Genomic DNA, 144,179 nt, shown 5'->3' with positions numbered 1-144,179 from the left:
CGATTACTGCACATAGATATCTCGTTTCGAGTTGTATGTGAAACAAATATTCGCATATGATGATGGAAAAATTCCGAAACGCGTCAGATGAACAATAAAGTCATACCCTGCCTGACGTTCGACTTTCACCATTGCGACCCGGTCAGCCTGAATGGAGAATTATTGATTACTATAAAAACGATCGCCTGCTTCCTGAATGGTCACATTGGTATCATTGCAATTAAAGCATTCTGGAAAATCTTGGAATCTCCGGAACCGAGACCTTATCAGCATTCGTAATAGGCAAAAACGTTCGAGATTCTCGATTCCCAGAATGGATGAACTGCCTGAATACGTAACTAAGTTTGCACGGAACCCTCAGTAAGCTAGTCTTACTCGCAGCTGGACAATTATTTAATTTCATTTTATTGCCATTTTGCTGCAAACGGAAGCCTAGTGACAAGCCATCTCAAGTGCGTTACTTTCCAGCCTCGATTCTGGAGGTTCAGACTTTGTTGCTGCCACCCCCTCCTAAAAATATATATAATTTGCCATCACACCCAGTTGAAACGAGCCATATCTGCATAAATACTATGCGCGCTAACATGCGGTACGTGGCGAAGAGAACATTTTACGACTGCTAGTAATTCCCTTTCCTGTTGCCGGCCGGAGTGGCCGTGCGGTTCTAGGCGCTACAGTCTGGAACCGAGCGACCGCTATGGTCGCAGGCTCGAATCCTGCCTCGGGCATGGATGTGTGTGATGTCCTTAGGTTAATTAGTTCTAAGTTCTACGCGACTGACGACCTGAGAAGTTATGTTGCATAGTGCTCAGAGCCATTTGAACCATTTTGAATCTTTCTTTTCCGTTTGCAAATGGAGCAAGGGAAAAACAACTGTCGTCTGGAAACTGGATATATAGGGTGTCCATAATTAAGATGCTAATTTAAAAAGTTATAAAATTACTACTGAGAATGTCAGTTTTGAATAGCAAGGAACAAAATGAAACATGTGACGAAGTTTTTGCCTATAGGTGGCGCTGAAAGCATCTTAACGCAATAGATTGTGTCGCTTACAATTGTCAGACGAATCGCAATACAACGGCTGTGGGTTGAGTTGCATATTACACCAATCGTACTCTGTGATACGCTTGACAGCACATGTTCAGCAGTAAACAGTCGTGGCACGGTTAGTTAGTTAGGTAAACCCATCCACCAGGGCAAGGCTGTACCACATCGGATGGGAAAAATTGGTTTTTAGAGCCTTAGGACAAAGACCTCATCATCATCATCATCATCATTTAAGACTGATTATGCCTTTCAGCGTTCAGTCTGGAGCATAGCCCCCCTTATAAAAATTCCTCCATGATCCCCTATTCAGTGCTAACATTGGTGCCTCTTCTGATGTTAAACCTATTACTTCAAAATCATTCTTAACCGAATCCAGGTACCTTCTCCTTGGTCTGCCCCGACTCCTCCTACCCTCTACTGCTGAACCCATGAGTCACTTGGGTAACCTTGCTTCTCCCATGCGTGTAACTTGACCCCATCATCTAAGCCTGTTCGCCCTGACTGCTACATCTATAGAGTTCATTCCCAGTTTTTCTTTGATTTCCTCATTGTGGACACCCTCCTGCCATTGTTCCCATCTACTAGTACCTGCAATCATCCTAGCTACTTTCATATCCGTAACCTCAACCTTGTTGATAAGGTAACCTGAATCCACCCAGCTTTCGCTCGCATACAACAAAGTTGGTCGAAAGATTGAACGGTACACAGATAACTTCCTTCTTGCAGAAGAGAGTAGATCGTAGCTGAGCGCTCACTGCATTAGCTTTGCTCACTTCCAGTTCTTTCATTATGTTGCCATCCTGTGAGAATATGCAACCTAAGTACTTGAAACCGTCCACCTGTTCTAACTTCGTTCCTCCTATTTGGCACTCAATCCGTTTATATTTCTTTCCCACTGACATTACTTTAGTTTTGGAGATGCTAATCTTCATACCATAGTCCTTACATTTCTGATCTAGCTCTGAAATATTACTCTGCAAACTTTCAATCGAATCTGCCATCACAACTAAGTCATCCGCATATGCAAGACTGTTTATTTTGTGTTCACATATCTTAATCTCACCCAGCCAGTCTATTGTTTTCAACATATGATCCATAAATAATATGAACAGTGGAGACAGGTTACAGCCTTGTCTTACCCCGGAAACTACTCCGAACCATGAACTAAATTTACCATGTAAAGACCTTTAATTGCTTGCAAAAGTTTGCCTCCTATTCCATAATCTCGTAGAACAGACAATAACTTCCTCCTAGGAACCCGGTCATATGCCTTTTCTAGATCTATAAAGCATAGATACAATTCCCTGTTCTACTCATAACACTTCTCCATTATTTTCCGTAGGCTAAAGATCTGGTCCTCACAACCTCTCACTGATTTTCAGCCAATTGGTCCTCAACTAATACTCGCACTTCCCTTTCAACAATACCTGAGAAGATTTTACCCACAACGCTGATTAAAGAGATACCTCTGTAGTTGTTACAATCTTTTCTGTTTCCATGCTTAAAGATTGATGTGGTTGTGGTGTCACCGCCAGACACCACACTTGCTAGGTGGTAGCCTTTAAATCGGCCGCGGTCCGCTAGTATACGTCGGACCCGCGTGTCGCCACTGTCAGTGATTGCAGACCGAGCGTCGCCACACGGCAGGTCTAGAGAGACGTCGTAGCACTCGCCCCAGTTGTACAGCCGACTTTACTAGCGATGCTACACTGACAACTACGCTCTCATTTGCCGAGACGATAGTTAGCATAGCCTTTAGCTAGGTCATTTGCTACGACCTAGCAAGGCGCCATTACCAGTTAATATTGAGATTGTGAAGCATGTACAGTCAAGAGAGGTGTGATCCTACTTCCATCATCATTCCTATCCCATTCTCCCTCGAAATCTGAGACATTACTGATCGTATTTTCACCTACATTTTACAACTCTTCAAATCCACAGGATTCACCAGCAGTTTTCCTGACCTGTCCAAAATACTTTCCATTTCCTTCTTACCTCCCTTTCGAAGACTGCTAATTACACTCCAGAATGGTTTTCCAGCAGCTTGACCCAATGTCTCCAACCTGTTTCCAAAGTCTTCCCAAGATTTCTTCTTAGATGCTGCAATCATCTGTCTGGCTTTGTTTCTTTCTTCAACATAACTTTCTCTGTCTACCTGAGTTCTGGTATGTAGCCATTTTTGATACGCCTTCTTTTTCCTTTTACATTCCACCAAGCTGTTTGCTTCATCCTACTTTTACACACTACTGGTCCAAGACATTCTTTAGCCACTTCTAGTACTGTGTCCCTGTACCTTGTCCATTCCTTTTCCAATGACTGTAATTGACTACATTCAACTAACTGGTACCTTTCTGAGATCGCTGTTATGCACTTGTGCCTGATTTCCTTATCCTGAAGTTTCTCCACTCTTATCCTCCTACATATGGACCTGACCTCCTGCACTTTCGGCCTCACAATCCCAATTTCACTGCAGATTAAATAATGATCAGTGTCATCAAAGAATCCCCTGAATACACGTGTGTCCCTCACAGCCTTCCTGAATTCCTGATCTGCTATTATATAGTCAATGACAGATCTGGTTCCCCCGCTTTCACAAGTATACCGGTGAATGTTCTTACGTTTAAAAAAGGAGTTTGTGATTACTAAGCCCATACTGGCACAGAAATCCAAGACTTGTTTCCCGTTCCTGTTGGCCTCCATATTCTCTCCAAATTTACCTATAACCTTTTCATACCCTTCTGTTCGATTTCCAATCCTGGCGTTAAAATCACCCATGAGCAGAACACTGTCCTTGTCCTTTACTCTAACAAAGACCTCATAAAAAGGAAAATGTTATAGGTTTTTAATTGTGCTGGAGGCAAAAACCGCTTAGAAATCAAAATGACATGGGTTTGTGTTAACGGCACTTATTAATGCATCAACGCCGTAAGCGTGGAATACATACTTTGATAACCAAGACAGGAAACTGATATCGCATGACTAGGTGTTAGCATAATGGACAATGTCATGGTTTATGGACTCGCAGATCGTAGATTGGCATTCCACTACATGTGTATACATGTTTTTTTCATCTTAGCGTCGTTAACACATTCTATGAGTTTCCTATGAATGTAATAAAAGTATGCTCTGGAATATTCGATGGTATTTACATTTCCGACTGATTAGAGAAAGGCGAAATGGATATCAAGCGACTTCCGGGTATGTGGTCAGGCAGGAACCTAAGATAACAGCTAAAACTGCTGCAAGTGAAAGGAGCTACAACATTCATATTTTTCTTTGTCACAAAAGTCGATAGCAGTTTCTGCGACTATCGATATTGAGTAGTGACGTCAAAATGACGTCAAGTTTGCAGAATATCTTGTGAAATGAGTGTTACCCAGGCCCAGTCACGTAGTGAACATACGACATAGTACAAACTATAATACAAGTAATTAATTAGTAAATTATTGACGAAAGCATCTCACTCTCCAGAAAGCATTCTTGTATGAAAGCATTAACCGTCGATAAATCATTGTGTTGCTGTGGTCTTCACTCCGAAGATTGGTTTTATGCAGCGCTCTTTGTTACTCTATCCTGTACAAGCCTCTTCATCTGCGAATAACTACTGCAGCATAGATCCGTCTGAATCTGCATACTGCATTCATTTCTTGGCTTCCCTCTATAATTTTTATCCCCCACACTTCCCTCCAATACTGAATTGGTGATCCCTTGATGTCTTAGACTGTGCCCTATCAATCGATTCCTCCTCCTTGTCAGGTTGTGCCAAAAATTTCTTTTCTCCCCAATTCTTCGTGACTTAATTACATGATCTACTCACCCAATCTTCAGAATTCTGCTGCAGCACCACATTTCACATCTTTGCTTCTTGTCCAAACTGTTTATCGTTTATGTCTCACTTCCATACGTGGCTATATTTCATATAAACAATTTGAGAATAGAATTCCTAACAACTAAATAGATATTCAATTATAACAAATTTCTTTCCTTCAGAAACGCTTCCTTGCCATTTCCACTCTACATTTTACGTCCTCTCTTCGTCCATAGCCGCCCATGATGTCTTGAGAGGCTCGTACCGAACGCGGACGAAGTTCCTGTGGTTGTCGATGCAGCGATGTACGCGAGAAAAACAGCCGGTGGCGAGTCCGTCAGAGCACGTGACACTGGAGGTCTTACGAGTGCCAGCAGCCGTCTCCGGCGGGGAGCCGGCAACTACACTGAAGGGCGAAAGAAACTGGTACACCTGCCTAATATCCGAAGGGCCCCCGCGAGCACGCAGAAGCGCCGCAACACGACGCGGCATGGACTCGACTACTGTCTGAAGTACTGCTGGAGCGAATTGACACCATGAATCCTGCAACGCTGTCCATAAATCCGTAAGAGTACGACGGGGTGGAGACCTCTTCTGAACAGTACGTTGCAAGGCATCCCAGATATTATCACAAATGTTCATGTCTGGGGAGTTTGGTGGCCAGAGGTAGTGCTTACACTCAGAAAAGTGTTCCGGGAACCACTCTATAGCAATTCTGGACGTGTGGAGTGTCGCATTGTCCTGCTGGAATTGCCCAAGTCTGTTGGAAAGCACAATGAACATGAATGGAGGTGATCAGACAAGATACTTCTGTACGCGCCCGCATCTCGTGGTCGTGCGGTAGCGTTCTCGCTTCCCACGCCCGGGTTCCCGGGTTCGATTCCCGGCGGGGTCAGGGATTTTCTCTGCCTCGTGATGGCTGAGTGTTGTGTGCTGTCCTTAGGTTAGTTAGGTTTAAGTAGTTCTAAGTTCTAGGGGACTGATGACCATAGATGTTAATTCCCATAGTGCTCAGAGCCATTTGAACCATTTGAACTTCTGTACGCTTCACCTGTCAGCGTCGTATCTAGACGTATAAGAAGTCCCATATCACTCCAACTGCACGCGCACCACACCACTAGTGAACCTCCACCAGCTTGAACAGTCCTCTGCTGACATGCAGGGTCCATGGATTCATGAGGTTGTCTCCATACCCCTAGACGTCCATCCGCTCGATACAATTTAAAACGAGGCTCGTCCGGCCAGGCAACATGTTTCCAGTCATAAACAGTCCAATATCGGTGTTGACGGGCCCAGGCGAGGCATAAGCTTTGTGTCGTGCAGTGATGAAGGGTACACGTGCAGACCTTCGGCTCCGAAAGCGCATATCGACTATGAATCGTTGAATGGTTCGCACGCTGACACTTGTTGATGACCCAGCACTGAAATGAGCATCATTTTGCTGAAGCGTTGCTCTTCTTTCACGTCGTCATTGGTCCCTTTCTTGCTGGATCTCTTCCCGGCCGCAGCGATTTGATGTTTTACCGGATTCCTGATATTCATAGTACAGTCGTGATACGTTAATACGGGAAAATCCCTTCTTCATCGCCGTACGGAGTGGCCGAGAGGTTCTAGGCGCTTTAGTCTGGAACCGTGCGACCGCTACGGTTGCAGGTTCGAATCCTGCCTCGGACATGGATGTGTGTGACGTCCTTACGTTAGTTAGGTTTAAGTAGTTCTAAGTTCTAAGGGACTGATGACCTCAGAAGGTAAGTCCCATAGCGCTCAGAGCCATTTGAACCATTTGAACCCTTCTTGATCACTATCTAGTAGATGCTGAGTCGCACCGCTCGTGTGCCGACTATTACTCCACGTATAAACTCACTTTAATCTTGATAACCTGCCATTGCAGCAGCAGCAACCGATCTAACAACTGCGCCAGGCACTTGTTGTCTTATACAGGCTTTGACGACCGCGGCCATATTCTGCCTATTTACATATATTTGTATTTGAATACACATGCCTCCAAAAATGGTTCAAATGGCTCTGAGCACTATGGGACTTAACTGCTGTGGTCGTCAGTCCCCTAGAACTTAGAACTACTTAAACCTAACTAACCTAAGGACATCACACACATCGATGCCCGAGGCAGGATTCGAACCTGCGACCGTATCGGTCGCGTGGCTCCAGACTGTAGCGCCTAGAACCGCTCGGCCACTCCGGCCGGCCAGCACCCATGCCTGTAACAGTTTCTTTGGGGCTTCAGTGTACTTCAGACGAGTTTAATAACTCCAGGCTGCAAATTTAAATGCTTGCTAGCTCGCGATAGCACATGATACAGTTAGGAACTTTAGTGGGTACCGTTTCAATTAATGTCGATTTCCCGTCGACCCTGCGCGGAACCGCGTCGACTTTTCGTGGGCCCCGTCGATAATCTGCTTAACGTCAAAATGACACCTCGATTCTACGAGGCTTGAGAAATGAGAGTAAGTCACTGGGCCTGCTGCACAGCACGTCACGGTTTGTTAGACAGTGGGCGAGCGAGGCGGTAGCGTCTGCTGGTAGCTGCCCAGCGGCGGATGGAGATACGCCTACTGTGCGCGGCCGGCTGGCCAACGCAGTGGCATGCGCATGCGCGCTGCACAACTCCACCCAGACCGGACATCGCCGTACCGTCGTAAACGCGCGGGGGCGGGCGTCTTGTGAGCAACGCGCCGCGGCCGACACGTTCACGTAATGAGGGCCAGAGGGCGCGAGGGCACACCGGGCCATGGCTCAGAATTGGGTGGGGCCTGCTCCTCGCTCACACCTCGGTCGCTCCCACGTAACCTGCGAGCGCAGTACGGACGTAAACTCTGCAGTTGACTGCCGTGTGGGCGGGCGACAGGCAACATGCACACACTCTCATAATTTCCCTCCTAGCTGCTTGCTTTATTTACCGGTGGCACTTGCTAGAGATATTGTTTACAAGTGCGACTCTGCGAGCACGGACGTTCCAATTACTTTCGTTGTTATCTCGATGGCAGGCGTGGCTAACGTGCGACAACATGTTTCCGGTGCTAACCTTTTATATCTCTCGTCCTTTCGCAGACGATTACATATGGACAAATAAATAGTAAACTCGTTACGCTACTGACACTGATGAGCAGAAAACATTATGATCACTGCACACGGAGAGATTAAATGACGCCAGTGGTGTTGCGTGCACGTGCCGCTGATAGGAAAGTATATAAACGGAGCAGAGACGAATGGGGACTCATTCTAGCGACGATGCCTTAAATGGGTATAATCGCTGACATAGCGACAGTTTTACAAGGAAAACATCGTTGTGGCTGACTCCTAGGAACGAGCATCTCGGAAATGGCGAACCTGATCGTCTGTCCGCGTGCTAATGTCGTGTGTAAAGTTGTAAATTACCGTAGGAACTGTAGAATATCATGAGTAAGGATAGACCATAGTATTACTAGTAGCTTTTGTCATTGAAGATCGAACCTGGGTTACATGTACGTCAGTTGTGTTGCTTTCTTATCGGGCGATACCTCATAACGATCGCTTTCTTTACGTATGTGATCACTATCTTACTAGATTCCCCTAAAAACAAGAACCGGTAAACTATGTAGAAACTCAGTGAGGGTACATAATGGGTATCCTCCTGTCTGGTTCTAAAAAATAAACATTATTTATAGCAAATCTGAAATTACCAATTTTTAATTCAAGTTTTACTCGAAAATTTTTGCTTTGTAAAGTGAAACAGATGATTATTGCAGTAAAAATAAAGAATACAATACAGGAAAGTGCTAGAAATGTCAATTCCTTCAACAAAAACGTAAACTAAAGAAAAAAACGCAAAACAAAAATTCACACATCAAAAAAAGTTTTGCATCACCTCGGTTTCGAGAGTTCCAGAACCGGTGCAGAAAACTGGAATAGAGATCAACATAAACATCGTTTTCGCCCTTTTTATTGCTCATGAAAACCACACATTGCATGTTGTACCATCACACAGTGAGGCCTTCAGAGGTGATAGTCCAGACTGCTTTACACACCGGTACCTCTAACACCCAGATGCACGTCCTTTTGCCTTGATGCATGCCAGTATTCGTCGTAGCATAATATCCACAAGTTCATCAAGGCACTGTTGATCCAGACTGTCACACTCCTCAACGGCGATTCGGCGTAGATCCGTCAGAGTGGTTAGTGGGTCACGTCGTCCATAAACAGCCCTTTTCAATCTATTCGAGGCATCTTCGATAGCGTTCATGTCTGGAGAACATGCTGGCCACTAGTCGAGCGATATGGTTATCCTCAAGGTTCACAAGATGTGCACGATGGGGGCGCAAGTTTCGTCCATGAAGACGAATGCCTCACCAATATGCTGCCCATAAGGTTGCACTATCGGTCGGAGGATGGCATTCACGTATCGTACAGCCCTCCACGACCACCAGCGACGTATGCCGGCCCCATATAGTGCCATCCCAAAACAGCAGGGAACCTCCACGTTGCTGCACTCGCTGGACAGTGTGTCTAAGGGGTTCATCCTGACCGGGTTGCTTCCAAACACGTTTCCGACGATTGTCTGGTTGAAGCTATATGAGACACTCATCGGTGGAGAGACCCGTGATGCCAGTCCTGAGCGGTCCATTCGGCATGTTGTTGAGCCCATCTGTATCGCGCTGCGTGGTGTCATGGTTACAAAGATGGTCCTCGCCATGGACGTTGGGGATGAAGTTGCGCATCATTCAGCCTATTGGGCACAGTTTGAGTCATAACACGTCGTCCTGTGGCGGCACGAAAAGCATTATTCAACATGGTGGCGTTGCTGTCAGGGTTCCCCCGAGCCATAATCCTTAGGTAGCGGTCATCCACTGCAGTAGTAGCCTTTGGGCGGCCTGAGCGAGGCACGTCAGTGACAGTTCCTGTCTCTCTGTATCTCCTCCATGTCCAAACAACATCGCTTTGGTACACTCCGAGGCGCCTGGACACTTCCCTTGTTGAGAACGCTTCGTGGCACAAAGTTAGAATACGGAGGCGATCGAAACGCGGTATTGAGCGTCTAGGCATGGTTGAACGACAAACAACATGAGCCGTGTACCTCCTTCCTGGTGGACTGACTGGAAATGATCGGCTGTCGGACCCCCTCCGTCTAATAGGCGCTGCTCATGCATGGTTGTTTACATCTTTGGGCGAGTCTGTTACTTTCTTACACTGTGACTGTGATACGATATAAGCGGTCAACGTTTATCTTCAGGATTTCTGGGAACCGAGATGAAGCAAAGCTTCTTTTGGTATGTGTATATCAAAAATCGTTTCAATACTTCGTCGCCTTTCTATAAAATGTGTTTGTGTTATTCATACCTTTCGTATTTATTAATAATGACAGGAAACTCAATTTATATATGTGTGCTTGTCTCAAAATTGATTACATAAGAGTGCCGAAATTACTGAATGAACTAATTTTTATGATTTATAAAACGCAGTTTGTATTCTCTAAGGATACAAAATACACATGGAGTAACAATAAATGACGTGCGCTTCTAATTATGTGCAAAACAAACAATCAGACAAACAGGAAAACAAAAAGAAATCGTAGGCTCGCAGTTCCTCTCTTACACTTCCGTTTATGTTTCTTTCTGGACCAACGCTACCAATTCTACAGGTAATCGTACGATTTACTGCCTTATTTACCTAGTGTACCAGAACTACAGAACGGTAGTCGTGTGCATCTATGCAAAGGCGACATGGGGCTCGGTAGCAAGCGACCTGTAAAGTGTCTTCATGTTGGCCCAGCAACTTCGGTGATCACGACTGCAGTGGACATAGGATCGGCACCGCACCATGTGTAACTAGCGCACACGATGTAAATGGGAAACGCCTTTACAGTCGCTCCCATCAGCCATCGCGCCGTGTGTCAACTTCGTCTGCGCGAGTAATACGGATTCCGGTGGGGTCAGCATTACGCTACGGAGTGCATCCAGCTGGATTTCCAAGCGACGCGCGGCAAGTTGCGAGAGAAGTAGGTACGCCAGATGCGGATCTAATCCTCTCAGCGAATTAACGAAATTTCTAGAGACTGAAAAATCTCTTCTTTAGGAATCTACATGTGGTCCGAAAACAACGATCGTATGAAACCCAGCTCTCTCTCTTCATCCACGAAACCCAGAAAGCAGTAGATACAGGCGCTCAGGTAGACGCTGTGTTCCTAGACTTCCGGAAGGCGTACGGTACAGTTCCGCACTGATGACTAATAAACAAAATACAAGCGTACGGAATATCATACAAAGTGTTTGACTTGATCGAAGAGTTTCTAGCAAACAGAATACAGCATGCCATTCGGAACGGAGAGAAGTCTTCATAAGTAAAAGTAACTTTGGGAGTGTCCCAAGGGAGTGGTATAGAACCGTTAGTTTCCGGAAAATATATAAATGACCTAGTAGATAACGTCGGAAGCTCAGTGACGGGTTAAGTGGATGTTGCTGTTGTACGCAGAGAAGTCGCTAAAAATTGCACCGAAGTGTAGGTGAACCTGCACAGCATCGACGCTTGGTGCAGGGAGCGGCTATTGAAGCTCTACATAAACAAATACAACATACCGGGTGACAATTATAAAACTACCTGAAGTAAAATCGTCATAACTTCTGAACGGTTTGCGTTAGGACATTCAAACTGCGCGGTTGGCCGCGGGGCATGACGGGAATTAGTATACGCATGTATGGTTTGGTTTAGCGACGAAGCCCACTTTCATTTGGATGGCTTCGTCAATAAGCAAATTGGCGCTTATGGGGGACTGAGATTCGCGATCAAGAAGTTTCTTCACCCTAAACAGGTGACTACCAAACGGTACGTGAAGGTTTCGGAAGATGATTTCATCCACATTATCCAAGGTGACCCTGATTTCGACTATATGGGGTTCATGCAAGCCGGAGCTTGACCCCATTGAAGCAGGAGAGTGTTTGATGTCCTGGGGTACCCAGAAGACATTCGATTGGCCGCCATATTCTCCGGATCTGAATGTAGGCGACTCCTTTTTGTGGGGCTATATTAAAGACAAGGTGTGCAGTCATAACCCCAAAACCATTGCTGAAAAAAGTAGTTCAAATGGCTCTGAGCACTATGGGACTTAACTTCTGAGGTCATCAGTCCCCTAGAACTTAGAACTACTTAAATCTAACTAACCTAAGGACATCACACACATCCATGCACGAGGCAGGATTCGAACCTGCGATCGTACCCGTCACGCGGTTCCAGACTGTAGCGTCTAGAACCGCTCGGCCACTCCGGCCGGTACCATTGCTGAGCTGAAAACAGCCATTCAGCAGGTCATCGACAGCATCGATGTTCCGACACTTCAGCGGGTCATGCAGAATTTCGCTATTCATCTGCGCCACGTCATCGCCAATGATGGCACGCATATCGAACAAGTCACGACCCAAATACGAATATCTGTAGTGACGTTTACATGTTGGATAAAGCGTGTGCACGGCGTAGTTCGTAACTAATATACTTTTTTTTCATATACTTCAGTAACTGTCACCCTGTATCACGAATATATAGACAGAAAACATGTTTATTTTATGGTTACGCGAATTCAGTGGAATCACTAGAAGTAGTTACGTCTAGAAGCATACATACGGAGCAATTTTATATGTGGAACAACCACGTAAAATAAATATCCGGTGAGGCAGTTGCCAGACTGAGATTATTTGAAAGAATCCACAGCGAATGTAGTCCATCGAGAAAGGAAGTAGCTTATAAAACACTCGTTCGACCAATTCCTGAATATTCCTCGTCGGTCTGAGATCCGTACCAGATAGTATTGATAGAGGAAATAGAGAAGATCCGAAGAATATCAGCATGTTTCGTTATAGGTTCACTTAGTAGGAGCTGAAGCGTCAGGGACGTGCTCAGCCAACGCCATTGGCAGACGCTGTAAGAGAGGCTACCTGTATCACGGTGTTGCCTACTATTAAAATTTTGGCAGCGTATTTCCTAAACAAAAAGTCAACCAATGTATTGCTTTCTGCTACGTATAACTCGTGAAATGACCATGAAGATAAAATCAGAGGGGTTCGAGCTCACACGAAGGCCTACAGGCAATCGTTCTTCCCGCGAACCGTTCGTGACTGGAACAGAAAAAGGGGGAAGTGACACTGATGGACTGAGTATCCTCCGCCCCACACCGAAAGGTGGTGTGGAGAGTATACGAGGTCTGTTCAAAAAATTCCGGATTAATTTCGGGCCGATGGTGTGTTGGAGCGAAATGAGGTTGGCATCTATATACACGTCAATATGTAATGTGTAACTGCCTGAAGTCTCAAGTCAAGTCCTGAAAGACTTTCGCCTCGCAATCTGTGAAGAGTTTAGCCGGCCACGGTGACAGAGCGTTTCTAGGTGCTTCAGTCCGGAACCGCGCGCCTGCTACGGTCGCAGGTTCGAATCTTGCCTCGGGCATGGATGTTTGTGATGTTAGTTAGGTTGAAATAGTTCTAAGTTCTAGGGGACTGATGACCTCAGATGTTAAGTTCCATAGTGCTCAGAGCCAGTTGAACCATTTTTATTTTATTTATTTATTTATTTTTTGTGAGGAGCTTCTGGGTCCAGCAAATAAGATCGAGACGTTTCTTAAGAGAATCATAACTGGCCATGAGACGTGCGCCTATGGTTATGATGTTGAAAAAGACTCTTCAAGACAAAAAAAAAGCTCGCCAGATCATGTCAAATTTCAAAACCATGCTGATAGTTTTCTTCGAGTTTGAAGGATCAGTTCTTCATGAATTCCTGACACAGGGAAAAACTGTTAATCGATGGTACTATCGGGGCGTGTTGCGATGCCAGCGAGAAAATGTGAGAAGGGAGCGGCCTGAAATGTGTCGAAATAACCCATGGCTTTTTCATCACGATAACGCACCCGCATATTCATCCCTGTTGGTGTGTGACTATTCCACTAATATGAAATCGCTGAGGTGCCTTATCCACCGTACTCTCTACACGAGGCCCATGGGGACTTTTTTAATTTCCAATGTTGAAAACCTCGTCGAAAGGACGAAGATTTGCAGCGATAGACGACATAAAAGAAGCTTGGCAGACGGCGCTTTGTGCTATTTAGAAAGAGGCGTACCAAGACTGCTTCCGGAGGTGGAAACGGCGTTGGGAGCGGTGTATCAGTTGTGGAGGAAAGATTTAGAAAGAGACCATGCGCAACAAGTAAAAGGTAAGCGAAGAAAAATTTTGTGGACAAACTTTCGGAATATTTTGTACAGATCTCGTAGATGTAATCTAGATATAGTTCTAGATGGAGAATGACTGTAGCGTGGTACACCAGACAGCCTGAGTATGATTTTTAGGTGGTTTCCCTCCAACGTTTAGGTAAATGCTGGCTCGGTCACAAAATTCCAATCCGGAGAATACTACGCACAGACAGTTTAAGTACGATAATGTGAAGAACAAATTTTACACAGGCAGATGGCGCACGCGACTCCCGTCCCTTAGATTAATTTGACGATGTAGCTTCAGCAGGGGCATCCGCCACACAGTTAGATGGTGAAATACAATTTGTCAGATCCTGGAAAACGGATCTCGCACTAGATGGGCGAAACGCTAGGGAAAAGAACCAAAGATATTATAACTCTTCACTCTGTATTTCAAGTTTGGACGTAACTTCCAGAGGAACGATAAAATTAGCCAGGTGTGTGTCTTTTCAGACAGGATCATAGGGAAAACAAAGAAACAAGGGAAGAGATCGTTACAGTGGCATGAAAAGCAGGCAGATTGTAACGTGTGGAGCAGGCTACCGAACAGCACAGCAGCGAATGAGCGTAATTACGTTTGGAAATGAGAGCACGTAGAAAACATATCATTAGTATGCTGTGTCGATGGTCGCAAACCTCGTAAGAACCAATTCCAGGCTCGTTGGTTACGGCTCATAAAATACGAAACAGCGTATTTCGCCAGGCGACACACTTTGTCATAACGTATTTGAAACGCGGAGCTAATCTTAGCATCACAGCTGAAAAGCAATGAAGCAGACAGATCGGAAAGTGTTTTGTTCTTGTCGGTTATTTTACACTGGATGCCTCAATAGCTATTCGCCTCCCTATTTGTCGGTGACAGCAGTTGAGGCTTTAACTCGAGCGCAGCTTGTTCCTTAAAACTCGCCAATACTGCGGCTGCTACATTAGACATCCGCAGCAGTTGGCTCCAAATGAGGTGAGGCACGATTGAAACTGTCCCATTCCCACGCACTTCTGGAATATGCAGTAAAATTAATTCTCGCCGGACCTTTATTAATGTTTAAGCGACACCTTGCGCCAGGTGTACTTGAGAGAGCTTTTATTTCACTATTCGTGCGAAGTGCTAACCCATGTAGACATTTATTTTACCTCCACACAGAGATACCTCTCTGACAACACGCACCTGGCGTTTACTCGTAAATTACTCGTTTTATGCGGTCTATTCCGATCTAAACGGAATGAGAACTAATAAATATATTACATAATTATGGAACCTAGATGTCGACGGACGTCGAATAACAATCAAAAGTCCTTCCTTGTATTTCAAATACAAGTGATTCACTGCTGTGATAAATGAAAAGAATGCTCGGCGTTGTATTGTATTGCATTGCACTGAACTGTGGACCTAGAAACGACGGAGAGGCTTCGTCCCCGCCGTAGCCCTCAGTGGTCCACAACCCCACAGCAGGCTACAGCAGTCCTCTCCCAACCGACGCCCCACACCGAACCGAGGGTTATTGTGTGGTTCGGCCCCCAGTGGACCCCTCGGGAACGTCTCACACTAGATGAGTGTAACCCCAATTTTTGCGTGGTAGAGTAATTATGGTGTACGCGTACGTGGAGAAAGTATTTGCGCAGCAATCGCCGACGTAGTGCAACTGATGCGGAATAAGGGGAACCAGCCCGCGTTCGCCGAGGCAGATGGGAAACCGCCTTGAAAACCATCCACAGACACTAATCCGCCGGACGGATTCGTGCCGGGTACCGGCACGCCTTCCCGCCCGGAAAGCAGTGCGTTAGACCGAACGGCTAACCGGGCGGGCATGCTAGGCGTTACGATGAGTTACTTTTTCCTAGAAAACAGTATGAGGTGAAAAAAGTGAAGGTGTAAAGCCAAAGACCTTGGTATTTCATGATTTTTATATGAGGCTGAGAAAACTGAATTGAATGGCACTGTTTGCGGGGAGATCCTGAGATGTTGTTCAGCCAGCTAATCGGAAAATGGTGGTCAATTTCGACGTGACTTACGAGAACAGGATACGTCTCCTTGAAAATTTAAAAAAATATGTTATTTCGGCTTAAAATATTCTCTGGGATGTTTATTTCATTATAGTGGTTCATCCAAAGTTCGCCAAAAACACCTTTATCGAGTTATGAAGCGATTTGTGAAAAATTGTCTTTGAAAACCATTCACAGCAGGAAATAAACAGTCAACATCGCACCTTCTGTGGAAGCATGTAATTTCAGAAATGGATTAACAGGCGTTATCGAACTTATGAACATGCTTTGAAATCGGACCACCGTGTTTCAAGTTCTGCACACAAATGGTGGACAAGCTTATCGGATGAACAGAGTAGCGAATGGCAGGAGTCCCACAGGACCAGCCTGGCACAAAGAAGATGTAGGACCACCTCATTTCGGATCTGGAAGGGTTTCTGCCTGTTCCAATGGTCGCTGGCTTGAGGTATGTTTGACTTTACATAAAATGAACATTGTAACCCAAAAATATAAACTCGTTTTTCTCGAAACCATGTTTTTCAAACTTGCAGGAAATATAACTTCAGATCAGAGTATACGACTGTCATAGGAATTTCACACTGGCATTCTCAATTGAATTCTCTAACAGCCTACGAAGCCATTGTGTGATTTTCTGAGAAGGGATGTGGACGTGGCCTATAAAGTGGACTTCTGGGCTTACCGAACCCCCATCTGACAGACGAATCCCCATCAACGACGTCACATGCCCTCTCCCCATGAGAGGCTGTAGAGAGATCTGGAATTTAACCTTACACACTGTTGCAGATTCTGGTGATCAGCAACATTAGATCGCCACGTCTACTTCTCCTCCCCCTTCTGGTCAATATTGGCGCTGAAGGTTTGTTCCACCACCAGGTTTCGAACTGGCAACATCTGGCATCGTACAGGCTTGCATTACGGACCATGGCTATAAGGAGACTACAGGCCATACCGGTAGTTACGGGAAATATCACAAATCGGTTTACCAAGATATTCGTCATTAATTCGAACTATATATATTTTCCTAAGGGAAAGAAAGTAATTATCCACCTAATATTGCAGCATGAGAAATACAAAATATTAATGGGAGCTCCAATACGGACGGAGATGAAGGGTCCTAAATAATACTCTAACTTCCACAAGTCACTGGAACAAGCACGAATATAAAGAGGACTTAAAACCCTACGCGTCGAGTAAAGTGAGCCATACTCAATTTGCAGAATGCATGAGGAAGCAGTAATAAAACATGAAAACGCTCTACCAGAGGAAGAACGTAGTATCTAAATTAGAATATGTTTTAAATGTGAATGCACACTGAAAACCACTCTGAAAGTATGATGTGAAGATTTGAGAATTTAAAACAAAGGCATGGGCTGTAATTGCAAAAATTCTTTTAACAGTTAAACATTAAAGACAACAATGAAATAATATGACAGATAACAGACTACATGTACTGGGTGGCAGTAATCAACAATTTGTAAACCAGGCTGGCAAAAAGAAGCATTTTACAAATTATAATAAATGAAATGGAGTATTAAAAAGAAACCTTGATAAATCAATATGAAACCAAGATAAATGAATAAGAAAACAAATAGAAAGCTAATTTCGTGGTGTCATGTTACGTAAGTGTATTGCAAACTATTCTCAAATATGACAAAGCCAGAATAAGAAGCGCACTGGTGGTATTTTTACAATGTCTAAATAGCGTAGCTTTGAATGACAAAATGCAAAGTGAAATTTTAAGAAAATAATAGTACGTAAAAGAAATAGAACATGATTCACGGACGTATCATTATAAAAGCTAGCAGCGAATTACTAAGATGCAAGAAAGTAAGTGACCACATGAAATGCTGCAATGTAATTTGCGAGGAAGCAGAGACTTAGGAAGACCATTTCGGCGATATACCAACAGTTTGGATACTATCAGAATGGAAACACACAATTCTGCCATTCTGTAATGATGTTGTTGATATATCAATTTGGTGTAATACAGACAGATTACGAAGCGTGGAAAGGAACCAATACATCGAAGAAGAGATAATGGAAGTAAAAGAAAGCTACAGGAGAGGGTTCAAATTTAGGGTGAAAGAACATCAATTTAAAGTTCTCTGATGACATTGCATCTCAGTGAAAGTTTCAGACAGAAGATGAACAAATCAAGGAGGATACAACAAGCAGACCAGAAGTAAAGAATGTATTGCTCAGGAAAAGAAGTCCATTTGTATCAATAGTCCTAAATTTGAGGAAGAAATTTCTATGATTCTACGGTTGGAACACGGCGTTGTACGGAAGTGAATCATGGACTGTGGGCGCACCGGAAAAGAAGAGAATCGAAGCGTTTGACAGGTTGTGTTACGTAAGGATGGCGAAAACTAATGGACCGACAAGAGAAGAAATTAGGAGATTCTGCGCAGAATCGGCGAAGACTTAGATGTGTGGGAAACACTGACTAGAAAAAGGGACAGAATGAAAGTAAGTGTGTTCTCACAGTTTCCTATTACCCTTCCGTAGAGGGCTAAAAAAGTTGGAGAAGAAAGAAATTAGAATACATCCAGCAAGTAAATGATAACGCCTGGTGTAAGTGCTACACTGAGATGAATGGCACATGCGAAGAAATCGTGGCGGGCCACATCAATCAAAGCAGTCAAAGACCGATAAACTTTTTCCCTCACACCACACAATCTACATACGACAGAAAATGCCTCTGGAAACAACTGCGAACTGCAGTAGGATGACATGACAGGCTAATAATGTTCAACGCCACATTAATCATGTTGGTTCAGTTGTTTCCAACATTCTGATAATCAGCTACAACTGTCGATCAATGACAGACCACCCGTTAGCCTCAGCTTATTCGTCGCTGCGCTGGGTAGCCTATACGTAAGTCGTTTCTCGCTGCACAACATCCAGCTCCATACGCCTTTACAGTGTACGATTTGGTTTTGTGAATTTTCTCTCTAAAGCTGATTCGGTATTCTGTTAACACCGAGATCACCAGATTGTCTTAATTTCAGGTTAAATTCCAGGTTGAGACAACAGCCGAACTTTGAAACGTAGACTGCTTAGAACCCAGTTGGCAGACAGCTGAAGTCGTAATGTTTGAATTCAGTGTTACATCCTCTCCCTTTTTAGGAGGAGTGCATACATGCGACATACATCTTAGGTCCTCGTCGCCATGCTGAACATTCCCTGGTCGACGACGTAGTAGTTGTGTAGGTTCATGACTACTCGAACTATAAAAACGTATATGATGTCATGAAACTTTCCTGCCATGTGTTGTGTATTGAATTTATCGCAGGTTTGTGTTCATAATTGATAACAACAAATTCAACATAATATCTGCCTAGTAACAGACACAGTTTTGTAAGAAACCAGCGCCGAACTTTACGTTTCGTTGGTTTGAAGATTATCTTGCATGTCACGTGTATCGACATCGAAGACGACAAAGCTTCTAGGCGACCCACTGTAACACACTGAGGGTCGTTGTTTTGTGTTAAATTATTGCTCGTCATATATTTAATATTGTTTGTCTTTTATTCGTCAGTGGCTATTAGTATTATATCAATAATTTTTAGACTAGGACCGTCTGTACAAACCTGAATAAAGGCAATATTTGTTTTGCCAGAGGCTTTTCGCCTCAGTTTATTAAGGCATCATCAGAGACCATAAATACATACACATTTTCGTTTGTATGCAGCATTTTCAGCTTACATAATCTGCTATTCAAAATTTATGTTATAAATAATTCCCACGCAGGTATCGTCTGTTCAATATACATGTCATTTATATAAAACATAGGACAGAACTGTTTGTAACATAAATGTTTAAAAGCAGAATATGATGCTGAAAGTCATACACACAAATCAAAATTTAGATGTATTTCAGGCCACTGGTATTACTGTATTAAACTGACCCGAATGACTTCAGGTAAAAATAAATAGGAATATTGCTTCTATTAACTTACATACAGACGGTCCTGACCTAAAACTCGTTAATATAATATTGCTCGCTACCTTAAAAGACACTTCCTTCATTTCTTGGCAGAACAGTTTTATGCTTGCCGGCCGTGGTGGCCGAGCGGTTCTAGGCGCTACAGTCCGGAACCGCGTGACTGCCACAGTCGCAGGTTCTAATCCTGCCTCGGGCATGGATGTTTGTGATGTCCTCAGGTTAGTTAGGTTTAAGTAGTTCTAAGTTCTAGAGGACTGATGACCTTAGAAGTTAAGTCCCATAGTGCTCAGCGCCATCTGAACCAGTTTTATACTTAAGGTTGAAAAACCAAAACACCGTGTTTCGGTCCTCTAATATTTATTTCTTACGAATTTATTTTCGGCTTATTACACATCATCGGGCAAGGCTCTAATGCTAGTTAGTTACCTGACGATGGGCTAATAACAACCAGTTCTTAAAAACAAGTGTTAGTGCAATAAAAATCAATGTGTTTGGTTAAATATTACTCGTTATTTATTGGAGCAACGAGAAGCTTTTGTTTCGAAATCACACTGTCGCAAAAAGCAGTAAAGTGAAACTAGAGTCCTTACGTGTAGACTATAACTTGCCCTTACGAACGATGAATAATAAACAATAACGTAAACCCTTATCCAACAAAAATTCGCAAAACGCTAAGAATCGTTGTATGTTGAAAATGTAATATGTAGGTCTATTTTAATTATTAAAAATCCTGCCTCGGGCATGGATGTGTGTGATGTCCTTAGGTTAGTTAGGTTGAAGTAGTTCTAAGTTCTAGGGGACTGATGACCTCAGATGTTAAGCCCCATAATACTCAGAGCCATTTTTTTCTTAAGACGAATTGCGACAACAATTAATAGTTATCAAATCTTTCTTTATAGAAATATTATTTTTGAAACTAAGAAACGGCATAATTCGTAACGATCTGTTGATGACTGCGAGTGCGACCTCACATTAGCATCATACACTGTCACTATACCAGCGCTGAGGCTCCACGCAACACACTGTATGTGAATCGTCGTCTCATTTATATGAAAGCCACTTGTCATTTACTCTTTGACACTTGATGAATAGCGGAGATGATTTAATACCGGATAACGGCTGTAACAACAAAGTTTTCCACTGTAAAATTGGGCAACGTCAATGCTTTATGTCTTCTATCACGTAATTCATCCATGTTACATCTACTGGGACAGTTACCACAGATCAGAAGATGTTCCATATCCTGATATTCGCCACGATCACATCTCTTGGCGAATTCACCTGTAAGACCCCATTTGATCAGATTTGCCTTCACTAGTGCTACGCCAGTTTCGATGAGATTCAGGTTCCTCCAAAATTTTCGTCTCAGGTTCTCGCATCTTCTGTAGCGAAATGTAGTCGTTTGAAGGCTCGGTCAGACCTTAGTTCAAGTATCTTTTACGGGATTTAAGTCTTCCAGGCCCCCACGAAGTTCCAAAAAAAAGTGGCGTCCATCGAAGAAAAAGATGGTTCGGGAACTACGTGTCAAACATGTTCCAACGCTTTTCACAAGTTGTTCGACATACTGATGAGGATTTTACGTTGTCCAGTAGGGCGTGCTCTGTGAATTTAGGTGTTCATACAGACTAAACAGACCATTTCTCAAGACCCCAAAATATCCCGATACTACTCCATTCAGAATCCACCCGCCGAACAGGACATTCGCTAGCTGGTTTGGAAAATTTAACGCGAACACAATTACAAAAATAAAATCTTCGGCTCGTAACCCGTGAATAGGGTTCTGGTCTAACTGCAGGTGGAGTACAGCCTTCAGTTCGCAGCTGTGCCAGATGGAGGAGGGAGGCGAGCTCATCGCCCTGGCCATCTTTTAGCCCCGGAAATCTCCAGCACTTAATATGATAAAAGCAGAGAGGGCGCAGGGCCGTTCTGGAGGAACTGGAACGAAGAAAATTCCCCGCTCTTACTTGAGAATGAACCTGCGGCCTTCAGGGCTGGAGTACTGCGCTCAGTCCGGTAGATCACCGAGACCACTCTAATACAAAACAACAGAACATTATCAACTATAAAAATACTAGTATTTGTCGATAACGTTCTGACAAGACCATCTTTTTACGACTTTGTTGATGTCTCACTTGCAGCTGTTTTTTTGGTTCAATCTGTAAAGATTTCCGTGATTTCTTCACTGTTCGTCCGCCTCCATAGCTAAGTGGTTAGTGCGGCTGATTGCCATGTGAAGGACGCGGGTTCGATTCCTTGAAGTGCCAGGGGTTTTTACTCAGTGGTAGGAGGAATGGGGTGCACCGAACCTCATGATGCCAAGTACTTCAGGTCACCAAAAATGGACAACGACTGGGGAAGCGGGGTGTCCACCCAGCTCCCCTCCATACCGCATCCAATGACGTCATTGGCAGAGGTTGACACAGCGGTCGGTCGGTGCCGATGGGCCGCCGGCTTATTACGGCTGCAGGAACAAAACGTCAGAGCAACTTATGGGACAACTGATGGAGCAAATACACTGAAGGGGAAAAATTGCAACAACGAAAATTAGTTATTGTAGAGTACTAAATTTTAGGGAGTATGTTTGTCTAGGTAACACATTTAAGTGATTAGTACTGTAAGATTATACACTCCTGGAAATTGAAATAAGAACACCGTGAATTCATTGTCCCAGGAAGGGGAAACTTTATTGACACATTCCTGGGGTCAGATACATCACATGATCACACTGACAGAACCACAGGCACATAGACACAGGCAACAGAGCATGCACAATGTCGGCACTAGTACAGTGTATATCCACCTTTCGCAGCAATGCAGGCTGCTATTCTCCCATGGAGACGATCGTAGAGATGCTGGATGTAGTCCTGTGGAACGGCTTGCCATGCCATTTCCACCTGGCGCCTCAGTTGGACCAGCGTTCGTGCTGGACGTGCAGACCGCGTGAGACGACGCTTCATCCAGTCCCAAACATGCTCAATGGGGGACAGATCCGGAGATCTTGCTGGCCAGGGTAGTTGACTTACACCTTCTAGAGCACGTTGGGTGGCACGGGATACATGCGGACGTGCATTGTCCTGTTGGAACAGCAAGTTCCCTTGCCGGTCTAGGAATGGTAGAACGATGGGTTCGATGACGGTTTGGATGTACCGTGCACTATTCAGTGTCCCCTCGACGATCACCAGTGGTGTACGGCCAGTGTAGGAGATCGCTCCCCACACCATGATGCCGGGTGTTGGCCCTGTGTGCCTCGGTCGTATGCAGTCCTGATTGTTGCGCTCACCTGCACGGCGCCAAACACGCATACGACCATCATTGGCACCAAGGCAGAAGCGACTCTCATCGCTGAAGACGACACTTCTCCATTCGTCCCTCCATTCACGCCTGTCGCGACACCACTGGAGGCGGGCTGCACGATGTTGGGGCGTGAGCGGAAGACGGCCTAACGGTGTGCGGGACCGTAGCCCAGCTTCATGGAGACGGTTGCGAATGGTCCTCGCCGATACCCCAGGAGCAACAGTGTCCCTAATTTGCTGGGAAGTGGCGGTGCGGTCCCCTACGGCACTGCGTAGGATCCTACGGTCTTGGCGTGCATCCGTGCGTCGCTGCGGTCCGGTCCCAGGTCGACGGGCACGTGCACCTTCCGCCGACCACTGGCGACAACATCGATGTACTGCGGAGACCTCACGCCCCACGTGGTGAGCAATTCGGCGGTACGTCCACCCGGCCTCCCGCATGCCCACTATACGCCCTCGCTCAAAGTCCGTCAGCTGCACATACGGTTCACGTCCACGCTGTCGCGGCATGCTACCAGTGTTAAAGACTGCGATGGAGCTCCGTATGCCACGGCAAACTGGCTGACACTGACGGCGGCGGTGCACAAATGCTGCGCAGCTAGCGCCATTCGACGGCCAACACCGCGGTTCCTGGTGTGTCCGCTGTGCCGTGCGTGTGATCATTGCTTGTACAGCCCTCTCGCAGTGTCCGGAGCAAGTATGGTGGGTCTGACACACCGGTGTCAATGTGTTCTTTTTTCCATTTCCAGGAGTGTACTTTAATGTAAGGGCGAAATAAGCCATTGCAAATGTGAAATGATGGTACTTTAGTGACCGGTGTAACCGCCAAAATATTGAATGTAAGCGTTAAAACGTGCATACCTTGTGCTGTATGCGTTTCTTGTGCTGTACTGTTGTCGGATGTAAGTTTGTGGGATAGTCTCATACCTGTTGCACTTGGTCGGTCAATACAGGAACCCTTAACGCTGTTTGTGGATGACGGAGGAATTGTCGTCCGATGATCTCCCATGTGTTCTCAATTGGATACAGATCTGGTGTTCAATAAGGTCAAGGCAACACGCCGACACCCTGCAGAGCATGCTGGGCTACAACACCGGTATGTGTGCATGAATGGCAGCATAACAGGTCGAATCACCAGACTGATGAACACATTTGGAGTCACGGTGAGTGGGATAACCACGAGAGTGCTCCTCCTGTCATATGGAATACCACCCCAGACCATAACTCCAGGTGTAGGTCCGGTGCGTTAGCACACAGACTGGTTTGTTGCCGGCCCTCAAGTGGCCACCTCCTAACCAACACGCGGCCGTCATTGGCTCCGATGCAAAGCCAGCTTTCATCAGAAAATGCAACAAAGCTCCGCCCTGCAATTCAATGACTTCCCACTTGGCGCGAATGAAGTCGCATTTGGGTTGCGTTGTCTGGGGGAGGAGACCAGGCAGCGAGGTCATCGGTCTCATCGGATTAGGGAAGGACGGGGAAGGAAATCAGCCCTTTCAAAGGAACCATCCCGGCATTTGCCTAGAGTGAGTTAGGGAAATCACGGAAAACCTAAAACAGGATGGCCGGACGTGGGATGGAACCGTCGTCCTCCCGAAGGCGAGCCTAGTGTGCTAGCCATTGCGCCACCTCGCCCGGTATGTCGCATTTGGGTTTGGTTTCGGGTCAGTGGAATGCACGCTACAGGGAGGCTGGCTCGGAATTGTCCCTGAAGTAACCAATTTCTACTAGTACGTTGTGCCACTGTGGTGCCAACCGCTACTCAAATTGCTGCTGTAGATACAGTGCGATGCTCCAGAGCCATACGCCGAACACGATGGTCTTCCCTCTCGGTACTGCCACGCGACCGTCCGGAACCCGGTCTTTATCTGACCGTGCATTCCTGTGACAGTGGCTACATTCTCACCCAGTATTTCTGCAATACTGCAGGAGGATCATTCAGTTTCTCGCAGCCCCGTTCTACGACCTCGTTCAAACTCTGTGAGGTGTTGACAATGGCCTCTTCGTCTTTTCAAAGGCATTCTTGGCTAATATCAACTTACAACGTCCAACCTCAAAGGTAACTAAAGCCCACAACCGTTTCAGTGTATATTTAAAGCAAACCAGATTTGCATCAACCTCAAATGTAACTAAAGCTCACAACCGTTTCAGTGTATATTTAAAGCAAACCAAATTTGCATCCGTATAGTTTCGCTATTGGCGAGAAACTTGAATAGACATCATGTTTTAGATGTAGAAACATGCGTACCAACATTTCGTTTATGTCACAGAACAAATTCTTGGTGTTGCGATTTTTTTACGTCAGTGTGGTACCTCATAACAGTTGACGGGAATTGCCTCGTCGTGCAGTTGCGAGCAGAAAAGACGGACCAATCAGTGACGAGCGTACTATACCGTGTGTATATAACAAACCTTCCACGAGCTAATGATTCTCAGTTACAAATAGCTCGGATACCGGTTAAACTAGCTCAATGCAGTTGTTTCAATTATATAGTTCAAAGCTACGGACACATTACTCCCTATCTCTACCTACGGTTGGTTTCCATTGAAGGGCCTTTTTTTGCTGTTTACTCGGTAAACATCAATTTCTAAATCGTATCAAACGTTAGCCGTTATTTGAGGAAGAACGTTCTGAGAATTTACGTATGAAACACAGAATTAAAACGTAATTCACCTAATTCACCAGCAACAGCTGTTGACAAATATTGCTTTATGATACAACCAGTTTCGGTCCCAAGACTATCATCAGGTATCATGAAATATTTACAACAGCTTAAAAGGTGATACAAGATGAGTGGTGTCAAATAATATAAAATTCATCATTCGTCACTGTTACCAAATAGTAATAAATTATGAATTGCGTTCTTACAGTTAATAGTGTTAGTTCATGTTACTATCAGTTATCCTGCACACCCGAATCCTTAATGAAACTAACTCCAATGTATAAAACAGCTTCAAAAGTTTCAGATTGTGTTTCAAATTTCTTGGAAATCATTTGACCTTATTATCAGGTCATTTTCTTTTTGATGACCACTGTATAGGGCCTTCCAGGTCAACGTTGAAGCTCCTCGTGCTGTTGAAGAACACTCTGATATACATGATTTGATGACGAATTTCACACTGGTAATAATTGTGACACGCTTCACAACTGGCCGCTGAGAAACTGCTCCCGAGATATGTTACAAGGTCCACTTTGGTGAGATATTTTCACAGAGCTGGCAAGTATCCGCCGCATCTCATGATTGTAAAATATGCGGCTAATGAGTGTCTTTGTGCCTGTAATGTCTTTAGTAGGCACGTGTACAAAGCTTACGAGTTGACTGGGAAAGGCTGTTAGTCAGAGTTGACTGGTGTATCCTCCAGAAGACCTTGGAAGATGATGTAGACAGAAAGGACGGAAGACATATAAAAGGAACTCACGAGTCGAAAAGCGGTATTAAGGATTAACAATAAGGAAGCATATGAAACGTGTGATGAAGGGGTATTTGACAAGACTGCTATTTGTACATCGGGCTTAGTCTTGATGGAGGTATGCAGCCGCAATCACAATCAATATAACAATGACTCTAAAAATACTGATAGGCTGCTGAAATGACGGAGATCTAGATGGTAGTAAATCCTTTATTGTGCTGACGCGTTTCGGACAAAGCCCATTATCAGGGCGCCTACTAAAATATACAATAAACAATACATGTAACAGCATGTACAGCGACATAGCATTTCAACTTGTTGAAAACTGCTAGAGAAACTAAACAAAAGGAAATACATACCACTTCGTACAAAAGAGGTTAAATTAGACAACAATTTTAATGGTTAGTCTTTTTCATAAAAATTAGAAAATTTCAACATGTAAAAAGAGCCACCTGAGACTTTCTAGTTTCTCTTGAAACAAATACGCCACAGTTGTCAGAGGAAAACTTACGATAATCCCATAGAGGATCTCACTACTGACGTGGTCGCTTTTGTGGTACTGGTGTTATGGTGTGGGATGGGATAATGTTGCATGGGCGTACTGACGGCCAAATTTTTGAACATGGTACAATTACTGCTGCCTTGCAGTATGATATCGGCTTATCAAAGGCTGAGGGAGTTAACCCTGAAAGCAAAACCTCAATTACGTTAGGCCTAGCAAGCCAGTAAAAGAGCTTATTTGTAGTTCCTTTCAAGACACATAAGAGCCTCGGAATGCGATCGATTAAGATACTTAAGATAACAGCATGAGCAGACTCGTGTCAGGTATGATGGTTCACGGCCTGATGATAGACAGTGTCTTGCAAAAATGCAAAAATCCCAGAGAAGGCTTACACCGAGTGGGACCATAAACTTACTGAGCTGCACAGGAAAATGTGAAGAATTAATGGACCTTATGGAAAGGAGAAAATTAATTATACTGGGGATGAGTGAAGCAAAATGGAAATGGAAAGGCATGAAGAAATTAAGGAAACAGTACACATTGCCATGGAAATAACAAAGAGATGAAGAATGGTGTCGGTTTCATCATGAATAAAGGTCTAGAAGGAGTCTCTGACATTCACTACATTAGCGAGAGAATAATAAAGAAGACTGTACATTTAGGGAAAGGAAAACTAACTTTAGTACAGGTGTATGCACCTCAAACTGGATATTGTCAAGAGGATAAGAACCAATTTCTTGCAGATTTGGAAAAAGTCATTAGTAAAGAGAGTGATCATTACAGGAGACTTAAATGCGCAGATTGGGACATATGGAACAGGATATGAGAATGTAATGGGACCCCATGGATATGGCAGAAGAAATATAGAACGTGAGCATTTCCTTGACTTCTGTATGATTAATATGTTAGTGGTGAAAAACAGTTGGTTTGAGAAGAGACAGAGCCATAAGATAACACGGTACAGTTGGGATGGCTTACGAAAGACAGTAATTGATTATTTCATCAGAGATGAAGATAGGAGTAGAATGGTAACTGATGCCAGAGTAATCGCTAGCGAGAGCCTGAACAGTGATCACCGTCTATTAGTAGCGGACCTGAGAAACTTCCATGTGCCAAAAGTACAGAACAAGAAAACACCAAAAATCAAAATATGCAAACTCCAGAAAAGAGATCTGAATATCAGAACCGGATAAAATTCCTGTAACCAAGAGATGAAAAGAAAAATGGAGAGGCCGAATGCACCAGACTAAGGTACACATTGATAAAGGAAGCCGCTGAAGTTTGTGGAAAGACAAGTATAATGCCAAGAGAAAAGGAAACACCTTGGTGGAATGGAAGTGTGAGAGCACGAAACAGGGAAATAAACCTCTTCAGGGAAGAGAGGGATCGGGAGAAAAATAAACCGAAACATATTAGAGATGAGGAAAAGATAAGAAACCTCGAACAAATGTACCAAATCAAGAAACTGGAAGTTAAAAGAACAGTTGTAGAAGAAAAGAGCAAGGCATGGAAGATATTCACTCAGAAATTGGAGGAGGAAGGTAGAGGCAATAAGAAGCTGTTGTATACCGTTATCAGAGGTAAAAGGAAACTAAATTACCATAAAACACTTGAAAATGAAAATGGAAATCTGGTTAGGACAGAAAGTGACATGAGAGAAGTCATGAAAAAACATTTTGACCAACTATTAAATAGAACACTTGAAGAACTAAATACAGAACTGGAAATACACACTTACTATGAAGAAACTCCCATCACCTGGGCAGAAACAGAGACAGCCTTAAAATCTATGCCTACAGGAAAATCTTCAGGTGCAGAGGAAGTGAACGCGGACATGATAAGGGTAGCAGGTATCCAAGGCATACATCGGGGTACTCAGTGCCATATGGGCAGATAACAACACACCAGCGGATTGGAGCAAGGGTGTAATAATTCCCCTGTGTAAGGGGAAACACCAACTATAGAGGAATAACCCTATTGTCTCATGGACTCAAAATACTGTATTTGAGAATATCATAGAAAAGAGACTGAGAACTATCATAGAACCGCAGCTGGAGGAGGACAATATGGCTTCAGAAGTAACAGATCAACAATAGATCTAAATTTAGCACCCACATGTTGATGGAAAAGTATTGGGAGAAAGGCAAGAACCTGGTCATTGTATTCCCGGGGACAGAAAAAGACTATGATAGTGTTATATTGGATAAGATCTGGGAATGCCTGAGGAAAAAGAATGTGCCTCAAGAACTAAAAAGAAAACTTCAGATGTTGTAAAAAGGCTGTACTAGCTGTGTACAAAGTGGGGAAGGGCGATCATCATGGTTTTAGACCAAGAGTGGAGTTCAGCAAGGAAGTTATTCATCACTGTTATGGATACTATAATCAAGAACGTCAAGGAGAAGTCAGGTGAACTGAATGCATTTGCCTTTGCTGATGAAATCATGATATGGGGTGAAACTGAATAGGAAGTACAGACCAGACTCGAAGAATGGAAATCTCAGTTCCAGAAATATAGCCTCAACATCAGCAACACCAAGACAGTGGTGATGGCAGTCAACGGAGAAGGACAACAAGCAAGTGTAATACTAGGAGACCACCAACTAGAGTGTGTGGACAGTTTTCCTTACCTTGGAAGTGTAATCTCCAGTGATAAATTGGTCAGAAATGAAATCACCAACAGAGTGCAAAAGGTATCTGAATTCTACCAACAAGTAAGATCATGTTTATGGAATGACTTGATTCCAAAACCGTCCAAACTGATGATGTTTAATAGCTATTTCACACCAAATATTTACTTATGGTATAGAAACATGTTCCCTCACAAAAAGTGAATCATCAAGACTCCAAGCATCAGAGACGAAGTTTCTTAGATCCACCATCCAGAAGACCAAGATCGACAAGTTAAGGAGTGAGGAAGTAAGGAAAGAAGCCGGAATAAAAACACCCCTATTAGATCTAATTGGCATATCTATACTTCGATGGCCGGTCAGGGTGGCCGATCGGTTCTAGGCGCTACAGTCTGGAACCGCGCGACCGCTACAGTCGTAGGTTCGAATCCTGCCTCGAGCATGGGCGTGTTTGATGTCCTTAGGTTAGTTATGTTTAAGTAGTTCTAAGTTCTAGGGGACTGATGACCTCAGATGTTAAGTCCCATAGTGCTCAGAGCCATTTGAACCATGGACTTCGATGGTACGGGCATGTGATGAGAATGGAGCCAAACAGAACAGCCAAAATAAATTTGTAAAGACAGGTGGGTGGGGAAAGACCTCAAGGAAGACCTCGGACCCGATGGATGGACTTGATTAAGGCTGATCTAGTGACCAGAGGCTGGACAGTGGATGATGTTCACCATGAACAGGTGTATTTGGACAGGACGAAGTGGAAGAGGCTCATTACCAGTACCCAGACATTGTATTCGGGAAGACGACGGTTCAATCCCGCGTCCGCCCAGGCTAAATCGCTCCAGGCAAATGCCGGGATGGTTCCTTCGAAAGGGCACGGCCTACTTCCTTCCCCGTCCTTCCCAAATCCAATGAGACCGATGACCTCGCTGCCTGGTCTCCTCCCCCAAACAACCCCCAACCCCAACCAGTACCCGGAAAACTGGAACTGTTAAATGATTATGATGATAATGATGATGACAATCAAAGGTCAACGTTATTCTGGCTATGCACTCCATCGTCACGTGCGTCTTTTAAGGAATGCATTCGGCCATGACATCACTTTTATGGATGATAATGCGTAACCGAACCGAACAGCGCAAGTGGAAGAGCTGTTTGAACGAAAGCGTATTTGGCGAATGGACTGGCCTGCCCGTTTTCCTGTCTTAAATCTCACCAAGCACATGTGGATTGCGTTACGGGGACGTGCACCATTCACCTTCCAGCAGTTTTCAACTGAGCTGCTGGAAGAAAAGATCTCATTGCCAGTCTTCTGCGCAGAGCATGAATTGCCGTCTGTGGTGATCACACACACTATTAAGAACCATGTGCCGCCTTTTGCAATGTCCAGATGGCCATCATAAATCGCGATAACATCAGTGTAATTATTTTCTTTGACTAAAAGTGTCATTTCTGTTCGTCCCCTTGCATATTCCTTGCGGTTATCTTCGATTACCTTCTTTACCATAGTATAGCAGTTGGTTCTGTGGTGTCACCGCCAGACACCACACTTGCTAGGTGGTAGCTTTTAAATCGGCCGCGGTCCGCTAGTATACGACGGACCCGCGTGTCGCCACTGTCAGTGATGGCAGACCGAGCGCCGCCACACGGCAGGTCTAGAGAGACGTACTAGCACTCGTCGCAGTTGTACAGCCGACGTTGCTAGCCATGGTTCACTGAGAATTACGCTCTCATTTGCCTAGACGATAGTTAGCATAGCCTTCAGCTACATTTGCTACGACCTAGCAAGGAGCCGTATTCACTTGATATTGAGATTCTATTAATGTATCATCAAGAGCGATGTTCTACAAATGTGGATTAAAGTTAAGTATTCCAGAAGCTACGTTCTTTTCTTTATAGCATTCATTACGTATCCTGTTTCAGACCTCACGCCAGCCTGCGTGAGTTTAAGCGCGTGCCTTTCGGCTTCCTCTCATTGTGTCTAGGCTGTCTTGTCTAGACACAACAGGTTCTATATATGGTCCAAGTTTCATCGAGCTTACCTGTCAATGACTCATCGTGCGAGAGCTACATTCAACCTACCAGTGCATATGATTTTGCTCTTCGCCTTCACTTCTAAAGAAATATATAATCCAAAGTTACACCTAACAATATTTTGTTTCTTCCTCCATCAGGTAATTGTCTTACTAGCTTCAATGTGGACTCTTAATCATTATATTCAGCTCTTAAACTGCCTAGACAATCCCAAACAAATAATTGTGTACTAACGCTTTATGATGAGAATTAAGACTTCGATTGCAATTACAAAGTGTCGATAAATTCGTTCCCTTGAGTTCGGCGCAGACGATATCAAACGACCTACAAACCAGGAAAAGACATTTCGTTTAGTGTCACGGAAAAATTTCCAATCTGGCCGCGAAACAAGGTCGACGTTTTGCAACATTTATGGCTGCTCTAGAGATGCCAGCATCATAGAGACCTAAGAAGTGATCACTGCCGCACAGTACGCCAAACGTATCACATTATTCTAACTTCGGTGTACTGGGTATACAAGTAACAAGGCAATGCGAAGAGTTTTGCTGAGGTAGATGATTAGGGAAAACAATCCCGTAATGTTGGAATTCAGCGATGCGCTGCTTGCCAGTCACGTTAATTAAATATCTAGGCTTAACATTATAAAGGGACATGAACTGGAACGAGCACGTAAGGTCGGTTGTAGGGAACAAGAATGGCAGACTTCAGTTGATCGGATGCTTCTAGAAAAGTGTAGCTCATCTTTAAATGAGAGCGCCTACAGAATAGTTATGCGGCCCGTTCTTGAGTACTTCTCCGCTGTTGTAGTGAATCCCGCCAGGTGTTATTAAAGGAAGACATGGCACCAATGAAAGGCTTTCTGCTAGATTTACTACCTGTACGTTCGATCAACACGCCTGTATTCCATCAGTAGATCTAGAATTCAGATGGAAATTCTCGGAGGGAAGAAGTCACTCTTTTCGCGATACGCTACTGAGACAGTTTAAAGAACAGGCTATTGTGCACATTACAGACCGATCTTACTACCGCCAAAACACATTTCCACAAGTTTAGGTGACCAAGAACTGCACACCTTCACATTCTCAGCTAAATTATGGTGTAAACTATTTCCCCAGCAATGGGATATGAACTGCATGTCACCGAACTGAGCGCCTACCTGTCATCTGGGTTTAGCAACCATGGCCGATATTCCTAATGCTAAGCATGAAATTTTAATGAGCCGCGTCGAGAAAACTGGGTCTTGTTTTCTCGTCTGGGTAACCGCTGTGATGCAGTTGACAGCTTATACGTTCTACACTTCGGAAGACCTGTCGCCAGGCACAGATGCTAATGAAAGTAACGAGGCGAGGAAAGCAATGGTGCAGAATATCGACAAAACGACAGTTTATTCCGTCGCCTGGGTTCACTGAACTCGGAAAGCGTGTTAACGGCTTTTCGAAACGCCCACGACAAACCTACGCACCCGACGATAAGCTGCCTTCACGAGTGCGTGGTGGGCGAGATCTGTTTCTCCGCCCGTCTGTCCAAACACTCTTCGACAGTAAAGGGGAGCGTGCCTCAGAACTAAAGGCGTGCGAGGCTCGTGAACGTCGATTTGAAAGGTAGAATGATAATCACATGTCACGTAATACTGGTTTCATCACCTCCTCTCTTTGGTGAGCATACGCATATCGCACATTATGTCGCCCATCTGTTTACACAATCAGGCCACTATTTAATAAAGAGGGGTTTTAATTTGCGATACACTTACCTTACAGTTCATATGTTCTTGTTGGTATTGGTACGGAGAACTGTTGTTCCAAGGGAGCAGTGACTTCAACGAAGTTAACATAAGGCAGCGGGCTAAGTGTTAAGACTTCTATGCAAAGGCTGTATGGCCGAACTATAAATAAAAAATTGGAACAGCAAGCAGAAAATATAGGAGAGTAAATTGGGTTTAAGGCTCATGCAGCACGCGAGACAATACATTATGCCACAAACAGCTAACGGAAAAAGTAATACCATATGGAAAACAGATGCGTATAATATTTATAGACTTGAAAGGGGCTTGTGACAGGGTATCTTCCTGTTTTTTTTGAGGCATCAGTCCTGTGACTGGTTTGATGCGGCCCGCCACAAATTCCAATCCTGTGCCAATCTCTTCATTTCAGAGTAGTCTGTTTTCCTGTACGATGTTTACCTTCTAAAGCTCCTTCTAGCACCATGGAAGTTACTCCGTGATGTCTTAACAGATGTCCTACCTTCTTGTCGGTGTTTCCCGTACATTCCTTTCCCCGCCGATCCTCCACAGAACTTCCTCATCAGTCCACATAATTTTCAACATCCTTCTGTAGCACCACATGTCAAATACCCCGATTCTCTTCTGTTCCGGTTTTCATACAGTCCATGTATCACTGTTATACAAGGCTGGGCTCTATTTTGACTGGACCAGAGGTGGGATTCCCCTTACACGTCGGTCAGGCGGCCTGAGGATTGCGTAACGTAGTGCTGAAATTGGTTGCTCAAATGTTATAACACTGGAAATTTGTACAGCTGAAAGAGTTTTTATTCGAAATTCTGTATTGACGCACAACTCTACTGACACACAACTACTAGTATAAAAATGGACTTATAGATACTAAATGATGTGAATAGTCGTTTTATTGTCCCTTCCCCCAAAGATTTTAGATATTCTGACGGAATGTTATCTATCGCTACTGTCTCATTCTATCCCAAGTCTTCCAAAGTTAAATTCTGACTCTAATACTAGGTCCCCTATCTCTTCTAATTGACTCCTGTTTCTTCTTCTGTCACTTTACCAGACAGGTCTTCGCCCTCATAGAGGTCTTCAGTGTGCTATTTCCACCTATCCGCTCCCTCCTCCGAATTTAAACGTGGAATTTCCTTGCGTTCTTAATGTTACCAATCTTGTTTTTAATTTCACCGAAGGTTGCTTTGACGTTCCTGTATGCTGAGTCAGTCCTTCCGGCAAGCATTTCACTTCCGGCATCTTGACTTTTTCATGCAGTCATTTCGCCTAAGCCTCCCTGCGCTTCCTGTTTCTTTCATTCCTAAGTGACTTGATTTCTGTATACCTGAATTTCCTGGAACATTTTCGTACTTCCTTCTATCGTCGATCAACTGAAGTATTTCTTCTGTTACTCATGGTTTCTTCCTGTTACCTGCTTTCCTCTTCTGCTTCTCTTTCCAACTTCTGTCACAGCCCTTTTCACAGATGACCGCACCTCTTCAACAAATTAAACTTGCGTAATGCAATGAAAGACAAAAAAAATCTTCCCTGCAAGACCCGCAACTTACACTAGTGGCCATTAAAATTGCTACACCACGAAGATGACCTGCTACAGACGCGAAATTTAACCGACAGGAAGAAGACGGTGTGATATGGAAATGATTAGCTTTTCAGAGCATTCACACAAGGTTGGGGCCGGTGGCGACACCTACAATGTGCTGACGTGAGGAACGTTTCGGCTCGGAGACCATGGCTGCGTTTACCCTTGACGCTGCATCACAGACAGGAGCGCCTGCGATGGTGTACTCAACGACGAACCTGGGTGTACGAATGACAAAACGTCATTTTTTCGGATGAATCCAGGTTCTGTTTACAGCATCATGATGGTCGCATCCGTGTTTGGCGACATCGCGGTGAACGCACATTGGAAGCGTGTATTCGTCATCTCCATATTGGCGTCTCACCTGGCGTGATGGTATGGGGTGACATTGGTTACACGTCTCGGTCACCTCCTGTTCGCATTGACGGCACTTTGAACATTGGATGTTACATTCCTTTCAGATCTGTTACAACCCGTGGCTCTACCATTCATTCGCTCCCTGCAAAACCCTACATTTCAGCAGGATAATGCACGACCGCATGTTGCAGGTCCCATACGGGCCTTTCTGGATACAGAAAATGTTCGACTGCTGCCTGGCCAGCACATTCTCCAGATCTTTCACCAATTGAAAACGTCTGGTCAGTGGTGGCCGAGCAACTGGCTCGTCACAATACGCCAGTCACTACTCTTGATGAACTGTGGTATCGTGTTGAAGTTGCATGGGCAGCTGGACCTGTACACGCCATCCAAGCTCTGTTTGACTCAATGCCCAGGCGTATCAAGGCCGTTATTACGGCCAGAGGTGGTTGTTCCGGGTACTGATTTCTCAGGATCTAGGCACCCAAACTGCGTGAAAATATAATCACATGTCAGTTCTAGTATAATATATCTGTCCAATGAATACCCGTTTATCATCTGCATTTCTTCTTGGTTTAGCAATTTTAATGGTCAGTAGTGTACATAATGCCATTATATGAAATCTTCTTTATACTTTCGACCAAATTAGCTGCAAATTGTTTATTTCTTGTTGATTCCGTAAGTTCACGAGAAGCTTGTTTCGGCATATGTGCCATTATCAAATGTTTCTGTTGACGTTACATTTATGTAAACCATTTTATATTACGTCTTCGTAATAGTACTGTGAGAATGGTTATTATCGCTTCATCTAGGGGGAGTGACGTTCGTAAATCATCTTGGAACGTAACTTCTTTTGTGTTCTGCTTTCTTAACGCAGGTCACGTACTTACTTTCTGTAGAAGAATAATAGTATCTCTGACTACCTACGATATAGCTTCGCAGACTTGAGTCGGGCTCGGCCACAGAGGGATAACATCTCATTTTGCAGAGAGAGCATCTATTCGTCCCCGTAGGAATGGTGATGCAGTAGTAGTTTTTCCAGCTGACAAGAGAAATTCCGCGGTTGTACTGACACGGGATGATTACGTCATTAAAATGGATTTACTACAAACGACCCAGCTTACAGAAGATTATCTACTGACCCCACAGAAAGAATTAAGGGCAACACACTTTCACTTTTGAAAAAGAGCTCGTTGTCGGATGATCTGCGCAAGAAACTTCACTCTGGAGCTGCCGTTCTGCCTAGATTGTAGGGCACCTCTATGCCCTACTGTTAGTAATTTAGGTGCACCCACTTATAACTGACGAAGTACTTAAAATCTGTTCTCAGCCGACAAGTGTGAACGCCAGATCTGCGAAAAGGTTGGATTTCATTCGACGGTTGAAATCTTTGAGCCTTAGTCCTTCGGATTTACTAGTCAGTTTTGACGTGGTATCAATTTACACGAGTCCTTCAGCAAGAGTCTCCGAGTTCGATTAGCAAAAACTTGGATGAAGAGTTGGCGAAGCTTTGTCGCCTTGTGCTGACATCCACTTATTTTTCGTTTAATGGCAACATTTTGACTGGGTGGCGGAGTAGTTATGGGCAGTCCTTCATCGCCCATAGTCGTCAACTTATTTTCTAAGGACTTCGAGGATAAGGCACTGAAGACTCCAGTTTTGTAACCAACGTGCTTCTGGCGATTCTTAGATGATACCTTTTTCGTCTGGCCTCATGTATGTAACGCTCCCAACAGGTTTTTGGACCACTTCAACCGTGTTCATCCCAGCTTTAAAGTTACCATGGTGAATGAAAGTGATGAAGGCTCTCATTTTTGGACGTCATGGTTTACAAAAAACAAGATAGTACACTGGGACATAGTGTTCACCGAAAGCCAACATGTAACGATCGGTATCTGCATGCTAAGAGCTACCATCCACCATACCAACTTTAATGGCGTCCTTTGGATTCTGGTACGCGCAGCATATGCTATTTCCGAAACGGACAATTTAACCCAAGAACCTGCACATTTGATGACTGTTTTTAAGGAAAATAGACACTATGAGAAGCAGATTCGTCGGGCTATAATGTGTAACTTCCCCGGAGGTGCACAAAGAAGAGACTCGATCTATGGCCTTTCCTCCTTACGCTGGAGGCATATTGTTAAAGACTGTAGGATTCTTAAGGAGTTTTAACATTAAGAGTGTATTCCGTCTACCTTCCAAGATTAGGACACTACTCTGCTGTATGAGAGACGATTTGGGGTTTAGAAAGGCTGGCACATACAAAATTCCATGTCAGCGTGCTAAGGTTTATATCGTCCGCTAGATTCATATGGTTCAGGACAGCTGCATGAAAATCCCCGTCATATGAGTATACAACAGCTGGAAAAATCGGCTGTAACAGAATGTTGCTTAAAGGAGAGACACAGGATGAAATTTGACGAGACTGTGATATTTGCCAGTACTTCCGGTTTTTGGACCAGTGTTTATATAGAGGCAAGTGAAATTAGGTTGGCACACAATTTGATTAACAGAGACAATTGTTCCCCTCCTAGCAGGACGTGGAACTCTGCTTCAAAACAGAACGATGTTTAGCACTAGAAATAATTTAATTTTCACGAAGTGGCAAAATGGCAACTTTGGCCGACATGAGCATGCAAAGTGGCCACTACTTTTTAAACTTAAAATAATGGATAAAAACTGTTTTAACAATCAAATAATTATAGTTTATTGTGAAACATGATTTGAATTATACTTTTCACAAATAAAAGTCAAACTTTGTTTCTCAACTCTTGTGCAGAGTTTGTGAGTCGACAGAGAACACAGTTGGTACTTAATCCATTGCTCTTCTGGCCTGAATTTGAAATTTTTGCTTAGCTACGCGTACACTCAGTGTCTTCATTGTCGTCGTCAAAAAGAACTCTTGTAAGGTTGGGTTTCCTGCTCTTCATACTCTTCTTTTAACTGCCTTTCTACTCTTCGGCTGCTTTCCTTTTATCGTTCTTTTTACAGTACATTCGTTTTCTTCTCTTTCTTTATTTGCCACTTCTAGGTCACTGATATAAAGATGTGCGGAAAGTATGGCCGTGGTGCCCTTTCTTCGGCCACTCTTTTATGTTTTCCAGCTAAACAAAGTGGCCAGAAGCCATCTCTGAGATGGCCACTTTGTCAGCATTGATTCCTTTGCACAGAAGCTGTAAACACTCTAACAGCATGAACGATTATGCAGTCAAGATATAACACTTTCAACGCAATTTCATTAAAAAGACGTAAGTCGCATTTCCTCTCCATAATAAACATGCATCAGCATAACTAAAGTCCATAAAAACTATTAAAAGCTCCGAGGAGTGGCACAGAAAACATGTGAGACTTGATGGGGTGATTGGGCCTTCCAAGTGGAATACATTAAGGCATTTCCAACGCGATGTCAGCGCATTATAGCACCCTGGACCCCAAGAGCCAGTCTGCAAACCATTGTAACTTTGCCGGCTCTCCCAACGTCCCACTAAATACAAATTACGTACAAACCAGCAGAGTTACTGAGTACTGTAGGGTGTTTAAAACGATGTCTGTATTGCATAAGAAAAACACTGTTACTTCAGCCATACTTGGAACGCAGAAGAAGGTGAATTGATCTAATTTTTCATGAAACAAATATGATATGCAAGCCATAAACACCCCTGCCCATTTGATCGCTCAGAGCCTTCTATATATCCATGGTCCGTAGCATTTTCCCCAAGTTCAAAAAGGATTAGCGCTAAATGGTAGCATATAGGGTATTCGAGGGTTGGAACTTTAATAGTGGCAACTCTTTATTTACGGCTCGTACAAAACAAAAGCGTGTTTCAAAGTTTTACTGGCCTTCAAAGTAGTCACCAGCATTGTGTGTAACCCGTTGCCAGCGATGTGGAAGTCGTAGGATACTCTTAGCAGTGCAAGTTGTGTTGACAGTTCGAGCGGCGCGGTCTATTGCCCGACGAATTTGTAGCACTTATGAAGCGAATGCCGTGAAGTGAAATGATAGTCAGGTGCTGCAGAAAGTGTCATCACTTCTGTCTCTAAGCTGGTCGTAGGTTGTGTTCCAAAAATGAACAGCATAGAGACGGAAGTGATGACACTTTCTGCAGGACCTGACCATCGTTTTGCAGGGCAATGCTAAAGCACGTATAGTGCAAACTGTTACTGATTTGTTTGACTGATGGGGCTGCTAAGTGCTATGCCACCTACTGAACTCCCCTGACGTAAGCCCTCGTGAGTTCAACTCGATTTCTAAACTGAAGTAAACACTTCACGGCATTCGCTTCAGAACTGCTACAAATTCGTCGGGCAATAGACCGCGCCGCTCGAACTGTCGGCACAACTAGCACTGCTAAGAGTATCCTACGACTTCCACATCGCTGGCAACGGGATACACAATGCTGGTGACTACTTTGAAGGTCAGTAAAACTTTGAAACACGTATCTATTTTGTACGAGCTGTAAATAAATAGTTACCACTATTTAAGTTCCAACCCTCACAGATGCCCCAATTCTCAAAACTGCGTATTACTTTAGAGGGAAATATATGTCCCATTAATTAAGGAAGGGCTAAATGCAGCCCAACCTCATTCGGTTTATCCCTGCAATGCTGTACAGTATGCGTATACCTCTCGCGCAGTTTGAAATAATATGCGTCTCATACATATTTTCCATTGTCTAACTTTTGTTCCTATTCCATGCACGGAATATTTATTTTCTATACACATAGCACTATCCTAGTTTGTGTAGAAATCTTGACTATGCTTACTGTAATTATCCAGATTTTCTCTTTGTTTTATCCTCTTTTCTGATATTGCTTCACTTTAGGACAATATTGTAGTAATCGTTGTCATACCAAGACCAATGAAACGTCCCCTTAGAACAATTGTACAAGACTGTGCTTGAACTGACACACAATATTTTTAGCGCAACGCAATCTGACTTTCAAAAATCTCTACTAAAGAATGGCCCTGACTAACATTAACCTATACCTTTCACAAATCACTTACCTCACAAAAATCTTCGTTACTCGAACTACTGCAATACAGCGAGCGCCACTACTGCCAGCTAAATAAAAGATTCAAACTACGGAAGGTACTAACTACTAGTAGGCATAGTTAGCAAATGAATGATTTTAATAGAGAACAAACAATGTATTTACCTTAACAGTCATAATGTATACAGCAGTTCATGACATCCATTTTTACAAATATCAAACCTCCGCCATTTCTCTCCCCACATCCACCACTGCTGGCGGCTCACCTCCAACTGCGCAACACTACGCGCTGTTCACATCCAGCTGCCGCTGGCAAACACTACAATGGCAGACAACAATGAAAACTAGCCACAGACTGCACACAGCACAGCCAGTGATTTTCGTACAGAGCGCTGCGTAACGTTGCCAATAAGAAAACATAAACGGCCTACTTACACCAACTGTATACATCAACAGCTGCAGCATTGAGACTGCAAGGAAAAAGCAAAAATTTACTATCCTTTGATTACACTATTAAACATTCCTGATTGCAACTACTCATGTCTTACAAATACCTCCAGCTAATAATAGGTGAGGATGCTCGGTGTAATTACCACACGTTCCTCACTTGTAGGTGCAGCGAATGAGATGCTTCGATTCGTTTAAAGGACACTCAGTAAATCACTAGTCGCCTACGAAAGTACATGTCTACAAATCATTTACACGGTTTACACAGCAAAACTGATAAAATGAGTCGTATCCATATTTGGGGGAATTGACAGGGACCTGATTGTGTACTAAGAAAGGTAACGCAAATACGAAAATGTTTCTTTACTTCAGGTGACTGACTTTGTGCAGTATAATACTTGCAGGGCAAAATCTGAACTGGGGTTCGGAGAATCTGCGTAGAAAGTTCCAGAAACCCATATTCATGGCTGGCGTCTACGAATATTTGTCAAACTGTTGGCGAAGATACAATCAGGCTGTCGTGCAGACTAGATCAGACAAAGAGGAAATTTCCGGCCAAAAGAAAAAAATTCAGAGAATGCACAGCGTTGTATGGTAGTCGATCATGGACAGTGCGAAAACCGGGAAAGAAGAGAGTCTAAGCTTTTGAGATATGGTGCCAGAGAATGATATTGAAAATTAGGTGATAAGGCCAGAAATGAGAAGATTCTCACAGAATCGGTGAGGATAGCTATATGTGGGCAACAGTGATAAGAATATAGCCCAGGTTGATAGGACATGTGTTAAGGCATAAGGGAATAACGTCCATGGTACCAGAGAGAGCTGCAGAGGGCAAAAACTGTTGGGGAAGACGGAGATTATAATATATCCTACAAATAATGGAAGACATTGGATGCAAATGCTACTCAGATGAAGAGATTGGCTTAAGAGCGTAAAAGAAATCAATCAGAAGCCAGATTACGAAAAAAAGAAAAAAAAACACAGACGTATGGTCAGTCATCCTTACCACACTCTGCTCGTCGGAAGGAAGGTTGAGGTTCCACGTCCCGTCGACGATGAGGTCATTAGAGAACATAATTCACTCTCTGTACAGAGGAACAGTGCCCACAGTCACTTAAAGTGCTTTAGGACTACGGCGGAATATGTAAATTTACATGTTCCTCAAATTTATGTGGGTTGCTGATTGCTGTATCCAGTTTGCCACTGCGATTCATGGCCACTGACGAGTTAAAGTTAAAAATACAAATTTGTTAATAAATTTTACTAGAGTGGTTACGTCAACTTCACGTCGATCATTCTGATGCATTTTTCCACAGTTCTGTCAGTCTTATAAGTGGCCGTCACAATGAAGACTTCACACTTCAAGCCAATTATGGAACGATATCTTTAATTACATCGTATTCGTACTGGAATAAAAATCTGATATTCTTTTATCAGAAAGATGACCATCGTTCAGGAGAAGTGTTGCGCAAAAGTAAGTGCGTAGTTATTCGATTCGTCAGTTACTTTAAAAGAAAACAGGCAAATTTTTCCACCGAGTGATTAGATATCATTCTCTCTCATCACTAACGTACTGTCACAAACATACCGTCACATGCGCGTAGCTCGAACACGCTGCAGCAGCATGCATAGTTTGTTGCTTGCATTCTCTCTATTTCTGGTAAGTAATATCTTTGTGATTTCATTGCATGTCTATATTTTTAGCACTTGGGTTAAGGTCTCTTTCTTGAGAACGCTAAGTAAGAATTCTCTGTTTCTGTGCACATAAAACTGGTCCTTTTTATGCCTAAAATTGTTCAGTGTACAATCTACGTATTTTATTGTAAGTCAATATGCTCGAATGAGTTTCATAGTTCTGTGAGTTGCTGACTGCTGCATCCAATTTGCCAGTGCGGCCCAAGGCCATTGACATATTACAGTTAAAAATACAAATTTGTTGATAAACTTCACTAGGTGGGTTACGTCAAGTTCACGTCGATCATTCTGAGACATTTCTGCAAAGTGCTGTTAAGTCTGAGTATCTGGAGAAATAGTCTCATTGTAATTACACACTTGTAATCCTAGTGTTCCTTTAACATAAGCAAGTGAGCTTATCGGGTTCGTGTAATCTGATTTCCTGTCTTGAGGTTTTAATTCCCCGACTAACAGAAAATCGGAATGAAATAAAATCCAGTCAAAGTTCATAATAAATTTATAGCTCGTATATCGTACATGCTGCTGTCAGTTGCCTGCAAACAAACGTTTCCCTCATTCTAGTATTTTGTGATCGATATTTTTACCATCAACATATGGAGAGAGTGACAAAGAAAACGGAAGATATATATAAACGGAATGTTTTCAAGACATTCAATATTTTTTGTATGCTATAACTGCTCTTGATATTACTTTAAATTCAGACACAAGAAAGTTCTCATATTATCGGCTTGGGTCTCAGATTAGCGATTCTAGTCTTCTTAAAGAATTCAGCTCCCACACCTAAAGGGCAGACTCTCTCATTATCTGTATCCCAAACTGTAGATCTGATCACCAGAGAAAGGCAATAAATGGAAGCTAGTTTCCGAGTCACGCTGGGCTGTAGGATATATCTTTTTGATTGCAAACCCTATCTAGAATGGTATGGACAAAGCTACTATACCCACAAGGAATAAAAACCGCTGTATTGTACGGTAAATCTTCTATTACTGGTCTGCAGTTACTGCCGGTGTTCAAGCTTCGCTTTTTACTACAACTAATTACAGCGCATAAAAGAATTTTACGTAATGAAATTGGTGTATTGTTTGTCCTGAACAATGTCTCTTAATAACATCAAATTGTCTGGTGTATCAGGCAAAGCGCTACCTCAGAGGTCAGCAAGAACCGAAAAGTGGCAGCGCGTTGTAAAAGTAGTTTTGGTACGCGATAGCGTACTGGACAGACAATATTCCGTAGTCTGTTTTGGGATATTTTCTTAGTATTTTGATATAAATGACCTGTGGTCCCCAGTACTTGTTACAGGGTAATAACGTATTCATTCAATTTGCTACCAAAATGTTCAAATGTGTGTGAAATCTTATGGGACTTAAGCTTACACACTATTTAACCTAAATTATCCTAAGGACAAACACACACACCCATAATTTGCTACCACAGTTACCTTTGTTTCTGTGCAAATATCTACACAACAGTGCAAATTGTTGTAATACGATATCAGCAAAACATACAACACGCAACACAGAGTAGTGCAAAGACGAAAAAGCATTGCGATGTGGTCACCATCACTGCGAGAATAGCACAGCTAACGAGGGGGAGCCATGACGTTAGGATCAAGAATTTACTTCATTTTAGTAGCTCATTAAATTAAAGCAACATTATGTGTATATAGTGAGATGCACTACTCTGGCAATTCCGAGAAAATCACAAAAGAAGTTTCACGTGTCTATTATGTAACTGATGTATCTGTGCTTGGGAGCCGGACGTTTAGAGTTGATGGTGAAGAGCTAGCCGGTACGGTAGCTCAGCGTGTTCCATCAGACGATTAGCTGTCCTCTGTATTAAAAAACTGAGTGAACGAATCAACGATGTAATTGAATAGATGTCAAGGGATGTCCACCCCAAACAAATCCAACGAGCCGCAACGAAAAAAAAATGAGATTTAAAAAAAAATAAAATAAGAAGTGGTTACCGTTCGAGCTTCGTAAGACGAACGTGTGTATGACGCGACGGTTCCACTCCCGACTCCCGCTCAAATCTTCGCTTTTGTAGCACAAGGGTAAATTCTATTACATTCAAAAAATTTGAACTTACACTATTCGTTCTTACTACATTCGCAACGTCCCATTGCTACGCAGGTTAACTGCCAAATGGGGCCTCTGTGTCTGTAGCTCGAAGCATTGTGGTGCAAAGTAATTCAAATGGTTCAAATGGCTCTGAGCGCTCTGGGACTTAACATCTGAGGTCATCAGTCCCGTAGATTTAGAACTAGTTAAACCTAACTAACCTAAGGACATCACACACATCCATGCCCGAGGCAGGATTCGAACCTCCGACCGTAGCAGCAGCGCGCTTCCGGACTGAAGCGCTTAGAACCGTTCTTCCACAGCGGCCGGCTGCAAAGTAGTTCCGGGTACCTTACCAGACTGCATGCATAAGAGATTTCGCAAATCACGACACGCATACATTTTCAGGAAAATTTTATGCATTGCTTCATTCACTTGTCTCCAAAATACGTTTCTTCTAATAATTAAATTTAATTAAAAGTAGTAAGTAATCAAATAACATGATACTCACTAAAACGTCATGCAAATACATGTGGTTTTTTTAAAAATTATATTACCTTTCAAATATGTAAAAAAAAAAAGTGTGACTAGGGCCTCCCGACGGGTAGACCGTTCGCCGGGTGCAAGTCTTTCGATTTGACGCCACTTCGGCGACTTTCGCGTCGATGGGGATGAAATGATGATGATTAGGACAACACAACACCCAGTCGCTGAGCGGACAAAATCTCCGAGCCAGCCAGGAATCGAACCCGGGCCCTTAGAATAGACATTCCGTCGCGCTGACCACTTTTTTTAACATTTATAGCTCTTTCAAAGAAGGGATAAAAACGTAATAGCCTGCAAGACTGGAACCACGAACCATAAAATACGCTTGCGCCGAATTGTAGATGGCAGAGGGAGAACTTGCGCGATGTGTACCAGTTTTGATGCAACATAAAGATTAAGAAACTGAACCCGTTGAAGTGTGTCCTGGGGGCGCAAGAGGTTCTGGCGGACGTCGTTGCGGATGACGTGTAACAGGCGACGGAAATTCGTTGCCGTTGTGCGTGTGACCGTGGGGGTAAAGGTAATGCCCAGGTACCGGAAAGTCCGCACAAGCGGCAGGGGTGCCACTTCACCCTCCTGGAGGGCCACTCAGCTACCGGGGGCGGACAGTGTCATGTAAATTAAATAATGCGACCAGTCAAGACAAAATACTTTTTTTTTGGGGGGGGGGGGGTATTCTTCGTTGCCTTTGGTCTGGGCGAAGCTCACGTGGCAGCCATTCAAGTTGATCGTCGATTCCTTTACTCAGTTATTTTATTACAGAGGAGTAAGCTACCGTGCCATCTACTTAAGCACCACGAACTCTAACGTCCGACACCTACGTACAGGTACATCAGTTACATAACAAACGTGTAAAACTTCTCTTGCGATTTTCTCGGAATTCTCAGAGTAGTGCACCTTATGCTTGCACATTATCTAGTTTTAATGGACTACTAAAGGTGCACAATGTTTGAAGTACATCTGTGACCGCAGTGTCGTGGCTTCCCCTAATAAGTTTCGTTTTCACGCCCTTCCGCTGTACTCAGTGGTTCAAATGGTTCAAATGGCTCTGAGTACTATGGGACTTAACTGCTGAGGTCATCAGCCCCCTAGAACTTAGAACTACTTAAACCTAACTAACCTAAGGACATCACACACATTCATGCCCGAGGCAACCGTAGCGGTCGCGCGGTTCCAGACTGTAGCGCCTAGAACCGCTCGGCTACCCTGGCCGGCTGTACTCAGTGAATCCATACGTCAGGTGCATAGCGACCAGCTGCTCAACAGTAAGCTCAGCCGTACTGCTATGTACCACTGTGAACGTACAACTAACGCAGTGGGAAAAGCAGACACGAGACAGACCGAAAGGTACTGTAAACAAGCTAGAGGTCGAAGAACAAAGTGGGCATTACTGTTGTCAACAGCACTTACCTAGGGTGAGAGGATCGAGACGGTTTCCAAACAGGATTCACAGAGCATACCATCCACATTCGCAGTACTATCCATTTATTTTCAGTGCAATACATATGCAAAATACGGGAGGGAGAGGGGGGGGGAGGGGTAAGAAATCAAACGAAACGCCGTGACTCTGTAACGGGGCGACGTGGACGACGGATCCCTTCTACCTAAATACTCAAAAAATGCATATTCTGGATGACCGGCTGATCTGGCCTTGTAACACTAACCAAAACAGCCTTGCTGTGCCGGTACTGCGAACTGCTGAAAGCAAGGGGAAACTACAGCCGTAATTTTTCCCGAGGGCATGCAGCTTTACTGTATGATTAAATGATGACGGTGTCCTCTTGGGTAAAATATTCCAGAGATAAAATAGTCCCTCATTCGGATCTCCAGGCGGGGACTACTCAAGAGGACGTCGTCATCAGGAGAAAGAAAACGTGCGTTCTACGGATAGGAGCGTGGAATGTCATATCCCTTAATCGGGCAGGTAGGTTAGAAAATTTAAAAAGGGAAATGGATAGGTTAAAGTTACATATAGTGGGAATTAGTGAAGTTCGGTGGCAGGAGGAACAGACTTTTGGTCAGGTGAATACAGGGTTATAAATACAAAATCAAATTGGGGTAATGCAGGAGTAGGTTTAATAATGAATAAAAAAATAGGAGTGCGGGTAAGCTACTACAAACAGCATAGTGAACGCATTGTTGTGGCCAAGATAGGCACGAAGCCCACGCCTACTACAGTAGTACAAGTTTATATGCCAACTAGCTCTGCAGATGATGAAATTGAAGAAATGTACGATGAGATAAAAGACATTATTCAGGTAGTGAAGGGAGACGAAAATTTAATAGTCATGGGTGACTGGAATTCGACAGTAGGAAAAGGAAGAGAAGGAAACGTAGTAGGTGAATACGGATTGGGGCTAAGAAATGAAAGAGGATGCCGTCTGGTAGAATTTTGCACTGAGCATAACTTAATCATAGCTAACACTTGGTTCATGAATCATGAAAGAAGGTTGTATACATGGAAGAACCCTGGAGATACTAAAAGGTATCAGATTGATTATATACTGGTAAGACAGAGATTTAGGAACCAGGTTTTAAATTGTAAGACATTTCCAGGGGCAGATGCGGACTCTGACCACAATCAATTGGTTATGAACTGTAGATTAAAGCTGAAAAAACTGCAAAAAGGTGGGAATTTAAGGAGATGGGACCTGGATAAACTGAAAGAACCAGAGGTTGTACAGAGTTTCACGGAACAATTGACAGGAATGGGGGAAAGAAATACAGTAGAAGAAGAATGGGTAGCTTTGAGGAGTGAAAAAGTGAAGGCAGCAGAGGATCAAATAGGTAAAAAGACGAGGGCTAGTAGAAATCCTTGGGTAACAGAAGAGATACTGAATTTAATTGACGAAAGGAGAAAATACAAAAATGCAGTAAGTGAAGCAGGCAAAAAGGAATACAAACATCTCAAAAATGAGATCGACAGGAAGTGCAAAATGGCTAAGCAGGGATGGCTAGAGGACAAATGTTAGGATGTAGAGGCTTATCTCTATGAATATGAAATGGGAGATACGATACTGCGTGAAGAGTTTGACAGAGCACTGAAAGACCTCAGTCGAAACAAGGCCCCGGGAGTGGACAACATTCCATTAGAACTACTGACAGCCTTGGGAGAGCCAGTCCCGACAAAACTCTACCACCTGGTGAGCAAGATGTATGAGACAGGCGAAATTCCCTCAGACTTCAAGAAGAATATAATAATTCCAATCCCAAAGAAAGCAGATGTTGACAGATGTGAAAATTACCGAACTATCAGTTTAATAAGTCTTAGCTGCAAAATACTAACGCGAATTCTTCACAGACGAATGGAAAAACTGGTAGAAGCCGACCTCGGGGAAGATCAGTTTGGAACACGTGAGGCAATACTGAGCCTACGACTTATCTTAGAAGAAAGGTTATGGAAAGGCAGACCTACGTTTCTAGCATTTGTAGACTTAGAGAAAGCTTTTGACAACGTTGACTGGAATACTCTCTTTCAAATTCTGAGGGTGGCAGGGGTAAAATACAGGGAGCGAAAGGCTATTTACAATTTGTACAGAAACCAGATGGCGGTTATACGAGTCGAGGGACATGAAAGGGAAGCAGTGGTTGGGAAGGGAGTGTGACAGGGTTGTAGCCTCTCCCCGATGCTATTCAATCTGTATATTGAGCAAGCAGTAAAGGAAACAAAAGAAAAATTCGGAGTAGGTATTAAAATCCATGAAGAAGAAATTAAAACTCTGAGGTTCGGCGATGACATTTTAATTCTGTCAGAAACAGCAAATGACTTGGAAGAGCAGTTGAATGGAATAGACAGTGTCTTGAAAGGAGGATATAAGATGAACATCAACAAAAGCAAAACAAGGATAATGGAATGTAGTCGAATTAAGTCGGGTGATGCTGAAGAAATTAGATTAGGAAATGAGACACTTAAAGTAGTAAAGGAGTTTTGCTATTTGGGGAGCAAGATAACTGATGATGGTCGAAGTAGAGAGGATATAAAATGTAGACTGACAATGGCAAGGAAAGCGTTTCTGAAGAAGAGATATTTGTTAACATCGAGTATTGATTTAAGTGTTAGGAAGTCGTTTCTGAAAGTATTTGTATGGAGTGTAGCCATGTATGGAAATGAAACGTGTACGATAAATAGTTTAGACAAGAAGAGAATAGAAGCTTTCGAAATGTGGTGCTACAGAAGAATGCTGAAGATTAGATGGGCAGATCACATAACTAATGAGGAGGTATTGAATAGAATTGGGGAGAAGAGGAGTTTGTGGCACGACTTGACTAGAAGAAGGGATCGGTTGGTAGGACATGTTCTGAGGCATCAAGGGATCACCAATTTAGTACTGGAGGGCAGCATGGAGGGTAAAAACCGTAGAGGGAGGCAAAACGATGAGTACACTAAACAGATTCAGAAGGATGTAGGTTGCAGTAGGTACTGGGAGATGAAGAAGCTTGCAAGGATAGAGCAGCATGGAGAGCTGCATCAAACCAGTCTCAGGACTGAAGACCACAACAACAACAATGTACACTATCTGACCAAAAGTGTCCGGACACCTCTAAGTAATGCGGAATTGACCACAAGAGAGGCGCAGACGCCAGTATTGTGATGGTGGTGGTGGTATGTATTAGGACTGTTGATATTTTTAAAAATATCAGGAGACCAATACATCGATATTTAAAAAAATACCATCAGCCCTCAATATATACAGTATGGGATCAGAAGCATCTGGACAGCCCCAAAACATATGTTTTTCATATTAGGTGCATTGTGCTGCCATCTACTGCCAGGCACTCCATATCAGCGACGTCAGTAGTCATTACACTTCGTGAGAGAGCCGAATGGGGCGCTTCGCGGAATTCACGGACTTCGAACGTGGTCAGGTGATTGCGTGTCACTTGTGTCATACGTCTGTACGCGAGATTTCCACACTCCTTAACATCCCTAGGTCCACTGTGTCCGATGTGATAGTGAGGTGGAAACGTGAAGGGACACGTAGAGCACGAAAGCGTACAGGCCGACATCGGCTGTTGACTGATACCGACAGCCGACAGTTGAAGAGGGTTTTAGTGTCTAATAGACAGACATCGATCCAGATCGTCACACAGGAATTCCAAACTGCATCAGGATCCACTGCAAGTACTATGATAGGTAGGTGGGAGGAGACAAAACTTGGATTTCATGGTCGAGCGGCTGCTCATAAGCCACACATCACGCCGGTAAATGACAAACGACGCCTCTCTTTGTGTAAGGAGCGGTCGAGTCCTCCCTCGGGCATGGGTGAGTGTGTTTGTCCTTAGGATAATTTAAGTTAACTAGTGTGTAAGCTTAGGGAATGATGACCTTAGCTGTTAAGTCCCATAAGGTTTCACACACATTTGAACTTTTTTTTTTTTTTTTTGTAAGGAACGTAAACATTGGACGATGGAACAGTGCAGTGACGAGTCACGGTACACAATGTGGCGATCCGATGACAGGGTGTGGGTAAGGCGAAGGCCCGGTGAACGTCATCTGCCAGCGTGTGTAGCGCCAACAGTAAAATTCGGAGGCGGTGGTGTTGTGGTCGCATTAAACATGGAAGGGGCTTGCACCCCTTGTTGTTTTGCTGGCGCTATCACAGCACAGGTCTACATTGATGTCTTAAGCAGCTTCTTGCTTCCCACTGTTGACGATCAATTCAGGGATGACGATTGCATCTTTGAACACGATCGAGCACCTGTTCATAACGCACGGCCTGTGTTGGAGTGGTTACACGACAATAATATCCCTGTAATGGACTGGCCTGCCCAGAGTCCTAACCTGAATCCTATAGAACACCTTTGGGATGTTCTGGAATGCCGGCTTCGTGCCAGGCCTCACCGACCGACATCGATACCCCTCCTCAGTGCAGCACTCCTTGAATAATGGGCTTTCGTCCCCCCCAAGAAACCTTCCAGCACCTGATCGAATGTATGCCTGCGAGATTGGAAGCTGTCATCAAGGCTAAGGGTGGGCCAACACCATACTAAGTTCCAGCATTACCGATGAAGGGCGCTGCGAACGTGAAAGTCATTTTCAGCAAGGTGTCCGGATACTTTTGATCATATAGTCTATAATAAGTGTACCCATATATCGACATATTGACGAAAGAGTATCGCTGCACCGGCCTTTAAAAATATAGGCTGCACATTGTAAATGTACTGTCAGTTTTAGATTTATATATTTAAGTATTGATTTATTATTAGATATCCTGTACATCAAGCAGCTAGCTGTTTGCTTATCCCCCTTAGAGCAAGAATTGAAGGGGAAACGAGGACTGTGCGGCTGATCCCGGCGGAGGTTCGAGTCCTCCCTCGGGCATGGGTGTGTGTGTTTGTCCTTGGGATAATTTAGGTTAAGGAGTGTGTAAGCTTAGGGACTGATGACCTTAGCAGTTAAGTCCCATAAGATTTCACACACAATTGAACATTTTTTGGAAACGAGGCACGCCCACTCTTGGCGATGACAACTTCGCTAACAATGGTAATAGCATAATAATAGGTGTCCGATAGGTCCATCGTTCGGTTTCGTCGCCTATTGGATTTGTCTACAACACGTCATTCCCTGTTTTTTTCATTTCTACAAACGCCAGCGACCTACCAGTTGTGTTGTCAAAATTGCGTGGTGACGTTAAAAGTTGCAGTTTCTGTTGGTAGTGCCGAGCGGCGAGTACGTCAGCATTTCCCCCCACACGTTTCCGCTCACCGCAAAAACCGATCTTATCATTTAGATTATGGTCATCTTTTTCAGCAACTGTTTCTGAAGTATGTTGATGTGAAAAAATAGTACAGTAGTTGCGATGGAAACTGTTTTGCTATTGCTATTTGTGCACATCAGAAACCCTGATTCACAAGCTGCGACATTGTCGCGAATAAAACAGTGATCCGTATATACAATAAGTTTCCATTAATTTACGTCTATGGTCACAAACTTTTTGTTAACAGATTACCGGTTTCGGTCTATAATGGCCATCATTAGATCTGCAGTAAAAAATGGGAAAAAAACATAAATACACTCGCAGATTGTCTACAGCTTAAAAACAATAAATAGACCATAACTAGCACTAATGACATATATATGCGTTTGTGCGCTTTAAGTACGAAGAGGCAGTCCTGTTTTATAAAAACAAAGTCCTGATGTTCTGCAGCCATAGTGGCACTGTCAAATGTTAAATGCAAAATCAGCACAAGCATCGTCAAATATGTATAAATAACATCATATTCACGAGTCATGTTGTCAGTAGCACTACTATTCAAAACAAGCTGCGGTACAGGAGCCACAAGATGTTTGTGTTGTAAGTTCAACAGATTTAGCTAAATCTCCTGCATTTCGGCACTGGCCCAAATGCCTCATAACTTCTAAATATCGGCAGTTTTTGTTATTTGGAGATTGATACGGCGCCTCATTAATTTTACCTATCGAAACCTCTTCCCAGATCACGTGTTTGAGCCCCACTGCCGGCCCCATAATTCAAGAGAGCATCCGAGGATTGCCATGAAACTCTAGGTCCGCGTAGCAGTTCTCTCATCGACAAGTTTTCGGTTACGTGTTATCAAGCGCTACAAGAAAATTTGCCGTCATTTATTATAATCTCTTGTTCGGATAGACAGTTCTTACTTATGATAAGTTCTTATTCAGACAGATACATTTGCAGTGATTAGAACGTATCAGTTATCGCTTTTGTTGAAGAGCCCTCCACGAAAAACAAAGTCGAGAAATCTCGTCAAGATTGGCGTAATCAACGTTGTACTCGTGAGAGATAGCGGGAGACTTCAAAACAAGCCTGTTACGACTGAAGAAAATTTCTTGACACTGATCCGACTATTGAATCAGATACAGAGGCAGTAATTTCTCTAAGTCTACAGAGAAATTCATGACTTCGCCGAAAACTCATAAGGTAATGTTTTCGTCAAGATACATATCCTTGTACTACCTGTCTATGAATAGGACACGTCGATCATGGTAGGCATTGCTTCGAATCCCAGTGGGTGTTAGTTGTTGTTGTTCTGTTTCGAAACCACCAGTATGCCGTACTGTCTGTTGTCTTTTTAAGTGAGGTTTTGAATACAGAAGGGATTTGGCAAAGGAATACAAGCAGGGTATTCTTTAGTACTGTTAGGGGTACAACTGTTAATGATGGTATGACGTAGTCAATCGTACTCCCACATGTCGCTGGTTCTCTGGAACATTCGGAGGTGCGCGCCCCTTTTGCGTCAGGAGTTTTCCAGTCGCTGTTCAGGGTTCGTGTCGAAAGGTCTTATGCAATAGCAGCACCAACTGAATACTGATAGTTTTCTATATATATATAAAATAAGGGGTTCGAAGTTTTCCGTCGAACTGTAGGGCGACAATGTGTAATTATTCGCGAAGGGAGCATGTAATGCCGGCCACTGTGGCCGTGCGGTTCTAGGCGCTTCAGTCTGGAACCGTGCGACCGCTACGGTCGCAGGTTCGAATCCTGCCTTGGGCATGGATGTGTGTGATGTCCTTAGGTTAGTTAGGTTAAAGTAGTTCTAATTTCCAGGGGCCTGACGACCTCAGGTGTTAAGTCCCATATTACTCAGAGCCATTTGAACCATTTTGAGCATTTAATCATATACGAAATTAGTGAAAAAATCAGTACCGTCATTTTTAACCAATAGCATCTTAGGGCACGCTATGCTGTTACTTGAAAGTCATTTAATTTCGAAAAACAACACAACAAAGGCAAACTCGAGTATGAAAGTGAATTCAGCTATTATTACGAGCTTGGCTGGGTCTAACCATTGTTGGGAAGTATGATTCTTACAAACTCAATAAGTGAAGCCAACGGTATTAAATATTATCGTTTCACAGCAACCTTTTCATTTGAATTCAAAACTGAAAAAGAGGCCCGTTTTCGTTTGAATGATTTCCCTCACGCTGAGAAATAAGATGGAGCGATTCTTTTACTTGCTAAAACTTTCTAAAGCCAAGTTTTTTTTTTTCTACAAAAGCCCGGTTTCAACAGACTTTGCTGTCATCATCAGGTCTTCACAAATTTATCTTATAACGTGTTCATTTTGATTTAGACCTCACGCCAAGTTTTCATATAAATAAAATGTAGCACGTAATATAGATTTGTCATAAATTAAGAAAAAAAGATCTGAAGATGATAGCTCAGTCTGTCGAAATCGGTTGTTTGTAAAAAGGATATGTGTATGCAATTTCTTTAGATAGCTTTTACGTTTTCGTTTAGGAACCATGGTCAGGTTTGTACAAACTATTCCACACATACTTGTATGTCCACTCGCCACAAAGAACGTATAATGTTTTGATTAAATACACCCAATATTTACAATGAATACTGTAGGTATTGCAGGCCGGCGTGGCCGAGCGTTTCTACGCGCTTCAGTCGGGAACCGCGCTACTGCTACGGTCGCAGGTTCGAATCCTACCTCGGGCATGGATATGTCTGATATCCTTAGGTTAGTTAGGTTTAAGTAGTTCGAAGTTGTAGGGGACTGTTAAGTCCCATAGTGCTCAGAGCCATTTGAACCATTTGAACTGTAGGTATTACCAGAGACAGTAAACGCTTACAAAGAGACACTCTGATGGAATTCATATGTTTTGGGCAAATTTTGCCTTTTTTTTCATGTTAATCTGCACTTCTTGTCTCGTCAACCATTGAGCAAACCGGACGCAAGTAGACGCCATTGCTCGACTAGCTCACTTAGTACTATTGTCATACTGAATATAATAACGTATTATAAGAACAAGTGGCACAGGCGGATGTAAATTGTTATTTTGAGAAGAAATAATAATCAGGAGTAAAAATGAGTACTTTCTGCATCAGCGTGTTCGTATCTTATTCGTAGTAACCCAGTTCATTATATAAGCTCTAACTCATGTTTAATTCTTGTGTAATATTCTTTTAAGTATCTTATTTAGCACAGTGTACTAATACTGACGCGGAGTGCGACATCTGTTAAGGAAACACGCATCTCAGCAAAGGTAGCTATAAAGGTAATGTACGGCAGGGCGACAGTAAGTTTTTACACTAAGTTTTCTTCAGTGGTCATAAACTGAAGTATTACCAGTCAAGCTAAGATAGCTACTTTTTCATTTAATTAAACAAGGTGATATTTTCCATCGTGCACAAACTCTAGGAATTGATTGATCAGAGGATGAAGAATAGGAAAGGTCTAATGAACTCATGTCCGGAAATGCATGGTTTCCCTGCTAGAGACTGCGGTCTTATACGAGCTGTAGCAGGCAGCCACACTTACAGAAAATGTTGAAATTGGTTTCTTTTTGCCTCGACGCTTGCCTGCGTGTACGCGCCGTAGTATGTTCTGTCTCACACTTTCGCATAGGTCAGGCTGCAGCCGAACAGTGTCAGAGGCAGCACGGATACCCTTCTCCAGTGTCTCCACATCTGGAATGGGATCTGCATACACGATACTTTTGTAATGGCCCCATAACCAGAAATCACACGAGTTGAGATCCGGTGAACGAACAGCCCATGCAACTGTGCCCACCTCGTCCGATCCATTGACCAGGAAGGACACGACTGAGATGTGTCCGGACGTTACCGGCGAAGTGGTCTGAAGGACCATTATGTAGCAGCCACACAGCCCTTCGAATTAACAATGACACGTTTTTCAGCAAGGGGAGGCAAAGTCACCCGCAAGAAACGCCGTTAGTTCCGGCCTGTTACGAGACGTTGAAGGACGACTGGTCCAAAAATGCGGTCGCCAATTATTCCGGCCCACACATTCCGGCTGCACCGATGATGATGATTCGCAGTCACCACACCATGGGGGTTCTGCACACAGTCCCACAGTTTACCGTTATGAAAGCTTATGATACGTAAAGGTGGCCTCATCTGTCAGTAGGATGGATGACAGAAATCGCGGAATCTACATCTACGAGATTGCTATTCACAATAAAGTGCCTGGCAGAGGGTTCAATGAACCACCTTCATGCTGTCTCTTTACCGTTCCACTCTCGAACGGCACGCGGGAAAAACGAGCGCTTAATTTTTTCTGTGCGAGCCTTGATTTCTCTTATTTTATCGTGATGATCATTTCTCCGTATGTACGTGGGTGTCAACAGAATGTTTTCGCAATCGGAGGAGAAAACTGGTGACTGAAATTTCATGAAAAGATCCCGTCGCATCGAAAAACGCCTTTGTTTTAATGATTGCCACTTCAATTGTATCATGTGTGTTACACGATCTCCCCTATTTCGCGATAATACAAAACGAGCTGCCCTTCTTTGTACTTTTTCGATGTCATCCGTCAGTCCCACCTGATGCGGATCCCACACCGCACAGTAATACTCCCGAATAGGGCGAACAAGCGTGGTGTAAGCAGTCTCTTTAGTAGACCTGTTGCACCTTCTAAGTATTCTGCCAATGAATCGCAGTCTTTGGTTTGCTCTACCCACAGTATTATCTATGTGATCGTTACAATTTAGGTTATTTGTAATTTTAATCCCTAAGTATTTAGCTGAATTTACAGCCTTCAGATTTGTGTGACTTATCGCGTAATCGAAATTTAGCTGATTTTTTTTTTTTTTTTTTAGTACTCATGTGAATAACTTCACACTTTTCTTTATTCAGGGTGAACTGCCACTTTTCGCACCATACAGATATCTTACATAAATCATGTTGCAAGTCGTTTTGATCATCTGATGACTTTACAAGACGGTAAATGACAGCTCTTCTGCAAACAATCTAAGACGGCTACTCAGATTGTCTCCTCTGTCGTTAATATAGATCAGGAACAATAGAGGGCCTATAACACTTCCTTGGGGAACGCCGGATATTACTTCTGTTTCACTCGAATTGTGGTTGCCTGGTGAAGAAACCGGTGACAAAATTGCTCCCGATGAGGAAAGCCTGTCTCTAGTAAGCTCTGAACACGCTGTAAGCGATAAGGATAGTAACAGTTGTCACGGAGAATGTTCCACACGGTCGTCTGGCTTGCCTGTACTGGCGAGTCAACTGCCTGGTGCTGACATGGCGGTCGCCGTCCACAGTGTTGATCACATTTTCCTCCAAGTCTGGTGTCCGAACATTTCGGGTATATCCCTCATGACTTCCTGCTTCCTGGAACGATCCTGTCTCAGACAAAAGGCGAAACACTGTTGCAAACATTGAATGCTGTGATTGTTGCCTGCGGGGATGGGACTCCTGACACAACCTTGCTGCCCACCGCCCATTGCCTTTTGCGTTTCCATAAGTAGACAGCATGTCAGCAAACTCTCGATTCGAATATGGAACCATTGCGTAGAACGCTGTGTGACTACAAGGTGAGTCAGCAAGAGACATAAATCGGACACGACATTACCAACTACTATGGCAGGAGAGGGCGCTAGGGCATGACGTATGAGGAATAGAGATGGGCAAAACTGTTCTTTTCAGAGATCGGATCAGAACTGTTCACTCCCTGAAATGAATTAGCTCTTTTTCATGACTCACCACTCATTTACAATAGAAAATAAATGGAAGGCACATTGCCCTTTAAACTTGGTTTATTCCAGTACTATACCTGTATTTTGATCTTATTTGATCCTATTTTGAAGTAACACAGATAATGAATGAGAATTTTGTATTGTTTATTGAAATTTCCACGATATGACAAAGTTTTTGATTACTGATTTATTTTGCACTATCGTGGTTTTTTGGGTGATCGGAAAATGTTGTAACTTGAGATTTACATTAACAATATATTTGGCTATAATGTATTAAAATTTCATTAACCTCATACAAATACATCGCAAGCCATATATTTTTAAAGTGAACGTTTCCTTCCGAAGACGCCTAAAATCGCAAAATCCGCACCAGAACAAGAAAAAAAAATATAAATTTGACTGTAAAACGAAAATGCTGCATATAGCCTCACGCAGAATAAAACAAGGAAAATATTGGTGTATCACATTTTGCGACACGTTTATCAGTTCGCTCGTAATTAAAGCGTAAATTCGAGTGTCCATAATAAAAATCCTATAGTAAGAGGAGTCGTCAGGAACCTAATCTGATCAGTTTAAACAAATAAAAATAAAATAAAAACAAATGATGTATACATAACATAATAATGTAATATACATAGCGGTATTACTACGAAGAACAATATCCAGTAGAGACGAACTCCGATGCAGAAGCACTGAGTCGAGCAGGTCGAGCCGCGAGCTGTATTACTGTGTGAGCTAAGACCGCAGAGACCAGAGTGACACCTGAGTTGCTTTGCTCAACGCTCTGACTAGAGTCGAGAACGGTGTGGTGAGCGTTGAGCGAGCGAGTTCCGAGGGTGGGGGGAGCGGTGAACTCACCCGCTCCGAGACAAATCGTCCGTTCCCTTGCGAGCAGGTTGTTGCAAGTAGTTCCTATGTTATCCGCTAGGTGGCTCTCTGTCCTGTTGCTCGCATCAACTGCCCAGAAGGCAGGAAGTGCGACTGAAACGATCGCCGACAGAGTGCGATGCGAAGTTAAGCTGCGCCAGACACTGCACGCGGCAGACGACGCACGGAGACGGCACAGCATATGTGAAACACAAAATCCAATGGGGCACTGCACAATGCAGGCAGCCAAGGTAGAAGCAGGGCAGAGGCTGGCGCTGGCTGTGTTGTGTGGCGTGCACTGTGCTGTGACCAGCAGTGGCGCTGCTGATATGCTCCGTCTCTCTCTCTCTCTCTCTCTCTCTCTCTCTCTCTCTCTCTGCTGTGGGAAACGTTTGGAGCTACCGTTCTTTTTTTCTGAATCACTGATTGTTCACTCCTTTGAAAGATTCAACTCTATGTATCAGTTCAAGAGCGGATCTCCCATCTCTAATGAGGAACAGTACCACCCTCCGGAAGGAAACCATGCATATTGTAACTGTGGCTGCATGGTACAGCTCGTATTAGACCGCAGTCGCTGTAACGAAGTGTAATTGAATAAATGGTCTCTAACATGAAAACCACACGTTGCCACACAAAAGTTCATTAGAGCTCTTTTATTCCGTATCCTCTCATCAATCAATCCTTACAGTTCGTACACGATGGAAAAAATCACCCTGTGTATTTATCATCTCTTCATACATGGTACGCTACAATATCCTAATCGGTCAAGCATGTCTGACTGAGAATGTTTCTATCAAAGACCGAAACCCGGCTTAAGAAACAAGGAATTGTTCCAAGTGACGCAGAAGTCCTCGTAGCCCGACATATCATGCAACTGAAAACCTGTGTACCGCATACAGAAATGACTCACGGATGTCGAACTAGATGTCACACATGGAATGTTCTCTTGGAATACCAGGTCGATAGCAGCGAGCATGCTTCACTCAAGTTCGTTGTCCGCAAATTGTTAATGTCATCGAACAGTTGTCAGACTCTATTGAGAGCAGTAAAGTAATATCGAACTTGTAACAGCAGAACGACAATGTATCATGATGTGACTGTCATAAACATGACGAAGTTACATTATCAGATCAAAAATCTCCAAATACCTATTAGTCGATATTAAAATGGGACATACCGGCCTCTCGTCTTCACGATGGTTTTATCTCTGGTACGGATACTTTAAATGAAGTGTCTGGATGTCTTTTGGAGAAATGGCAACCCCTTTTTTTCTTAAGAGACGAAACCAGAGAAGGTAATGACGTTGGATGCCTGGAGCGATGTTTACGCTATAGCTCAGCCGGAGATTGGGTTCAGGTCGGGGAATGTGGGCAAGCCAGTCCATTTCAGGATTATTGTTGTTGACAAACCATTGCCTCAGAAATGCTGTTTTATGACAGGGTACATTGTCATGCTGATACAAGCAGATATCGTCTCCGAACTACTCCTTTAATGTATGCAGTACACTACTGTAAAACTTGTTCGTGTCCTTCCCAATTTGGCGTTTTCTAACGACTAAAAACACACACAGAACTTAACACGGCTTCCATACTTCACTGTACGCACTACACATGAAGCCAGTCCTTCCATCGAATTGCCATAAGGTAGAGTGTGATTTATCATTTCAGATCACTCGTTTCCAGCCATCCGTTGTCCAGGGCATCGCTCTTTACACCACATCAAGCGTCCTTTTTCATCGACAACAGAAATGTGTGGCTTACGAGGAGCTGCTCGACCAGCGAACCCCATTCTTTTAAACTTTTCATGACCAGTTATTGCGCTATCTGGACAGCTCGCATCATTTTAGAACTCAAGAGTGATTCCTTCCGTTGATTTCTTATAATCACCCTACGCAATGCTCAACGGTCTGTGTCCGCAAGAACACGAGGTTTGCCTGGTCCTGGATGAGATATGGTTGTGCCTTGACGTTCCACTTCAGTCACCTCATTCAACTTGGGCAGATTCAGACGTCATCCTCTACATCATTTATATACACTGTACTTTAACACCTGTTTGAGGCACTTACGAAATTATTTTCTTCATCCTGCGAGTTCGTCCCGTTAAGAATAAAGTGTTGAATTCTGTCTGCTAGGAAGTCCAAACTCCAAGCGTACATTTGCTCCCACGCCACAGTTAACGAAAACTACAAAATATTGAAAAATGCTTCATTTCACTGAAAATTTCCGACATGGGAGGCCGTGGTCGATATATAAAGGTGTTCCCTGACGTTTGGACTCTGATTGCGGGAGGTACCTTCGAAGACAAAACGACGACTGCATCAAGGGCTCCTGCAGCCCGCGAATGGCTGGAATGAACCAGCATTCGGACGATTGTACTGTATCACTTTCGGCCATGCTAAGACAAGTGTTCGAGGTGCAACTACGTGATTCCGATTTTAATTTGGTCAGAGATTTTATTTACTTTGTATGTACTACCGAGGACAAACTGATCCTTGTTATTAGCATCGCTATATCCGGTGACTGACGTAGTTTCTCCGAAAAGCTTCAGCTAGAGGTGCTCACTCTGAGGCGTGCAGCTGTTACGCACGGTTTTCCTCACCCATGTAGGGGAGAAACAATACGTGATGAACTTGTAGGCGCTGACTAATAGGCTAAATTAGGAGTAATAGAATTTCTCTTGAATTTCGGTGACATGAAACATTCTAATCAATGTAATTTTTCGTCTTTTCATCTGTCGCCTTGAATGTGATACGTCAGTCTTCTATCACCAGGGCCTCCGCTTGTCTTGCGATTGCCGGTTCCTCACAGAGAGATGGTCTGACACTTCCCTCTTCCTTATTCGAACTTGTTTGACCACTACGGGAACGTCTGCGACACCTAATCACTGTGTCACGTAAAGGTCCGCTGTTACCGTACACTTGTACCAACTCAGTGTCTCTCTCCTTCAAATGCTGAAAGCGAATTACAGCACAATGCTTTTAATTTCCCAAGGAGCCAAGCCAGTTTCTTGGATTTCTCTAGTGGCGTGCTGCAGTACTGTGCCGAGAGGATTTTAATGTATCCCAGGACTGCAGGCATGTACCTCCAAAAAAATAAAAAATAATTAGATACGTAATTTTATATTTTCTGGGTGGGAATTGGGCAGTGGAAGGTGCTCGTGGTTTTACTGGATGTCAATGCCTCGTTATTTTATTAACAGTAACAAAATTTGAACATTACACTTCATTGTAAGAGCGATTTGGGCCAGGCTGATCACAACATTTTGATCTCGAAATATATTTGTTCGCATTTGGCCATAGGGCAATAAATCTTTGATCTTAAAACTGGTAGAAAAATATATGGCTGTAATTTTTCATGCACATTATGTAAGAATTACATATAAGAAAACCCATGCATACATATACTATTAGTGCATAATGATAAAACTGAGTGATAATGACCAATATTAAAAGAAAGAACGTTATGCCAAATATTTAAATTTATAACAACACCAACTTCGCAACCAGTAATACTTCTTCCTTGTGACTCATGGAAGACAATCAGCAAATTCTTTAAAGTAAATGTTAAGGCAAAAAGTCCGCACAAAAGAACATATACGACATGTACATCAATTAGCTCGACACATATCGCTTTATGTAAAGTAGGTACAAATGGTGCTCTAGAGAGTTCATAGAACCCACAGTGGCCCCCTGAGATCAGTAACATACATCGAATCATCGACCTCAGTGTTACGGGCACAACAAATATATTTTTATCGTACTGGAATGGTGGTAAGCTTCAGAGTTTAACATCTCAGTAAAACATGTCATTCCTTGTACCACTTAAAATACAAGGCTACTGACATACGTAAACAAACGACAAGACAAACTTAACCCTTTCGCGAGCTGTGGGGGATATACTTCTCACTAAAAATATTTTTTTACAGTGTTTAAGGGAATGTGTGTTACCACTTCTGTACGCTCCTGGTATCTAGTGGGAGCCGCTGCATCAGCTGTAGGTTCCGTTTGTTATGAAATATAGCTTTCAGGACTGTGGGAAGTATATATCCCACCAAACAATGTCGTTTTAATGATTACTGGGACGTATGCTTACCAGCTATGTAGTTTATGAAAGGGGCTTGGGAAGTATACTTAACACAAAATTAATCTGTCATTTGTGGTCCTTGAAAAGCATACTTACCACCAACCTAGGGGTATCCGAAAGCTTTTGGGAATAGATTTTACCACATTTGTCCATGCCTGACATAATACTGCACCGGGTGTACGAAAACTGCTGAACAATCAGTTCTTGTTTGTCATGGGATCACTACTGTTGTCGGAATACATTGCTTCGCTTGTGCAGTATATATTATTGCAACCCGTATCTGCTCATAACCTAAAATAAAACAGAAAACACTGTTCATTATTTTTTTACGTGTAATGGCAACACACAACAGCACATAAGAAAGAAGTGGGAAATCCATTTACCACGAGATTTAATTCCTCACAAAGGTTCCATGGTGATATATGTACCACCAAAGTTCTTGGTACTAAATAACAAAAATTAAATTATCCAAAAATAAATGTAGTCAGTTGATCACATTTCTAATAGGATAGCAAAAAATTATCTTCACTGAGTTGCTACAAAAAAATGCGCCTGTGGAAGGGTTAACAGTAATTTCTAAAAACAGTGAAACATCGCCTTAGAAAAATTTTATAAATGACAGTGCTGGAAAACCTCTACGTTATTTGATTATCAAGCAGCTGAGCAGAACTGAACTTACTCAGACATTTCTCTCATTACTTATTCTGATCAACACTAAACTGACACACAATTTTTTTTTAGCTCAACACAATCTGATTTTCAATAATCTCTACAAAAGAATAACAAACAAACAAAAGAAAAACAATAACCCATACCTTTTATAAATCACTTACCTCACAAAAATCTTCGTTACTCGAACTACTGCAATACAGCGAGCGCCAATACTGCCAGCTAAATAAAAGATTCTAACTACTGAAGCTACTAACTACTGATAGGCATAGTTAGCAAATGAAAGATTTTGATAGAGAACAAACAATGTTCAAAAGTCATTATATATATATATCAGTTCATGACATCCACTCTTACAAATTTCGTTTTATCTGACGGACACACGTCCAGATCGTCCGCTCTCAAACCTCTGCCATCTCTCTTCCCACATCCACCACTGCTGGCGGCTCACCTCCAACAGAGCAACGCTACGCGCTGTTCACGTCCAACTGCCCAACACTACAATAGCAAATATTCCAAAAATGCAAACCAGCCACAGATTGCATACAGCACAGTCAGTGATTTTCATACAGAGCGCTACGTGGCGTTACCAACATAAAAACCTAAACAGCCTACTTACAACAGGGTCGAACGAGAATGAAGCCTAACATTGCGAAACAGACTCATCACTTTTACCATACAAGAAAGAACTCACTTACTAAATTTAACAAGTACACTGCCTCGCACACAGAGGAAACACTTAACACAACTAAAGGAACGACAGAAACAGGAAATAACGAAACCACAAAAGAAAACCCACAACGCTGTTAGGACCAAAATGGCGAACCAAACAACGTCGCTCTCACGTATGATTGACCTCTTGCAGTCTCATCTGAGCACCGTGCTATTGTGATTGCGTCACATTCGCATCCAACTAAGCTGTATGTGGCACGCGCAATAGTACATACTCGGGTGCCTTATTCCACACACAACGGTGGGAAAAAGAGGACAGCTTATACTCATTGCTGTTGGCTCCACCCCGTCAATCTGACCATCGTATTTAGTGCACGGCACCGAGGTATCGACACGCCGAGAGCCTGTACTCCTTAGCTGTTACTCCATAACATCCGTGTGGGTGCCAGCCTGCATGCACGACACCGGGAACTGGCGGACAAATAAACAGCCTGCACTCCATGCGAACAGCTCAGGACTGCCCTCATGACTCAGCGATCGCGGACTAACTCCGATAACTACACAGGCCTGCTGTTGTTCAAGGCCGTCCATCGGACCATCTGTTCCCTTTCTCGTTCATAAGCAGAGTCGTGACCACTGGCGGCTGTTGTGTAAGGGCGCAAGTGCATGTTAACACCCTAATTTTGACACCTTGCGGATTTGTTAGTTATTTTTCTTTGAATGCTGTTAAACATGATGTTAATGCGGTAACCTGAAATACACGGCGCTGAATCTACCACGCTAGGCTACATTTCTCCTCTAGGCTCGATGAAACTTGGCATCGGGGTCGCGAGCACACCTTTGGTTGTGCACGTTTTAAGGAGCTTTTGCTCATGCGCAACTGGCGTGACGTAATTACCTTATAGGCCAAATATACATGGACTTGGTAAACAACGGGCACAGTTCAGCCCTTACTACTCAACTACAAATTTACGTCAATGACTGCAGGTGGTGGCACGATGAAGCAGACTCTTATACCCGTCCACTTGGCATAAATCCCACTTGACGGTACCACGTTCCTCAGATACGGCAATTCTTTAACTATATAGTAAAATTAGATAGAAAATCAATATATGTTTGGTTATACTGATGTGAAAACCTATTTTGTGAGGTTCTGAATAAGGTACAATAAATTAAGTTTTGGATCTTTATCACACATTAATCGATTTGAGGCGCTGAGAACCATTAAGCACATCATCGTTAACTGTGAGACTGTAGGTAGCATTTATTCATACTTCTTGTTGTGTATTGGCAGGAGCCAATTCACGGAGTTTGGAGGAAGCCGAAAGGCACGCGATTAAGCTCACGCAGGCTGGTGTGAGGTCTGGAACAGGTCAGAGAAATAAGACTAGCAAAACAAGAGTAACTGGTACAATACTTAACTTTAATCCACAATTGTAGAACATCGCTTTTGTTACTGTACATGTTATAATCTCAATATCAAATGCTATGGCGCCTTGCTAGGTCGTAGCAAATGACGTAGCTGAAGGCTATGCTAACTATCGTCTCGGCAAATGAGAGCGTAGTTGTCAGTGATCCATCTCTGGCTAAGTCGGCTGTACAACTGGGGCGAGAGCTAGGACGTCTCACTAGACCTGCCGCGTGGCGGCGCTCGGTCTGCCATCACTGACAGTGGCGACACGCGGGTCCGTCGTATACTAGCGGACCGCGGCCGATTTAAAAGCTACCACCTAGCAAGTGTGGTGTCTGGCGGTGACACCACACTTCTGACATACGAGGTGCGACAATAAAGTAATGAGACTGATGTACAAAAATGTTGCTTACCGTTTTAGTCAGGTTTAGTGTTGTCTCTTTCAAGTAGTTCCCTTCTGATTGCACACACTTTTTCCAGCGCTTCTGCCATTGATGGTATCATTTCTGGAACTCATCTTCTGTAATATCCTCCAAACCCTCGTCACAGCTTTTTCGACATCTTGTGTTGTTCGAAAATGGTGTTCTTTGACAGCCGTTTTAACTCTTGGAAATAGGATAAAGTCGCACGGAGCGATATCTGGTGAATAAGGTGGCTGTGGTAGTACTGAAATTTGTTTTGGGGTTAAAAATTGCTGTACTGGCAGAGCAGTATGGGATGGCGCATGATCTTGATACAGAATCCAATTATCAGCAATGTTGACACGGACACGAAGAACTCTTTTATGAAGTCTTTCTAAAATTTCTTTGTAGTAATATTGGTTAACTGTTTGTCCAGGAGGCACCCACTCTTTATCAACAGTTCCCTTGGAATCAAAGAAGCACACAAACATGTATTTCACTTTTGACTTTGACATGCGCGCGTTTTTTGGTCTGGGTGATCCCTTTGAGCACCATTACGAACTTTGGCGTTTTGTCTCTGGATCTTACTGAAAAAACCAACTTTCATCACCAGTGATTACATGGCTCAACAATTCTGGATTGATTTCCGTTTGCTCTAACAGATCGGCTGCCACATTTTTCCGTGTTTCTCGCTTTCGTGGTGTGAGATTTTTGGGGACCATTTTCACACAAATCTTTGTAATACCAAGATCTTCAGTTATTATTAGACGAACCGTTTCTCGATTGATGTTCAGTTCTTCTGCAATCATTTTAATGGATAATCTTCGATCAGATCGTACGAGTTGCACCCTGGCCAAGTTGACATCCTCCGTGAGGTTGATGGTCGTCCACTACGGTCTTCATCTTCAACATTCGTTCGGCCTTTACTAAATATTTTATGCCAACGAAAAACTTGAGCTCTTGGCATAACCTCCTCTCCAAAAGCATTCTGAAGCTTACCGTAAATTGTCGTCGCGTTGTCATCCAATTTAAGGCAAAAAGAAATGGCATACCGTTGCGCAGTATTATGCGGTTCCATTTCCGTGACGAGCGACACAAACACGTGTTAACTTATTACAGCACAGCGCACGACGGAGCAGTTGCATCGGTGTGCCGCTTGGACTAGAAGCAGCTTATAGACCAAGGTCAAAGATATTGTGCCTATGCAAGGCTGCAGGGTTGCCACATCTTGCAAAGAAAATCTGTCTCATTACTTTACTGTCGAACCTCGTATGTTGATCTTAAGGTGGGACAGATTCATCTGTATTGTAGGCCCACATTGTACGTACACATGAACATTCACGAAAATCTGTCTTACTGGTTTCTCTGACACTCACTTAAATTATTTACATGTGGGGTCGCAGACTGTTTATTTTTTACCCTTATGGCTCTCAGAGCCTCACTTGTATTCCATCAAGTAACGTCGTTGGTACATAGTACTACCTGAATTTAATCATTTCCGCTAACGGCAGTCTGTGTTTGGAGTTGGTTGTTTACTGCGCAAGGATCGATTTTTCTGCACAGTGTCAACATGAGCTCTGTTGAACCTGTTTTAAGTGCTAACAGAAAAGAAAACTACCATGGAAAGTCAGCCACAAAGGAACTAGGACCTCCCACACAAGATCCACTGGCTGAGAATGTAACGAAATCAAATAAGCGTAACTATAAGCGATCTTTTAACAAAGAAGTGTACAATAAGAGTAAGTTGTTGTGAGGGTGCAACGTAAGAGTGTCTGATTTTCAACCTGGAGGTTAATTAGCTAAATAATACATGCATTAGGAATCTTGTACAATAGTCCAAAAAAATTAAAAATCACGAAAACTCCCACCTACACAAAAATGCGAAACGAACATTAGTGAAAGCTTAAACATTACTTCGTTCTTGCCATAAATTGTATTGAATTATCTACAAAACAACAAAATTCCACAAAAACAATTATTTCTTTTTTTCAGACAAGTTATGCGTATTATTATTACTATTACTATTATTATTATTGACAGTTGTTAATGTGTTGATAAGCATAACAGTTATACAGCAGACGCTATCCATTTCATGCACTCTCATATTTATCTGAAATTAAAGCCCTGTGAACACACAGGATGTATGCTTACGAGCCCCCAGTGCTCGTGACAGTACGCGCGCTAGCCGACAAAGCTTCACTTTCACCCGCGCCACAGATAAAATACGTAGAGTGTATTTAACATAAAGCCCATCTGGCATCGATAGCCAGAGGTGTGTTGCCACGGCTCGTTAGTTCTGGAAACGCAAAAGTCTACCTTAGTGATGGTTCCATGTGCGCTTACATTAAAAAAAATATATTTTATTGAAAATATGTATCAGCACTGGACTTAAGCTCTCCAAGAACATTAGTTGGGCACAGGCCATCGGATCTACTAGAATGCCATACCGTGGTAAAATAAAAACCTTCTAGAGAGAACTACGAGAGAATGGGGAGCGAACAAACATTGACTGAAATAGTAGGCATATATCTAAACACTCTGCTTTCTCACTCACGCTATCAACTAGCCAGGAGTCTTCTGCGATTTCCAGACAGAAATCTCCACAATATCCTTTCTTCCACGTGAGCTAGTCCTGCAAGTTCGCGTGAGAACTTGTACGAAGGTACTTGCAGAGGTACTGCTGTGAGGACTCCTTGTCTCGCACGCAGTTTTAATCGGCTCAGAAGTTTCAAGTCAGCGTACACTCAGCTCCAGTGAGACTTCCATTCTAGTTACAGCTGTCTGTAACCACTATATTCATTTTGAATTGCCGTTTATCGTTACAGTAATAGCTACACAGTCATTGAACTGAAGGCAACAATAACTATAGCTACAGAGTTATGAGTTAAATTTGAAAATAAAGTCTGTGACCAGCAATGGAAAACAGTTTAGTTACAGTAGGATCTAACAGGTAACTAATGTGCAGTGACCTCACGGCAAGTTAAAAAAGAGGGAGGGGTAGAGGGTGATATACGCGGGCTTACGATAAACCCGTTCCCTCGACAATTTCTCTCCTTCATACCTCCTCTGCGTTATAACAGATGACGTGTCACTGATTTCATTTGCACTAAGATTGCAGTACATGCGAGGTGCATATTTGTTTCCACCGCCATGAGTGTAATGCGTAAGTTGTAATTAATCTTCACCTGCAGTCTTCTATAGTTGTTGCTCCGTGCGCAGAAAACTGGACGTAGGTTGTGAATCCGTTATCTTGAGGCTATAATAAACTCTTAGTGATGCACTGATATTGCAAAAATAATAAAATTTTCAATTTGTTTGTGCGGGATGCCATTCGTTTTTTATTAGCAGAAGACGAGAAACTGCACATCTTTAATCCATTTTATGAATCACAAATGATTTCCATTCTTCACACGTTCATAAAAATAAACAACACAATGAACTGCGTATTTGCTTAGCTATCATCATATCGTTCTGATTTACACATCCGAATAACCAGATATTGCTAACAAGTCGTTCACTGATACCGACTAAGGCAGACAACATGTCCGTCTTCCGAGGCTGCAGAACCAGCTATGATCTTAGACACCCGATCCACTTCGCACGACATTCAAGTTAGGCGCGATCCGAAGATCTTCGAAGTGCTTCGTCTACATCTACATCTACATCCAAACGGATACCCTGAAAATCACGTTTAGGTACCTGGCAGAGGATTCATTATCCCAATCTCATAAACGGCGCGGAAAGAACGAACACCTATATCTTTCCGTACAAGCTCTCATTTCCCTTATTTTATCATGGTGATCGTTTCTCCCTACGTAGGTCGGCTTCAACAAAATATTTGCGCATTCGGAGGAGAAAGTTGGTGATTGGAATTTCGTGAGAAGATTCCTCCGCAACAAAAAACGCCTTTGTTTTAATGATATCGCTCCCAAATCCTGTATCATTTCAGTGACACTCCCTCCCCTATTCCGCGATCATACAAATCGTGATACCCTTCTTTGAACTATATTCCGTCAATCCTGTCTGGTAAAGATCCCACACCGCACAACGTTTTCTAAAAGAGGACGCACAAGCATAGTGTAGGCGTTCTCCTAAGTAGATCTGTTACATTTTCTAACTGTCCTGCCAATAAAACGCAGTCTTTGGTTAGCCTTCCCCACAACATTTTCTATGTGTTCCTTCCAATTTAAGTTGTTCGTAATTGTAATTCCTAGGTGTTTAGTTGAATGTACGGCGTTTGGATTTGACTGATTTATTGTGTAACCGAAGTTCAATGGGTTTCTCTTAGCACTCATATGGAAGACCTCACACTTTTCGTTATTTAGGGTCAGCTGCCAATTTTAGCACCATACAGATATCTTTTCTAAATCGTTTTGCAGTTTGTTTTGATCTTCTGATGACTTTATTAGTCGATAAACGACAGCGTCATCTGCAAACAACCAAAGACGGCTGCTCAGATTGTCTCCCAAATCGTTTATATAGATAAGGAACAGCAAAGGGCCGACAACACGCCACAAATCGCTTATGTTTTACTCGATGACTTTCCGTCAATTAATACGAACTGTGACCTCTCTGACAGGAAATCACGAATCCAGTCACATAACTGAGAGGACATTCCATAAACACACAATTTCACTACAAGCCTCTTGTGTGATACAGTGGCTGCCTTTTGTTTAGCAACTTATTACTATTCTGCTGGTAACTAATAATGAAATGATAGCCTGCTGTTGAGAGGCACTTTTACATGAAATGCGAGTAAATACTTCTGTATCCCGCGTGGAAGGCGGCGCGTGGGTCTGTTCCTGAGATCTGCAAAATAGGCCGAGTGAAGGAAGCGAGTAGGAGCAGGTGAGGTAAAGCACTTCGGTACTGCAAGTAAAGTTAAAGCACCTTTACTGGTGTATAAACATATACAAACACATTACTTAACTTTTGGTACAGATGAGCACGTGGGTGCGAAGCCGTTCATGTATGTAAGCTAACAGTTACTTGAAGGTACGAAGGCAAAGGCTGTAATGGCTAGCCCCCCTGTGAAGTAGAAGCTAAGTTGCTAAGTCGTCTGCTCTTGATCAGCTGGGCCGAAAACAGAGCGGCGCTCGTTGAGCTCCACAGCGTCGGCTAGAGGGCGCTGTGGTCGGCGTAGTTCGTCCGCTCTCGTAGTGCCAACCTACGAGCGTGCACCTACGCTGGTGCATCGGAACTATCGATACCACGAATACACTGTTTAGTTTCTCTAATATCAATTGTTGTGTCGGCAGATTAGCCAACACAACGCACACTAATTTAGAGAGGAGAGCGAAATGCACGCGTCAACTCACGCAGGCTGGCGTTAGGTCTGAAACAGGATACGTAATGAATGCTATAAAGAAAAGTACGTAGCTGCTGGAATACTTAACTTTAATCCATCGTTTGTATACAGCGTTCTTGATGATACAAGTGAGACTCTCTCTAGAAATGGTTAATGGCGCCTTGCTAGGTCGTAGCCATGGACTTAGCTGAAGGCTATTCTAACTATCTCTCGGCAAATGAGAGAAAGGCTTCGTCAGTGTAGTCGCTAGCAAAGTCGTCCGTACAACTGGGTCGAGTGCTGGTACGTCTCTCTAGACCTGCCGTGTGGTGGCGCTCGGTCTGCAATTACTGACAGTGGCGACACGCGGGTCCGTCGTATACTAGCGGACCGCGGCCGATTTAAAAGCTACCACCTAGCAAGTGTGGTGTCTGACGGTGACACCACATTCCTCCCCCGCAAATCGGCGAACAGTTGTGTTATAAGGCTTCCGCCCGCCGTGGGGAGGACCCCATGTACTGGCTCGCCTCATCCCCAGGTGTTACCGACGATGCCTTCCATTTTGCCCCATGGCGACGCGCCGCCGCCGCCGCCGCCGCCGCCTGTTCTCCCGCCGCCGCCGCCCGCAGTGGACGCTTCGCTGCAGCCGCCAAGCGCCTCCCTGGGTCACGCGCCGCCGATCGCTTCCCGTGATCAGTTGTCCTCCGACATGGAACTCTTGCCCGCTCCGGACCACATGGCGTCATCGCGCTTCGGATACCCCGACGCAATGGAGGTCGACCCTTCGGCCCCTCCTGTCTCTTTACGGGCGCATACACCGCATGTTGACGTGCACCCTGGACTAGGTTTTCAGGCGTTTCCTAGCTCCCCTCGGACCGAATGGCCGGGTGCGGGTGGCACAGCCTCGCCTGTTGTTAGGCTCCCCACCTCATCGCATACGTCAACATGGGGCCCTCCCCACGGCGGGCGGAAGCCTTATAACACGACCGTTCGCCGATTTGCGGGGGAGGAATGTGGTGTCACCGCCAGACACCACATCAATAACAGAAGATTACCATTTTGGTGCGCAACTTCCGAACGCAGCAGCCAATCGCGAAGAGTGACCACAATTTAGGCGGACTTTCTCACGATACTCGTACCGAACAAACCATCCGTCATCGCTAACTCCAGCCACATTATGTCATCTTACCTCTGCTGCCTTCTCAGCTGCTCTGAGAAGAGCTACTTGTACCTGAATATGACGGCTGTGAAGCTGGAAATATTATGACCTACAATCTACGATGGGATCCCTTACAGTGTTCTTTAAAATCACTTGTTCATTTGCATTCGTTGCACGAGACAGAGGCAAAGATACATTCTGAACAGCTCTGGCGAACGACACAGTGCAGTGTGTGGGACCGTCTCGCCGTAATCCGCCTCCCGGTTGCGTGTTGCAGGCGACGGTAGCTCAGGGCGGCGGCTCGCCTGCTCAGAGCGCCGCGCTGGACCACCTGCTGCAGCTGGCAGCGTCCTCCACGTGCACGCAGTCGGGGCAGATCGTCTGCAACCGGGCCTGCGACCAGGTAAGGCGCCACTGAGCTCAGCGTATGCTGCCGCTTGCAGTACGAGCTCTCAGGTCGAAACTCACTTTTCCAGGCTCCCACTTGCCTCAACAGTACACACAGGGGCTACAGAAGTGAGTGATCCTCTTCATTTATGTACTGATTCCATCAAACGGTCACCTCAATAGTTTCTTCCAGTTGTCCACCGACTACCTGTGTCCATCTCAGGGTGATCCAAAAGTATTCATTCTGTTTCACAAGCTTACACGTCTACGTGAATGAAGATAAATTTGCAGTCTTGTGCGTAAGTTAAAATTTACAGGTTCCTTTTCCCAACGAAGCATCAAATTTTACAAGAATATTCAGGGCAAATGGAAATACCATGTGTCTAGGGCCTCCAGTCGGGCAGACTGTTCCTATGGTGCAAGTCTTTCGAGTTGACGCCACTTCAGCGACTTGCGTGTCGTTGGGGATCAAACGATAAGGACAACACAACACCCAGTCCCTGAGCGGAGAAAAATCTCCGACACAGCCGGGAATCGAACCCGGGCCGTTAGGCATGACATTCCGTCGCGCTGACCACTCAGCTAATAGGGGCGGACAATATACAGGGTGGTCCCGTAAGAGCTTGTGAAAATTTGCAGGACGTAGAGAATGCTCCTCTGAACAATTTGAAGCAGGGAACCTGGCGTTGGAGAAGCCAGCTTCAAGAGATAATAGCAGTAAACTCACACTAATGTACTTTTTTATTTACATAAGTTACAGTTAACTGCAAATAGAATCATTGACAGAATGAACGTACCATCTGTACGGTACCTAGAAAGAAGATCACGGTTAATGAAGTAAAAGATCCACGCAAGGGACACCAAATGAAAAAAGCTACTCCTTATATCTCTGATCTAGACTGCCATAAATGCAAAGGAACTGTTAATCAGAACTCAGGGAGAAGTTATAGTCTAATTCACAATCGATTTATTGATCTTAAGACAAGACACTAAAGTTATTAAAGAAACATCACACAAAAAATATTTATTTAACAAAAGCCTTACTAAAATGGGATCTATGGTGGACAAAGTGATCTGCTGGGGATCGACACACGACACTAAGCTGAACACTACTCGCTCTATCTCACTTCATACACGTGAATCCAGGTTGTGGCATCAAACTACGCCACCACCAAGCATCTTTATTCCACCATACAAAAAAAAGGAAAAATATGGTTCGAAAGAACAGGGTGCTGAGAAATAGATATTATAGCCCTACGTCGCAGCAGCAGATACTTTACCATCCTACTGGTCAAGGCGGCACACTACGATGCGTTCTGCGACTGAAGTCATGGACGGCGGAAATCTGTTATTAAATGCGCGTTGCCGAAAAATGCAAGTACGCGGCCTCACGTTTCGTTAATTCAGAACGCAGGTACTTCCCCAAGAGCCTCTGAAACCCCGATGGATTCCAGTGTGCAGGTGGACCCGTCTGCTGGTCTGCCAAACCAATTTGACACCGAGCCACGACTGTGCGTGTCTGAATAAATGGTTCAAATGGCTCTGAGAACTATGGGACTTAACTTCTGAGGTCATCAGTCCCCTAGAACTTAGAACTACTTAAACCTAACTAACCTAAGGACATCACACACATCATGTTCGAGGCAGGATTCGAACCTGCGACCGTAGCAGTCGCGCGATTCCAGACTGTAGCGCCTAGAACCGCTCGGCCACTCCAACCGGCGTGTCGGAATACGTCAAATGTTTAGAGGGCCGACTCAAGACAAATAAGTACACCCACGCGTCACTCGTTGTGACCGTGATGATATAAGCAGTACCTCTTATGGTTCAGAAGGTGACTGGCACAGGCTCTAACTCGTGCCCTAGCAAAGGACACAGGTCCCACCGTTTAGATAGAGACTTGCAGTTCTTTACTACCGAAGCGCCAGTGCAAGAGACTTGTACCCGAGTGACGATCTCCCTGTGTTGCCTCCTCAGCTCGGTTCCAAAAACACATTTCTATTTTTTGACTTCCCCCAATTTCGCACAAACCAATCACGAGCTGGAGCCCCGCATTCTAAGCTCGGAGAACGATCTTTGCACTGCAAACCGATTCGACCAATCAGAGACTTTAAAGTTAATTTGCAGAAAACAGAAAAAAATTCAGCTTCGCAGCCTCTTTCCCACACGTTTGCTGTGTCTTTTGGTAACACAATACAGGATGGAAGCACAGCCCTCCATAAACAGTTTGTTATCTACCCTGTTGCGTCCATTTCAAAGTTTGCAAAGAACGGCCATAAACTCGCATTGACAAAAGTTGTTTTGAAACAGAGTCTGCACGTCTGGGCGCCAGTTTTCCTGTCCCATGGACATTTGCAGAAGGTTTACATTTCTTTTGGCGGCTTGCTCGCTAACGAGGCCTACAAGCGCTGTCAGCGACTTTTCGGCCCTAGGCCGTGCACCTGGACGTCTGCCCCTGTGCATGGCGCCAAGCTTAATGTTTTTCTGCACAATAAGACCGCGGCGCAGGGGCGTCTGGAAATGTCTCTTCATCGTTCTCCAGAAAAAACGCGCTTTGTCACCCCACCAACGCCATGCTTTTACTGCGGTCGTGTAAGTCGGCACCCTGTTCCTTTGAACGCAGGTAAAGCTTACCGTATTTCTTCCCCTAGAGCACGCAAACAAGACCATAAGCTGCTGCCCACCATTTCATCACAACCATTTGTGTGTGTCTGTGTGACTGGCGGTCAACGGCTCGATGAAATCATTCCGAGGTATTCACCGTCAGTCACACTCGGTGGTGGTACTAACAAATCTCTCATCTATCCTATCTTCTTTTTATATTCTTCTTAAAAACAACAAAATTTTATTTATATTTCAACCTCAAATTATTGTTATTTTGAATCAGTCTTTGTAAATGTTGTAGATAAAACAAAAGGAAAGAAAACTGTAAAAAGATGAAAAACGAAAATTGTAAGATGTTCGACCTGTTTTAAACATCAGGTAACAGATCTATAATTTGGCAATAAATAACTAATAATAAATAAATAATTTCATCACAATGTATGAAGTCAAATCGCTGTAGATCGTATGCCCTACACAGAACCAGAAGTGAGAGTGCGCTGCAATCTCTCAACCTTACAAAATGTCCTGAAACTGACGGCCATCAACCTGAATGGAAGCATGAAATCGGCGAAGAAGACTCTGGCTCGCCCTGACAAATATCCCTGGGGTGTTTCGAACCACATCAAAGGTAGCTACAACTCTAGCAACTAATTCCATCTCTGTATCTACTGAGGTCTCACACACAAGTGACTTTAGATACCCCCGTGGGAAATAATGAAGGGGATTCAGCTCAGGTGACTTCGCAAGCCATGCAATAGAACCTGCTCTACCAATCCAGTGACCAGGAAATACAGCACGGAGATGGTTGTTAACATCTACACTGAAGTGAGGCGGTGCACCGTTATGTTGTATCGACATCGTCCCACGAACAGTGAAGAGTACGTTCTCCAACAATTCAGGCAGAGCTCTTTCAGTAGCGAGAGCATTGCAATGTACTTCTCCATACATAAGGTCGCCGGCCGCGGTGGTCTAGCGGTTCTAGGCGCTCAGACCGGAACCGCGGGACTGCTACGGTCGCAGGTTCGAATCCTGCCTCGGGCATGGATGTGTGTGATGTCCTTAGGTTAGTTAGGTTTAAGTAGATCTAAGTCCTAGGGGACTGATGACCACAGATGTTTAGTCCCATAGTGCTCAGAGCCATTTGAACCATACATAAGGTCAATGGTCAATGTCAGTGAGTTCTACGAACCTGCACCGATACTGCTCCATCGTACTGTACTGTAAGTCTCTGAATAGCAACGAGTAATTAATGGGTCTGTCGTTGATTGATAGTATGTTGCGTCATCGTACAATGTAAATACAACAGAGTACATTCAAAGTAAATAAAACCTGCATCATGAGTTCCTAGTAATCAGGCTCGTCCTCCTTGTTTCCTTGCAGGAAATGAAGAATGTAAATATAAATAAACAGTACAGTACGCGTAAACTTGTACTCATGTTAGTTGTAAATAAGCTGGAAAACCGTAAGGCCAGACAAAGCAATAGACAAGTTTACTTCCATATCTCCTTAAGTTGGCATCTCCGACCACAGGTTTCCCACCTCAAATTATTCATAGGAGCATCCTCTACACCTTGTTAACTTTTTGCAAGGTCTTACGGGAACACCCTATATACAGGGGTTGGACAAAAACATGGAAACACCGCGGGGCACTCATGGTCGAACTGAAATGCAGATACTCGTACTGTCCAAGCTTACAAGTTGCGCTGCTGCATTTGACCACGGAGCAGTATCTGTGCAGTGTCCTCTATAAGTTTCAACTGTCAGTAGTGGTCAGAACAGTGTTCTTTGTAGTTGAGAGTGCATTATGTCGGAGCCAAGTGAATTCGAACGTTGGCAAATTCTTCGTACTCGTATGTTGGGTGCCTCCGTACCCGTCGTAGTAGCTGTCTTTCGAGAGGCACATCATCAAAAATCGTTGCCACATACAGAGAAAGCGGAAAAACATCATGTCACAAAGCGGTCGAAAGTGCGTGTTGAATCATCGCGACAAACGGTCTTTGAAGAGGATTGTGACGAAAAATAAGAGGGCGACAGCTGCAAAAGACTCAGCAGAACTGAAAGCCACACTGGCGGGCCCTGTCAGTACCAAAACAATAAAGGTGGAGTTCCATAAGCAGGAAATTGCCTGACCAGCTGGTATTCCAAAACGACTCATCACTGATGCAAATTCCCGTAACAGTAAAATGTTGTGCCGAAGCCATAAAACCTGGACTATGGCGCAGTATAAGAAAGTCACTTGGTCTCATCAGTGTTCTTTCACACTGTTTCCATCTTCTGCCCGGGAGCTCTGTGATGATTTGTGTAGCCACATCTTGGTATTCCACGGGCCAAATGTTTAATCACTAAAGGATTGCGTGATCATTTTGCAGATGGTACAATGTTTGTTCCCCAATCCGATGCTGTACTCCAGGACGACAGGGCCCATGTCGAGCAACGCGTATCGTCCAGGACCGGTTTTCTGACCACACTATACATTTTACGTGCGTACACATCCAATCTTGTCCTACCGTTTACAATTACGTTTACCATCATTTTCAGTTACCTTTCACATATTATGTCACTGCTCTACAGGAGATGAGAGGAAGTGGCGACTGAGACAATAGGAGAGACAGACCTATAAGATTGTATGGACGATCTGTTGAGAGTCACAAATATGAATTTGACGCAGGCCTTGTAGTCAGCGACCGAGTTATGACGCAGATGAAGGAATTGTGTGAAATTAACACGCCTTACCAACAGATATATCGGGTCGATAAAAATATGGGAAGACCAAACCACAACATATTATCCTGCCCAGTACGATTTAGGGAAACGGTCTGTATTCAAAACAGCTGCTGGTCCGCTTGAAATGGACAAGTACAGGTCCTGTATGATTTTCTGCGAAAAGCTCGGAAGATCAGATAACGACGATGGAGGTGGATAGCGATTATCCTTCGTTTAAAAGTAGACAACAAAATCTCAATAATACTGAGATATGGTGACCGTGGTGGCACGGGTAGATGAGGAAATTGGTCCTGGATGGTGTGAACTGTGTCATCAGAGGCCCTGTAGCCTTGAAACACACCACCACCGTAGAGGAACAGCCAAAATGGTCACACAATCATTGGCAAAAATGCGACCTAGCAGAGTAACCATTTGGCCCATGGAATACCACGCTAGGCCTGCCCAAATTTATCAGTCTTGTGATGTAAACTCTGCCAGATGTTGGAAACAGTGCGAAACAAGACTCATCCCACCAAATGACATTCTCTCATTTCTCCATAGTCCTCGGTTTGTGTTTCCCCGGTATGTAATTTGGCTGACAGGTCCCTCACTGTCAATGTGTCACTACTAAAATGTCTATTTTAGGGACAAGTTAGTTTAAAATATCGAGATCAGAGTGAAGGACAATTAGATGGACAGGAGCAGAGGGGTTAGCGAGGTTAAGAGCAGGACCCAGAGTTTAGTTAGTGCAAATCATGTCCGAAGATATCTCAATGTTCCCTCTCTTTTTACAGATAACTGCCTGCGGTCATAACAGGCTGTTTACCATTGCACCGTTTTACCACTTACTAAAATTTATTGCCGGCCGACGTGGTCGAGTGGTTCTAGGCGCTTCAGTCTGGAACCGTGCGACCGCTACAGTCGCAGGTTCGAATCCTGCTTCGGGCATGGATGTTTGTGATGTCCTTAGGTTAATTAGGTTTAAGTAGTTCTAAGTTCTAGGAGACTGATGACCTCATATGTTAAGTCCCATAGTGCTCAGAGCCATTTGAACCATTTTGTAAAGTGAGTTATCTGCGGTCAATTGACAATCGCTATGAGAGCTGCCAGGTGAGCGTAATCACAAAGCTGTCCATGCTGCCACAGTAAGTTTTTCGGTACAGCTCGCATTATAACCATTACTCACGGCGATACAGTGAAGTGTTTTTACTATCTTCTTATCACACAGCCGGCAAGCAGCATCCTGCTGTGCAACTAAGCATGTGATTTCCATGTGTCTCATCTGAAGATAACGCTGAAAGTGTTCGAAAACTAGTTTATGGGAATCAAAAAGAATTGCAAAACAGTGATTGGTTGCAGGTTTCTGTATTTGCTTCCAACACAGTCACATCTTCTAAAACATCCATAATGGATAAGCTTAAATTAATATTTATATGAGGTTGCTGTACGTGGCAAGTTTATGAGGCCAAAAGAGAATGGAGAAAGAGATTTCCAGTAATGAAAAACACAAATCATGGTAGTAGTTTAAAGGTTTCTTTGAGCAGCTTATTTGCTATTGAGGGCATATTTAAACTTATCTACACTCCTGGAAATGGAAAAAAAAACACATTGACACCGGTGTGTCAGACCCACCATACTTGCTCCGGACACTGCGAGAGGGCTGTACAAGCAATGATCACACGCACGACACAGCGGACACACCAGGAACCGCGGTGTTGGCCGTCGAATGGCGCTAGCTGCGCAGCATTTGTGCACCGCCACCGTCAGTGTCAGCCAGTTTGCCGTGGCATACGGAGCTCCATCGCAGTCTTTAACACTGGTAGCATGCCGCGACAGCGTGGACGTGAACCGTATGTGCAGTTGACGGACTTTGAGCGAGGGCGTATAGTGGGCATGCGGGAGGCCGGGTGGACGTACCGCCGAATTGCTCAACACGTGGGGCGTGAGGTCTCCACAGTACATCGATGTTGTCGCCAGTGGTCGGCGGAAGGTGCACGTGCCCGTCGACCTGGGACCGGACCGCAGCGACGCACGGATGCACGCCAAGACCGTAGGATCCTACGCAGTGCCGTAGGGGACCGCACCGCCACTTCCCAGCAAATTAGGGACACTGTTGCTCCTGGGGTATCGGCGAGGACCATTCGCAACCGTCTCCATGAAGCTGGGCTACGGTCCCGCACACCGTTAGGCCGTCTTCCGCTCACGCCCCAACATCGTGCAGCCCGCCTCCAGTGGTGTCGCGACAGGCGTGAATGGAGGGACGAATGGAGACGTGTCGTCTTCAGCGATGAGAGTCGCTTCTGCCTTGGTGCCAATGATGGTCGTATGCGTGTTTGGCGCCGTGCAGGTGAGCGCCACAATCAGGACTGCATACGACCGAGGCACACAGGGCCAACTCCCGGCATCATGGTGTGGGGAGCGATCTCCTACACTGGCCGTACACCACTGGTGATCGTCGAGGGGACACTGAATAGTGCACGGTACATCCAAACCGTCATCGAACCCATCGTTCTACCATTCCTAGACCGGCAAGGGAACTTGCTGTTCCAACAGGACAATGCACGTCCGCATGTATCCCGTGCCACCCAACGTGCTCTAGAAGGTGTAAGTCAACTACCCTGGCCAGCAAGATCTCCGGATCTGTCCCCAATTGAGCATGTTTGGGACTGGATGAAGCGTCGTCTCACGCGGTCTGCACGTCCAGCACGAACGCTGGTCCAACTGAGGCGCCAGGTGGAAATGGCATGGCAAGCCGTTCCACAGGACTACATCCAGCATCTCTACGATCGTCTCCATGGGAGAATAGCAGCCTGCATTGCTGCGAAAGGTGGATATGCACTGTACTAGTGCCGACATTGTGCATGCTCTGTTGCCTGTGTCTATGTGCCTGTGGTTCTGTCAGTGTGATCATGTGATGTATCTGACCCCAGGAATGTGTCAATAAAGTTTCCCCTTCCTGGGACAATGAATTCACGGTGTTCTTATTTCAATTTCCAGGAGTGAATATAAAATAATATGAATGAACTTGGCAGTTGAATTAATCCTCGTGGGACTTACCAAATGAAACTTATCCTTACACACTTACAAATTGTGTTGTCGATTGAACAATAGTGACAATTGTTGCCAAGAGAAAGTAATGTGTAAAAATTTGCTAGTTCAAGTATTAATTAGATAAGCTGAAGTCTCAGAAACAAGCATTGATACATTATGTTTCATTGTAGATAATTTATTTCTTGTTGGGACAACCCGTGCAAGCTACATGTTTGTGCTGTCAGTATTACATCAATAACTGCACAAAGGAATCATTAAGAAAGCAGACACACTCTCATATAAATTATGAAATAAAAACAGTGAGACAATCTCCCTCTCCTCCAGATACACAGAAATTATTACAATCTTCACAGGGCTCAACTGAGTTCCGCATCTGACTCATGCAAATTAAGTGTACTCCACGTTATCACAACTCACTGAAGTTACTCTGATAAAGCAGAAAACCACAGACGATAGTTTGCTGTTGTGGAAGGTTGTAATATAAGGAAGATTCCATTAAAAAATTAAATAAATCGACTCAAGAATAATCAAGGCATGTCACATGGTTACGATGGTTACTAACAATGGATCCTGAGGATATATTACCGTGATTCCTGAAAAATCATCCATGTAGCTAAAATAAATTTTACATAACTGTTTATTTAATCAGTAGTTACAGATAAAAGCAATGATGTCACTCACCAAACAGAAAAGGCAATAGTTAATTACACAAACGTCCACTGACTAAGAAGTCATATTATAAAAATTTAAACTCTCATATAAATTATGAAAGAAAAACAGTGAGACAATCTCCCTTCACGATACACACTGTCCAGGCACATTAATATGACCACCACCTGTGTTCGATGCTAACATGCAATAAGGGTCGCAGACGGTAGGTAGCACCACTAGCAGTGGGGGGTGAATGGAACGTGGGGGGGGGGGGGGGGGGACACGGAAAACAGTGCAGTCACAGTCGTAATGCAGAAATGGAACGGTTTATCTGACGTCGAAAAGGGCTTGATCATTGGCTTCCGAGCCTTGATGGAATTGTTTCCGTAACCGCTAAGTTGGTAAACTGTTCGCGTGACGCCATGGTTAAGGTATACCTGGGCTGTGGAGATGTGTACAAGCGAACAGACACGCAGGTGTTGAGTAAGTGACTGTCACGTGAATCAAGGGACTACCAGCAGTCTCTCGTCAACGACTATTTAGCAAACATTGCAGCCCATGAGCTTGGTTAATGCATCCATACTGACTGCAACTCACTGGCGACGGATGCTGGAATTTGCACGGCAATACCGCAGCTGCCTTTCTCGATAACAGGTAGCCGTTGGCGTGTATGCCGTGAAATGTCTGAAAGAAAACACCATGCAACAATCATTGGAAGGGGCCAGGCAAGACGAGGGAGTTCTATGGTCTGAGTTGTTTTCGTGGCTTTCCGTGGATGATCTCGTCATTCTGGACGGCACTACGCATCAACGCAAGTATCCGTCTATTCATGGGGACCATGTCCACCCCTGCACGCATTTGGTTTCCCTCAGCATGATGGCATCTACCAGCAGGACAATGCAATGTGTCACACACTTACAGCGTAAGTGCGTGGTTCAAAGAGCACCAGAATGATTTTTCCGTACTCCCGTGGCCACCAGACTGCCTGGATTTAATCCCAGTCTAGAGCCTGTGGGACCACCTCGATCGGACTGCTCGCTTCATGCATCCTCTAACGAGAAACCTAATGCGTCAGGCCGCGTCACTGGAGGCGCCATAGCGCCTTCTCGCTGTCGGTACCTTCAAACACCTCATTGGCTCTCTTTCTGCACGTCTCGCGCTGAAAAAGGTGGTTACTGACACCTCTGACATATGTTCACATTAACGTATCTGGACACTGTATGTCGATTAATACTTCCAGGCGAACATAAAGGACGCTATACGACGTGAAACTAATCGGGAATACGAGTTGTTCCCGACTGTACTGAACAAAGAAAGACGCACAATTATCCTAACAAAACATCGTCTGCAGCCAAGAGGTTGCTCTTTCCGATTTGAACGAGGCTAGTCAGACGAGATATAAATGCTGATGGACAAGTACCGAATGAATACAGTGATTCATGTGGATGCCTTTGCAAAACCACTCACAGAATTTTTATGTCCTTAAGACATATAAAATCGGAATCGTGCGGGAAAAAAGTCACTGGAAAAAGAAATCAGTTAGGAGCAATAGTAAAATTAGTTCCTGCAACCGATTTCACATACAGTGCATGGCTAGATCTGATCAAAGAAAACTGCAGACAGGGCGACGAGGTCTGCGTGCTTCGTCTCCACATACTGCACTGTCAGCTCCTACACTCACGGGTCCAGCTGCCACTCAGCGCCCGCAAAGAAAACACTCCCATAGCCTGTCCACGTGCCAGCTCAAAAATCAAAGTGCAAGGAAAGCGAGAATCGGCTATTCCGCGCATGCTACACGTCAGTAGCGGCGTTCTCGAAATAACCGTCCTGTTGTTACGGTACGAGGCTAGCAGCCATGTTTAGTCGTCTATACAGGTTGGTGGGATTTGCTTGAAAATATCACCAATGACGTAGACCTCAAATATTCCAGTCCGTCCATTTGCAGAGAAACAGGAAGGAGAAGAAAGAAAAACTACTTACATACAATGCGGTGCCGATTCTGAAATTGCATGATAGTTCCATAACTGTATTTTTCTTCGTTTCTTATTGTCTTCGAGTTGCTATTTTTCAGTTTGGTAGCAGATCTGAAGTAACATCTCACAGACACACTGACATTCTTTCAAATATATACCACTGATGCATGTAGAATTTACATAGTAGGGAACAGCCAATGCTAAATAGTTGTATTATAACACAGAATAATTAAGAATAATTATGCAGCATGTTGATATTGTGCTTGTTGTTTGGTTCCACAGTAACGAAGTTTACTGTGTGAGTATTCACAAACAGTTAATACCATTCTTGATGTGCATCCTCATATTTTCGAGGCGCAAACACTGATGCATAAAATTTCGGGCGAGCAGCCGCATAAATTCGACTTCTTCTTCTAATATTTCGGCTGAATACCGTCCAGCCGTCTTCAGAGTGAGCCGAAGTGACTGATGCCCAGCACTTGCTTCGTCTATATAAACCCGTGGACCACACCACTGCGCATGCGGCCACAGATACACAAGGCGCCAGAGACGATTATCATGATAAAATGAACAGTTTATTGAGTGACAGCACGTGCCGGAAGATCAGCAAAGACCCCAACAAACAGGTGGTAAAGAAGACTGCTTCGCTTCTGAATGCCTTCCCCCTTCCCTTCCACCGGAAGTTGTGCGAAGATTGAAACCAAGTGGTGCGGTGCCTCTAAGGTTTTATGGACTTCCAAAGACCTACAGGAATGGCGTTCCTCTGCGTTCGATAGTGAGTAATATCGACTCTCCGACCTATGATTGTGCCAAAGACTTAGCATCGTTATTAAGGCCTCTGGTGGGAAAATGCGCTCATCATATACGTCATTTTGTGCACTTCATCGACAAATTGAAATCACACAAACTGAACAAATCTGCTATGTTAGTCAGTTTCGCTGTAGTGTCGTTGTTCACAAAGGTTCCTCTTTCGGCATCATTGTTTCTCATTGGAAAAAGTTTTGATAAAGAGATTTCAGCTCTGTTTCAACAATTTTTGACATCGACATATTTTTTTATTCAATAACGAATTTTATGAACAGATTGACGGTGTCGCCATGGGCAGTCCCTTGTCGCCTTTGGTGGCCAACTTTTTTGTGGAGGACTTCGAGGAGAAGGAGCTGGAATCTGTTACCTTGAGGCAGACAGTGTTTTGGAAGTATGTTGACGACACGTTTCTAGTGTGGCCCCACCATGGTGATGACAAGCTAAACGAATTTTTAGGTCATCTGAATTCCATCCACAGACAGATTCAGTTCACGATAGAAATCGAAGAACATGGATGCCTTCCATTTTTGGATGTGTTGGTACGGCGCAAAGATGATGGCACTTTGGGACACGCAGTATATCGAGAACCGAGCCATACGGATTTATATTTCCTCGCAAATAGCTGCCACCATCCTTCACAGACGATGAGTGTACTCAGAACTCTAGCACACGGAGCACATGTCATTGCTGACGAGAGAGTCTGGAGAACGAGCTTCTATACCTGAGAAGAGTTTTTGAAGCCAACGTGTACTCTCCGCAGCAGATATGTAAGGCGCTACAAATGAAATCAACTGTGGGTATAGGAAAAGCAGAAAACGACAAGGTAAGTTTTAAATCGATGGATTTTCTGCCATAGATGAGAAGCCTATCGTCAAAAATAGGACGGATCTTCAATAAGCATAAACTGAAAGTGATTTTTCGCCCTCCGCCAAAGACAGCAGCACTCCCTGGTTCCATTAAAGATGATTTGGTGCTTCGGAAGCCCCTGTGAATGCAGACGACACATCCAGGAGAGAAGAACGGAGCACCGCAGGTACACCCGACTCTTACAACCTAATAAATCTGCGGTGGCAGAGTACTGTGTTGACATTTAGCCTCGACTTCATCTTTTTGCGACTCAGTAGTGAAGGAAGCATCGAAATTCGGTTGGCAACGATTTTAATTAATAGAAATAGCGGCTTCAACTTCGATAAATCATGGAATCCGGCAATTTCTGTAATAAAATCACAAAGACATCGCGACAGTGCAAGCTAGCAGTGATACGTGGATATCACCGTGTGGATCGACTGCGCAGTCATAGATCTATTTCCATACATATGCCATACCTCTACGCCGCCGATTAACGTCTCTGGCGCCTTCGGCTCGATCTGAAGATGGCTGGACGGAATTCAGCCGAAATATTAGAAGAAGAAGTCGAATTTATACGGCTGCACGCCCGAAATTTTATGGATCAATACCATTCTTTCTTCTCAATAACTGTCAACGATTTTTGATTGTCACACATTACTTGCTAACTCACACACATGTTCCTAAGCGACCACGTAAATCTAACATATGGTCGCGTAATTTCACCTGCGGAAATGTATCTAACTGCCGATATTTTGGTGAGTAAAGACGTTCACATGGAAGTTCACATGGTTGGCGAGGAATTCTGAGATCTGATCTTGCTGTCACTGCACTGTGTCCAGTCTAGAGTTCCGTCCTGAATGTCACGCCACTCGTCAATGAAATTATTAATAATACAAGTACTATATGAGTGATGACTCACTGTAATATAGCAGTTTTTTTAAATAAAATATAACTGGAGGATGTCTGTAAAATATTTGTGATGTGTACTTGCGCCTTTTCTCCCAGTGGTCACTAAATTCCGCAATAATGATGCCTTTCATGCAAAGTGAATAAATCCTAAAGAACAAATATTACGCAGTCTGGTTATTCTCAGGTATGGTTCGTCACAGACACACATACCTAAACGTAAACGGAATACTATTTGGCAACAAGGATGTTTTACTATTTCTCATTTATTAATTTGCTTTTTACTGGACCCTAGTTTGAATCCCAAAAACATCATTCATTCACATACTTGCCATAATTGATTGTTGTCACTTGGTAATGGCACGCTTTTACAAAGTATAGTATCAGAATGGCGAGGTATTAGCTTTCCTAAAGATCTCGATGCAAACTTAGCTTCTGTAATCAGGAAGTAATTTACTAACACAAGGAGCAAGCTAGTTATCTGAATAACCACAAATAGCAAAAGGGGTTCTGACTGAACTATCCATTGAATTAAAGGATGAGAATATTTATTTACTTACTTCCGCATGAAGCATTGGTGCAAGCGGTCATGGCTATTGAATAGTGCCGGCCAGTGTGGGCGTGCGGTTCTAGGCGCTTCAGTCTGGAATCGCGCGACCGCTACGGTCGCAGGTTCGAATCCTGCCTCGGGCATGGATGTGTGTGATGTCCTTAGGTAAGTTAGGTTTAAGTAGTTCTAAGTTCTAGGGGACTGATGACCACAGATGTTGAGTCCCATAGTGCTCAGAGCCATTTGAACCATTATTGACTAGTCCCATCTTGAAAGAATGTGAACGACATTTAATTAAACTTCTGAAAGGAATCAATTTGAAGTAAAGGTATAATGTTTCATTTAAGCTTGTGATTATTATTATCTCCGGAATACAAAGGCTTTACAGAGGACAAAGCAGTTAAAGATACATGAGGCATGTGACGTCCCCTGTACGGTCACATGAAGGCTAGGTCCATAAGGTACATTTGAAAAGCATATAGGATGCAAAGTCTATTTTGTGAATGAAATACCATCTTATTAAATCCGAACGTGAAATGACAGTTGTAATTCAGCAGGTGCTATAATGTTAGTCTTTACCCGTGGATATGCAGGGTGGTCCATTGATAGTGACCGGGCCAAATATGTCACGAAATAAGCATCAAACGAAAAAACTACAAAGAACGAAACTTATCTAGCTTGAAGGGGGAAACCAGACGGGGCTATGGTTGGCCCGCTAGATGGCGCTGCCGTAGGTAAAAACTGGGTTTTTATAAATAGGAACCCCCATTTTATTACATATTCGTGTAGTACGTAAATAAATATGAATGTTTTATTTGGACCACTTTTTTCGCTTTATGATAGATGGCGCTGTAATAGTCACAAACGTATAAGTACGTGGTATCACGTAACATTCCGCCGGTGCGGGCGGTATTTGCTTCGTGATACATTAGCCGTGTTAAAATGGACAGTTTACCAGTTGCGGAAAAGGTCGATATCGTGTTGATGTATGGCTATTGTCATCAAAATGCCCAACGGGCGTGTGCTATGTATGCTGCTCGGTATCCTGGGCGACATCATCCTAGTGTTCGGGCTGCTCGCCATTTAAGGAAACAGGAAGTGTTCAGCCACATGTGAAACGTCAACCACGACCTGCAACAAATAGTGATGCCCAAGTAGGTCTTTTAGCTGCTGTCGCGGCTAATCCGCACATCAGTAGCAGACAAATTGCGCGAGAATCGGGAATCTCAAAAACTTCGGTGTTGAGAATGCTACATCAACATCGATTGCACCCGTACCATATTTCTATGCACCAGGAATTGCATGGCGACGACTTTGAACGTCGTGTACAGTTCTGCCACTGGGCACAAGAGAAATTACGGGACGATGACAGATTTTTTGCACACGTTCTATTTAGCGACGAAGCGTCGTTCACGAACAGCGGTAACGTAAACCGGCATAATATGCCCTACTGGGCAACGGAAAATCCACGACGGCTGCGACGAGTGGAACATCAGTAACCTTGGTGGGTTAATGTATGGTGCGGAATTATGGTAGGAAGGATAATTGGCCCACATTTTATCGATGTAAATCTAAATGGTGCAATGTATGCTGATTTCCTACGTAATGTTCTACCGATGTTACTACAAGATGTTTCACTGCATACCAGATTGGCAATGTACTTCCAGCATGATGGATGTCAGGCACATAGCTCGCGTGCGTTTGAAACGGTATTGAATAGCATATTTCATGACAGGTGGTCGTCGCAGTACCATATCATGGCCCGCACGGTCACCGGATCTGGCGTCCCCGGATTTCTTTCTGTGGGGAAAGTTGAAGAATATTTGCTATCGTGATCCACCGACAACGCCTGACAACATGCGTCAGCGCATTGTCAATACATGTGCGAACATTACGGAAGGCGAATTACGCGATGTTGAGCAGAATGTCGTTACACTTATTGCCAAATGCATTGAGGTTGACGGATATAATTTTGAGCATTTATTGCATTAATGTGGTATTTACAGGTAATCACGCTGTAACAGCATGCGTTCTCAGAAATGATACGTTGACAAAGGTACATGTATCACGTTGGAACAACCGAAATAAAATGTTCAAAGGTAGCTACGTTCTGTATTTTAATTTAAAAAACCTACCTGTTACCAACTGTTCGTCTAAAATTGTGAGGCATATGTTTGTGACAATTGCAGCGCCATCTATCACAAAGCGAAAACAAAGGTCCAACTAACACCTTCATATTTCTTTACGTACTACACGAATATGTAATAAAAATAGGGGTTCCTATTTAAAAAAATGCAGTTGATACCCGTTTGACCTATGGCAGCGCCATCTAGCGTGCCAACCATAGTGCCATCTTGTTTCCCCCTTCAAGCTAGACAAGTTTCGTTCTTTATAGTTTTTTCGTTTGACGCTTATTTCGTGAGATATTTGGCCCGGTCACGATCAATGGACCACCCTGTATATTTCCTTCGACGGCACTAACTGTATAAACGTCCATCCAAATCGTAACTGTGAATGAGTGTAGCACACACACACACACACACACACACACACACACACACACACATGTTATAACGTTCGCTTGTAAACATTATCACTCCGTGTTTTAATGTACTCCTGTTCAAACAACAATTTATTTCACTATTTTCGAGATTAATAATTTTGTATCGCATCTGTAGATGTCACGTAGCATTCTCTGAGTAAAGTGGTGTTGCAGAACGCACACAGTCGGAATAAGATTTCAGTTCCCATGCTAGCTAGATGAGCCGGCGGGCCAAATGGCGTTGCCAGTCCACGATTCTGTGAGGCGCAGTGGGTAAACACGAGAACCTCCGTTACGTCAGCTGCGTGGTACGCAGAGAAAGCAGAGTTACTTTTGAGAGAAGCAAGTTATCTTGCTTCACACATACTCGCTAACAAAAGTCGCTTTTTCCAGTTCGGATACTAGGAGAAGCCTACAGATCATAAGTGCTTTCTCGCAAAAATAGTACAACGTCAGAAATCGATCATCTTAATAAATAAATGATTAATTTTCAAACCAACGAAATTGTACGGATGGCTACGAAGTATACCGAGTGTAAGTACGACGAACAGGCTGCTCGCCTTAGTCGCCAGTCGTCGATAGAATGTTATTCCGAATAATACAGCTTCCGCTTCATGAGTTAGAATCATAGGAAGTAGAATTGTACTTTACAGAGAGTGGGGCTGATACTGCTTCTGCGAGTGACAAACTTCGAGAGCTATTCGGCAAAACAGGTAGAAAGAATCCTACACAACAGTCCTCGGACTTACTCGAATGGAAAAACGCGACGGGTACGCCTCTTATACAATCCTCTATGGATTGACTGGCTAAACTGAGATATTTCTGGAGATTTGGTACAAGTGCGGGGTTTGCAAAGTCCAATAATCTGTAAGGACTTGTTTTTCAAACCCATAATTAGGCCTTAATGTCTTCTACTGTACCTCTTCATGCCTCTGGCGCACTCTGCCATCAATCAATGCAATAAGAGACTCTCTCGACGCAACCACGTTTCCCCTGTCGCCATCTCCTTGTTCCTCTGCTTTTACGTCAATCTGAATTCCACTGGCCATAGCATTCATAATACATAAAAATAACTTGTACAAAATATTCGGCGGCCGGAAAGGCCGAGCGGTTCTAGGCGCTACAGTATGGAACCGCGCGACCGCTACGGTCGCAGGTTCCAATCCTGCCTCGGGCATGGATGTGTGTGATGTCCTTAGGTTAGTTATGTTTAAGTAGTAATAAGCTCTAGGGGACTGATGACTTCAGAAGTCAAGTCCCATAGTGCTCAGAGCCATTTGAACCATTTGAACAAAATATTCACATATATAAAAAAATTGCGTATGTCAGCTACCGTAAATACAAATGGCGATTAGAAAGTTTCCGTTCGAAGGCCGTAGAGTCCAGAATCGGTATGTCAATCAGGCAAAATCGCCATGAGCACATAGACAATTGTCCCACCGACGTACTATATTGAAGATACTCGTTTGGTAAAGCACTGTGTCCTGCTGCGTAAAGAAGTTCGTTACTGCCTGTTTAACATCTTCATCCGACAGGAATAGTCGACCCTTCAAGGCCTTTTTTTAAGGCACTCAACGTGTGACAATCTCACGGGGAGTGCCGTGCGACGTTTGCGATGTAGGTACGTTACGGCAGGTTCAAAAAGAAATAATTACAATGAGAGAGAATTGTGTGCGTGTAATATACCTCTAGCCTCCAACATTTCTCTCCTTCATACCTACTCTGTGTTACCACAGATAACGTGTCACTAATGTCATTTGTACTAAGACTGCAGTACACGCGAGGTGACTATTTGCTTCCACTGTCGTGAGTGGAATGCCTAAGTTCTAATTAATGTTCACCAACCTGTAGTCTTCCATAGCGGTTGTCCCCTGCGCAGAAAACAGCACTTAAGTCGTCAAGTCGTTACCTTCAGGCTGTAATAAACTCTTCGCGAGGAACTGATGTTACATAAACAATTAAATCTTTGTTCATACGAGACGCCACTCGCTTTTTTGGTTAGCAGAACGCGAGAAACGGCATAGTTATAATCCACTTTGTGAATCACAAATAATCTCCATTCTTCACATTTCCACAGAAAATAAATTAATGAACAGCTTATCTGCGTAGTTACTATCATATCCTTCTCAGTTACATATCCACATAACCAGAGATTGCTAATTAAGTTCTTAACCAGTACCGACCGCGGCAGACAATATGCTGTTTTCCGAGACTGTCGAACCAGTTCCGATCTTACAGCCGAACCACTTCGTCCGCCATCCAAGTAAGGCACGATCCGAAGATCTTCGAAGTGTTTCATCTGCCGTTCGGTTTAGCAACTGTTTACTATTCTGCTGGTAATCAGCACTCTTGAAATAATGGAATGACAGCCTGCTATTCAGAGATGCTTTTACATGAAATGCAAGTACATACACTGTTTAGTGTTTCTAATATTAATAACAGAAGACTATCATTTTGGCGCGCAACTTCGGAACGCAGCAGCCAGTCGCGGAGAATGACAACAGTTTAGACGGTCTTTCTCATGATACCCGTACCGAACAAACCAACTGTCATCAGTACCTCACACCACATTACGTCATCTTCCAACTGCTGCCTTTTCAACTGTTCTAAGAGCTTCTAGCTACAAAGCCTGAAATGTTACAACGTGTGTTATCATGAATCGGCAGCATCCCTTGGCGCACCATCCCACACCTGTGGTTTTCGACTGACATGCTGCCCCATACACGTTCTTCATTCTCCGTTGGATGTCTACCGGTGTTGTTCCTTCGCCAGCCAAGAAAAGTACAACACATTAATCCTGTTTGGAAGCATTTGGTAATAATGTCACCATAGTTCATATTTCAGCTTTTACCCCGCACGCATCGGAAGGACAAGAATGCCGACTAATCCCTTGCATACAAGTCGGTGCTTATATACTTGCATCAGTGTCGCACTACGCTGCACCAACCTCTCAAATTTAAACTTTTTGATAGCCCTTATGACATTATTGTAAGATGAGTATGCGAAATTAATAAATAATCACATACACTAGTGGCCATTAAAACTGCTACACCACGAAGATGACGTGCTAAAGACGCGAAATTTAACCGACTGGAAGACGACGCTGTGATATGCAAATGATTAGCTTTTCAGAGCATTCACACAAGGTTGGCGCCGGTGGCGACACCTACAACGTCCTTACATGAGTAAAGTTTCATCCGATTTCTCATACACAAACAGCAATTGACAGGCGTTGCCTGGTGAAACGTTGTTGTGATTCCTCGTGGAAGGAGGAGAAATGCGTACCATGAAATTTCCGACTTTGATAAAAGTCGGATTGTAACCTATCGCGACTGCGGTTTATAGTATCGCGACATTGCTGCTCGCGTTGGTCGAGATCCAATTAAAAACATGGAATCTGTGGGTTCAGGAGGGTAATACGGAACGCCGTGCTGGATCCCAACGGCCTCGTATCACTAGCAGTTGACATGACAGGCATCTTATCCGCATGGCTGTAACGGATCGTGCAGCCACGTCTCCGTCCCTGAGTCAACAGATGGGGACGTTTACAAATCAACAACCATCTGTAGGAGCAGTTCGACGACGTTTGCAGCAGCATGGAGCTCGGAGACCATGGGTGCGATTACCCTTGACGCTATATCACAGACAGGAGCGCCTGGGAAGGTGTACTGAACGACGAACCTGGGTGCACGAATGGCAAAACGTCATTTTTTTCGGATGAATCCAGTTTCTGTTTACAGCATCATGATGGTCGCATCCGTGTTTGTCGACATCGCGGTGAACGCACATTGGAAGCGTGTATTCGTCATCGCCATACTGGCGTAACACCCGGCGTGGTGGTATGGGGTGCCATTGGTTACACGTCTCGGTCATCTCTTGTTCGCATTGATGGCACTTTGATCAGTGGACGTTACATTTCAGACCCGTGGCTCTACCGTTCATTCGATTCCTGCGAAATCCTACATTTCAGCAGGATAGTGCACGACCACAGGTTGCAGGTCCTGTACGGGCCTTTCTGGATACAGAAAATGTTCGACTGGTGCCCTGGCCAGCACATTCTCCAGATCTCTCACCAATTGAAAACGTCTGGTCGAGCAATTGGCTAGTCACAATACGCCAGTCACTGCTCTTGATGAACTGTGGTCTCGTGTTCAAGCTGCATGTGCAGCTGTACCTGTACACGCCATCCAAGCTCTGTTTGCCTCAATGCCCAGGCGTACCAAGGCCGTTATTACGGCCAGAGGTGGTTGTCCAGGGTACTGATTTCTCAGGATCTATGCACCCAAATTGCGTGAAAATGTAATCACATGTCAGTTCTAGTATATTTGTCAAATGAATACCCGTTTATCATCTGCATTTCTTCTTGGTGTAGCAATTTTAATGGCCAGTAGTGTAGATAATAACTGCGTCTCAGTCGCTCTAACCGTAAGCGCTAGCCCCTTTACCCTTAACCGTTGTTCAAATGCTCATGTGTCCACGGATTTGAGGTAGCCTGCCTCCCTTCCATCATCTCTTCTAGAGCAATGCTCGGCGGCAGTAGATTTCTTCAGCTGAGACGATTTTCGCACGTCTTTTTGTGAGTAGCTGGCCATGTGCCAGCCGAACGACCAGGGCGGTTTCGAGGAGGTCGCGCTGGAGAGGTGCTCCGCGGGCACCCGCTGCAGCGCCGAGCTCCACAGGTGCGCGGACCGCCCCACGGCTTGCGGCGCCAGCACGGAGGGCGGCATCGCCTGCCACGGCGCCGGCCGCTTCCCGGACCCGCTCAACTGCAGCGTCTACCACGACTGTTCCCAGGAGGGCGCCGTCTCGACACCGGGAGCGTGCGACCCCGGCTACGCCTACAACGCTCTCACGGGCGACTGCAGGTAGGTTCCGGTTGCTACAGGACCAGTCACAGTCTACTGTTTAAACAAAACACAGCTAGCTAATTACTCTTGAGCTCTTCTGAAATAACAACGTGGATGAGGTAGGAGAAGCTCAGTACCTATCCATACAACGAAACTTAATCTACCAATGCATAGGATACGATTTGAAGTGGAATGTTCATATAAAATTAATTGTTGGTAAGGAAGATTCCAGTTTGAGATTCATTGGGAGAGTCCTTAGAAAATGTAGTCCATCAACAAAGGAGGTGGCTTACAAAACACTCGTTCGACCTATACTTGAGTATTGCTCATCAGTGTGGGATCCGTACCAGGTCGTGTTGACAGAGTATAACACTCCTGTCTGCTACTGCTATACCATAACCTCAAAACTGGGGGCAATTTCCAAAACATAATTATTTTGTTGGAGTAATAATGGTATAAAGCAACAGAGCAGTGATACCCCCTGAGAGGAATTTTGTTATGTTGACCGTGTTGTACCTAACGGAGGTGGCTTATCGGAAGTGAAAGTGAGAATTACGTAAATACACTCCTGGAAATGGAAAAAAGAACACATTGGCACCGGTGTGTCAGACCCACCATACTTGCTCCGGACACTGCGAGAGGGCTGTACAAGCAATGATCACACGCACGGCACAGCGGACACACCAGGAACCGCGGTGTTGGCCGTCGAATGGCGCTAGCTGCGCAGCATTTGTGCACCGCCGCCGTCAGTGTCAGCCAGTTTGCCGTGGCATACGGAGCTCCATCGCAGTCTTTAACACTGGTAGCATGCCGCGACAGCGTGGACGTGAACCGTATGTGCAGTTGACGGACTTTGAGCGAGGGCGTACAGGGGCATGCGGGAGGCCGGGTGGACGTACCGCCGAATTGCTCAACACGTGGGGCGTGAGGTCTCCACAGTACATCGATGTTGTCGCCAGTGGTCGGCGGAAGGTGCACGTGCCCGTCGACCTGGGACCGGACCGAAGCGACGCACGGATGCACGCCAAGACCGTAGGATCCTACGCAGTGCCGTAGGGGACCGCACCGCCACTTCCCAGCAAATTAGGGACACTGTTGCTCCTGGGGTATCGGCGAGGACCATTCGCAACCGTCTCCATGAAGCTGGGCTACGGTCCCGCACACCGTTAGGCCGTCTTCCGCTCACGCCCCAACATCGTGCAGCCCGCCTCCAGTGGTGTCACGACGGGCGTGAATGGAGGGACGAATGGAGACGTGTCGTCTTCAGCGATGAGAGTCGCTTCTGCCTTGGTGCCAATGATGGTCGTATGCGTGTTTGACGCCGTGCAGGTGAGCGCCACAATCAGGACTGCATACGACCGAGGCACATAGGGCCAACACCCGGCATCATGGTGTGGGGAGCGATCTCCTACACTGGCCGTACACCACTGGTGATCGTCGAGGGGACACTGAATAGTGCACGGTACATCCAAACCGTCATCGAACCCATCGTTCTACCATTCCTAGACCGGCAAGGGAACTTGCTGTTCCAACAGGACAATGCACGTCCGCATGTATCCCGTGCCACCCAACGTGCTCTAGAAGGTGTAAGTCAACTACCCTGACCAGCAAGATCTCCGGATCTGTCCCCCATTGAGCATGTTTGGGACTGGATGAAGCGTCGTCTCACGCGGTCTGCACGTCCAGCACGAACGCTGGTCCAACTGAGGCGCCAGGTGGAAATGGCATGGCAAGCCGTTCCACAGGACTACATCCAGCATCTCTACGATCGTCTCCATGGGAGAATAGCAGCCTGCATTGCTGCGAAAGGTGGATATACACTGTACTAGTGCCGACATTGTGCATGCTCTGTTGCCTGTGTCTATGTGCCTGTGGTTGTGTCAGTGTGATCATGTGATGTATCTGACCCCAGGAATGTGTCAATAAAGTTTCCCCTTCCTGGGACAATGAATTCACGGTGTTCTTATTTCAATTTCCAGGAGTGTATTTGAACAGTAGCAAACAAAATTTTGCCTATCTGCACTGATTATAGAATAAGGAAAACGGTCGCCAGCCTAAATAGGCAAGAGAAAGATTAACGTTCTCGTTTAAGAAAGTAGGTATAAGTAACTATAACGGATCAACACAACCTATACTTTGTCACACGCGAGTGCAGTGAACTCTGTCACATACATATGTTTACGGTAAGATTGAAACTAACAGAGCACCAGAAACAATTTGCAATATTATAACAGATACCGAAACACACTATCACTTTCAGGGCTTACACAAAGTGAATAGTCTTTATAATATTACTATTAATATGCACTTCTAATACACAAGAGAGACAAACACTTAGCAAACATGAGTATATAACGTTTCACAACTGCAGCTTTCTCACTTTTACTACTGCGAAACACAATGTTGACAAAATTGCAAGAAACTGACTCACCGTTTAGAATTTACTACAGACAACAATGTGATCATTTACTTTATAAGCCTCAGTCTTAAGAACTTTTAATTTTGAAGTTAGCAACAGCACTTTATTAAGCAGATTTTATAGGAATATTTTTAGCAAACAACATTTACTTTAACTCACTCTCTTGCCATCTTAACTTTAACTTTCTTTTTACTATGTTGAAGAGGCATTAATGAGCAAAATATTGGGCTTTAATGTTCTTTTAGTAAGGACACTCGGATATCACTTTAGCTCAAACGGTGAGGAATCTGAGAGGTGTTATGATGAGGAGAAAAATCAGGGTAGGTACATAAATTCAGATATAAATTACCTTATATTTGAGCACACTAACACATCCATTAAGCTGATCCTTCACTGTACATCATTGTAGTATTCCGATGTAATGATTGCGCAATGTGGTGACAACTGCATGTTGTTAGGTGGAATTGCAGGTAGAATCGCTGGACTCTGTCATTTCTTGGTGGCGATGATCGATACCAATCCCTGAATATTTCCAGCTATTTAACCATTCTTCCAAGGCATTGGAAAGTGGCAGGAAAAACCTCTCTCAGAACCAGCACAATATGCATCTTTTACATGGCAGTGCACAGACTCGTAGCTCGTCTCCGACTGATAGCTCGTCCCCGACTGACTATCAGTTCCATCTTTTCTACCTAGGCCAACCACAATTTGCGCGCGCTACACAGTTCCGTGCCCGAGGGGAACCACTACACCTTTTACATACAAACTAACTAAGAACCCTAAGTGAGGATCAGCAATTTACATAACAGCAACCAAATGCATTAAATAAAACAAAACATTTACACATATTGACATCTCTACAAAAAATTATTCACAAAAAATTACAATTATATACAGTAAGTCTTGTTCCCTCCAAATGGGACAAAGAGTTTAAATGAAAGATACACTACTTTGCATTGAAACAAACCACGACATCAAAGTTTTAACAAAGAAAAGAGTATACAATTTTGTGTTATCTATTCAATCAAAAACATTTACAGGATCTTAACGATGTAATATTAAATGAAACAAAAGCAAAATAAATCAGTAGAGCATTAGAGCTATGGTGTTACAAGAGGAGATAGAGAAGATCCAAAGAAGAGCGGCGCGTTTCGTCACAGGGTTATTTGGTAAGCGTGATAGCGTTACGGAGATGTTTAGCAAACTCAAGTGGCAGACTCTGCAAGAGAGGCGCTCTGCATCGCGGTGTAGGTTGCTGTCCAGGTTTCGAGAGGATGCGTTTCTGGATGAAGCATCGAATATATTGCTTCCCCCTACTTACACCTCCCGAGGAGATCACGACTGTAAAATTAGAGAGATTCGAGCGCGCACTGAGGCTTTCCGGCAGTCGTTCTTCCCGCGAACCATACGCGACTGGTTCAAAATGTTTCATATGGCTCTGAGTTCTATGGAACTTAACTTCTGAGGTCAACAGTCCCCTAGAACTTAAAACTAATTAAACCTAACTAACCTAAGGACACCACACACATCCATGTCCGAGGCAGCATTCGAACCTGCGACCGTAGCAGTCGCGCGGTTCCAGATTGTAGCGCCTAGAACCGCTCGGCCAACTCGGCTGGCTACGCGACTTGAACAGGAAATGGAGGTAATGACAGTGGCATGTAAAGTGCCCTCCGTCACACACCGTTAGGTTGCTTGCGGAGTATAAATGTAGATGTAGACAAAGTATTCATACAGACGAGTCTCGTGCATCCAGTTTACTGCAACGTATAATCCTCGTCTAGACGTAGTAAAGAGTCAACACAACATTTCAAGCTGTGTATTGAAGTAACAGCTGTACGGTAGCATTTAGGTGGAGCGGGGTTCAGGCTGGGGATTGTTCAGACGTGGGGTTCAATTTAACAATTTTGTTTAACATGAAAATACTCTTACTTCTGATAACAGAATAGAAACACACTTCCAGTAAAACGAAATAAGTCCGTAGCCCATAAAGATATTTAACACAGGGCTCCAAACAATTAATGCACAAAATATCCTCCATTAATTTAAAGAATTAAAACCCAGAATGAGATTTTCCCTCTGCAGCGGAGTGTGCCCTGATATGAAACTTCCTGGCAGATTAAAACTGCGTGCCGAACCGTCATCTCATTCTGGAAACATCCCCAAGGTGTGGCTAAGCCATGTCCCGGAGTATCCTTTCTTTCAGCAGTGCTAGTTCTGCTAGGTTCGCAGGAGAGCTTCTGTAAAGTTTGGAAGGTAGGAGACGAGGTACTGGCAGAAGTGAAGCTGTGAGGAGGGGGCGCGAGTCGTGCTAGGGTAGCTCAGTTGGTAGAGCACTTGCCCGCGAAAAGCAAAGGTCCTGAGTTCGAGTCTCGGTCCGGCACACAGTTTTAATCTACCAGGAAGTTTCAATTAAAACCCAATTTTTGCCCTAATGTACAGAACTGGGCAACAACACAGAAATCTCAGTGAACGCCGCAGGATATGACAACAAGTTAACGAGCGGGAGGAAGGTGCAGGCTGAGTTTACCGAATGCCATTTGTTGCTTCACAATAGTTGGTAATCCTTTATTTAATATGATATTCAATAACATATAAATCAATAATAACTGACAAGTAGTATTCAGGACGACGAACCAAAATGACCAAACTTATAAATTTTTTCGTTTTTTTACGATAAGTAATATCTCTTTAAAATAACAAGTTTAACATTCATAAAAATACAGCTCGAAAGCCATTTAGACATCCGTGAGATTTCAACCAGCCAAATCTGACTTCACTACAATCACAGACAGAGCATTACCATAACAATTTGAAAACGGCTCAGATAGTAAGCTTCAAACAAGGAAAGTGGTCCCTGCTTTGAACATTTTTCACAAATTCAGGATTATCATTAAAATAATTTGAGGGTGTTTTTAGCACTAGCAGTTTAGCAACCTTTCAATTAGGAAGGTAACAATATTCAAAATTTTACAAATTCAGCATTTGACAATCTTTTAAAATTTATATGTCCTGTCTTACAACAAAGCTCTGGAACGCCCTTTGGGCACTAAATTTCAGAACAGAAGGTAACAACGATATTAAGATTTACAGCAATCCACGATCAGGAATTGGAAGATCTTCAAATCAAGCAGCAATACAAGGTAAGGCCGGGCAGGGAGAGGCGAGGCTTGGCTATGATGGGTGGGGTAGCCGACACCTTAATTTAAACTTAAGTCCGAATGCCATAAGATTAAGAACTTAGAGATGCCGTGGTAAGCGACGAGGCCGCACTGCCTCAGTGGCTACCGCAAGACTGGAGGCGGAACACCACACCGCACATACGTTGAAAGACGACGTAGACTAGCCACGCCCGTTTAATCGCCGTGAAATGGATAACACGCCGGAGCCAACAGCTCCAACGCTACGAGCAACTTGGGAAGCCGAGGGCAAACAAGCGGACATACAATTCATGCAAGTGTGAGCGCCAAATAAGTAAATCCCAAGGCCCGACAAGAATACTAAATGAAAACGACGCCCAAGAAGCCGACCAAATCTAAGTGTTACAATCACTGCATGATTAAAACAAACATTAATCGGTTACTCATGTAACAGTTATGACCTAACACAGGAATTAATTTGATTAAACAGCCAACTATTAACAAGATCCCCACCCACCCTCCCCCTCCCCCCCAAAAAAATGAAATTCACTCTACCAAACTTAAAAGTAAGAAGAAATGCTTGGGCGCTAATACCTAACCACAAGATCACGGTAGTAATAAAATATACAACAGTAAAACAAATTCCTTCTTTTAAGAGAAGTGCTGCATCGCACCAAAGCCTACCAGACAGTACAGAAAACGAGCCAACATTCATCAGGCCTCTGGCGTTTACTTGTCACGACCACACCCGTTGTTACAATTCATACAAGTCGGGCAGGAAAGGACTTGGCACCTTAAGAGTTAGACTCATATTCGACCTCAGTGGTCACTAATATACGCCCTAGAATATGATACAGCCAAATTAATTTCAAGATCAAGCAATAATGACAAGATCATGGAAATTCTGAACAAATTGTAATAAAACGAGAACACAGTTTAAATGCACTGAAATACACTCCTGGAAATTGAAATAAGAACACCGTGAATTCATTGTCCCAGGAAGGGGAAACTTTATTGACACATTCCTGGGGTCAGATACATCACATGATCACACTGACAGAACCACAGGCACATAGACACAGGCAACAGAGCATGCACAATGTCGGCACTAGTACAGTGTATATCCACCTTTCGCAGCAATGCAGGCTGCTATTCTCCCATGGAGACGATCGTAGAGATGCTGGATGTAGTCCTGTGGAACGGCTTGCCATGCCATTTCCACCTGGCGCCTCAGTTGGACCAGCGTTCGTGCTGGACGTGCAGACCGCGTGAGACGACGCTTCATCCAGTCCCAAATATGCTCAATAGGGGACAGATCCGGAGATCTTGCTGGCCAGGGTAGTTGACTTACACCTTCTAGAGCACGTTGGGTGGCACGGGATACATGCGGACGTGCATTGTCCTGTTGGAACAGCAAGTTCCCTTGCCGGTCTAAGAATGGTAGAACGATGGGTTCGATGACGGTTTGGATGTACCGTGCACTATTCAGTGTCCCCTCGACGATCACCAGTGGTGTACGGCCAGTGTAGGAGATCGCTCCCCACACCATGATGCCGGGTGTTGGCCCTGTGTGCCTCGGTCGTATGTAGTCCTGATTGTGGCGCTCACCTGCACGGCGCCAAACACGCATACGCCCATCATTGGCACCAAGGCAGAAGCGACTCTCATCGCTGAAGACGACACGTCTCCATTCGTCCCTCCATTCACGCCTGTCGCGACACCACTGGAGACGGGCTGCACGATGTTGGGGCGTGAGCGGAAGACGGCCTAACGGTGTGCGGGACCGTAGCCCAGCTTCATGGAGACGGTTGCGAATGGTCCTCGCCGATACCCCAGGAGCAACAGTGTCCCTAATTTGCTGGGAAGTGGCGGTGCGGTCCCCTACGGCACTGCGTAGGATCCTACGGTCTTGGCGTGCATCCGTGCGTCGCTGCGGTCCGGTCCCAGGTCGACGGGCACGTGCACCTTCCGCCGACCACTGGCGATAACATCGATGTACTGTGGAGACCTCACGCCCCACGTGTTGAGCAATTCGGCGGTACGTCCACCCGGCCTCCCGCATGCCCATTATACGCCCTCGCTCAAAGTCCGTCAACTGCACATACGGTTCACGTCCACGCTGTCGCGGCATGCTACCAGTGTTAAAGACTGCGATGGAGCTCCGTATGCCACGGCAAACTGGCTGACACTGACGGCGGCGGTGCACAAATGCTGCGCAGCTAGCGCCATTCGACGGCCAACACCGCGGTTCCTGGTGTGTCCGCTGTGCCGTGCGTGTGATCATTGCTTGTACAGCCGTCTCGCAGTGTCCGGAGCAAGTATGGTGGGTCTGACACACCGGTGTCAATGTGTTCTTTTTTCCATTTCCAGGAGTGTATGTCATGCATAAGGGGAGTTCACAAAGAGAGTGGGACGAATTTAGTAGCTATAGTACGGAGTGACGGAGTACAGCTGGCAAACCAGCCTAACGGGAGAAAGTCCAGCACCGGAGCACAGGTGCCAAAATCCACTGACATACTCTTACTCAAAAATAAGGTATAACGGGCGGTTATTCGGGAAAATCAACGTAATCACGACGCCCACATCAGCAAACGGCCACTCACAAACTCGGATAGTCAACAAGGTCCAACGGTGTAAAACTCCACACCAAAAAGGCTCCGTACAAGTTGCAGCCCACTTGGCCGAGCGAATGCTAATCAAGCCCCGTAATTGCATGCTCACGATTCGTTGCCCGTTCCTCTGTCTTACTGCCCCAACGTCCAGCAACCCGCGTCCAACTTCCTTCAATCAAAGAGCCCACCACAAGACGATCCGGTGGAGTGACAGGAAGACGGAGGTTCAAATGGCTCTGAGCACTATGGGACTTAACATCTATGGTCATCAGTCCCCTAGAACTAAGAACTACTTAAACCTAACTAACCTAAGGACAGCACACAACACCCAGCCATCACGAGGCAGAGAAAATCCCCGACCCCGCCGGGAATCCAACCCGGGAACCCGGGCGTGGGAAGCGAGAACGCTACCGCACGACCACGAGATGCGGGCGGCGGGGAGACGGATTGCACCAGTAGGCAACGATATAACATCTCGGAAAACGAGCCGACTCGTCTCAAGCATAAACAATTTGTTTTTTCTTGGCCCTCGGCCGTCAACAATATTAATCTCTCTCAGACTACTTCAGCAGTAAAACTTAAAATGGAAAAACAACTCTTAGACATCATTAGGCTCATAGCAGACAACTACGCAATGGTCTACTACTACCACCGTAACCAGATGGCTACCATGGCAAGTCGCACACAATGCATTCATCTTAGTAAATTCGTATACGGTAATACCAACAATTAATTAGTCACAGAGAGCAAGTAACTGCATGAATTTCCAGCAGCCACACTCATATTGTGGTTTGAAATTAGCACAATTAATCATGGTCACATCGGGCAGTTAACAAGCAGACGTGCTCCACATTATAGTTCACAGAGACACACTCCTGTGTGTCACTAATAACCACATTCGTGACTCGTCAACCACATACTTATGTACAGAATGTGTGGTTAGCAAACATACCCAGTACACCACTCGTATAACGCACCGCGCACTTATGTCAATCATAAAAGCACCAGTGCGCAACCGTCAGCTGCAAAAGCACAAAGGCAGTGCTCCTCTTGACATGCAGAAAACCCCTTTCTTTGCCCCAACTGGGATCACAGTCCATCCGGATGGCAAAAGACACCAACTCCACCACCAGGTTCTTGCATCCACACAGTGGCCAAACCCCGCACAGACAGTAGTGACGTGCGGCTGACAGCACATTGGATTCTCTTGCCGCGCGCTCGTGGCTCTGTCCACACTTAGCTCGTTCGTCTCCGTTCAGCACCTGACCACCCTACCAACCACTTTGCCATCAGCTTAGCCCCATTGGCGCTCACAGAAATCACGTGTTCGCATTTCCACCATCTTTCGGCCACAGCATGACACTCCATACCAAATGACTCTCTGGAGGTGGGGAAACCGACCGTGCCCCTCGACGCGGCACAGTACCTCACATGTTATCATATTCCCTTGCGTTTTGGTAGTGTGTACCAAAACACTGGCCGCTGTAAGCCGTACACAATCGGATTTATTACACGATTACGTTGTGCAAAACAAATGACTCATAATAAGGAACTCAACAAGTTTCTGATACAAAAACATCTTTACCTGAAAAAACAAAAACAAATCTACAAAATAAACTTTCTTGGTACAGTAGGTGGTCCCGGCGGAGGTTCGAGTCCTCCCTCGAGCATGGGTGTGTTTGTGATTGTCCTTAGTATAATTTAGGTTAAGTAGTGTGTAAGCTTAGCGACTGATGATCTTAGCAGTTAAGTCCCATAAGATTTCACACATTCCAACATTCTGCGTGGTGTCTGTTTGTTCTATATCGTGTCTCCCTACCACTTTCGCGCAACGACGCTCTGAGCGTGTTTTTTTTAGGGAATTGACTAGTTTGAACCTGGGACCTGTTGCTGGTAAGGAGACGCCAGACCACACGACATGTAGAATTCAGAAGAGTTCAGAGAGACTAGCGATGATATAACCAAATACTTAATGATTTCAGCGTCAGCTCCACTGCACTCCCTGTAAAAGAATCTTAATACTAACTAAATTTAGCGGATGGGGTTCGAGGCTTTCCTATTTTTAGTTAGCTGGTAAAATAACGTCGAAAAAGCAGTTAACTTTACCATTGGAAATTTTATTCTACTCACAAAACATTGTTTATAAATTGCACTATTGATAAAAGGAAATGTTTTAATACAGGATGGTAAAAACCAACTACGTTCAACAAAAATGTGAACGAATATTCCCTGAGTGGGTTTCCAAGTTCTACAATGGATCAAAGGATGACCTATGCCATATCACATCTATAATCTAGGTTTAAATTAAGTTTCACAAAAGAGAAAACTATCAAAATGGTCTACAGTGACCCTCAATTATCTTTAATTACTTATCTAACTTGTCGTAAATTACAGTGGCTGATGTGGCTTCTCAGTAATTATATAACAGAAAAATCATCACGTTTCAGATTTTTACTTCAAGTGGCAAATGTGAACACCGTGAGCTTTAATTGACGATCGACACTAGTATTACGCAAAAAGGGTTGTAACAGATGAGACTTCTGCAGTTCTGAGTGAAGCTTTATGCGCTGTTATGCAGCATCGCGTGCATTCATTACCTTGTCGGTGTTCGTCAGGGGGCGGTGGGCAGCACCGCTCCGCTCACCTCGCCGTCTCAGAAGCAACTCCCTCCTAACTTCTCCTTACTACAATTTACCGAAGTTGGTTTAAAAAAAACTATCTGGCTGTGTTTTCATCTGACCAATCAGGGTCTCAATGTTAACCTTAAGCTCTGCCTACAAAAATTCTGTCTATCCAATGAGAAACATTATACTTTTCGTGGTGGGGCAATGTTTTTAAAGTTTGCAACGTAACAGAGACGCGAAAAAAGTCTCATGCTAAAACTTGCAGCTGGTGTGGTCCTTTTAGCGTTATCGTAAGATCTATACTGTTCTTCTGGAGGGCTCTATCTTTTAACATGGGCTGGGGGGTGGTCCTGACGTAACAGAGACGCGAAAAAGTCTCACACTAAAAACTTGCGGGTGGTGTGGCCCTTTTTGTGTTATCGTAAGATCTATACTGTTCTTCTGGAGGGCTCTATCTTTTAACATGGGCTGGGGGGTGGTCCTGACGTAACAGAGACGCGAAAAAGTCTCACGCTAAAACTTGCGGCTGGGGTGTGGTCCTAGCGGTTAGCTGGCGACGTGGGGGTCCGTCCCTTATCGTAGGGCCTTCTAGCTTAACACGGTTCTGCTCTCGGCTTCTGTTCTCGTTTCTCCCCTCGGAACTGCGTCTGTCTCACGGTGGGAAGGTATGACATGCATTTAGGCATTCTTGTGTTAGTCTGTGGTATTCCATTTGCTCACTCGTTACTCCTATTATCTTGGTTAATTTAATGTCACGATTTATTCGGAGCTATGTGACATACTACTGGATTTGCTTATCATGTCAGGGTTTTCATGGAAGGTGTTGGATTTGCCTGACACCTTACAACATATGGTGCAATAGGTCCTTTGGCCTCGGTAAAGGTTACTTGCGCTAATTGCAAAATATTAGCTGCCGTTTGACATCCACTGCACTTACCTCTAGATGTCTCGGTGCGTTATAGTTTTAGCAATACGCGTTCATTTGGTTCCTGGTTCATTTCGTCCATCTGTTATCTATTCACTTGGATATATATCTCACTCACCTCCACTTCAATTTCGTCCAAGTCATAATTATGTCTTCCACGACAATCTATTCCCTGATCTCGTTGCTTGGTCTTTTGTTTCTCCCTGTAATCCACAACATAGATATTTCACGAGCGCTCGCCGAGTGACCATCAGCTTTTGAATAATTTTTGCACTGAAAGTCTATTTCAGGGTGCCATAAGTCAAAACTTGGCCAGCATTCGAGACGTCTCGTCTTCGCTTGTACAGAGCGAAGACAAAAATGATTTTACTGACGTTTCGCCAGCACGAGTGGCTGGCTTTGTCAAAGCTTCACCGTCCATTGCTGGTGGTGAACTGAAGCCGATCTCGCGGCCGCAGACTATATGTACCTGGCGCGCCAACGTCCGATGGCTTCTCCGCGGTCATTTCCGGTGCGGTTCTCCTCTTGCTACCTGCGACGGTCGGTCGCTGCAGTACGGGAAGCCAGGATCCGTTTACCTTAAGGCTTTCCTCATTCTTGTTGAAGCTGTTCGCGTGTTTTTGTATTTCTATAGCTTCTCTGAGCAAGCGTGTGTGATAGTGCTTCTCTGAAGCCAGAACTTCCTTGTCGGCGAATTTTATTACGTGGTCGGTCTCACTAAGTGCGTGCTTTGCCACGTCCGATTTCTCCACCTGACCCAACCTGCAATGTCGCTTATGTTCTTTGATCCTGGTGTTGATTGATCGTCCAGTCATTCCGACATAAACTTTTCCGCATGTGCATGGTATGCGGTATATTCCCAACATTGGGTCCCTTTCCTCCTTTGCCGATCTAAGACACTCTTTGATCTTCCTTGTCGGTTTGAAAATCGTCTTTACGCCATGCTTGCGCAATATACGGCCGATTCTGTCCGTCACTCTGGGAATGTATAGCCGAAAGGTCGTACCCGACATTTTTTTATCGGATTTCTTACTTAGGCGAGTGTTTGGCTCTGTTACACTTCTATTATAATTTGTGGAGTACCCATTGCTCCTCAGAACCCTTTCCAGGTGTTGTAATTCGCGTCTGAGGTGCTTCGGCTCACATATTCGTCCTGCTCGCGTTACGAGCGTATTAATCATTTCTCTTTTATGTCTCGGGTGGTGGTTTGATAATTTGTGCAGGTAACGGTCCGTGCGCGTCGGTTTTCGATACACGCCGTATCCCAGGTTTTCGCCATTCCTTGTGACCAAAACATCTAGAAATGCCAGTTTTTTGTCCTTTTTTACTTCCATGGTAAATTTTGTGTTGCCATGCAGGCTGTTCAAGTGTCTTAGGAAGTCACCGAGCTGTTCTTCACCATGGCTTCACACAACGAAACTATCATCGACGTACCTGTACCACACCTTAGGTTTGCAAGTCGCCCATTCCAGTGCCTGTGCTTCGATTTGTTCCATATAGAAGTTGGCCACCACTGGACTAAGAGGCAACGATTGTGGAGATGGGTACCGATCACGAACCATTCTGTTCAAAATAGACCATGGCATAGAGATCGGTTGACTGTGGTGGTCAGGGTAGATGTGACAACCGGTCCTCGTGCTCATAAAACCAGCCCTCGACGATGGGAGCTGCGTGAACAGACGTGCCCTTAGCGCTAGGATTTCACCCGGAACAAGTCCCGCCCATTCACCCCCCCTCCACGCCTAACCTTAGTGTAAGGCCCTCCCCTAAATAGCCGCCGGTTCCACAAACTGGAAGCTACAACAAAGTTGTTATCGTCGCAGTCGAACACATGTTACACTGTGATGAGAGTCAGTAATGATAAGAAATTTAAGTTTTTCTGGATGGTAATATAACATGAATTTGCATTATTAAACAAATAAAAATATTTATAGAGAATTGATAGCATCGCCAGCAATAGAAAACAAAAATATAACGCGATGTTATTTAAGGGCAATAAGGACAAATTTTCATTAACTAATTCACTTATTATAATACGTTTATTTGAGGGTAACAGCAGAACAAACATACAATGCGAAAACAATGGTCTTGAATCTGTCATGTCGGTAGTGAAGCCACGGATGCAGTCGACTAACTCTGTTGTCTAAAATCAACGTTATATAGAAATAAGTGAAAGTCGTTTTGTTTATGTAGGCCCTCATACTAACTCACGAAAATTAAAGAATATAAGAATGCCATAAAGTAGAAATACCTAATGAAAGCAGTACGATATTTGCTTATATGACATATTTCGTTAGTATTCGCATGGGCAATGGGTGAATTTTAACTTGTAAATTCTTCCAATGCCATACCTGCGCATTATAAACGAGGTTATAAAGAATTGTGGCTGTTTCTGTGTGATTAATGTACTACATGCTGTTGCAAACGTCTCAGGGAAATAATCTGTCGTTATTCTTTGTCCTGTCTATTTTTAACCAAAAGATTCAATAATTTTGTAAATTTCATTCAAACCATTTTTAAAAAATAATAGTGATGATGTGTATGTTCGTCACAGACCAGTTATGGAGGTAATAAATGCTGCAGTGTTTGACAGCTGTAAAACGTCCTTCATGCTGTGCTAGCTCTTCTTCCACCCCTAAAACGTTTCAGCAAAACTATTCAGTGAATAACACGCGAAAACAGCCTGGATCGATCTAGCAAAAACAAAGTAATTTTGATGCCCTCTGCAATTACAGTGAACACTGATGCCTGTTTCGCGTATACTGTCTGAGTTCTGAAACTCTAGTGTCAAGTATACCGTTGTTCATATCTCTCCGAGCAAATTATTCTTTGAGGGTAGATTTTTCCTGTTTTAGCTTTGGGTGGTTTTTCTCACATAGCAGTATGTTTCTTCATAGGCTATCCATCTGAATACTGAGTTCTCGTATTTAAAGAATTCAGTGCACAATTGTTTTCTCCTATGTTTGCTGTGGAAGCACCTGACACAGCTGAGGCCAACTGTGCACGTTTTTTGTAACGTATCTTTTAACTATGTCGCAAAATTTAAGACCTAGCAAGATATTAATGTAACATTCACTCCGAGCGAGTGCAGCCGAACGCGGTAAACCAAGTGGGTCAACTGAAACGACGCCCATGCGCCGAACAAAGACGGGGAAGACCGGGGGTGAGTGGGCGGGACTCGTTCCGGGTGAAATCCTGGCGCTAACGATTCCTCGTGAACAGGGGCGCTGTCGTGTTGGAACACAGCATCACGGTTGGGGAACAAATATTCTACCATGGGATTGACCTGATTAGCCAAATTGGTCAGACAATCCTTGGCAGCAATACGGCATTGCAGGATATACACCGATGCGGCTGGCCAAATCATCAACGAACCCCAGTCATGTTTCACTCTGGTCAGCAAGCTGTTTGCACCTTACGCATGGCACGGAGCACGCCATACGTAAACTCGACCACAGATCAGAAACAGTGTGAAACAAAACTCCAAATAACTCTCTTCCATTGATCAAAATGTTCAAAATGTTCAAATGTGTGTGAATTCTTATGGGACTTAACGTCTAAGGTCATCAGTCCCTAAGCTTACACACTACTTAACCTAAATTATCCTAAGGACAAACACACACGCCCATGCCCGAGGGAGGACTCGAACCTCCGCCGGGACCAGCTGCACAGTCCAGGATTGCGGCGCCCTAGACCGCGCGGCTAATCCCTCGCGGCAACGCTTCCATTGATCCAAACACCCCAGGTTTAATGACTCTGGCATCACATTTACCTGTTACGCGCATTTGTAACACTAATTTGTGGCTTTGGAATTCCAGCTCGCCCTGCATTCTCAGCTTGTGAAGTTCCCTTCGTTTTGTTTTGGTGCCGACAGGGTTCGCCAGTGTGACTTCCAGTTCGGCAGTGACTTTTGTAGCTCTTGTCGGCCGGCCGTAGTGGCCGAGAGGCTCTAGGCGCTTCAGTCTGCAACAGCGCGACCGTTACGGTCGCAGGTTCGAATCCTGCCTCGGGCATGGATGTGTGTGATGTCCTTAAGTTAGTTAGGTTTAAGTAGTTCTAAGTTCTAGGGGACTGATGACCTCAGATGTTAAGTCTCATAGTGCTGAGAGGCATTTGAACCATTTTGTAGCGGTTGTCCTCTTATTTTTCGTCCCAATCTTTTTCAGTGATCTTCTGTCACGATCATTCAACACACGTATCAACTTAGAGAATGATGTTTTACCTCTCTCCCCGTGTGCGGTGTAAATTTTCGATACAGTACGTCCAGAAACACAAAACACTTCGGCTACCTTGGTTGCTGAAGCACTCACTATACGAGCATCAAGAATCTGGCCACGTTCCAATGCACTTACGTTCCGACACAATGAACTCACAACTACACAGAAGACTTTTCTGACCACGACTGACGCTTGAAACTTATTGAGGACCGTTCACGGTCAAATACAGCAGCGCCACCTGCAGGCTTCGCTAGCATCTGCATTTACGTTCAATCGTCCATTTCGCGCGGTGTTCTCATATCTTTGTTCAGCCCCTGTATCAGGGAGAATGTCAATATGTCAGATGGAATTGGGGTGATCATATACATGTCTAGAACAGTAATCTGCCCTAATGCATTGTTTGTCCCATACTGAAAAATCTGAAGTTCCATAACACCTAGGCGGGCTACAGTGAGCAGATTTAAGCTTCCGTATCTCTTCACATTATGGAAAATCTGAGGCTAAGGTGATGGATTTGTAACCCCCCTCCCCGCCACCTTCCCCCAACTTCCTCGATGCTGTGAAAGTTAAAAATAGCCATCCATAGCGCAGAAAGTGAAATCGATAATGTAGAACACATGATGTCAGAACACTGAACTTGGGGTAGGCTCTTCAGTTCGTTGACTGTTCCATTCTTTGAGCTTCGTGATAAGTGCCACTGAATCCCAAACCAGGAAACAGAGTCATGAAACTATGATCAACAACTCTTGTGAATGAAGATAATGGCAGCACGTATAATAGGAAATATGGATGATCGAGATCTAATGGCAGTAATGAGGGTTTAGGATATACGAGTAGATGTCGCTTTATTTTCAGTTTTGCACTTCTTGCGTGGAAATGCAGTTCGTGAAGACAGGTAGTATAAGAGGTACCATTTCCTCACCCCATTACAGGAAAAGTCACACAGTAGAAAAGTAGAATTGTCGCACGTCAGTGACTCAGTCTCTTCCTTGCTTATTGTGGCAATTGCTTTTACAATTTTCTCCATTTCTGCTTGTTCGTCTTTGCTCTTTGAAGACTACGACAAATCGATCAAATTTTTTTCACCTGAGGTATGAAAGCGCACAACAGTTCTTCTGTGAATGTATACTTTCTCGCCTTATACAACTGATGAAAAGCTCTCGAATTTCCAGTGTGTTCGAAGTATTATAAAACCACGACGTTTAGACGAGTGGCATAGTAATCATCTTCCGGCGCGATTTTATAACACTGCCACCCGGCTGGAAACCACGGAGCTTTTCATGAACGGTTTTTCTGGTGCTAAAAGTGCAGAAAACATACATTCTATCCTTGATTCGTTTTATGCGAGATATTGTTTCCCAAACTTGATGCAACAACTCATCTAAAGCCAACTGGCAGTCGTAATTTCCCTGATTGTATCTTAATTCCTCCACCACTGATACAGTAACTCCTTTATTCTAAGGGCACATCCTCTTTATCGCCCTTGTGAAACTTCTTACCGGCAGCTTGTCAGATCAGATACGTCGTCGTCGGATAGTGTCTCCCCGTTCATCCTTCCTTCGTTGTCCACGAACTGTAATTGTACTGTCATAAACGAAGGATCGAATTCTGTAAACCTTTCGCCGCAATTGTTAGACACTTCTTCATTGTTAATCAAAGAATCCATCGTCACCACTCTTAACAAAAAAGGAACTTTTGCCATCAATTTCCAATTCTGCTGAACGGAAACGTGGGACGACATGCGACGTTGAAGGCTGTTCCTTTGAAACAGCTTCTCTCACAAATCTTTTAATTGCATCAGCTCTGCTGTACTTCTTTCTGCAACAAGAATTAACACCAGCGCGTTTTTTGTACCTGAAACCTTCCGCTTTCCCATTTTTCTTAAAGGACTTGCATTTACCAGCGCGCATAACCCGTTCGCACGAACTTTACATAGGGTTAACTTTCCCGGCCATTGTTTATAGGAACTTATTTTACGTAAAACCTGACATAATGACTGCAAGTAAGTACTCACTTATTAAACTGAAAGTAACTCCAGAAGTACTGTGAAGATATTTTGTCTGCTCGCAGAAGAGACCTGGACGGCCTTCTGGGAGGGTGCAAAACACAAAGAAGGGAAGCCAAATTCCGACCACATGGCCTCCCTCATGCTTCTACCCTCAATTCGGTCACAACCACAGAATGCATTTTACCACTTAATACAGCTTTATTGCACCTAGATGTGGTACAGACATTTAATATTTAGTTTCAACCCACTTCACTTTAAAAAAATAGTTTATACAATTGCTAAAGTATTTTTTATAATCTGCGATTTTTCAGTCCTATGCATCGCACAAAATACTAGTCATAGAGTTTTCGAACTATTGCAGAAAAATGCCCGTCCCCTACACATGCCTTTCCCACCCTCTCCCACCCATTACTGGTAAGTATTTTGGACTTTAAGTACGTTTTCATGGTTCTTCCAACTTCCGCTCTTCAAAAATTTCGGACCATACGATTTATTTCCCTCAATCGACCTGTTTTGATTTACATTCACTAGGCTAGATGATTTCTCCCTGAAGGACAGTTAGTGCTAAGCCAAACGTGCCATTCCCCAAGAAATCATTCCAGCACCTGATTGAACGTATGCTTGCGAGAGTGGAAGCTGTCATCAAGGATAAGGGTGGGCCAACACCATACTGAATTCCAGCAATACTGATGAAGGGCGCCACGAACTTGTAAGTCATTTTCATCCAGGTGTCCGGCTACTTTTGATCAAGTAGTGGACATCTGGAAGATGCTGTTTATTCAAATTTCGTGCCAGTCACGTAAGAGCGGCGCTAGTAGCGTTGGTATGAGAATGCAAATCAAGTTTGCTTTAAGTACAAGTTGTGACGGTCGTGAGCGTTAGTTACGTTTGAGATTTGACGCTGTGAGTTTATGTTAGTCATTAAAGCCTTAAGGCGACAAGGACGCCATTATCAATACCTCACTGAGTTTGAATTGGGTCGTTTAATAGGGCAACTAAAAGTTGGATGTCCCTTCTATGATACTGCAGAAAGACTTGGCAGGAATGTAGCCACTGTACATGACTGGTGGCAGCGGTGATCACGAGAATGTATGGTAGCAAGAAGACCGGACTCCAGACGGCCACGTGGCACTAGCGGGAGGGAAGACAACCGTGTTCGGCGTATGGCTCCGGCTCATTGTACTGCATCTGCAGCAACAATCTGAGGAGCAGTTGCACCACAGTAACACAACTTACTTTTACAAATCGGTTACTTTAAGGACAGCTCCGAGCCAGACAGCATGGAGCGTGCATTCCACTGACCCCAAAGACCCACTGAAGTGTTGGCAGAAGTGCCAACACCTTGTAGTTAGAGGAGGCCGAAATGCACACTAAGCTCACGCAGGCTGGCGTGAGGTCTGAAACAGGATACGTAATGAATGCTATAAAGAAAAGTACGTAGCTTCTGGAATACTTAACTTTAATCCACATTTGTAGAACATCGCTCTTGATGATACATTAATAGAATCTCAATATCTATACTGGTAATGGCGCCTTGCTAGGTCGTAGCAAATGTAGCTGAAGGCTATGCTAACTATCGTCTCGGCAAATGAGAGCGTAATTCTCAGTGAACCATGGCTAGCAACGTCGGCTGTACAACTGGGGCGAGTGGTAGTACGTCTCTCTAGACCTGCCGTGTGGCGGCGCTCGGTCTGCTATCACTGACAGAGGCGACCCGCGGGTCTGTCGTATACTAGCGGACCGCGGCCGATTTAAAAGCTACCACCTAGCAAGTGTGGTGTCTGGCGGTGACACCACATTCCTCCCCCGCAAATCGGCGAACGGTTGTGTTATAAGGCTTCCGCCCGCCGTGGGGAGGACCCCATGTTGACGTATGCGACGAGGTGGGGAGCCTAACAACAGGGGAGGCTGTGCCACCCGCACCCGGCCATTCGGTCCGAGGGGAGCTAGGAAACGCCTGAAAACCTAGTCCAGGGTGCACGCCAACATGCGGTGTATGCGCCCTAAGATAGTCAGGAGGGGCCGACGGGTCGACCTCCATCGTGTCGGGGCACCCGACTGGCGAAGACGACATCTGGTCCGGAGCGGGCCAGAGTTCCATGGCGGAGGACAGCTGGTCACGGGAAGCGATCGGCGGCGCGTGACCCAGGGAGGCGCCCGGCAGTTGCAGCGATGCGTCCACTGCGGGCGTCGCCGGCGGGAGAACAGGCAGCGGCGGCGGCGGCGGCGGCGGCGGCGGCGGCGGCGCGACGCCATGGGTCAAAATGGAAGGCAGCGTCGGTAACACCTGGGGCTGAGGCGAGCCAGTAGATGGGTCCCCAGGGCGCCGACCGGACGGCACCGTCGGTGAAAGCAGACGGGGAGCGGCAGAACCCGTGCGACGACAGAGGCGCAGCTGATTGAGATGCCGACGCACCTCACCAGAGGCCCCCAAAACCAGATACATAGCGCGGCCGAGGCAGCTAAGAACGCGCCCTGCGAGCCAACGCCGTGATCGCGATAGTTGCGAGAGTATACAACGTCGCCTGGGGCAAAAGCAGGTGTCTGCCGCTGCACAGGAACCTGATGCGGCGGATGCAGCAAAGACATCAAGGTTCGATGAGGACGACCATGGAGCAACTCAGCGGGCGAGCGACCATCGCGGGGCTGAGAGCGATACGAGGACAAAAAGAGCGATAACGCGTCCTCCCGCAAATGCGACTCTTCCAATTTCAACATCTGGGGCTTGAAAGTCCGGACCAATCGTTCAGCGGCACCGTTTGACTGTGGCGAAAACGGCGCGGACGTCAGATGTTGAATACCATTGGCCTTGCAGAATGACAAATTCTGCGGACATGAATTGTGGGCCATTATCGGAAACAATAGTCTGTGGAAGACCTTCAATGCAAAAGATAGCGGACAACGCTTGGATGGTGGCAGATGACGTCGTGGAAGACATCCGGACAACAAAAGGAAAATTACTGAATGAATCGACAACAACCAACCATCGAGCATTCCAGAATGGACCAGCAAAATCGATGTGTAAGCGTTGCCAAGGGGAAGTGGCTTTTGGCCATGCAAAGAATTTCCGCGGTGGTGCGGCGGTGGTGCGGCCATGCACGAAGAGCACATATGCGTAATCGCAGCATCGATTCCGAACCAAGTACAGAGCTGACGAGCAAGTTGTTTCGTTCTCACTATAGCCCAATGTCCTTGGTGGAGAAGCTGTAAGACAGAGGACTGTAACGAACGTGGGACCACGACCCTGGACGGATCATTATCAGAACGCAACAGCAAAACACCACGTCGAACAAAAAGTCTCTCCTTGTGAGCAAAAAATCGGCGAACCAACGGATCCTCGATCCGTGACTTTGACAAGGGCCATTGCGTAGCAACAAAACGCAAAACGGTAGCAAGGACAGGGTCTGAAGGAGTGCGGTAGCTACACGACGAAAATCAATCGGAAACGATTCGACCACGTCATCGGTTTCCGCATCAATGAACATGCAAGCAAGTTCGTAAGAATCGAATGCCCTATCCGCAGCAACAGGCAAACGGGACAACGCATCGGCGTTTCCGTACTTAGCAGTGGACCGATACAAGACATCGTAGCGGTACTGCGAGAGGAAAATAGACCAGCGAATGAATTTCTGCGCTGTACGTGGAGGAGCAGGCTTGGTTGGATGAAAAAGCGATGTCAAAGGATTGTGGTCCGTGATGACGGTAAAGGGACGACCATACAAGAAATCATGAAACTTTGTAACACCAAAGACGAGAGCCAAAGCTTCTTTCTCGATCTGGGAATAATTTCTTTGCGCAGACGACAACAATTTGGACGCAAAGGCAATAGGGCGATCGTGCGAACCATCTTTGTGCGCAAGCACAGCACCGATCCCGAAATCCGATGCATCTACCATCAACAAAAGGGATTTCTGGGGATCGAATGGCGTAAGGCAAGTATTGGAAAGCAACGCCGATTTCAACTGGCGAAAGGCGCGTTCGCATTCCGTCGTCCAGACGAACAGAACACCCTTACGGCGTAAGCGATGAAGCGGAGCTGAAATGGAAGAGGCATGGGGGATATATTTGTTGTAATAATTAATTTTTCCCAGCACACTCTGTAGCTGCGTCAAATGCTGCGGCGAAGGCAAGTCTTGTATGGCACGGAGGTGCTCTGGACTGGGATGTATGCCTTGGGCATTGAGTACATGTCCCAGATAGGGTAAGTCACGAGCAAAAAACACACATTTGTCCTTCCGCAAGCGAAGACCATTTTGTCGCAAGATCTGAAATAATGTTCGGAGGTTGGCTAAATGTTCTTCAGCCGTCTTTCCGGAGATCACAATATCGTCCAGATAGTTTGCTGCAGTAGGGACCGACGCACAAATAGTTCGTAAATATTGCTGAAACAATGCAGGGGCGGATGCACACCCGAATGGCAGTCTTTTGAATCGATACAAACCAAGATGCGTGTTAACCACCAATACGCGCTGGGATTCTTCGTCCACCGGTATTTGCAAGTACGCATCTGCGAGGTCCAACTTCGAAAAATATTTACCCTGGCACAGTTTGTCAAAAAGATCTTCCGGGCGGGGCAAGGGAAAAGTTGCAGTCACAAGTTGTGGATTCACTGTTGCCTTGAAGTCCACACAAAGTCTCAACTTTCCGGAAGGTTTTTGCAAAATTACTGAGGGTAAATCCCAGAGAGAAGTCTGCACACGTTCAATTACACCTTGTGATTCCAATTCGTGTAATGTTCTTGCGACCTCAACACGCAATGCGTGGGGAACATTGCGCGCTCTGAAAAATTTCGGTTGCGCATGTATTTTCAGTTCCAAATGTGCTTTGTAGTTCTTAGCGCAACCAAGGCCCGGTGCAAAAATGTCTGCAAATTCTTCACATAGACGAGAAACACTGGCTGAAGGCACAGTCTGGTTCACTGATAGAACCTGATTGACTATAGACAAGTTAAACAACTGAAATAAATCTAAACCAAACAAGTTCACCGCAGAAGAAGAACGAAGAACGTAAAAGGACACAAGTTTTGTTTGTCCCTTGTATGTAGCAAGAAGGCTGCACTGTCCTAACACAGGGAGATTCTGTCCGGAATAACTATGTAACTTAACATTTGCGGCACGCAACGGAGGTGTGCCCAGTTGTTTGTACGTGTCTTTATTAAGCAATGAAACTGCAGCTCCGGTATCGAGCTGGAATGGTATCACGTTGCCATTAATTTCTTCGTAGGACAGAGTTGCTACGTCGCGTCGGGGAAACAACTTCACTATCACACCGTAGGTGGACACACCGACACAAGAAAGGAGATGAGGCTGCCGCTCGTTACCTTGAATTCTATAGGCGGCGAGATGGAATCCAAATTGGCGTGACCACTCCGTCCAGTTTTCCAATTCCGCATCGAACGGACGAAACGGTGGTGCAACTGCGTGTTGTGGCTGCGGTAGCGATGAAGCGGCGGCGGCCGCATCGTTTTGAAGTGCACGTTGACCATGGACGAGCTGTCCAAGGGCATCCAATAAGGCCTGCGTCTGCTGATTCTGTAAGCGATAAAATTTGGACAGTACATCTGGAGAATATTGCGAAGTCAATTAGTGCAGCAAGTATTAAGAACAAGACCCGTTTTTACTCGTCGCCATATGAAGTGTTGGCAGAAGTGCCAACACCTTGTAGTTAGAGGAGGCCGAAATGCACGCTAAGCTCACGCAGGCAGGCGTGAGATCTGAAACAGGATACGTAATGAATGCTATAAAGAAAAGTACGTAGCTTCTGGAATACTTAGCTTTAATCCACATTTGTAGAACATCGCTCTTGATGATACATTAATAGCATATGTAGCTGAAGGCTATGCTAACTATCGTCTCGGCAAATGAGAGCGTAATTCTCAGCGAACCATGGCTAGCAACGTCGGCTGTACAACTGGGTCGAGTGCTAGTACGTCTCTCTAGACCTGCCGTGTGGCGGCGCTCGGTCTGCTATCACTGACAGTGGCGACACGCGGGTCCGTCGTATACTAGCGGACCGCGGCCGATTTAAAAGCTACCACCTAGCAAGTGTGGTGTCTGGCGGTGACACCACACCCACCATTTGCGACTGCAGAGGTGTCAAGTCCCCTCCATGAGAAACACCACCACACCATTGCACCACAACCTCCGAATTATACTGTTGCCACTACACAAGCTGGCAGATGACGTTCACCGGGCACTCGCCATACACACACCCTGACATCGGATCGCAACATTGTGTAACGTGATTCGTCACTCCACACAACGTTTACCGTCTGTTCAATTGTCCAATGTTTATGCTCCTTACACCAAGCGAGGCGTTGTTTGGCACTTATCGGCGTGATGTGTGGTTTATAAGCAGCCGCTCGACCATGAAATCCAAGTTTTCTCACCTCCCGCCTAACTGTCATAGTACTTGCGTTGGATCCTGATGCAGTATGGAATTGCTATGTGATGGTCTCGATAGATGTCTGCCTATTACACATTACGACCCTCTTCAACTGTCGGCGGTCTCTGTGAGTCAACAGATGAGGTCTGTCTGTACGCGTTTTTGCTGTACATGTCCCTAGGGATGTTTAGGAGTGTGGAAATCTCGCGTACAGACGTATGACCCAAGTGACACCCAATCACATGACCACGTTCGAAATACGTTAGTTCCGTGGAGCGCCCCATTCTGCTCTCTCACGATGGCTAATGACTACTGAGGTCGCTGATACAGGGTACCTGGCAGTAGGTGGCAGCACAACGCACCTAATATGAAATACGTATGTTTTTGGGGGGTGTCCGGATACTTTAGATCACGTAGTGTAGAAACATGCCTTCCAACTTTCGTTTGTGTCGCACAAATCCTTCTTCGTTCTGCGAAATTTTTTTCCGCTAGTGTATTTTTGGGCGGTCGAAACAGCCTCTTAATGACTAGGTATCACTACTCGACGCGTGCGCCTGGACGGCGTTCTCCACAAGCTGGTGCGCTTTCTGTTCCAGCTATCGGACGACGGACTCGGTCTGCACGGACGGTCCCACGCCACCCTGCATCCGTGAGGGCCAGTCTGGAGCCGTGCCCACTAATCCCAACCTCTACTACGTCTGCACAAACAACGATAACATACTGGTCCCAGATCTCTACAAGTGCGGGAACGGACTGGTGTACGACCCCGGAACGAATAGGTAAGTTACTATTCGAACGGCATACAAGAGCCAATGCGAAGGCAAGGTGAGAAAATTTCGCTGACGAAATTTTGGTTTAGCTGTTAGGCAGGAACGCAAGTCAGGAGTAAAACTGACTATGAAGTTTTGTTTGGCAGCGTTCATGTATAAAATTATCTCGCTCTTGAATTTTTGTCACATTTGGGTAGACCAGGAACCACCATCATCATTATTATTAATTATTATTATTAATATCAATATTATTGTCGTTGTACTGTTAGCATCCATTTCATTCGAATGTGCAGCCCAATTATCACAGAATCTAAGTATAAGGTAAATAGAGCTAATATGAAAATCGGGAAGAGTTCAGCGGTTTGTTGATCACCAAAACTTGGGGAGATACAGTAGTCGAAAAAGTAAAGAGTTCTCTTACCGAGGAAGCCGGATATCCTAAGCAGATACAACGTCAGAAGCAAGTTAGTTAAAACTAAGGAAACTTTTTTGGAGAAAAACGTTCGACTGACGATCAATAAGGAAATGTAACGCTGGTAGAACTCCTGAAATTGTCCATATTGGTAGACACTGGTAAATTAGTTGCATGGAAGAAAACTACAGGCTACATTCGCAGTTACGAGGTGTTGTGAAGAAAAGAGAAGGAAAGATATCTGTGGGAAGCCCTTACCAGGAGAGAGGTCGGGTTAGTGGAACACGCTAGGACATATAATTAACGTGGCTTTGGTAGGGAAACTTATTGTAATATATGAAGGAGACTATTGAACTATTCTGAGAAGTAAATATTATCACCAGATGACGGGTGGCATTAAAATTGTCGAAACAATAATTAATTAAATAAGGCCTTTCGAGAAAGTGAAAGGTGAAGTGTAATCCAACATGGCAACAATCTTTATATCAAAAACACTGAGCCAAGAGAACTAATTTATTTCTGTAACTGTGGTATGCCTACTGTAGGACCTTCGGTACAGACACCATCAGATTATTTGACTTGTTGCTCTAACGAAGTAGGCGAGTGTCAGCAATATGTCTCGTGGTCTTATCGTGGCGTGTTTATCTTCTGCCGTTAGGGCAGACGATAGAAATGCCACTTGCTCGCTTAGAGTAGCAGATTGACGGTGACCAACTTTAAACAGAACTTGATTAATTTTCACACACATTTATTAAAATAATAACAAGCATAAAAATAACTTAACTTGGTTCTGGATGCTATTTACAATTGACAATCTGAAGTTGTTTTGGTCTTGGTACGTTAATCTTATTCCCGCATATCTATGATACTTGACAAAGTGTCTATACATTTCTCTTCATGGCTATGTACAAGAATACGGTAATCTTAATAGGCCCAGACAGAAACTTGACTATAGACTAATGCAGACTAATGCAGACTGACTAATCGGAGTTTTTTTTTGTTTTTTTTTTTCTTTATTGAATTTCAATTCCCCCCGAAGGGGGCGGGCTGGCAGCAGCTTAGTATGCCGCTCTTCAGCCTACAGACTTTGTTAGAAAGATGAAGAGAATAAATAATAAAAACAGACAATAAAATCGGAGACTTAAAGAGTAACATGGCGAAAAGAAATCGTGGAACTTAAAACAAAGAACAGAGGGACGATGCTAATAAAACACATACGAACCAGACAGGTTAAACAATAGACAGACAATTAAAAAACACGGCGACAGTCTGGTTTCTGTTCGCAAAAGACATAAAATTCACACATAGCGACAGCATGGTATCTGTTTGCAACACGAGAAAGACGAACAACACTGAATAGTCACTGGAACACTGCACTAAAAAGTTGGCAAATGTGACATACCACAGCCGAGAGCAGGTGGGGGGAAACTGGACAGATGACGGGAAAATAAAAAAGGGGGGAAAGGAGAGTAAAAGCGAAGGGGGGGAGGGCGGGAAAGGAGCTGACGGAGGATGAGGACCCATAAGAGGGGTGGGGGCGCTGGGCAGACGCGACAGGGTGTGGGGTAGGCAGAGGAGGGGAATGCAAAAGGACTCAGGGGAGGGGGGGGTAGGAGAAGGGAGGTAGGGAGAGGTTTAGTGGGGAGAAAACAGGATGGAAGGGGGGAAGAGGGAGCCCAGGGAAAGGACAGAGGAAAGGAGGGGGAGTGAGTTGATAGGAGGGATAAATGGAGGGAGAGAGGGCATCATCCGGGAGGGGGAGTTGATGGAAGCCACCTTGGGAAAGGAGATGGAGGGTGTAGAGATGGAGGGTAGGGGGGACACAACGATGAAGACGTGGCAGGGGGTGGGGATGGGAGTGGAGAGGAGCAACCAGGGGGTGAGGGGGTTCAAGACTTCGGGAGGTGTAGAGGATGCGGATATGTTCGAGGAATAGGAGCAGATGGGGGAAAGGATTTAGATCATAGAGGATCCACATGGGGGACGGGAGGCGCATACGGAAGGCGAGGCGGAGTGCATGACACTCAAGGATCTGGAAGGACTTATAGAATTTGGGGGGGGGGCAGATATCCAGGCAGGACTGGCATAACAGAGTATGGGACGGATTGTAGGTGTGGAGGATGGTAGAGGGGTGCAACCCCCATGTCCGGCCAGAGAGGAGTTTGAGGAGTCGGAGGCAGTTGTGGGCTTTGGATTGGATGGAGCGGAGATGAGGGATCCAGGTGAGGGGACGGTCAATGGTGAGGCCAAGGTAGGTGAGGGTGGGGGTGAGGCGGACAGGACGGGCGCAGACAGTAAGGGAGAAATCCAGGAGCCGGAAGGAGCGAGTGGTACGACCTACGATGATGGCCTGGGTCTTGGAAAGGTTGAGTTTCAGGAGCCACTGGTTACACCATGCAGCAAAAAGGTCAAGACGATTCTGAAGAACGCGCTGCGACCGGTGGAGGGTAGGAGCGAGGGCGAGGAATGCGGTGTCATCAGCATATTGCAAGAGGTGTACTGGAGGGGGGGGGGGGTTGGGGCATATCTGCCGTGTACAGGAGGGAAAGGAGAGGGGAGAGGACAGAGCCCTGGGGCACACCTGCAGAGGGGTAGAAGGTGTGGGAATTGGCATTATGGATGGTAACATAGGAGGGGCAGTGGGAGAGGAAGGAGGCCACCAGACGGATGTAGTTGATAGGAAGGGCGTAAGTTTGGAGTTTAAACAGGAGACCGGGATGCCAGACACGGTCGTAGGCCTTTTCAAGGTCAAGGGAGACAAAAATGGCGGAGCGACGGGAGTTAAGCTGGAGGGAGAGGAGCTGAGTGAGGCGGAGGAGTTGGTCATCAGCAGAGAAGTAAGGTCGAAAGCCACTTTGGGTGTTTGGGAGGAGTTGGTTTTGGTGGAGGTGGTGATGGATGCGCCGGGAAAGGATGGATTCCAAGAGCTTGCTGAACACCGATGTGAGACAGATAGGATGATAGGAAGAGGCATCAGATGGAGGCTTGTTGGGTTTGGAGAACACCAGGATACGGGAGGTTTTCCACAGGTCGGGATAGAAGCCAGTGGCAAGGATGCCATTGTAGAGGGTGGCAAGGATTGAAAGGAAGGAGGGAGGGCACTGTTTGAGGTGGCGGTAGGTAACGCAGTCGTGGCCGGGAGCAGTGTTGCGTTTAGTGCGGTGTGTGAGGCTGATGTCCTGTGTAGTGATGGGAGTGTTAAGTTCAGATGGTGGGGTGTGGCCGAAGTACTGGAAGCTAGGAGCAAGGGGAGGAACAGAGGTATTCGTACGGTCCATGACATCAGGGAAGAGGGAATAATCAAAGTGGGGATCATCTGGGAACTAATCGGAGGCCTGTACACTCGTTATAATACCTCGAGGGTTCAGGTATCACTGCGCGAGTGTGATCCGCGAGGAGAAAAGGTTCTACGTTAGCAGTAATCTCATTGGCTTCGTTACGTATTAATACGCGGATCGGCGGAAGCAGAATTTGGTCCGTCTTTATGGCAGCGCCATCTCGTAGAGCTGAGACGGACGAGCGCTGCGCCTGCGCTGTTCTGCCTAGCGGGGCGCGCTCTAGTGGGAAAGTTGTGTACGCGCTGACTACGCGGAACTATGTACACAACAGTAACTATACCGAAAAAACTAATCAACATGTTTCAGAAGATGCATAAACATAAACGTTCGTTAAATATAAGTACAGCTTTTCAGAATTATCGTTTAAGACGTATGACTGTATTTAACTCTGTTTTCTTACGACGAATGTCAATGAAAGCGCAATCACAGTTCAGGCTGTTATAAAGGCGACGCATGGACACACGTAGCATTAATGTCCGTTTGATCAGATACTGTATTTTAACTGCACGTCGATCATAATTTCATTTCCTGTGGCGTACATTGCGAACCAGCCCTGCAGTAGCTTAAACGAGCTTGGAAGACAACACTATGGCGTACAGGTGTACCAGGCCAGCGGTCGTTAACCCACACCGTGGCTTCGATCCGTGTCTGGCTCACTCGTCGCTTTAACACAAGCTATCGCGGTGGTTGTCAAGCTATGCGAGCCGGCCCTCAGTGTTGTTAGTATAACTCGGTGTATCTCATTTCAGCTGCGTCGACTCCACATCTACTACCACGCCGGTCACGAGGACCTAGACAACGACCACGACACGACCGCAGTCCCGGCAGCGCAGTGACGCTCCAACACCACGTCATAAGGTTGCTGGAGTCCACGTACTACCGCGGGGTCAGCCACAACAAAACGTGGCTGCACGTCGCCTGCGCCTTCGCCTTTCACTTAGACCCCATCTACGACCTCGGCTGGTGCAGACCGCATCAGCAGGTCCTCCTGCTAACTTGCACATCACTCACATTAATTGTACAGCCACACAAGTCCTGTATACTTCTTCACAATTAATAGTGTTGTCGCTAATAAATGCTCTGTGAAACCTGTTTACACTTTTCATACACGATACACCTTCTATCCCGAAAGTCACCCACTCTAGAAACAATGCTGTTCTTAATAAAATTAATAAAATCTTCCCGGGCTTCCAGCTGCGTAAGGTGGTTAAAATCCCACGGTCTTTCGACTGAGCTCTCCTCGTCCATTGTCAAGTGGTAAATCACTGCTGTGCCGCCGTGGCTTATAGCCGCGCTGCTGGTTGTGACGTCAATGGTGCTCGTCCGGGCTCAAAAAATGGCTCTGAGCACTATGGGACTTAACATCTACGGTCATCAGTCCCCTAAAACTTAGAACTACTTAAACCTAACTAACCTAAGGACAGCACACAACACCCAGCCATCACGAGGCAGAGAAAATCCCTGACCCCGCCGGGAATCGAACCCGGGAACCCGGGCGTGGGAAGCAAGAACTCTACCGCACGACCACGAGATGCGGGCATGAAAAGAGGAAGAAGGTGTTCTGAACTGCTAAAAAAGTAACAAAACAGAAACAGTGAACGGTACAAGCTTAAGACGTGTAACATCGAGTGAACTGCAAGAACCACGGCGTCGTGGTTCTGCGTTAACGGTGTTGGACTACAGGAGGGAGACCCGTGCTCAAATGTCCCTCGGGCCAAAATTGTGAACGTTCCGTCCGCTCATTGATGGGTATGTTCTCCGTGGCAATTGTCATACTATACATTGGTTACAAGATACGAGTCAGGTGGTAACAATATACAGGGTGGTCCATTGATAGTGACCGGGATAAATACCTCACGAAATAAGCATCAAACGAAAAAAAAACTACAAAGAACGAAACTTGTCTAGCTTAAAGGGGGAAACCAGATGGCGCTTTGGTTGGCCCGCTAGATGGTGCTTCCATATATCAAACGGATATCAACTGCGTTTTTTAAACTAGGAACCCTCATATTTTATTACATATTCGTGTAGTACGTAAAGAAATATGAATATTTTAGTTGGACCACTTTTTCGCTTTATGATAGATGGCGCTGTAATAGTCACAATCGTATAAGTACGTGGTATCACGTAACATTCCGCCAATGCGGACGGTATTTGCTACGTGATACCTTGCCCATTTTAAAATGGACCGTTTACCAATTGCGGAAAATGACGATACCGTGTACATGTATGGCTACTGTAATCAAAATGCCCAACGGGCGTGTGCTATGTATGCTGCTCGGTGTCCTGGACGACATCATCCAAGTGTCCGGACCGTTCGCCGGATAGTTACGTTATTTAAGGAAACAGGAAGTGTTCAGCCACATGTGTAACGTCAACCACGACCTGCAACAAATGATGATGCCCAAGTAGGTGTTTTAGCGGGCGTCGCGGCTAATCCGCACATCAGTATCAGACAAATTGCGCGAGAATCGCGAACCTCAAAAATTTCGGTGTTGAGAATGCTACTTCAACATCGATTGCACCCGTACCATATTTCTATGCACCAGGAATTCCATGGCGACGACTTTGAACGTCGTGTATTGTTCTGCCACTGGACAGAAGAGAAATTACGGGACGATGACAGATTTTTTGCACACGGTCTGTTTAGCGACGAAGCGTCATTCACGAACAGCGGTAACGTAAACCGGCATAATACGCACAATTGGGAAACGGAAAATCCACTATGGCTGCGACAAGTGAAACATGAGCGACCCTGGCGGTTTAATGTATGGTGCGGCATTATGGGAGGAAGGATAATTAGCCCCCATTTTATCGATGGCAATGTAAATGGTGCAATTCATGCTGATTTCCTATGTAATGTTCTACCGATGTTACTACAAGATGTTTCACTGCATGACAGAATAGCGATGTACTTCCAACATGACGGATGTCCGGCACATACCTCGCGTGCGACTGAAGCGGTATTGAATAGCATATTTCATGACAGGTCGATTGGTCGTCGAAGTACCATACCATGGCCCGCGCGTTCACCCGATCTGAGGTCCTCGGATTTCTTTCTGTGGGGAAAGTTGACGGATATTTGCTATCGTGATCCACCGACAACGCCTGACAGCATGCGTCAGCGCAATAATGCGAACATTACAGAAGGCGAACTACTCGCTGTTGAGAGGAATGTATTACACGTATTGCTAAATGCATTGAGATTGACGGACATCGTTTTGAGCATTTATTGCATTAATGAGGTATTTACATGCAATCACGCTGTAACAGCATGCTTTTTCAGAAATGATAAGTTCCCTAAGGTACATGTATCACATTGGAACAACCGAAATAAAATGTTCAAACGTACCTACGTTCTGTATTTTAATTTAAAAACCTACCTGTTACCAACTGTTGTGAGCCATATGTTTGTGACTATTACAGCGCCATGTATCAAAAAGCGAAATAAGTGGTCCAACTAAAACATTCATATTTATTTACGTACTACACGAATATGTAATAAAAATTGGGGTTCCTATTTAAAAAAACGCAGTTGATATCCGTTTGACCTACGGCAGCGCTATCTAGCTGGCCAACCATAGCGCCATCTTGTTTCCCCCTTCAAGCTAGACACGTTTCGTTCTTAGTAGTTTTTTCAAATGGTTCAAATGGCTCTGAGCACTATGGGACTTAACATCTGTGGTCATCAGTCCCCTAGAACTTAGAATTACTTAAACCTAACTAGCCAAATGACACACACATCCATGCCCGAGGCAGGATTCGAACCTGCGACCGTAGCAGTCGCGCGGTTCTGGACTGCGCGCCTAGAACCGCTAGACCACCGCGGCCGGACGTAGTTTTTTCGTTTGACGCTTATTTCGTGAGATATTTGGCCCGGTCACGAGCAATGGACCACCCTGTATTGCCATCGAAACAGTGAGAACAGGCAAGATGCCGCAGAGATCTCTCACAGAAATGAAACCAACAAATAATAGGTTGTGAACTATCTCACAACAAAGAAATGTAAGAGTCAAAACTTCCAAAACGAAACGCCAGTCATAACATGCACTGTAGAACAAATACGACGTACGTATGTCTGGAGGTCGCTGCTTACACCTTCCTGTTGCAACCGGACGTTACTCCACGACACAGACACAAATTTGAATACAGCGAACAAACGCGGTAGCTACTCGACGGGCAGTTCATAATTTTGTGAAAAACAAAAAAACACAGATCTGCCCCTTCGCTGTCCAATACCGTGACCACATAACCATGAGGCCGCGTATGCGAGTATTCAAGTTCGCTCGATCTTGCACATCTTGAATTTGAACCTTTCACTACTTCTATTTTGCTTCTTTTTTCACAGTTCAGTAATCCTTCTTCCTGTTTTAATGCTTGATCTGTTTCCAGTTTTCTACAGTTATCCAATGGACCATTTCTCTACTAAATCTGAGAGTGAGTGCAGTGGGGAGTCTCCCTTGTTAGTAGTACGCACGTACGCGCCTCCACTGCTATACGGCATTCTGTAAACTCATGCTTTTTCCAGCAGTTGCGAGCATCCTTGAGCTAATATAGAGTTTCCTATATCTTTTGGCTGGGTTTGTAGATTACAGCAATATTTCGACTTATTGAGACCTTTCCTATGCGTTCAGTAACGCCTTTAATATACAGCAGGAAAAATTTTCGATTTCGCAGCCCCTGTGCATCGCTATGATCATTTCGTGACTGCCTTAATGCTCTTTTCATCTCAGCGATCGAATATCCATCCTTCAGCAACACACTGATGAGATGTTCCAGTTCAGCATCGAGCGGATCCGGTTAGCATATGTTCTTCACTCTACCTATTAACGTTCTACTTGAAAAAAGAGACAGCATTGGTCGTATATTTTTTACTATCGCAAAATCGATTTTCTGTCACTGAGTGACCATCTTCAGTGTGTGTGTTTGTGTGTGTTTGAAGTTTACGGGCGCTAAACAGCGTGGTCATCAGCGCCCAAACGCATAAAAACAGGAACACATGCAGTGAAGGGACTAAGACAAACAGCGAACAAAGAGAACGGCTAAAACACACAGACCTGACGCAGTTCCAAATCCTCACACACAGAGGCAAAACGAGAGGAGAAGGGACACACTGAAGAGGAAAGGAAACACAAGGAAAAGAGAACAGAAACCGAAGGGAAACAAGGAGGTAATCGTGACTGGCTGACCTCTTACCTAAAACCTGGGTGAGCCAGTCACCCAGCAGCACATTAAAACCCTCTCCCTAAAATCCGAGGCAACAAATTGGACAGGACACAAAACCGTAAGACCTTAACTACAGTCGTTGCGTCGTCTTGTAAAATAGAGGGCAAATGCGGTGACAAGGAAACCACCGCCCTCTGGTCAGAGAATAAAAGACAGTCAAGTAAAATGTGGCGGACAGTAATCTGGACGCCACAAGAACTGCAGATTGGGGGGTCCTCCCGCCGGAGTAAAAAACCATGTGTTAAGGGACTGTGCCCGATGCGGAGGCGAGTGAGGAGAACCTCATCCCGCCTGCATGACTGGTAGGACGTACGCCATGGCCGCGTGGTAGCCTTGACCAGACGCAGCTTATTGTCACCGACTGCCAGCCACTCCTCTTCCCACTGACGCATAACACGAAAACGCAGGAGGGAGGTAACAGCATGGAGGGGGACGGCACATTCAACAACGTGAGGGAGGGAACATGCATCTTTGGCAGCCACATCCGCCAGTTCGTTTTCCCTAATACCCACGTGCCCCGGCACCCAGCAGAAGGACACCTCCTTCCCCTGCCGTTGCAGGAGGAGGAGGGCATCATGGATGTTCTGGACGACCGTATCCGCTGGGTACAAGTGTTGCATGGTCTGAAGGGCACTCAGGGAGTCAGAACAGATGAGGAACTTAAAACTGGGAACACACCTCATCTGCTCCAATGCCCACAAGATCGCAAACAATTCGGCATCAAAGATGGTAAAGGCCGCAGGAAGCCGTAACTTGACGACTCGATCAGGGAAAACAACAGCACAACCAACAGAGTCCCCCTGTTTAGGGCCATCCGTAAATACTGGTACATGGTCGGGATGCTGGTTTAAAATATCATAAAATAAGGAGATAAAAACAAACGCAGGAGTGCAACTCCTCCGGTACTCCGACAAGTCTAAAAGGACGCTGGGCCTCTGGAGCAACCAGGGAGGCAGGCGAGTAAAACCTTGTCGTTGGGGGGCCACACGCTCCACACCAAGGGACTCAAGCAAATGCTTGGCACGAATCCCAAATGGTCTCGTTGCCCTGGGACGACTGGAAAAGAGACGTTCCATAGGCGGTCGGGCAACGGTAGGGTACGCAGGGGAGGTAGGACAGGCAAGGAATTGACACACCCGTCGCACCATGAGGAGTGTCCGCCGGATGGCGAGCGGCGGTTCCCCTGCCTCAGCACACAGGCTGGGGATGGGACTGGTACGGAAGGCACCAGTGGTCAGCCTGATACCCTCATGGTGTACTGCATCAAGAATCTTCAGATACGAAGGCCTTGCTGACCCATACACGGTGCAACCATAGTCAAGACGCGACCGGACGAAAGCCCTATAGAACTGCAGCAGACACGCCCGATCTGCTCCCCAGGACCGATGGCTCAGACACTTCAAAATATTCAGTGCCTTCAGGGCCCGCACCTTGAGGTCTTTAAGGTGAGGCAACCACGACAACTTGGAATCAAAAGTGAGGCCCAGGAACCGCACAGTGTCGCTAAAAGGAAGAATGGCGTTCCTCAGACGCAATTCAGGGGAGGTAAAAAGACGTCGACAACGATTAAAATGAACACACACACATTTGTCTGCAGAAAAGGTAAAACCCGTCTTCGCAGTCCATGCCTCTAACCGCTGTATCGTAAGCTGCAACTGCCGACTAGCAGTGACAAGATTGGAGGAAGAACAGAAAACAGCAAAATCGTCCACAAACAAGGAGCATTGGACAGGACTCCGGATAGTCGACGTGATACTGTTAATGGCGACGGCAAAGAGGGTGACACTTAAAACGCTTCCCTGAGGAACACCATTCTCCTGCACATAGAAATCAGATAGCACATTAACAACCCTGTAACGAAAGAGGCGGTGGGAAAGAAAGGACCGAATGAAGATGGGGAGACGGCCACGAAAGCCCCACTCATGGAGTTGATTGAGGATATGGCGGCGCCAAGTAGTGTCATACGCCTTATGAATGTCAAAGAAGACACCAAGACAATGCTGGTTACGTAGGAAGGCCTGCTGGATGGCCGCCTCAAGCAGGGTCAAGTTGTCGATAGTGGAACGACATCGCCGAAAGCCACACTGAGAGGGGCTAAGGAGCTGCCTGGTCTCGAGCAGCCAAACCAGGCGACGGTTGACCATGCGTTCCAACGTCTTCCCGACACAGCTCGTCAAAGCAATACTTCGATAACTGCTGGGATGCGTTCGGTCCTTCCCCGGTTTGAGGAGAGGAATCAAAACCGCCTCCCTCCACGAGTCAGGGTATGTGCCGGATAACCAGATCATATTAAAACAACTCAGGAGAACTTCCTTGGATGGCAGCAACAAGTGCTGCAGCATGCTGTACCGGATTTGATCATGACCAGGCGCAGTATCAGGAGCCACAGACAGCGCCGAATCCAGTTCCCACATTGTGAAGGGGCAGTTGCAGGGTTCAGAATTTGGAGACCGGAAGTCCAAGTGACCCCTCTCGATGGCAGTTCGGTAGCGGCAGAAATCTGTATCACAGTTAAGAGTGGCGGTAGATTCCGCAAAATGCATGGCCAGTGTCTGGGCAATGTCTCTCGGCGCCGTGAGGAGACATCCCTGATGCAGCAATGCCGTGACAGGTAGTTGGCTGCGTTTCCCGGAAATCCTCCTGATGGCTTCCCATACCTTCGTAGAATTAGTGGAGCGGGAGATGGAGTTCAAGAACGATTGCCATGACCGTCGTTTGCTCTCTTTAATCACTCGCCGCGCTTTAGCCCTTGCCACCCGAAAGGCCGCAAGATTGTCAGCTGAGGGACGGCACTTGAAGCAGCGCAGAGCTGCACGGCGGGCTCGGATGGCGGAGCGGCACTCAGTGGTCCACCAGGGGACAGGACGCCTCTTGGGATTACCGGATGACCGTGGAATGGACAATTCAGCGGCATGGGAGATCACGGCTGTAACATGGTCTACCCATTCGTGGACGCTGGCACGGTGTTCCAAAACAGCCAGTTGGCTGAAAAGTGTCCAGTCAGCTCTGCAGAGGTGCCACCGAGGCGGCACTGATAATGCCACAGCCTCATCCAGGAGGCGAATCCAAAGGGGGAAGTGGTCACTAGAATGGAGGTCAGAAACAACCTCCCACAGAGCAGAATCCGCGAGTGCTGAAGAGCAAAAGGAAAGGTCAATAGCCGATGACGACCCGGAAGCAGTACAGAAATGAGTGGGAGCACCAGAGTTGAGGATGCACAGTTCTTCAGACATCATGAGGCTTTCCAGAATGCGACCCCTGGGGCAAGTAGTCGGAGAGCCCCATAAGACATTATGAGCATTGAAGTCCCCCAGCAGAAGAAATGGGCGGGGGAGTTGGCTAATAAGGTCTGTGAGAGCCTCAGAGTCTATCACATCCTGAGGTGGTAAGTAGACTGAACAGACTGTGAGCCTCCGACCCACAAGAAGGTCAACTGCAACTGCTTGCAAGTCTGTAACGAGAGGGAGCTCAGATGAGGAGTGCATGTCACGGACAAAAACCGCAACACCACCCTTTGCCCTTTGCCCCGTCAGATCATATTTCCGATATACGGTATAGCCCCGTAAAGAAGGAGCATCAGTGGCCCGAAAATGTGTCTCTTGGAGACATAAGCACAAAGGGCACTCTCGTACAAGGAGTTGTAATTCGGCCACATGCGTCCTGAACCCATTCAGGTTCCACTGTAATATGGGAGCCAGTGATTAGGGTGGGTGAACTTTCACCCTTCCTCTGTGCTTCGGAGGAGAGCCCGTACCCGCCGGAGATTTATTCCTGGGGCGAGAAGATGGCTCCCGGTCGACATCAATGTCCATCAGCTCCGATGACGACCCACGGGAGATGTCAGACAGTACGATGGCCTCGTCATCGGACCAACCCTGACTAGTCTTCTCAGGTGGCAAAACCTTCACCTTCGGCGTCTTTGTCTTGGAGGGCTTAGAATGCAGAGCCTTGTCTACAGGAGGAACTTTACTCGCCGGGGCAGAAGGCGCCATAGGGGGAGAGGCAGGAAGTATCTCGATGTCAGCAACCACAGCCTTGTCCGACGTTGCAGGGAGAGCCGCAGGCTGCAAAACAACCGCAGCAGTACAAGTGCACTGGCAAACGCAGGTATTAGTGCTAACACTAGCAACCTCCATTTGCGTAGCAACAGTGGCCATTGGTACCGGTTTCTTCAGAGCGGAAGCGAAAGATGTTGTAAACACAGGAGGTTGCATGGCCTTAAAGAGCTTCTTGGCCTCACCATAGGGGATGCGCTTAGATGTTTTAATCTCCTGTATCTTCCGTTCTTCGAGATAGATGGGGCAGACCCGGCTCCAGACAGGGGGGGTTACGGTGACAGGAAACTGGCGGCGCCGACCAGTCCCCAGCTCAGGACCCCGGGGTCGCCAAGCCCGTACTCAGCAAATGAATGCTGAGCCCCTGGGGGAGACCATCTTCAGTGCTATATTGTATAACTTAAATTAGGATGCACTGTTGTCATTAAGCTTACGGCAATCACATAGACATAGAGTCTACGTGATTGCCGTAAGCTTAGTGACAACAGTGCATCCTAATTTAAGTTATACAATATAGCACTGAAGATGGTCACTCAGTGACAGAAAATCGATTTTGCGATAGTAAAAAATATACGACCAATGCTGTCTCTTTTTTCAAGTATACCTGTTATCTGGTCGTAGTGCACAAGACAACATGGAGTCGCCAATCAATATTAACGTTCTTTTACCAACGTGGTTTTGTTGTGGATGGTGAATTGAAACCGATGTAGAAAACGGTCTCTGAGCATGGGATTTCGGCATACTGTGTGTCCCAAGCTTTCTTGAAGACTACCACAGTAAGGAAATGTAATCTTGCACCTGTAGCCCCCTACATATTCAACTGAATCTCCGGATAAACTCATTGAGATGTTCATGAAAACTACGTAGTTCCTTTCTTCGATGCTGCCACAACGCAAACGTATCATCCACGAAAGGGAACCACATGTGTGGTATTTTGCTGACAGTTCCTAAAAACCGAATATATGCGTGTGATCTGAGGTGCCTAGGAAGCTGTTTTGTCGGACAGAACATTCACGCAAATCTCATTAATGGAGTTTATTACAGTAACCTGAATTAACAATACTTAACGTTGCCTTTTTACAAAGAGGTGACGCAAGCAACTGGCGAAACGCAGACAATCAATGTCCTTCAATGTATACAATTTCCATGCAAGCAATTAATATAGATGACAAGTTCAAATGGCTCTAAGCACTATGGGACTTAACATATGAGGTCATCAGTCCCCTAGACTTAGAACTACTTAAACCTTACTAACCTAAGGACATCACAAACACCCCGAGGCAGGATTCGAACCTGTGACCGTAGCAGCAGCGCGGTTCCCAACTGAAGCGCCTAGAACCGCTCGGCCACATCGGCCGGCAGATGACAAGTCACGGCTCGAATTCTCGTGCGGCTCTTCTAGAGCGGCCGAAGCTAGCTGGAGCGGTGCGTAGGAATCGAATCGGGAAAAAGAATCGTGTTGCCCAACTCTACTTCATATAGGTGCCGCCTCTATCGTGGTGCATTCCTAGTCATCTTATTGCTGGCTGACGTCGTCTCACAGCCTTCTCTACTGTATCGTTCCAGGCCGACGTACAGGCGCTTGAATGCTACGCCGGACCAATAAGTTTCTTGTAAATAAACTGTCTCTCAGATTTTATCAGCCCTGTCTACCATGGCTTCAATAACATTTTTTTTGTTTTTTTGTATTGAGTTATCATTGGCTTCATTATGGGAGTATCGATCGGCGTGGACCCGTCCACATAGCCTCGCACGTTGATACGCAGCTTTGGCGCTCCAGCCCCGAATCGAATCGGCCCTGTGTATTAAGTACGAGGATCGGTTTGCCAGCCAGTTTGGATGTGAACTTTAGACGGTTTGGCACATCCGAATAGGTGAATACCGGACTTATGTCTACGTGCCGCTCCAGTTACACGATCCGCAAACATTTTGAATCCCTTATCACACTCTCATCCTCTACCACTAACACTGCCACATCCATATTAACACACCGACCTCGCAAAGACACGGGAAAAATGTCAGGAAAAAGAACTAAATAAAAAAGTGTGTGTATCCTTCCCGTGCACGTTATGGCCCAAAAGAAAGGAAGGGAAATTAAAATGTAACCTCCCATCGACGATGAGGTCACTCGAAACGGAACAGAAGTTCGTATGAAAGAAGAATGACGGGCTAGCAAATGGATATTGCCTTTTCAAAGGAAGCGTCCCGGCATTTGCCTTGAGCGATCTGGTGAATCACGGAGAGCTTGAATCGATATAGTCGATTTGAATTGTTGTTTTCCTACCACAAAATCACGTCCACCCATTTTATAACTGTTACATCCAAAAAATTCAGCTGCTTCTCCAACGTAAGTTGAATAAAACTGAAATTTGGTTTGATTTACTGACGCAGTCGTAATCACGTCAAGGATGGTGGTACCTTGTATAAATTCGGGGACTCCTCGAGTTCTTGTTGCAACTGCCGCTTCGCCTCCGATAATGTCAACGGGAGGGAGAGATGAAAAGTAGGGCAACAGTTTTATGTACCGGTCACGACCTCTCAGGAAGTTTTAACTGAGCGTTGTACGCACCTTTGAACGCAATTTCGAATTTAAGCGTTGCAGTGGCCGGATATTATGGGTTCAAATGGTTCAAATGTCTCTGAGCATTTATCAGTGATTGATTTTTTTCTGCTATCTCCTCGAGTGTGATCTGTTCGTTTTACAGCTCTTTTGATATTATCGGTTCTTCGAAGAGATATGATCTGCCAATCGGTTCTTCACCATTCGCACTTGTTTGATAGCGCTGTAAACTTCGGTGTCACGTTATCACTGTGTCATACGCTGGTGGATTGTTGTCTTGTGCTTCCACTACCTCAGCATGGATTGTTGCAGCGTTGTTCTCCTTCATATCAAGGGAACGAATTACCATAATGCGGCGGTGCGGTTCCGATCATGCATTACCTGCACCTACCTATGAACTCGTTGCAGCAGATCGCCGATAGGAAAGCCGAGCAGAAACCTACCGTACTGCAACTCGCACCAGGTTACATACAACGTAACTATTCCAAGAGTCGGGAAATGGTCTTAATTTTGAATAAAAGATGGAAATACTGGCAAAATGTTGGTATATTCTGAACCTTGATAATGTACATCTTCAATGCCAAGCCCGTGCTGATCTTAACACTGTCATGCACAAACCATCACATTCACGTCAGCAATGGTAAATGCCATACTAAAGTTTATCGGTGTCTAATGCACTCAAATTTTTAGTCACCGATCTGCTCAATATGCCACGCGGAATTACTGTCTTTTCTCACACACAAAATTTCTTAAAAAATCGGCATTTCTAAAAAAAAAACCGCTAGAATAATTATGCCTTCAATTTAAAAAACTTTTGAAACGTGAAGGATAACTAAAACAGGCAAATTATAACTTCCTTCGAAGCTCATAGTACACATGACCGTACCATTGAAGGGCTGGGCTCCGACTGTTTAGACTGCTAAAGCACTCTTTATCTCCAAAACAAAGGACGTGCGAAGAATATTCCGTTCTGATTGGTCCGTTCTCTTTACGGCCAATAGGAAAACATTATTCTCCCACGTTAGTCCGCGCTTTTCATGACTAACCAATCAACAAATAACACATTTTCGAACTGTACTTTTTCCCGAAATAAATATTTAACATGGTGATATTTTGTTTATACTTTATTTTATTAACTATTTTAATTTTCACTTGAATTAGCTTTCCTTTTGCCATAAACTTACTTAACACATTATGATACAAAATTCCCTGTCGTCTGCGTTCACACTGTCTTAAAACTTTCTCACACTAGTTCGTACAACGTTCATCATTAGAACAATGATCTATAGATTTACTTTACATCACGTTCACGGACCATTCGCACTACTAAAATCATATACAAAACTGCACAAACATAAATAAACAAAAAAAGCCTTCAAGAAATAAACAGAGCAATTCACAAAAATGTTCTCTTGACCTGTTTCTTGAATGTCTCTGTGGACTACTGTCCTCTAGCAGATGAAAATTCGAACTATGTACTCGACTGAACTCGCTTCAGACCATCGGTCACTGTGCACGCATGAGTCACTCTCCCGGTACACAGGCTCTAGACCGGAGCAATATAAGGCGCCACGATATTTCACTTATCAATGCGTGCGCCGTTTTCTTTTGGATCATCTACAGGCGTACCACGGTACTATGGCGGTAGTATTTCAGGGTGCACCAAGATTCTAACTATGTACTCTATAGGCCAAAAGTTTTTAATCACCCATGATAAAAACTATATACTTTATTTTAATGTATGGTAACATCTTACAAACTAAATAGACCAACAAAATAAGCGCATACTTTATTTCAATGTACACTCACATCGTACAAACTAAATAAACCAACAAAATAATATTTTCTGTCTGCATCACCTTAACGTTCCAGGTGTGGTCTAGGGTTTATTGTTACTCTATTGTTAATGCATAATAGTGAGGAAGGAGATTAAAGCCTTATGTACTTGCTCTTTCCCGAATTTGCCGTAGTTTCATTTGTCAGTAGCCACTTGAATACGACGTGGGCCTATACAATAACTTCAGTGTCTACTGTTCATGTTTAACGGATAACTTCGGGGATACTGTTTGAAAATGGTTGGAGGACAGTTTAGGAAATGATGTTGGACCAAATAGTGACAACGAAATTGAAAGTGATCTTAACACAGTACAGGAAGGCAAATTTATTTTGCCACCTGTGTATTCCTTGAATGAAACAAACGATCAAAGAGATGAATACAGAAGTTTGGAGACTGACTATGTTCTTACGGGTTCTGCTAGAAATATTTCAGGTCGAAACAAATATAGCTGCTCGTTGAATCCCCTTCCAACAATGGCCGATGGCATTATCTTTCCGCATGCTGGACGTAAGTGGGTTGAATGTCTTTGTCCTTCACAATTCCTACAAAGACAGATGAACATTTTTAACTTTTGAAGAAGCTTGTAACCTCGTTAGTGACACCACACATAAAAAGCGAGTCAGAAAGTAACACATATCCCTTGAACTTCGTGGATTCTTCACCGTGTTTTGGGTTTAGCAGAACCAAGACTAGAAGTCGTTGTACAACGATTGGGAAAACGTAAAACATGCTCTACCTTTGGCCCAAAACACAAGAGAAAGACACCTTATATTTGCCATTGTAGCAAGAAGCCAATCTGACTGAAAAAATTCCAGCGAGTTCAAAGAAAATCTCTGAAAAGAAGACTAAACACCTAAAAAGTACCAATGAAATTTTTATTTTTTAAAATGTTTTGGGACCTTTTTATGTTTTTATTATCACGTGTGTAATAAAAAATCAAAACATCGCAAAAAACAAAATTTGGAGTGGAAGATATTTTAGTTTTCATAGCATTAACATTATCATGTAATATTAAGTTAATTTTGTGCAGTTTCAGTTTAAATGCGTTTCTTCGTAAAAATAAACTTTAAAATTTATTTGAATATAAAGTTTTTGTGTGGTATTAATGTAACCTTTTATACAGAATCTTCATGTTCCACTGGAATTTCTGCATGATATTTTTATGGCTTTTTGAATGTAGCGGTCACTCAGACCGTACCTGGGACAGTTTGTGACCAAAAAATTACCTGGGAAGCTAAGGTAGTACAGTGCAATATCGTTCAGATTTTAGCCTCTTTAAAGTACCCACCCTTAACCCTCGGATGCGCTGCACATTCGAGGTGCTCGCGTACTAGTTACTGTTTTAGGTGCTCTGACGTTTACCCTGCACACACATGAACTAAACTCCCATGTATGATGTTATTCGGGGTCTTCCAGATCGCGAAACATTTGGACTGTCACCAGTTTGCTTGATGCTCATACACCACTAGCTGTTATCGGCTGCTTCGCTGCCACATCAGTAGTTTTGTTATGATGAGTGATGGTGAATAAATAAGCTAGCAGATTTACAAGATATCTGCGTACGTAGTGGTGTAGAGACGTATGTATAAAAAATGAATGCGCTTCTACACTCCTGGAAATGGAAAAAAGAACACATTGACACCGGTGTGTCAGACCCACCATACTTGCTCCGGACACTGCGAGAGGGCTGTACAAGCAATGATCACACGCACGGCACAGCGGACACACCAGGAACCGCGGTGTTGGCCGTCGAATGGCGCTAGCTGCGCAGCATTTGTGCACCGCCGCCGTGGGTGGACGTACCGCCGAATTGCTCAACACGTGGGGCGTGAGGTCTCCACAGTACATCGATGTTGTCGCCAGTGGTCGGCGGAAGGTGTACGTGCCCGTCGACCTGGGACCGGACCGCAGCGACGCACGGATGCACGCCAAGACCGTAGGATCCTACGCAGTGCCGTAGGGGACCGCACCGCCACTTCCCAGCAAATTAGGGACACTGTTGCTCCTGGGGTATCGGCGAGGACCATTCGCAACCGTCTCCATGAAGCTGGGCTACGGTCCCGCACACCGTTAGGCCGTCTTCCGCTCACGCCCCAACATCGTGCAGCCCGCCTCCAGTGGTGTCGCGACAGGCGTGAATGGAGGGACGAATGGAGACGTGTCGTCTTCAGCGATGAGAGTCGCTTCTGCCTTGGTGCCAATGATGGTCGTATGCGTGTTTGGCGCCGTGCAGGTGAGCGCCACAATCAGGACTGCATACGACCGAGGCACACAGGGCCAACACCTGGCATCATGGTGTGGGGAGCGATCTCCTACACTGGCCGTACACCACTGGTGATCGTCGAGGGGACACTGAATAGTGCACGGTACATCCAAATTGTCATCGAACCCATCGTTCTACCATTCCTAGACCGGCAAGGGAACTTGCTGTTCCAACAGGACAATGCACGTCCGCATGTATCCCGTGCCACCCAACGTGCTCTAGAAGGTGTACGTCAACTACCCTGGCCAGCAAGATCTCCGGATCTGTCCCCCATTGAGCATGTTTGGGACTGGATGAAGCGTCGTCTCACGCGGTCTGCACGTCCAGCACGAACGCTGGTCCAACTGAGGCGCCAGGTGGAAATGGCATGGCAAGCCGTTCCACAGGACTACATCCAGCATCTCTACGATCGTCTCCATGGGAGAATAGCAGCCTGCATTGCTGCGAAAGGTGGATATACACTGTACTAGTGCCGACATTGTGCATGCTCTGTTGCCTGTGTCTATGTGCCTGTGGTTCTGTCAGTGTGATCATGTGATGTATCTGACCCCAGGAATGTGTCAATAAAGTTTCCCCTTCCTGGGACAATGAATTCACGGTGTTCTTATTTCAATTTCCAGGAGTGTATTATTTTGCTGTATGTCGAATCTGAAGAATGCATCTTATTTTATAACTATATTTTAAAAATGCTTCGATTTGTTACATTCATGTTGTTACAGGTTTTTTCTGGCTCATCTAGTACTGGATGTGAGATTTTGTAACCAGAGCAACACAAGCCAACCATTTCTCATTTCCATTTTAATGTGTTATGGTGCCTACGTTTTTTATCCAACTCGCAATCATAATTAATTTATAATTATTGTAGTCAGGTAGTACAACATAATCAAATGCATTCTCGCTGCAGGTAAAACTCAATGAAGGAGCAACTCCTCTGAAGACGTCCAGCGCAGTTCTGGACGAAACTTTGGGAGCAGAAGAGTTTCGTGGGCCACGACCTTATACCCTGAAAGGTTTACCAGCAGCAATGTCATGCGGTCTTGAAAACCTTCATTCTATGAAACGCAAGCTCACCAAATGCCTCTCACGTTGCACGTGTAAAGGTACGACTCTCGGTTCGTCGTACAGCCTTTAAATGACGCCGTCTCAGATGGCTTCGAAGCTTTATTTACGAATACCCATAAACGAAGCACTAGAAATCCTCCTATTACGCAAAAACGGAACATTGTTGAACATCCTTGAGGAAATAGACATATATTCACATGCATACAGCAACCCAACAAATTTACTGAAATAACAAACCGACCTAAAGCACAAAAAGTACATAGAAAACATTATTCACATTATAAATCGGGAAAACAGGTAAAATAATAATATCAGTAACTCTAAACAACACGTATCTATGGTAACAGCGATAACATGAGTAGTGTAAAACAGAGACAGAACACCAACATAAATCATAGACAACAACAATTATTACGAAAAATTAAAAACGTAAAATAAAACTAAAACTAACTTTTGGCAAAAACATAATTAGAAACAAACCTATATGGAAAAATAATAATAAACAACTGAATGTCACACATCACCTATTTATCGTGGTAATTATGTAAACATGTAACATCGGTGACCCACTGTCATCCAACTGTCAGAAAAGTAGCATATATGGAAAACAAGTAACATCCGATATACATCTCCACTATACACCTGGGAGAAAGTAATAATTCCAAAACAGACAGGACACGACAGCAACGATGTTGCGTGTAACGTAACACACCTAATGATATATTATAAATTTTCAGATGATAGTTACAAAACCATTATACACTCCTGGAAATTGAAATAAGAACACCGTGAATTCATTGTCCCAGGAAGGGGAAACTTTATTGACACATTCCTGGGGTCAGATACATCACATGATCACACTGACAGAACCACAGGCACATAGACACAGGCAACAGAGCATGCACAATGTCGGCACTAGTACAGTGTATATCCACCATTCGCAGCAATGCAGGCTGCTATTCTCCCATGGAGACGATCGTAGAGATGCTGGATGTAGTCCTGTGGAACGGCTTGCCATGCCATTTCCACCTGGCGCCTCAGTTGGACCAGCGTTCGTGCTGGACGTGCAGACCGCGTGAGACGACGCTTCATCCAGTCCCAAACATGCTCAATGGGGGACAGATCCGGAGATCTTGCTGGCCAGGGTAGTTGACTTACACCTTCTAGAGCACGTTGGGTGGCACGGGATACATGCGGACGTGCATTGTCCTGTTGGAACAGCAAGTTCCCTTGCCGGTCTAGGAATGGTAGAACGATGGGTTCGATGACGGTTTGGATGTACCGTGCACTATTCAGTGTCCCCTCGACGATCACCTGTGGTGTACGGCCAGTGTAGGAGATCGCTCCCCACACCATGATGCCGGGTGTTGGCCCTGTGTGCCTCGGTCGTATGCAGTCCTGATTGTGGCGCTCACCTGCACGGCGCCAAACACGCATACGACCATCATTGGCACCAAGGCAGAAGCGACTCTCATCGCTGAAGACGACACGTCTCCATTCGTCCCTCCATTCACGCCTGTCGCGACACCACTGGAGGCGGGCTGCACGATGTTGGGGCGTGAGCGGAAGACGGCCTAACGGTGTGCGGGACCGTAGCCCAGCTTCATGGAGACGGTTGCGAATGGTCCTCGCCGATACCCCAGGAGCAACAGTGTTCCTAATTTGCTGGTAAGTGGCGGTGCGGTCGCCTACGGCACTGCGTAGGATCCTACGGTCTTGGCGTGCATCCGTGCGTCGCTGCGGTCCGGTCCCAGGTCGACGGGCACGTGCACCTTCCGCCGACCACTGGCGACAACATCGATGTACTGTGGAGACCTCACGCCCCACGTGTTGAGCAATTCGGCGGTACGTCCACCCGGCCTCCCGCATGCCCACTATACGCCCTCGCTCAAAGTCCGTCAACTGCACATACGGTTCACGTCCACGCTGTCGCGGCATGCTACCAGTGTTAAAGACTGCGATGGAGCTCCGTATGCCACGGCAAACTGGCTGACACTGACGGCGGCGGTGCACAAATGCTGCTCAGCTAGCGCCATTCGACGGCCAACACCGCGGTTCCTGGTGTGTCCGCTGTGCCGTGCGTGTGATCATTGCTTGTACAGCCCTCTCGCAGTGTCCGGAGCAAGTATGGTGGGTCTGACACACCGGTGTCAATGTGTTCTTTTTTCCATTTCCAGGAGTGTATTAAGACCATCGCTTATCTATGTATTTACAGAGCACCTGACGATGGAAATTTGGCGAAATTGGCTCATTGTGAATGAAATAAAATACAAACAACTTACGTAGCAGAGTAGCTGCCTATTATTCATAAATAATCATGTCATTAAAAGACATATTTTGCACTGCGGGCCCCAGAGAACAAAACTCATGGGCTTCGAAGCTGTTGAGAGAAATTGGTGGTAAGTGCCTATGGGACCAAACCATCGGTCCCTAGGCTTACACACTACTTAACCTAACTTAAACTAATTTACGGTAAGGACAACACACACACCCATACCCGGAAGGCGGACTCGAACCTCCGACGGGGGGAGCCGCGTGTACCGTGGCAAGGGGGCCAACCCTGCGCGGCTGGTAAGAGGCGCGCAACGTATAAAATGCGACGAGCATGTGACTGTTCTGATGTCTCTGCAGCTCATAAAGCCACCTGACGTTCTTCATCCAAGTTACGGCGTACATGAGATTGCTATGAGGTTTTCTGGGCCCGAGTAACTTTCGAGCATGAGTTCCCTTAGAACTATGCACTAAATCAGACTTACGTTTGCGAGGTTTCTAGTAATAGTTTTCAGTATGGTTCTCGGGCTTACTGTCCGACTTCATTGTTGTATCTCCACCAAAGCGCTCCAGATATGCTAGGTCGTGTACGAACTCAATATCATAAACTATGCGCACAACAACATTGGATTTGCACTGTCACGGAATAATCTACAGACACTAAAAGTCGCGGACCAACGCACAAGCATGCGACTCACATACATCATATTTAAAAACGTTAATAATATTGAAAAAGATACAACTTTCTAAAGTAGCCTATGGTATTAGTATGGATTAAACACGTACGGCGGTGTATAAACACTGAATTCATAATGCTGAATCGTATTATATAGAACATATCAAACAACAAAAGCTTTTTCACAAATATGAACCGGCCGCGCTGGCCAAGCGGTTCTAGGCGCTTCAGTCCGCAACCACGCGGCTGCTACGGTCGCAGGTTCGAATCCTGCCTCGGACATGGATGTGTGTGATGTCCTTAAGCTATTTAGGTTTAGATAGTTCTAATTTTAGGGGAGTGATGACCTCAGATGTTAAGTCCCATAATACTTAGAACCATTTGGACCATTTGAACCACAAATATGATCAAGACTCAAAGAGTGAATGGCCTTTTCAACGAGTATTCATTGTTCTATATTTCCCTTTATATTCTTCAAATCAATAAATATGTTGTACTACACATTTTCTACAGTAGCCTGCGTTCTTCTTCAGCGTTCTTGCTATCTCCGTACCAGATTTTGTCAAAAGCGGTTGTGTGGTTCACTCGTGAAAGCGTAACAGACAGAGCTACTTTCGCATTTATAATATTAGCATGGACTGTAGATTGGGCAACGTCAACTTTTGTTGCTGTTGCCCTACCGGAAAAGCCTTCCTGATGCAGAGCTACAATTACAGCAGGTTTTTCAGTTCCAATCTCCTTCTTCCGTCCCATTAGGATGTAAAATGGTGTGAACCTGATCAGGTATACAAACACACTGCTACACGCGCACAACGTACCTTAATTCAATGCGGAACTGATTGCTACACAGACAGCTGAGGGAATGAGGGCTATTCGAATGGACCAGTCTTCGGTATAGCCACGTCAGTGTTGTTGTGGATACTCATCGGCACCTCTCTACGCGAACAACCAGTCGAACACACGACAGAGGCGCTTAATCTTCACACGTTTACACTTGTTTTATTGTCAGAACGCGGATCGGATAGAATATCCAAAACTAAATCCCTGTACTAATCACAACTCCATCGTTGTGACAGATTGTTGTGTCTAGACAAGACAGCCTAGACACAATGAGAGGAAGCCGAAAGGCACGCGCTTAAACTCACGCAGGCTGGCATGAGATCTGAAACAGGATACGTAATGAATGCTGTAAAGAAAAGTACGTA

The 144,179-nt window shown here is 44.9% G+C and overlaps 1 protein-coding gene across 1 annotated transcript; it reads left to right on the top strand.

The window, feature by feature from the left end:
* The first annotated feature begins 42,574 nt into the window (after positions 1-42,574).
* On the top strand, positions 42,575-124,116 carry LOC126153198 (uncharacterized). The gene is made up of 5 exons (XM_049916058.1): positions 42,575-42,677; positions 72,583-72,708; positions 93,913-94,193; positions 119,101-119,283; positions 123,774-124,116. The coding sequence occupies exons 1-5, from the start codon at positions 42,612-42,614 to the stop codon at positions 123,817-123,819; spliced, it is 702 nt and encodes a 233-aa protein (XP_049772015.1). The 5' UTR covers positions 42,575-42,611; the 3' UTR covers positions 123,820-124,116.
* Positions 124,117-144,179: the final 20,063 nt, after the last annotated feature.

The sequence above is a fragment of the Schistocerca cancellata genome, chromosome 1, assembly GCF_023864275.1.
Source record: "Schistocerca cancellata isolate TAMUIC-IGC-003103 chromosome 1, iqSchCanc2.1, whole genome shotgun sequence".
In the NCBI taxonomy this organism is placed as follows: Eukaryota; Metazoa; Arthropoda; class Insecta; order Orthoptera; family Acrididae; genus Schistocerca; species Schistocerca cancellata.
This window is presented reverse-complemented; position numbering and strand designations above follow the sequence as displayed.

Excerpts from the sequence above, each read along its gene's own strand:
- LOC126153198 (XM_049916058.1), top strand. The coding sequence starts at position 42,612 with ATGCGCGTAGCTCGAACACGCTGCAGCAGCATGCATAGTTTGTTGCTT. Across the intron at positions 72,709-93,912 it reads GCAACCGGGCCTGCGACCAG|CTGGCCATGTGCCAGCCGAA; the intron begins GTAAGGCGCCAC and ends TTTTGTGAGTAG. Across the intron at positions 94,194-119,100 it reads GCTCTCACGGGCGACTGCAG|CTATCGGACGACGGACTCGG; the intron begins GTAGGTTCCGGT and ends TTTCTGTTCCAG.